Here is a 144179-nt window from a genome sequence, read left to right on the forward strand (position 1 = left end):
GTAGAATAACTGGCTGTGGCATTGTTTTTCAGAGAAACAGGTATGTGAACTTTGCATGTTTCCTAAATCTCTGCAAACATGTTATGGTATTTTTGTGCTTTAGTACAGTCAAAAAATTAACCTTTAAGTTACGTGTGCGACCAAAACTCACTACATAATCTGGTGCACACTACATATCTGAATTACCTCCTCAAATTATTTTCCTGTGTTAATCATACTGTCAGGTCAATAAAAAAAGACTTTAATTAGTTATGAATCAACATTTATTAGTTATAATAACTGTATGTACACCAATGGTACAACACATTGATATGCATGAACACACTTTTATTTCACAGCTATGACACAGGAAATCATTTATTTTACCACTTTTCTTTTTGACTATAGTTTCCCCTCCCTTTACATAAAAAAAAAAAAAAAAAAAAAATCACATCACAAAAAGGATGAGAGAAAAATGGAGCAGAACTTGTGGGTTTTACATATAAGACCAATGTAAGAAACGTAAACCATCTACTAAAGATGGTTTCAGATCAATTAAGTAAGAATAATACACCTGGGTTATTCTAGAAATAATGTTTCACATGAAAATTGTGCCTGTAAATTTCTTTGTGTGTCTGTGTGCGTGTACAAAATATATCAGAAAAGAAATATTGGAAAGTCAAGTGCAAAACAGAACAGACAGCATGAAACTGAGAAATGAAGTTTTACAGATACTGTGGATGTGACTTAATACAGTGTGCTTTATATCATCAAGATCATATATCAGCATATCTTATCATATATTTTTAAGATGTTACATATTTTTGTTGTACATATAACACAGAATCATATATAAGACTATCACATAAAGACAATATGATTATTGTATACCATCTTCAAAAATATAGTTTGAATATTTTGAGATGCTATATATAATATACAAATATCCTTTTTTGAGTCTGATGTTAGATTTAAATTTTAATCTCTTACATAGAAATGCAGGGACACATAAATTTATGTAGGGAAAAACATTCCAAACATAGATCAGATATAATAATGGATATGAATTTGCTGAGAGAGCTAGATTAAAATCAATCAATGTACTACGTTTCTATACATTTCACTATAGTATTTTATCTTATGCAGCACAAAGAGGGTATACATTTCTACAGGATTACAAAACACTTCAATTAAAACTGTCACATCAATTAAACACTATCTCAATATTTCTATAACTGAAAAATAAAATACCAATGTCACCAACAATCAGTGGCGTCGCTAGGTTTTCTATAGGCCCCCTGTACAGTACATTTCATTGGGTCAATATCCCTCAGTAGGATTGGGGTTTCTCAGTTTCCCCCATGGTAGAATTTGTGGGGCCCTTCGAGGGGGAATGCTGAGGGCCCCCCAATAGATCAGGGCCCCCTGTACGCAGTCCCACTTTCCCCCACTAGCGACGCCCCTGCCTTCTATATATACACCAAGTGCAGGGAGGCACTTTAAAAGTCATGCTTTTTAAGAAACTGGTGCAAAAACACTAAATGTCCATGCATCTAACAGTGAGATAAAACACAACAGTGGCTCAACGCTCAATGACCAAACAATCTCAAGTGTCAAGATGTCACTCACAACATCGAAAATTCACATTATGTTTCCACACGATATATATTGTGTGGCACCATGAACTTGTGTTCATATGGCATTTATTCTCTTGGCAAAGGTTATAACACTGAGCTGTTTAGTTTGCAAAACATCTTAGCAAGGTGTCTTATACTAATTAGACATATATTAGGGGTAGAGTTCTATCAATATCTGTGTTTAGATTTGTAGAAGACATTAAAAAACATCAGTTTGTAGCATCCTGTGATAAATATCTCACACAGGGAAGAAAGAAAGGGTGTCTGGATTTATCACTCATTTGAAAGAAATTTAATTTTTTTGTCGGAATCTCTGATTGGCGTAGTGAGGTATGTCTGACAGGAAGTGATGGAAAGTTGGGTCTATGAGGACTTTGCAGCATGGCGGGGCTTAGAAACAGTCATTTGCAATATGAGGGAAGGTCGCTGTCAGAGATAGATAAGAGGATGGTACATCCAGAGGTAGTGTTTATAACAGCTTAGTTATAAAAGCCTCCTTTTTTATTACGATTAAACCATTCCATTGTAATACTACTTGTTTTTTTGTTTTTTGTTTTTTCAAAGCTCAAAACAAAAATTGCGTAAAAATACTTACAATAGCCTTGGCAATGTCTTTTTGAGGTAAGAACTTTAGCTCATTTAAAAGGGGCGCAAAAAAAAGAAAAGATAACTATGAATTAAAAAAACCTGTGAAACGTCAGAAGTGAAAGACGAAGGCATTAGGTATTTAAACGCGTAAACCTACTTGGATTATAAAAACAGGTAAAAAGTTCTCTTCAGCATGCTAACAGGGCCTTCATACAAATCATCTCTGTCTGCATTAGGAATGTTTTTTCCCAGACAAAATGCCTATTTTTATGTTTTATATGCCTGAGTATATCTCTCCATCTCATCAGTGGAAGGAAAAACAGCCAAAATTTAGAGCAAATAGAATACAAATGGGATATATAGTATATCTGGGCAAATGGTTTGTGCTTGACATATGAATCTAAATGGAATTGTTAATAATGCCAAACCGGGTTTAGCAATCACCACACCAAAGCATAGAAAAATAGCCTTGTCATTTTAAAAGATGCACTTTTGGAATTCGTGATTTTTCACACAGGTGCCATCAGCTGTACGTTCATTGTATGACTGACACATGTTCAGGCCTTGTTTTGGTTGTACAACATAAATAGACAATTTGTGCTTTAAAATGAACTAAACATAAGGCATGCATTGCATATTTCAGAGTATTTCGTAATGCAAAGGGCTCTCGTAAGACCTGAATGGTAAATATAATGGCAATGTGCCTGAAAGGTTTTTGTGCTATTGTGCCACAGACTCACCAACATACATACGAGCAACACCGTCTCATCCGTTTCCTTGACAGAACAGAGAAAAAATCCCTCCCCTGTGAGCGATACAGAGGAGGAGGGGCTCAAAATAAACGCGGCATGTGCTGTGTTCCATCTGTGTGCAGTCGCCTCTGTCCCTACTTTTGTATCCTAGCAACACCAAATTACCCTTTTGAGAAGTGGTTTAAGATCTGTTCGGACAAAGAGGTGCTACAGTGTTGTGCAAGGTAGTTCAGTTGAGGCATAGGAACTAGAGGCAGAAGAGCAGGTTTCTGTTATATTCTCATAGAAACTGCAGTGGGTGATAATGGCTCTGCAAGAATCTTTGTTATCCCTCTGAAAAACCCTCATTATTCACCCCTTCTCCTCAAAATTCATAGGTTTGGAAGTTTATGTATATTTATTAGCATCACAAATAATTTACGTAACTGCCTCAGCTGCATGTGTGAGCTTTTGGCCTCACATTCTTGTGTTACATGAGAACATATGTATTGTTAAACATGTTAGAAAAGAATAGAAACCATAGGAATAAACTACAAAAACCCATTTGTTCTATGTGCATGAATATAGGTTGGTTTTTCTCTCATTTTGGGTGCCGGGGTCTGTGTGCTTGCATTAATTGTTTTTCCAAGGTTCTTCCTCAACAAGCGTGCACTCCGCAGTTGAGCCATTTGTGGTTGCCAAGGTTACCTGAAACAGTTATCAACAAATTTGAGTGCACATCCATGTGTACGTTCAACAGTAAATGTAAGTTTTCTTTGAAGCTTTGGAGCAAAGAATTCTGGGTCTTTTAGCAAAATTGTTAATACTCTGTTTTCGCAAGTTTTCATTGTAAGGGGTTTCTTCTAAAAGTAGACTCCCCCCAGTTCAAAAATATAAATCTTAAAGTCGGATGGATTTTGACTGGCTTTGCTTTTGAATGATTTTTATAACATCTAAGGTTACCTATGTAACCTAAATCCCCAGAGAAAGTAACAAGATGTTGCATCATGGCGTTGGCACTATGGGAACGCTTTTGCATCAGCCATCTAAAGCGTGTCTAAACACGCCAATCTGACTGGCTAAACGTTTGGATGTTGTGACATAGCATGTCATTGAGTCCATAAATAGATGCCAAAAATGCATGTCGACAGATTAAATTTGTCTGAAGAAGATGCAAAGGCGTAACGAGGGTGTATCAATGCGACGTAGCTTCTAGTTCCCATAACCTGAGACGTTCCCTTTTGAGTGGCATTGACGCTATGAGAACTTTAATTCCAATGTCACCATGCCCAAGGTAACAGAGCCTGCCCAAAAGGCTGTGTATAGGCATGGACTGGACTTGAGTGAACCCTGAAGGACTCGGGATCCTGAGATTGAATCCATATCCAAACTGGAGAACCTGATGAATGTGTACGGAGAGGACCAACCTGCCACAGCACAACATCCTATAAAGGTGCACCCTTCGCAAGAGCTTTGGAAGACAGGCCTGTGGTGCAAAATAACTCTGACATCATCTGCTGCCAATTCTAAGCAGCAGGAGGCTACTGAAAGGGCCTGGAGGTCTCCTACTCTCTTGAGTGATGTTAATGCTAATAACAGAGACACTTTGAGAGCCACTTCTGAGACTGACTCCAAGGGCTCAAATGGGGCTTCTGTTAAGGCTCCTTAGGACCAATGCTAGGTCCCAGGAGGAAACTCGCAACCGGCAGATAGGCTTCAATCATCAGGCACTGTGCAAACCCGAGACACCAAGGGGTGCTTCTCAACCAATGCTCTGTCCAAAGGGATGTGGCTAATGGAAATAACAGCCACATCTACCTTTAAGGTAGCCATGGTCAGCCCTGCTGGCAGATGCTCTTGAAGGAACTCCAGTACTGGACCAACCAGGTAGTTATCTGGGTTCACCTCATGCTGTCCACACGTTACAAATAGTTTCTATTTCAGGGCAAACAACTTCCTAGTAGAAGGAGCGCTAGAATTGAGGATTGTCTCAGTGGCCTCAGCCGAAAGACCAGAATCCATGAGCTGCTACCAGACTCAAAGCTTCCAGATCTCAGGCCAGGGATGAAATATCATCCTCTGAACTTGAGGGAGCAAACTAAACTTAGGCTGGCCAGAACGAAGCCACTAGAAGGAGGCAAACCCTTGCAAGAACTGCTGGGAGCAGAGCTATTGGTGGAAAGGCATACAGGTGCAACCTCGGCTATGCCTGCACCATGGCATCCAGACCCAGTAGAGCTGGAGGTGTGAGGGTGAACCAGATGGGACAGTGGGTTGTCTTCTTGGAGGCAAACAGTTCCACTTCCGCTCTGTCGTGCGATATGGACTTCACCACTTGAGTGTGGAGTCTTCATTCCCCGGGCCTTGGCCCCTGCCTCAACAGGATATCTGCTCTAAAGTTCGAGTGCCCTGGAATATAAACTTCCCCCAGTGTGAGCAGTTTGTTCTCTGCCCAGAGCAGGATTTGCTGCACCAACCTGAACAGGGGGTGCGAGCACAGTCACCAGAGGTGATAAGTGAAGTAGCCCCCTGAAAGCCCCAAAGGAAGTTGGGCACACAATGTCATGGTGTGCACAGATTCCTCCGGGAGGGACGCTCTGAGGAGTTTATACATATACATATATATATATATATATATACAGTGGCAAGAAAAAGTATGTGAACCACTTGCAGAATCTGTGAAAATATGCAAAATGCATGTTATTTTTTATTTAGTACTGTCCTGAGTAAGATATTTTACATAAAAGATGTTTACATATAATCCATAAGACAAAAAAATAGCTGAATTTATTAAAATGACCCAGTTCAAAAGTTTGTGAACCATTGATTCTTAATACTGTGTGTGGTTACCTGGATGATCTACGACTGTTTTTTTGTTTTGTGATGGTTATTCATGAGTCCCTTGTTTGTTCTGAGCAGTTAAACTGAGCTCTGTTCTTCAGAAAAAATCTCCAGGTCCCAAAAATTCTTCAGTTTTCCACCATCTTTTGCATATTTGAACCCTTTCCAGCAGTGACTGAATGATTTTGAGATCCATCTTTTCACACTGAGGACAACTGAGGGACTCAAACACAACTTTAAAAAAAGGTTTAAACATTCACTGATGCTTCAGAAGGAAACACGATGCATTAAGAGTCGGGGGGGTGAAAACTTTTGAACAGGATGAAGAGGTCCAAATTTTTCTTATTTCGCTTGAATATCATTTTTTTCATTTAGTACTGCCCTTCGGAAGCAACAGAAAATACTTGCATGTTTCCCTGAAGACAAATTAAATACAATTTACCTTGATCTTCAAATTCCAAATGTTTTCACCCCCCATCTATTAATGCATCATGTTTTTTTCTGGAGCATCAGTGAATGTTTGAACCTTTTTAATAGTTGTGTTTGAGTCCCTCAATTGTCCTCAGTGTGAAAAGACGGATCTCAAAATCATTCAGTCACTGCTGGAAAGGGTTCAAATATGCAAAAAATGCTGGAAAACTGAAGAATCTGCAGGACCTGGAGATTTTTTCTGAAGAACAGAGCTCAGTTTAACTGCTCAGGACAAACAAGAGACTCATGAACAACCATCACAAAACAAACAAACAGTCGTAGATCATCCAGGTAACCACACACAGTATTAAGAATCAGTGGTTCACATACTTATGAATGGGGTTATTTTAATAAATTAAGCTTTTTTTTTTTTGTCTTGTAGATTATATGTAAACATCTTTTATGTAAAATATCTTACTCAGGACAGTAGTAAATAAAAAATACCTCCTTTATTTTGTTAAAATTATTAACATTTTCACAGATTCTGCAAGTGGTTCATATACTTTTTCTTGCCACTGTATTTATATATATATATATATATATATATATATTATATGTAAACTCCTCAGAGGCAGATGCCTATTTCAACATTGAACTCCCAGAGCTACATGCAGCCATAAAATCAACCAGACAAGTATAACACTGTCTGGATGATAGACTGAGAGTTAGATACCATCCTCAGAGTTAGATACCACATACCATCGGAAAACCAAAAGACACCAAAGGAATCAAGCAAGCTTTTCAGGTAACATGAGATCATCGTGTGCAAACACATTCATAATCTGTATACACGCAGTCAGAGAAAAAAGAGAGAGAAAGGGGAAACCCGTCTGCTCATTGTTCTCTCCAACTGTATTTATTGCTGCCCCGGCAAGCGCAAGACCCAAGCCAGATTTCACAGAGAGAGCATCCACATGCTCAAATGGGACATGGAGTCGGAAGAAAGAACAAGAGAAAGGGGGTCACCCGTCTCAAGCTCCACTTAACCAACTCAAACTGCAATCTCATGATCAAAGCCGCTGTGCATCACTTATATTCGAGAAGAGAGCCAGACAAGTTTGGATATTGAACCTTAACCTCACATACAAACAAGCACACATCGTGTGAGTCGTCTGCCATAAAATGAGGGGGCATGGCATCACACACTTTCTATACTTTAGACTTTACATTTTACAGATTAACTCCTGGTCTAAAGATTTTCCACACACTATACAATTTTTCAAAAAAACATGTGGCCTCTGAAGAAGAAGCTGTTGACGAAAATTTCTGGTGTCTGTTTACGGACTTTGTGATGCGCTATGCTACATCATGACCTCCATACATTCAGCCAATAAGACTGGCGTGTTTAGACATGTACTTCAGACACTGGCTCACACAGAAGCATTCCCAACGCAATGAAGCAGAGTCGGGTTTCACTCGAAAGGGAACTGAAGCCTAGTCCCAGACTAAAATGCATGTTTGAGCTGTTTTAACTGAAAGCAACTTGAACTGACATGTCTTAAAATATGTCACTGCCATTGTTTTGTCTCAAGATCACCTAATCCTGGCTTAATCTAAGCCCTGTCTGTGAAACCAAGCCTTAGTTTCCTCTTTGTTCTCCATTCCTCAGATTTTCTTCTCCTTTTTGTCTCATTTTGGATAAAACATTTTAATTTCATTCAGGAAATGTAAATCCAGTGTTTAAATTTTACAATAAAACATTGAATACTGTTGTTTCTGTCATTCAGAATTCTGTGCTCCAAGATTAAAGTCTCCACATTTAACAATGACATGCAGACTGACACTTAAACCATTTGACTGCTTTACCTGTGTGAGAATATTCAAATACAAATACACAGAATACTCTATAAAATACACAAACAAACAAACAAACAAGGTACAATGTTCTTACAAGCATTTATGAGTGGTTACTTTGCAAGGCTTCTACAATGGATTGCATTTTTGATAAACTTGGTTAGTTTTTGTTAATTTATAGATTTGCATCCAGAGCATGAAAGCACAACAGAAAGCAGCATAACAGGAGCAGATTTTCTGTCTATTAGAAAATAGTTAATAACAGAATCCATGAGCCAAATGTGTTTAACTTTCTCTAACAGAAAATAAAGCTGTGTTCACGTCATGTCAGAAGTAGCATAATTAAGAGATTCTGACTAGTAAAAAGCAACAATTGTTGACACAATATTATATGAGTAATATATTGATATTTGAGTTTTAATGAACTGGCTAGCTGATGAAAAAGGCTTGTAGAATAATACTGTACTACACCAGTAACCCATTAACACATCACTACATGTACATGTAACACAGCATGGTTTGCCAACAGTTTGCAATCGTACCAATTGGAAATGCGACTGGAACCATTCCTCGCCATGCTCACAACATTCAGCTTGTTGCTGGAAAAGTGCTTTGATTATTTTATTTTAGTTTGTAGTTTATTATTATACAAATGTATCTCAACTAAATTAGTTTGCTAAACTTCTGCACATATTTAAATAACTTTTAAATATTTAAAATTTATTTAAGTATGGCATATCTGTCAGAAGTATTACTTCAAGACTGCAAAGATTTATATGGTATTACTGTAATAGTCATGATATATCTGTTTTTGATGTAGGAAAACTGCATTATTGATACTAACTGCAGAGTTTATGGTAAAAATAATAATTTATTTTTTATTTTTTTTATATGGATTCTGATGTACTTCACAATGTAAACACATTCACAACATACAATATTATGTTGTAAAATGCTGAAAATATGCTCCAAGAAAAGAAGCAAATAAATATTAGCACAAACACAATTATACTGTACATACCATATATGCACATGCACACATATATATGTGTGTATATACATATATGCTACCATGCAAAAGATATCAGTGAAGAGATGTGCAGAGCATGCAGGCATGTGTTAAATAGATGTCTCTACGTCCATAAGCGTGACTTGTACCTTGCATTCATCTAATAAGACTGAATTTTGAGCAGCATAGACGCACTGGTTGGAGTTGTTTTCATGATGGTTTTTGAGGTCATCATAGTAGGACTGGGTCTTGGTCATCAACTCTATGTCATCAGTCTTCCCATGTTGGGCGTCCAGAGCGTCCAGCTCTGCCTTGGACAGGTGGTAGACGATGCCAGCCCCATATGAGTCTCCAACCACATTAACTGAGGTACGGAAACGATCCCTGATGAAAAAAAAGAAAACACTAAACGAAAAGCTTCACTCAGCAATCACAAAGAATTTTCTGAACAAGAGTAGGATAAGCTTAAAAATGACACTGACAGCTTCAGGAAATACCTTCGGTCAACATTAAGTCCCAGTCAGAATAAAATAAACCTAGATACTCACAGAAGCCAGTCAACAGCCACCAGCAGACTGATGTCTTGAGTAGGAAGCCCGACGGCTGTCAGAATGAGTAACATGGTGACCAGTCCAGCACTGGGGATACTCGCCGCTCCAACACTGGCCAGTGTTGCTGTAAGACTAAATTTTGAGAATACAAGCACTTGTTTCATTCATATTTACATACAAAACATTTAGTAGACGTTCTTGTCCAGAGCAAGTGAAAAATGGCAAAAGGCATGACTGCTTATGTACAAAATATGGCCCACTGGACAAAGGTGTTCTGAATTTTGCTTAACAACCTAACCATAAAGGCTGACTGGTTTTATCTGGATTATCTCGGCAAAGGAGAAGTGCTCACTAACACAGATTTAGACAGATTTGTGAACAATATTTGAGAGAAATAGGCCTTTTGTGTACATAGAAAAAGTCTTATATCTCTGAGTTAAACTCATGAAAAATGGGGGCAAAAACAAAAGTGTTGCGTTTATAATTTTGTTCAGTGTATATTGCTGAATATTAAGTGAACCCAACCCAACAGACATATCCGATGAGCGTGTCAACACAATGGTCAATCAGAGGTGTTTACAAATCCACTCAACAGCGCTTAAAGCGTCACATTTTTAAAATTTCAGTACCCACTAAGTACCGAAGTCGGTACTTTTGACAACTGTAGTTTGGTCACCAAAAGTGTCAAATGACTTGCAGCAATAATAAACAGAGACAGCGTGATTAAGTGTGATTCTGTACGGTCTTCAGAAAATCATCACACCTGGAGGGTGTTCCCATAGTGTCAGCTACTGACGCAGCATTGAGTGGACCTCATGAGTGAGGGTAAAAATTTGAAACTTTAGTAGTATCCTTGGTGTGAATTGCTCCATTGCTCATGAGTAAGGGTAATAGTATACTTTTTACAGTTCCTGCAACATAATGACCACTGGCTCTTTTATTTATTTGGCAAACCCCTTTAACTGTAGAATAAATGTTGACAGCATATTGAAGCTGTTCCAAGTTATACACCTTTTTGTGTACTGCTTTAATCACACCATGTTTGTTCTTTTGGCCAGAGGAGAACTGGTCCCACGAATGAGTCTGGTTTCCCCCAAGATTTTTTCTCCATTCTGTCACCTGATTGAGTTTGAGTTCCTTGCCACTGTTGCTTTTGGCTTGCTTAGTTGGGTTTACTTAATATTCAGCAATGTAATAGAATTTTGTTTTCATTAGTTATGCTTCCAACTGGGATATTTTTAAAAAACACATAGTATCATTTCACTTTTTTTCTGACGATACTCAAGTATATGTGCCAGTAAAGAAGGATAGTAACTCTCTAGGGCCTCTATAAAGCTCTAGTCAGCAGTCTCAGGCCCTGTTTACAACTGATATTAAGATGCGTATTGGTCTATCAGATCACAAGTAGACACAAGCAGTATTGGGCACGTTACTTTTAAAAAGTAATTAGTTATAGTTACTAGTTACTTCTCACAAATAGTAACTGAGTTAGCAACTAAGTTACATCATTATAAAAGTAACTAATTACCAGGGAAAGTAACTATTGCATTACTTTAAAAAAAAAAAAAAAAAAATTCAAATATGTCAAATAACATATTAAATATAAGTCTAAAAATAAATTATGCTTGATCCGAATCGTGACTCATGATTCGCTCTTGCTCACGACATGAAATTTCTCTGTATTGTACTACGTGTTGGTAGCCATTAAAGAAAACATAGTTTCATATTTATGTTTAAATATATGTTATGCTTTAATTTCATCTATTTGATCATGAAAATTGAACAGCATGAGTAAAATAGAATACATCATAAGATGTGCAATATATCGGGAAACATTGAGTGGGTCAGACATGATTTTTGACCACTTCATGAAGTTTTGTTTTGTAGAAAACCTTTCTTTAAAGTGAATCTCATTTTGTAAAAATTGTATCTTAATTTTAATCAGTGTTTCATCAACCAATTGCCTGGATTTAATAAATAAGAAGCAAATATAGCAGACAATATAATCATGACATGGAGGCGCCGGCGCGATCACTTGCACGTGAACTGGAGTGCGTCTTATAGGCTAAATGAACCGAAACTAGACATGAGAATATATAACTATAGAAAGCTTGAAATGTCTACTTTTAAATGTAATAATTCAAAACGAAAAGAAGTAGGCTACTCTGATTATATAATCTGAATGAAATGTGCATTCTCTCTCTAGGCGCGTCCACATGCAGAAATGATGAGAGTCAGCAATGTCAACTTAATCTTTGCAGCCGACACGGATTCAGAAAACATTACTTTATTAATAAACAATTAAAATGTCTCCTTACTGTTTTTGTCACATTCATAATCATTATGCGTGCGCTTGAGTGCTATATAGCCTATATTATGTAAACGCTCATTATTATGGTATATTCTCTCCAGTATATAAGAAATTAAATTAATATAAATGTGATTAGTCAATTAATGGCTTAAATGAACAATTATTTTCGATCCAGCATGTCACAAAGGGTATTCTGGTTTGAGCTCGCGCTCCGCTCCCAGACACACACACACACACACACACACACACACAGCATCGTACATTATTATCAGTTTAAAATTATATTTGTGTATGACTAACCTGTACTATTTCTTTACAACAAAACGTTTTGCAGGTCTGTCATCTCTAGTCACACACCAATCATCATCAGTTAGCCTATGTGTCCCACCCCAACACACACACACCAGAGAAAAACTTTGCAGGTCCTATGGCTGAGAGAGAGACTACTCGTGACCTCAATAGTAACGGGGCATTTTTTTGTCAGTAACGGTAACGGCGTTGTAACGAGGAAAAAGTAATTAGTTTGATTACTCGTTACTGAAAAAAGTAACGCCGTTAGTAACGGCATTTATTTATAACGCCGTTATTCCCATCACTGGACACAAGTAGAGGGAGACACGTTCCCATTTACACCTGGTGTTTTAATCTGTCTCTTTTGTCCACTTTCAACCACTTCTGTCCTGATTTCTTTAAGCGGAGGGTCTATGGGTGGGTAAATGTATGGGTATTTCAGCTCTTTCGATCTAACGGACAAAAATAAGCTTGAGCAATTTACATATGAACATGACCGGAGATGACGGAAAAACATATGGAGAGCATCAGCTTTCATTTCTGCTCTGACAGCCACAATACCTCGCCAAACGCTGTGAGTGTGTGTTAGAAATCGGGAATGGTGAGAGAACATTGTGCTTGGTATGTTTTTCATCTTCAAACCAAACTTGGGTCTTCAGCCGACAAAGTTTAAATCCCATCTAGCTAGTGTGCTTCTCATAATGTTTACACATTTGGTCAGTAGGAGGAAAGTTGGCGTCTTTTGTGGCTGTTTGAACGCATTCGACCATGTGAGCATTTACACTACGCAAGCAATCTGGTTGAATGCGTTTTCGAATACCTCTGGAAGTGGAACAAATGCATATTGTTGAACATATTAACCTACAAAAAACTACACTTTAAATATGATTTATGCTCATCTCCACCTATTTGTATACGGAATAGTTGTAACATTTATGGTGCACAGTAGATGAATTAATTAGGTGGATGTTGGTTCATAATATAATTATGGTGAGTTGTCTATTCTTACCTGACAGTGACGATCTGACCAGGGTCTAAATCAATTCCATTCATCTGGGCAATAAAAATGGCAGCTACAGCCTCATAGAGGGCCGTTCCATCCATGTTAATTGTTGCTCCAACTGGAAGCACAAAACGTGTAACTCTCTTGTCAATACCAAGGTTTTCTTCAAGACAACGGAAAGTTACAGGCAGAGTGCCAGCACTAGAAGAAAAAGAAAAGACAAAAATTATCATTTTTATTCAGATAATAAATAATGCTTGTGGTTATGTTGCAATAATTAGCATTTTTTTTTATAGAGTTTAGTTACAAGATGGAATGTCATTTTTAAAGATAACAGTGGATTTGGATTTGTTGGTTTATTTGTTCTCATATAGATATAGAACTACATCGAATTTATATATAATCTACGCAAAGATCACGCAGTGCAATTTCACACCTAGAAGCTGTGCCCAGAGCCGTGATCCAGGCCTGGAAGATTCCCATGAAGAACGAGAAAGGGTTTTTCCTCACAATTGCAAAGTAGATACATGGCAGGAATATGGCACCATGGATGATCAGACCAATAATAACCGTCACCATGTACATCCCCAGCTGCCTGGCCACTACCTCCAGATCTTTAATAGAGATGATCTTTCCACAGATCAAGCAGGCAATGCCAAAGGGTGAGTACCTAGAAAGTCAGTCCATAACGTGAGTCCATCGGTATAAAACATCATCACTAGACTTCTTAATCAGCTAGAGGACATTAAAAGTCCAACTGACCACATAATCATGATGACAAGCTTCATCACAATCTCATTGAGAATGTTGAAGAACTCAATCATAAGCTTAGCTTTCTCTCCCATCTTGCCCATACAAATTCCAAAGGCAATGAAGAATCCAATTAGACCTGGAACACATTGAAAGACAAAGATAAAAAAGATATAAATAAATGAAAAGGGAAGGATTTATCTAAAGATATTTGACAGTGTGATGGCCCTACCCAGCACATTCATTCCACTCTTGAACTGTAGAGATTTCTTGTCTATGAAAATGGGCGGTGGCTTGGTGGCATTAGAGAGATAGTCAGATGTGCTGTTGGTGTCATCGAAGTCAGGTTGAACTTCTACCTTCTTCACAACGGTCTGGATCTGTGCATTTGAACAATCAATTGACCTCAATCAATTCTGGCTCCCACTTAAACCATTAAGCATTTAATACAGCCTACTTAATGTGTTCACACATATATTATGGCATCTTTTTACTAACTACAAGGATAACACCGTGTCCTAACCAGACGCGATGCGATAAGATTCCAGTGACAAGCAATTTGACTGTCCACAACAGACGCGACGTGAAAATGAGAAGCGATGAAATCAATCAAAAACCACGGCCAATCAGAAGAGAGTGTGGGCGGGCTCTCCCGGCAAGAGCACAGCAGACACAATGAAATGGGCAAGTACATAGTAAAATTCATAAATATTACACAATTTAAACATTATTTAAAGTACATACGGAGTGACCGAACCAATCTTTGTCATAGAATACACTTGTTTTTTCACATTGAGTTGACAGTTTGAACGTTCTTGTGCCTATTTATTTATTTATTTTCAAGATCTGAGGTGAATTAGCCGGTTGTTTTCATTACAGCTAAAAAGCTGGGAACACAGAACGATATTCAAACTCACATTAGATGCTTTTAACATTAAATAAAGCAGATAAACAGTACCTGATATTATCATTCTCATACTTTGTGTTGCTGTTCCAGCCGCGACGTCGCAGAGAAATAGAAACTGTTTCTAAAATAGAATATTCACGTGTCGCCGTCGCGGCTGGTTAGGACAAAAACTCAGATTAAAGGATTAGTTCACTTTCATATAAAATTTTCCTGATAATTTACTCACCCCCATGTCATCCAAGATGTTCATGTCTTTCTTTCTTCAGTCGAAAAGAAATAAGGTTTTTGATGAAAACATTCCAGGATTATTCTCCTTATAATTGCCTCCAAACGGTTGAAGGTCCAAATTACAGTTCCAGTACAGCTTCAAAGGGCTTTAAACGATACCAGACGAGGAATAAGGGTCTTATCTAGCGAAACGATTGGTCATTTTCGAAAAAAATGTAAATGTATATGCTTTATATAAACAAATGATTGCCTTCCAAGTGCTTCCGCCAAAACTGTACTTTCGTATTCTTCAAAAAGCTTACGCTGTATGTCCTACACCTTCCCTATTCAACTTACGGAAAAAATGTAACTGGCGCTGTGTTCGTTCCGTAAGTTGAATAGGGAAGGCGTAGGACATACAGCGTAAGCTTTTTGAAGAATACGAAAGTAGGGTTTTGGTGGAAGCAATTGGAAGGCGATCATTTGTTTATATAAAGCATATACATTTACATTTTTTTTTCCGAAAATGACCGATCGTTTCGCTAGATAAGACCCTTATTCCTCGTCTGGTATCGTTTAAAGCCCTTTGAAGCTGCACTGAAACTATAATTTTGACCTTCAACCATTTGGAGGCCATTGAAGTCCACTATAAGGAGAATAATCCTGGAATGTTTTCATCAAAAACCTTAATTTCTTTTCGAAGAAAGACATGGACATCTTGGATGACATGGGGGTGAGTAAATTATCAGGAGTATTTTGTATGAAAGTGAACTAATCCTTTAACATGGAAAAGATTCCTTTTATCGCTTGTCGCGTCGTCGCGTCGTGGCGCGTCACGTCTGGTTAGGACACGGTGTAAGAGTGAAATGATTAAAAGAGTAACTATGGCCATTCAAAAACTGATAAACTGTTTTTATTTATCATTTATTAACAATTATAGATTTATAAAATAACTTTATAAAATATTTATAAAAACTTATAATAATATATATATATATATATATATATATAATAATGCAAAATTATATCTTAATATCTTTTTAATAACTATATTATAACATTTAATTTAAGTGTACTTAAAATAATATTCACATGAATCCATTATAGTAGGCCTAAATGACTTAATTAGCTGTGCAGATGCTGCATTAATTATTTTTAACACCTTAAACAGCAAATATTAACATTCACAGAAATTAAATGAATGCCTTATTTTCCCCAGCCATATTTACACAGTACGTATGCTGTATCAGTTTTCTGTCTAAGCACAGAGTAGCTTCTTGTGGAAGCTCATGGGATGCATTGTCATACCTGCTGGAAGCAAGCCTGAACCAAGTTCTCAGGGAAGAGGTTTCTGATGAGGTCAAAAAAGGCATCAAGACTGGAAACCTCATCGTTCTTAGCTCCTTCTCCGAGATTCTCCTTGAGTTTTGGGTTTCCAGGGTGGATGAGGAGCACCAGGATGACTCCCAGCACAGCAGCAATGACAGTAGTGGTCATGTAATAGACCATGGCTCTGGAGCCCAGACGACCACTTGACTTCGCATCCAGACCAGCCAGACCTCGGTTAGGGAAATGTGGAATATTATTTTAACATTGTCATTGTTTCATATTCACAGGCTCAAACTTTTTTTTCTCAGTGCCATTATCTATTTTGATATATAGCTTTTATCACTCTAGCTCAATCAGTCAACACTGCATCGGGTATGAAACCAGTCATCGATTAAACATCTTTAAACATTCCTATTATGACAATCAGCACACATCTTATTTCTGTTGGCTGTGCACAAGAATCCTGCGATTGTGATTCCAGTGTAAATCCATTTATACCACCTCTTAAAGGTCTGTGTAAAAGCACCTTCCTAAGTTTGGGCTCTGAAACGTAATGCTCAAGTGAAAAAATATGGTTAAAAATGTTAGAATTACTGGATGGTAACTTTGTTTATTTATATAATAAATAATACTTTTAATATATTAAATATACAACTATATATTATCATAATGCATAGTTTAAATAGCCAGAACAATAGTCTGACCCTATGCTATTTTGTGTTAAACTGAATTGGCATGAGGGAAATTTAAAGTTTAGAGAGGTTTAATTATATAAAAATGATTATATAAAACTTATATTGTTACATTAAATAAAAATATATTAAAGTACTTTTGTGAATGTCTGTTGGCCATTAAAGGTAAAACAGAGGGCATGAAAAATGAGTTATAAAACCAAATGTTCATTATATTTAAACAGCCATAAGTCCAATATATGGTGCTTTCTTGACACAAAACATAATGAAGACCCTTCTCTATCTTTTCTTCTGCCTTTTTCTACAGGAGAGACTCATTTTCTCATGCACAACTGCCCGCTGCTTTCAACGATTTATCTCTTACATAAATTGAATGAGTACCCAGACATGGAAGGACAGTTTTTGTTAACATTTCCTACCATGCTTTACTGTTTGAACTACAGGAATATATATATAATCATGAAGAGAGCGGGTGTAAATGTATTTGAGACAGACTGCAATATTCACTTTACGAAAGGGAGTTTGTGAAGTGAGCAGTTGAGTCTCATATAGTGAAAACATAGGAATGAAGATTGGATTTATACCCATTTTGTGAAGACATATTTATGTGGCCAAGTGTAAAATGGAATGTGCAAATTGGATAATAATCCAATCACTCGGGTGCATGAAGTGACCAAGTGTAAATAACCCCACAGAGAATACTTGGACTTTGAAGAGCAATAACCAAATAACCTCTTAAATACAGTAAACAAAGTAGCAGAAGCAACAGCAAACATCATTTGTGAGAACAGTGCAATTTAAAAAGACAGAGCACAGTTCTTCTTACGCCACTCTACAACTTTTGACTTTATTAAATCAAAGACATGAGCATATTTTCAAAAGGCATAAGGGTTAAGGATTTCTCTCTGTTTGTTAGTGTAATATAACACACCCAGGCATTATTTCTCAGTGGGATTTGAAGTTTGTGGATGCATTTCCAGTCTAATTGACAGCATGTTAAAAGACGAGGTCTGTGTTACCTGTGATTAAGCTGGAGATGATCAAGGGAAGGATGAGCATTTTTAGCATCCTCATTAGAATGTCTCCAGGGAAGGCAATTACCATGACAATGTTGTCATCGATCGGAGAAGCAACACGCAGCAGCATCCCAAAAACCGCTCCCAAAATCACACCTGTGATGGGGGAAAGAGAATTTCTTCTTTTGGATAATTTGGACAAAATATTCCTGAACATACTTTAAATGTCTTTTAAAATAAGTGATTTCAAACAAATATACAACACCACGCAGTTAAGGTCCTCTTGGTCATAGGCAGGGAACCAAAGGCAGATGTTAAATAAATGTGAAAAAATGACAGTATGAGAAGTGGGCTGAAGTAAACCAGAACAACAACAGCAAAAAAGTCTTAGTCTTAGTCAAAAAAGTAAATTCAGGTCTGGGTAGTCATATGTACAGGTGCTGGTCATATAATTAGAATATCATCAAAAAGTTGATTTATTTCACTAATTCCATTCAAAAAGTGAAACTTGTATATTATATTCATTCATTACACACAGACTGATATATTTCAAATGTTTATTTCTTTTAAATTTGATGATTATAACTGACAACTAAGGAAAATCCCAAATTCAGTATCTCAGAAAATTAGAATATTACTTAAGACCAATACAAAGAAAGGATTTTTAGAAATCTTGGCCAACTGAAAAGTATGAACATGAAAAGTATGAGCATGTACAGCACTCAATACTTAGTTGGGGCTCCTTTTGCCTGAATTACTGCAGCAATGCGGCGTGGCATGGAGTCGATCAGTCTGTGGCACTGCTCAGGTGTTATAAGAGCCCAGGTTGCTCTGATAGTGGCCTTCAGCTCTTCTGCATTGTTGGGTCTGGCATATCACATCTTCCTCTTCACAATACCCCATAGATTTTCTATGGGGTTAAGGTCAGGTGAGTTTGCTGGCCAATTAAGAACAGGGATACCATGGTCCTTAAACCAGGTACTGGTAGCTTTGGCACTGTGTGCAGGTGCCAAGTCCTGTTGGAAAATGAAATCTGCATCTCCATAAAGTTGGCCAGCAGCAGGAAGCATGAAGTGCTCTAAAACTTCCTGGTATACGGCTGCGTTGACCTTGGACCTCAGAAAACACAGTGGACCAACACCAGCAGATGACATGGCACCCCAAACCATCACTGACTGTGGAAACTTTACACTGAACCTCAAGCAACGTGGATTGTGTGCCTCTCCTCTCTTCCTCCAGACTCTGGGACCCTGATTTCCAAAGGAAATGCAAAATTTACTTTCATCAGAGAACATAACTTTGGACCACTCAGCAGCAGTCCAGTCCTTTTTGTCTTTAGCCCAGGCGAGACACTTCTGATGCTGTCTGTTGTTCAAGAGTGGCTTGACACAAGGAATGCGACAGCTGAAACCCATGGTCTTGCATATGTCTGTGCGTAGTGGTTCTTGAAGCACTGACTCCAGCTGCAGTCCACTCTTTGTGAATCTCCCCACATTTTTGAATGGGTTTTGTTTCACAATCCTCTCCAGGGTGCGGTTATCCCTATTGCTTGTACACTTTTTTCTACCACATCTTTTCCTTCCCTTCGCCTCTCTATTAATGTGCTTGGACACAGAGCTCTGTGAACAGCCAGCCTCTTTTGCAATGACCTTTTGTGTCTTGCCCTCCTTGTGCAAGGTGTCAATGGTCGTCTTTTGGACAACTGTCAAGTCAGCAGTCTTCCCCATGATTGTGTAGCCTGCAGAACTAGACTGAGAGACCATTTAAAGGCCTTTGCAGGTGTTTTGAGTTAATTAGCTGATTAGAGTGTGGCAGCAGGTGTCTTCAATACTGAACCTTTTCACAATATTCTAATTTTCTGAGATACTGAATTTGGGATTTTCCTTAGATGTCAGTTATAATCATCAAAATTAAAAGAAATAAACATTTGAAATATATCAGTCTGTGTGTAATGAATGAATATAATATACAAGTTTCACTTTTTGGATGGAATTAGTGAAATAAATCAACTTTTTGATGATATTCTAATTATAGGACCAGCACCTGTACCATGACATATGGGTTTTTTTCAGATATTGTGTTGATGAACTTATACTATGTGAGGCGTCATAATCCATATCTGTGTGTAGTGAAGACTCTGGAACAGAGGAATAGTGCACTCTTTCATCTCAGTGATCATCTCTACTGTCCCTCCAGCCGGCATGTATCTACCACTCTTTACAGCACTACTGCAGTCCTGCTGAGGCAGATTACTTTCTGGCTTCATAATCTTACAAAGAAGTTAGTTTGTTAAACACACACATATCACACATATATCACACCCGCCCACAACGGATTTCTTCACAGAGATACTAACTGCTATAGACACCCTGTAGATGCTAACCGTATATTCACCTATTTCAAAAATACAGTGTCAAAATGACTTTCTCTGTATTCACTCTGTTCAACAATGTGCCAGTCGCAGTAAGTGAAAGCATCTTTTCTCTGCAGAAAAGAGTTCTATTATGCTCAAAATAGATACTAGGATTTACAGTCACCTGTTTCCTGCTGTGTTATGACCCCCTAGTGTCCAGACAGCAGTTATTCAGCGGTAGCTCAATGTGTAATCATGCTGTGTTTGCTGTGAAACTGTTCCCTTTCATCACTGTGAAATGTTGAAGAACACTCACCCAGCACAGTCAGCGTGAGCAGCAGATTCTTCCGCAACTTCTGGCATATTGTGGCCCATTTGGAGCTCGGCCTCGCCTCAATGGGCTCCAGGTGGCTTTCATGCATTCTTACCTCCACGTGCTTCGGCATGTTTCCAGAACTGCAGAGAAAAACAGACAAAAGAGTAAATTAGTGGAATCATGGCATGAGCATGTGAAGGGGCAGCTGGCATTTACATAAAAAAAAAAACATACAAATAACAACAAAACATCTAGGTTAATGAGGTAACCCTGGTTCAAGATGCTGTGTAATGATGCAATGGGAGTACGTCAGTGGTCATGTTGTCTGAAGCCCTACAGAATCATGCTGATTCATTGGCTGATGGGGATAAAGTGACACCCATAAGGAGCCATGTCATAGCACGTTTGGCACCAACAGAGTCAATGCATTGACTCTATTAAAAAAGACACTACTGACTCCTAAAAATCCTGAAATCCTAAAGCAGGGCAGTTTTATGAGATTAACTCCTATCTGAAACAGATGATGGAGCCAAAATGGACACGAAAGCACCTCTGAAACCAAAGCTGATGCCATCGTGCTCCACTCATTAAGCTGAAGATGAGCGAATGTCATGCCACCCACAGGCACACATTCTGCTGCAACAGAACTACATACACCTCAAGTGTCGAAGTGCATCTGCTCCAAGATGCTCCTGTACAAAATTCAGTACTGAACCAACAAGGCAGTCTTCGATCACTCTTCAAGCTATACGCTTGGTAGCCCTCAGTGCCAAGTCTACAGTCTCGGCATCCACTGTTGGCCTTCATTCAAGTCCCTCTTGAAATGAGCTTGATAGGCTTGCAAAATCGTCATAGTGTGCAAGGCAGAAGCCGCATTACAGAAAGCCATGTAAAAAAAAAAAATGTCTACATGGCTTAGACGGAAGCATAGCCCTACTCATACTAGGCAAACACTTCTAAAAGCCATCATCGCCACTTAAATGTGGAATTATTCCACTTCGGAGTGTAGGACAACAGGCTGAGACAAACTGTGCACTGAAGAAAGAAAAATCAATGGCACCATGTGTGAGCTTATAAGGAGGCTATGGCAGCTCCTCATGAGATTTGTTTTAGTGCCATTAGCCAATGAATTGGCACAATTCTATAGCGCTTCAGACCATGTGACCACTGACATGTTCCTATTACATCATGACCCTTTGTTTGAGTTTCTTCAAATAGGAATTAGATTTATACAGTTTTGTCCAGCAAATCAAGCGATGTATGATAAACATCAAAGGATACATTTTTACTAGTATAAAATCATTACCAAGCCTAAATACTGTAGTTCTGCTTGTCTTATTTCATATCGGAGAGCTTGTTTTGTTAGTTTGTTAGCAGTTAAAACATTAAAAGTAAATTAAAAGTAAATCAGTTTTCTCATAATACGCTTTAAAGATATGTTATTAATACTGTAGTTAAACACTGTTGGTATTAGCTTATTAGGGTTCTTGAATCAAAAATCAGTGGACATCCACAGTTTATGTCAGATATCAGCACAGTTTTAAACAAGCTCTCTCAAAATCCTGTTTAATCTACATAAATAAATTAGGTCAGAAAAAAATGGTATGAAAATAAGCAATGCACATGAACACCTTGCAAACGCATTAGCACTGCTCCCTCTCACAGACGCAACACTCTGATGTTCATGTTGGCTGATCATGTGCGATCTTATGTAATTACACATTTTTAATTGGATGCGTGTTTGGAGGAACTGGCAGCATGGCACATGTGTCTGTCTTAATGAGTCAATGCTGGTTTCCCTACGGGTAGATCTCATCGTCAGCTTCAAGGAACACAGATGGAGATCATGAAGTTTTGTTATTTTTGATGTCCAAGTAAAAATGTATCATCCAAACATCTCATCAATGCTACCTTCTCCAAGTTCAGTGTGTTGTTAACTGATATATGATTCCTATTCTGTTTCATGGGTTTGGTTATTTTAGTCATTTCTGTGAAATCCTAATGTTACACCATACAATGACATTCTAGGGAATTATGTTTATTTATTTATTTTTTTTTTAAACCTTCTTTCAACAGGTTTGGGAAGGCCCTTTTCTATTCCACAACAGAAAGTCAAGCAAAAAACCCACTGAAACACATATAAAAATAATTAATTGAATTTGAACACATTATTTTAATTCATGAATTTTCAACACATTTGGCCCTATTTTAATGATCTAAATGCATGGTCTGAAGCGCATGGCGCAGGTGCACTTAGGGCGTGTCTGAATCCACTTTTGCTCGTTTAACAACGGAAAAAATGGTCGGCGCATGGTCCAAAAGGGTTGTACCTCTCTTAATGAGTCATGTGTGTGTTTTGGCCGAAACATGTAATAAACCAATCAGAGTGTCTTCTCCCATTCCCTTTAAAAGCCAGTTGTGCTCGCACCATGGCGAATTCGCTATTTACATGGCGGAATTTGCAAGCGGAAATACTGAACGCTTCTCCAGAGAGGAGTCCTTTTATTTTTAATATTTGGCATGTTTGTCTGCTGCTGCAGACCTTAAGTGTGTAACAAGCAGAGTGTACACGTGTTGTGCACCCGCCTATAGGCGCATATTACTAACGTGCTCTTTAAATAACAAAATAAATAAATAAATAAATAAATAAATACTGCGGCATTGACTTTAGACCAGGTTTTTGTTGGTCAATGGCACAGTCATTTTCAGTTTCAATAGCAACATGCCAACAATGCGCCTGAACACACCTCGTTTTCTGACCAGCACGGCCATAGGCGAACAGATGGGCGCAAGTGGATTTGCTATTTAAACAACGTGGGTGCTGGACATGAAAATGATAACTGTGTCGGGCTGAAACTAGCAAAAAACACTTGCATCACACCTGAGCGTGCTCGTTGACACTATAAGGACTAGGGCAGGGGTCTCCAAACCTACTCCTGGAGAGCTAGATTTCTGCAGACTTCATTGAGCACATGTGGACTACACTCATTATGGTTCGCTTCAACCCACAGACTAAAAAAACAACCCACGGCAACAATGTAAATTAGCCCAATTCCATGGGAAAACCCCGGGACTTGGCAAAACTGTCTACAACACTAAGGCCAACCAGGACAGCAAGAAACGTGGAGGTAGAGTTTTTCAAGTTTTTCAACCCACATATCAACATCAGCCTGGATTGTGTAGGATCGTGCTTTACAACATCAGGACAATTTCAGAAGCAGAAAGATTTCAAGACTTGACTTCTGCCATCAGATGATAGAGATGTGGCATCATGTCTGGTCTTCAATCAGCAAAGAGGACCCACATCACACCCCTCCGGATCTCACTTCAAATTGAAGGTTAACACTGCTTTCAGGACTGCCACTGGAACACCACCTCCCTACCGCAGTTCACTCCTACAAGTATTTGCTCCCTGACTGACAGCTGTGGTCATTGAACGAGCAACGCATTTTTGTTTCTTCACAATGAGGCACAAACTCACTATCCAAAAATGTTGGATTTCCATGTTGTTGTTTCCATCACTTAATATGATTTATAAGCTGTTTTCCCAAAAAATGTCCCCAAAAGGACAAGCATTTCAGATATTGTAATTTTTTTGTGGGGACATTTTGTCCCCATTATGTAGGGTTTACCTGAACCACACACACACCTCTTCTTCTTTTTTTCTTCTTTGCATTTTTTCTCTGCTCTAGCTTGTTTCCTAATCTAACTTTGGTAATAATTATAGCCAATATGAGATGGAAGGTTTGCATGAGTTTGACTCATATATTAAATGTGTGGTTTGTTGCACACAAACATGTCAAAGGTGTTAGTCATTATTGAAAGACTTATGACTCACACTCATGGATTCATATTTAACACACTGAGCATCCATTATATTCAAGGATAGCATTGAGCAAATAAAATTCAATAGTATTAACATTGCATATTCAGACAAGTTCTACCAATGCTCTATTACTTCTAATGCAGTGTCCTGACTGACTGCATCAATGCCAGGTATGTGAGCTGCTTCATTCATGATGGCAAAACACAGCAGAAGGTGATACAGTCAGCCCAGGATATGAGCTTCAAACATGTCCAAGTTTCCATTGTCAAGGATCCCAGTCATCCTAGACCTAAACGGGTTTATCTCCTGCTCCCTGCCAAACAGTATTTAAGCCAGGGGTCCACAAACTACAGCCCTCTGAAACACTGTGACTGGCTCACGAAACCATGCCTGTCACAGGCTTGGACCAGACTCCAATATAATCACACTTACAAGACTGTAACTAACTAGCAAATCACGCAGGCAAAACGGGAACAAAACACAGAGAAAACAAAAACAAAATAGATTACACGAGACATAACAATGTCTAATAATTGAGAAAATAACCTTTCAAATATAATTTGACAATGGTTTTACTTTATTTAAGGAAACTTATTTTCTTCTCCCAGAAGTGGAAGTGGAATTTATATTTTGTAAATGTTACAAGCTCTCACTCCCTGACTGAGTTGCAGTGTAAACAAACATGGTTGCACCCACAGCCCATTATAATTTACCCATGATATAATATGATACATTATAAAAGATACCATTATAAAAGTATTTAAATCAGAAAAAATAAAAAAATAAAACTGATGCATCAGTGCAGCACCATTGTGACTGTGAAATATCATGTGACAAGCTTGACTGGTCACCATGAATATAGGAATATGAAACAATCACAGAACTCACAGCGGCTGGTCAGACATCTTGACATGCACACATCAGGGCACAGAGATAGCATACATACAAACCATGTTGCTAAGAAATGCAGATTCAATAAAGTTGCCAATAAAAAAAACTGTGCTCTGTGAATGAATTTAAATTGTAAAATCAATCCATGTAACAATAGCAGAAGAATAACTGAAACATAACAGTGATCTGCCCTTGACAGAAAAACACTCGGGGACTCAGACCTAAGAAATCAAAGTATGATGGATAACAAAATAGCTTCTACATCCAGATGATATAACCACCGAGCAGCAGTGAGATTCAGCAACTGTTCTTATGATAATTTTAAATGATCGGGTTACTTAAACATTCAGTGTTCCCTCTTGACACTCTGCAATCAGAAGTGATCACCCTATTCCCTTCAAAGTCTTTACCATAAACAAAAAAAAAAAAAAAAAAAAAAAAAAATCATGAGGTAAAAATAACAAATACATCAAAATTAAAGAGTGTGAGATACCAGGAAAATTTCCATATCATTTTAAGAATGCACAGTGATGATCATCCAGCCGCGGGGCAAAAGGTAAAAACAACAGCAGGGTCGGATCTGTCATGTCTAGTCACTGTGAACTTGAACTAAACTCTTGCGAATGTACCTTTAGGGTCTCCCTCATATACATAATACTGCAAACAAACAAGTCACCGAATATATATATATATACAGCCTCTCAAAATACAGGAATGTCAGATCAACTGTCCTAGCATTATGAAGTCCAAGAAGAAATACTATTTCAACAGGCCTTACTTTTAGCACTTTTTTCTGAATGCTTCTACTCAAAGTGCTTTAAAGATAATAAGGGGAATCTCTGAAAGGTTCACTGAAAGGTTTTTTAGGGAACCAGATATGATTCTTAAATGGCATTCAATGCAAAGACCCCCTTTTGGAACTTTTATTTTTAAGAGTGTTGATTTTTGGTTCTTCAAAGAACCTCAGTGAACAGTCCTTAAAGGGATAGTTCACCCAAAAATGAAAATTCTGTCATCATTTACTCCCCCTCAAGTAGTTCCAAACCTGTATAATTGTCTTTGTTCAGCTGAGTGTCATTTAAGAGTGTCATCTTCCTGCCTGTAATTTTCAAGACTTCTATAGGTCTGCATTGAGTAATCATGCCAGACATCAGATGACTGCGATATCTTGACAATTTGCTTCTGTCAGGGTTCTGTAACTTTGGTCTTGTTTATTCTTGGTTTTGTGACAGAGCCCTGACACTCCTGTATTGACTTGTCTTTTTGTTGTGAGTGCATGGCTTCGAGCTCTCTTGTCTTTGTGCCTTGTTTCATGTCCGGAGTGTGGTGTTCGGATTCCGGCACTCATGTCTAGTTTGGTTTCGATTCTGTGTCGGGATTCGCCATTCATGCTCAGTGTGTTTGTCTTCTGTTGTGAGTGCACAGGATGAGCATTATTGTATGAGCTTGCAGTTTCGAGTTTGCTCGGGCCGTACGCTCTTCTGTCCTTGTTTGTTATTGTGTTCTGCGTAGCACACGGTTCTTGTTTGCTTCGTCCACGTGCTTTCATGTTATATTTTGTCTTGTGCTGTGTAGCATGCAGCTTGTTTCATTGGCTGTGTGCTTTCATGTTGTCATGTTTTTGTGAACACGTGGCTTATGAATATTCTTGCATGTCTTGTTTTGTTTGAGCACATGGCTTGTGATTGTGTTCACTGGATATGTGCTCTTGGTTTTGTCATGTTTGGTGTGAGCACATGGCTCGTTATGTTTGTTTCTTGTGCCATGTGCTCTCCTGTCTCTCATGTTACCTGATTATTGGTTCATTTGCCCCACCAGTTCTCCCTCGTTACCTGCCTTGTTTGCTTTCCTATTTATTCTCCTTGTGTTTGCGGTCCAGTGCCAGATCGTCATTGTATTTTTACCCATTTTTACTTGACTTTACCCAAGTCAAGTCAAGCCAAGCCAGTTCTGTTTTCCCCTTCGGGTAGTTTTTGTTTGATTTTTATATTTAAATAATATTTAAAGCCCATTACTCTGCACTTGAGTCCTTGCCTCATCCCTTACCTCAACCCTGACAGTACGATCTGGCCAACAAAGCACTCAGCAGAGATGGGCATATTTCTCTTCCCATCTCCCAGTTCCAGGGGCTCTCTAAAAGATCAGATGGTCTGGATCATCTAGCATTTATCCCTGTGTCAGAGGGGGGCTGACATCAGGGACTTCACCTGTGATTTCCTCACTGTGTTGAATGATCTGGACTATGAAGACAACTGCGATTTTCAACAGCTGCCTCGACGAGCCCCTGAACACCTGGGAGATGGGGGGGGGGCTGGGGACTTTGAAGTTCTTGGAGTTTGTGTACCAGATTTACCATCATGGGGGGCCCAATGTTTTGGAGCAAGAAGAGCTCCCTCCCCAACCACAACCCCAGTCCTCCGATGACCCGTTCTTGGAGACCGAGGAAGAAAAACAGCCCTGCCTTACTCCTTTCTGCAGCCGTCTCTGAGAGAGTGGAAGATGCTGCAGCTCCCCCAGAGGCAGCTGAAGTTGCAGCAGTTCCTCCAGAGGTGGGCATGAGCACCTGCAGCTTCCACTGAGGCGTTCGTCCCCACATCACCTTACCCTCGTAAGCGCAGGAGAAGAAGACTCCTGTCACTTCCCCAATTCCAGTGGTTCTTGAGGACCCAACCCCAGAGCTCCCGAGAGTATTGGTCCCAGAGCCCCCGAGTGCAGTGGTCCCAGAGTTCCCGTGTATGGTCCCAGAACTGCCCACTCCCCCTGTCACAGCCAAAAAGGCTTTCCCTGTTAGTCCTGCCATGGCCAAGAGGGCTGTCTTTGCCTTCTATGTTCTGGCCGTTCTGTGTGCCTGGAATACGCACATGGCTTCTTCTGACTTGGGAACAGTCTGTCACCCAGAGCCTGCTGACAACCCGGAGGCCATCCCAGAGCCCGCTGCCGGCCCGAAGGCCATTCCAGAGCAGCCCGCTCTGCATGATATGGTCACGGAGACCATCACTGAGCAACCTGCTCTCCCTGATATGGCTACGAAGGCCATTGAAGCCACTCTCCCCTGCTATGGCTTCGCCCTTCTGTGTGTCTGGGCCACACACACATCCCTCCTGGCTTACTCAGCTCCAGCCCTGAAGTTCCCAGAGTCAGCCACAGCCACAGAGACCATCCCAGAGTCTGCTCCTGTCCCAGAGAATTGTCTTCACTGTGCCCACTACATCGGCCGTGCTTCCCTTGGAGCAGTCATCTTTGTGGTGTTCCCTTTCCTCACCCTGGTCCCTGTCTTGCCCTGGTCTGACCAGCCTGCCCTGCTGGCTCTGCCCTTGCAGCCTGCCTTGTTGGCTCTGTCCTTGCTGCCTGCCCTGTCGGCTCCGCCCAAGCTCCCTGCATTGACCTGGCCCCCAGCCAGCCTGGTCCGTCCCTCCAGCACCACCCTGGCCCTTAGCCAGGACTCCAGACCTGCCTGAGCCTCCCTGGCTCAACCCTCCAGTCCCTCCCTGGTTCTTCTAAAGACTTCCTGGGTTGTTCTGCAGGCACTGGCTTGGCTCCCCTCCCTCCCTATTTGTCTCTGTGTTTTGATCTTCCCGTCTTGTGTTGCCTTGTGTTTCATGTTCTTGTCTTATTTTTGCTGTTACCCTAAGGTTATGGGGACAAAACATCCGCACAAAGATGGCAATCTCTGAAATCCCTGACCTTGTGGGGACATTTTTTGGTCCCCATGAGGAAAACATCTTATAAATCATACTTAGTGATGTTTTTGTGAAAATGTAAAAATGCCAAAAGTTTTCTGTGATAGGTAGGTTTAGGAGTATAGGGCTAGTGTAGGGGGATAAAATATACAGTTTGTACAGTATAAAAATCATTATGTCTATGGAGAGTCCCCATAAAACATGGAAACCTAATGTGTGTGTGTGTGCGCGCGTGTGCGTGTGTGTGTGTGTTTGATGTGTCTCAATGCCATGCCAAAAGAGGCCAGTGAAAGGTAACAGAGAATTCACTCTCTTTTTTTCTCTCTAACTTGGCCAGGACCATGTGAAGTTTCCCGGCTACCCATCTGAGGGCTTTTGTCCTTCCTCAAAAAGTGTCAGTGCCCCCTCTTCCTCCCATTGGGTTTAATCTGGCATGGAGAGTGATGCGGGAGGATGCCAGCCCCATTCAGCCCGCTGATGTCATGCATATGCCCACCGTGGGAGAGCAGCGGATGGACTCAGAGGGGGGCAGGACCCATTCTCCTCTCGCTCAATCCACTCTCTATCGGGATGAATCACTCTTTCAGGAATGGCAGCCCACTGTGAGGCACAATTGATGGCGATTATCCCAATTTTATGCTACTGTCCAGAGTGAAGAGATTCTCTCTCTGACTCTCTTTCTTTCTGTGTTTCTCTCTGACAGCTATTACAACCCTTTGGCCCTTCTTGAATCAAACACTCACACACAAACACGCATGCACACAGCTCTCCTCAACAGCTTGTGACATAATAAATCGTTAAAACTGGAGTAAAAGATAGATGAAAAGCACCTAAACACCTGAAATAAAGGCATCACTGCAATCAATTCAGTAATCGAATGACATGGTTTGTACAATTCGTGAGTTGATTAGACTAGAATCTCCTCAGTCAATGCAGAACCGATTGATAATATTACTGCTGATATAGTGACATGCCCAGTTTGCTTTCAGTTAAAAGACTCTTGATAGTTCTTGTTGCTCACACTCTTAAAAATAAAGGTTCTTTATTGGCATTGATGGTTCTATGAAGAACCTTTAACATCCATGGAATCTTTCCATTCCACAAAAGCTTTATGGAAAAAGGTTCATATTTTAAGGTTCATAAATGTCCTTCACACTAATAATAAATGGTTCTTTTAAGGACTTATCACTGAAACATTTTTGGTGAACCAAACATTGTTCTTCTATGACAATGCTGAAGAAAAAAAAAAAAGAAAAAAAAAAACTATGGTTTTTACCCATTAATGTTTGGCAGCATGCATGTTTTTTTTTTTTTTTTCCAAGTGAGACAGAATGACACAAGCTACATTTAAAGGAACGTTCACACCTGATATTTCAGCATTGTAGATACTGTTCCAGAATCCGTGTGATACTGTGAATTTAGCTGTGAAGGATAAATCTCTCTTGCATATGTTATTTCATGAAGAAAGTTACTGGCACATTCAAGATATTTTAAGAAGTAATTGCTTATGCGCAATTATCAAAATGTCTTACAGCTTAAAACTTGAATAAACCGACCTATAACACCTTTTTATTAAATAATTAAGCTGCAAATATTACAAAGAGACATTTAACTTCTCTTGTTTTCTCTTAAGTAAAAATCTGACAATTAAACATTTAATTAATTCAAAACATCACAAATGTTGCAACTAAATTCATTAATTAATCACAATTCAGATTTTCTTTTTATAGTAAACTGTGGTTGAGATTTACCACAGAAAATACCACATGCATCATAATCCTAGTGTCCTAATTGGGCTGTATGGGTTAAAGTCACGACTGCGGTGACACACACGCATACGCACAATCCGGGGTCAAGACTCGGGGCAACAGTGAGTGTCTAGACAGAGGTCAGATCTGTGCTGGAGGACACATACAAGGACACACACGTGCATCACATCAGCAAGGACATAAAAAAAGCACTTGAGTTTTAATAACTGAATCACACTAACTTATACAATGCAGTTTAATACCAAATTACCTGAATTCAGTCCACTGTCCTGCAGAGTTCAGCTCCAACTCTGATCAAACTCACCTGCCTGTATTTTTTTAGTAATCCTGAAGATCTTGATCAGCTGCTTCAGGTGTGTTTGATCAGGATTGGAGCTGAACTCTGCATGACAGTGGATCTCGAGGGTCAGAGTAGAGGAATATTCTGGATTGCTGCCTCACGTGTTGCATGTACTAAATAATGCAGCTGAGCTGCAGAAAAATGTAATGGAGAAGTTAGTAGCTTTGCTTCTTTTAGTTACTCTCCATCACTACTATACATAAATAGTATAATTAGATTATAATATAGAATTTTAAAGCTAAAACAATGACAAAAAACCCTGATAATACTTCAAAATACACCTATAATTTTAGACTAAATTAATATTTATTTAAATTAATATTATTACTGCATGCATATTAATTGTAAAAAAAAATAAATAAATAAAAAATAGTCAAATATAGTATAGCACATATAGTGTCAGCTTCTGAAAAGTGCTCCACATCAGCTAACAAAGAGAAATAAATAACCATGTTATTGTCTGTTATTCAGCCCAGCAGGTTTTGTGGGCGCTGTGAAGTCAAATATAAGCACATGATTGACCCATATGTGCACTCCATCAGTGTGGATGGACGCACTCTTATTGTGCGCGGAAACTCATTCCGGCTGTAATGAGCGAGTGATTAGGGATTCTGGGCTGTGCACAGGTTTCAGATGTGAGCTGTAATGATGTGATCACAGATCATTCTGGTTGAAGGGTTAGCAGGCCTTCATTCATCTATAGTGAGCACACAGAGGGGCCCCTCAGGGGCCGAGGGCCACTACAATCTCTCTCTTTTTCTCTTTCTCATTTATTTTCTTTCATTCTAAGCTTTATTTCGTCTTGATTTCTCCTCACGGAACTACTGTGCACTGGTTTGTGTGCCAAGTGTTTTGCCAGATTCCACAAAGCTTTTCCAAAGGAATATTTCAGAATATTTTTTTTAACATAATGTTTATAGAGATCATTTGTTTCATACTTTGGAGTGCAACTGAAAATGATTTCCTAATTTCTGTGTATTTATAAATTTAAATATTATTTTAAAGGGGACCTATCATGCCCCATTTTACAAGATGTAAAATAAGTCTCTGATGTGTGTGTATGTGAAGTTTTAGCTCAAAATACCCCACAGAAATTTTTTTATAGCATGTTAAATTTGCCACTTTTTGGAGTTAAGCAAAAACACTGCGTTTTAGTGTGTGCCCTTTAAATGCAAATGAGCTGCTGCACTCGGCCTAAGAGGGCGGAGCTTCAAGAGCTCGTTCTCTGGTGTCAGGATTCAGTCAGGACACACTATAATGTCAGAAACTGCGAATATATGCTGCATGAAGATAGAACAGGTATAGTTTAGTTCAATTACGGTTATAACTAATATTGTCTTGTTTTTATCCACTATATTAGTACAAGCCTGTTGTACCGGACCCCGTTCAACTTTACCGATGAGTTTTATGACGTTTATTGTACTTCACACAAAAGACGAAGCGTCTGTTTTCACTCTAGAAAATCACTGTAAGAGCTTAATAAAACACAGTGCAAGTGTGCATTAAAATATTATCCATAAACTCTCTCTCTCTCTCTTGCATTATCATCAACATACACAGCGAATTACACAGAAACACTCGTTACAACTAACAGTAAATAAATATATAAAGACCTTATGCCTTTTTGGGTGGTGCTTAATAAACTGCTAAACTTTATATCCTTAAATCAACCCCGATGAACTGTAAAGCCGGGTGCACACTGTGTGATTTATAATAGTCCTTTACGATTGTTGCTTGTCAGACTGTACGTTCATGATCCTCATGTCACACTGTGGGATCTCAGTTGTCATTTATGTCAGACTGTACGACAGCAAGACACGGTAAAAACGGATGCGCGCATGAAAACTGGTCCAGAGTATTACATCAACCCATACACGTTCGGTGACTGTCAGCCGCATGGCTAACAAAGAAATCTCTAGCGTTAATTTTGATCACGGCTTGTCTTGAAAAACGAAGACAATTTGACATTCGTTGTAGGAGAACTCACACTGCAGGACTGTGCGCCAAATCTCCTGACACTGCCAGTATTTCGTCGGAGGTTAAATTTGATCGCAACGGTCATTAATTGGCTGTCGGTGAACATGTCAAACTAGCGATCAAAGACTACAGATTTTGGCCTAGGATTATAGGAATCTTTTAGGATTCTCAAAATTTGTCTCAAATCGTGGCCAAAATCGCACAGTGTGCACCCGCCTTAATAAAGTGCTCTCACCTTCATTACTGCCGTATCCAGTATCACTCTGGAGACTGTAAGCTGGATCACAACAGGAACTGATTTATCCTTGGGTAACAAATTTTTAGCACAACCTCTGTTTTGTATTGTCCGGTGTGAAATGATTCGCGCAGACATAAACGAATTTCAGTAGAGTTGTGGGAGCATTTTCTTCAAAAACAAAATGAATCCACCTCATCTTCAGCGGCTCAGATTTAGGGAGTAAATGGAGAGAGCTATGTGGATTAATCCATCCAGCTACAGAACACCTAAAACACTTGGGAGACATTCTCGTCAGTGCAGCAATGGCAGACTGTACAACTCGCTGTGAACTCGCTCAGGGCGGTTCTATGTTAAAACGGCAGTGTCTGTCAACATTCGTGGGCGGGGCCTGTGGCTAATGTGACGTCACACTGCCAGGGATCTGGAAACAGCTTGTTCTGAGACACTGCTTATGATTTATGGAGATTAAAAAAAAAGGAGTGGTTGGATTTTTATCATTATAGGGTGGTTGTGTACACACACTGCCAACACACATCCAAACACCATGCAAAAGTGAATTTTGCATAATAGGTCCCCTTTAATGGAAGTCTAGCATGCTCTTTGAATAATTGTTTCAACTACAGTATAACAGTAACACACCGGTTAGCATGAGACTGCTTTGATAGCATTAATTACCCTGTCTGTGTAAGATCTCATGTCATAATCGCCTGGTTAATTTTGCTTGGTACAGTATCTGCGTGAAGAAACCAGATGTGATGGCTATCAATGAAGCACTGTTTGCATGAAGCAAATCCACCCACAGGAATTACACCAAACCACAAGTGCATCCCACAAATTCACAGATCAATCAACATTTTTTAACTGAAGAATGCAACGTATTTTAAAGAGGATATATTCTGCTTTTCTCCATGTTTGTCTTTCTTTAGTGTGTAATGTTGCTGTTTGAAGATGAAAAAGCTCTGCAACGTTCCAGTTATTCTCTATATCAGTGTCAGTGTTTCTGAACTCTCTGAAACGCCTCCATTGTAGTCTTGAGTTTTCTTCACAATATTCCTCATTTAAATAATTCATACGTAGAATAAAGGGGCGGGGCCTGGTTGAGATAGTTAGTGTGTTGAAACTGGCGGCTATGGTAAGGGATGGGACATTTCCCAAATAACCAATCACAACACACTGCTTCAGCCGACCAATCAGAGCATATTGTGCTTTTTCAGAAGGAGGGGCTTCATAGAGACAGGAACTAAACAGAGCGTTACTGACAGACTGGGAAGAGAGGAGCTGAACAATGGAGGATATGAGGAAAATAATGAACATTCAAACATGAAAACCTGTTCTATTAGAGCCCAAAAACAACATCAAGACTTTGTAAAAGAGCATAATAGGTTAATCGAAGTACTAGTTAAAAAACTGTGTGTAATGAGACTTGATATGGTATAAGTAGGCTGTTGAAATAAGCACAAATGTCAGGGCAACATCCTGATGCTTAAAACCTCTTTTCTCGCCTAGACTCTAGTTGTAAGAATATTCACTGTAAAGATGTTTCCCGTAATCATCCTCTCATCTCATAAAACTGCATAAAGCAATGGTCACATTGACCTGTGTCCTTATATTGTGATTATAATGTAATTAAGGCAATACTGTAGCTCACGTAATCCTTCTGAATATGTTAATAAAATAATGCTCATAATCACAGAAACCATAATCGGGGTATTATATGTGGAGGACTGCAGTTTTACTCACATCAAACAGGTACGTGTAAACTTTAATCACATCTCCACTCTGATCAAAGTGTGTGCGTACTAGAGCTACACATGGATGACGCTTCATGCTCAGGTCCATAAACATCAGTAAAGATAACATACAATCAGCCATTCAGTGACGTAAATACACCCCGATCAGGTCTTGTATCACCCTGAACGAGTTTATTTTGAGATCATATCTGGCTAACTTCACTTTATACCACTTATAACACAGCTACTCACCAAATACTTAAATATGTAGCCATGACATACTGATCTGAGCTTAAACTCATTTACAATATTAGCTATATATTATAAAAACGTCCCACAAAAAAAAAAAAAAACTCCATTGAAAGGTACAAAAAAAAATCAAGCCACAAGATGAACACAGCAATAATATCACAATGATATTAAAACTGAAGTCTTTTGAGGTCATTTTCACAACAATCAACAACTGAGATTGCAAGATGGTGGCAGTTACGTTTGTGTGAAACAAAAGAGAGTGACTGTATGGAGTGATATGATAATGATACATATATAGAAATTCAGTCTGTACAACTGGTTTGAAACAGCATTGGTAAAAGAGCAATACAAATAAAGCTGACTTAACGTGATTCGATGAGAGACACGATTTCAGTGACCTGGATTATCGGTCTGATTTACAGTGTTGCCATAGACAATGGTCAATACTGGCAAATATCTAACTGTTGAATGTCTTGATTGACCAATCAGAATCAGTTATTTCAGAGAGACATCTATTAATGCACTATTTTGATTGTTGGAAACACTGACAACTCACAAATAAAAAAAAATAAAAAAAAAAACACAACTCCAGTGGTTTTATCACTTAAATGATTTAATAACCGCATTAAATGAAAACAGCATGTAAACAGAAGTCAAGAAGATTGCTCATGTCATGTAAACATCATAATTCAATTACAATGACAATTCTTGTTTTTTTATGCAGTGATTTATCATTATTGTGTTAAATTCATGTTCCTAGTGATCTTGAATCAGAATAACTTCCCCTTAAATCTTCTCTTCTCTGATGACGAGTGTGAAGCAACCTGTCACTCACATGAGATCCACCAATAGCAAACCACAACCATCCAATCAATTCCCCATGGACAAAATCAAGCCAGTGAGTTAGAGCAGCTCAGCCATCGTTAAACACCGAGCATCTGTTATCTGCCTGTAGCGAAGAGCAGCATTTGATCATCTCAGCCGAACCTCAGAGGAGCTCATTAAATCACCCGCCCAACCCCCAGCGTCTCACACCACACCTCCACACAGACTGAAAGAGAGACGCAAGAAGAGTTCAGAGGTGGACTGAAGACATATCGACGAAGCTTCACTTCTGCTCCCACACACAGCACATCACAACCAGCAGCATAAAAAATCAAACGTTTAGCGCTGTGAAAGAAACAACAGGACGGGAGAAATAATAGGACAGGAGATAGATGGTCCTAATTTCTCACAGCCAAAGGGAAACGGTTAATTTGCACGCCATCTTGGGAACACACTCAGGCAGATGTTTTCAGTACACTTCCTATCTAACTGAACTGGGGATGCCGAAATCTCAAAAGCGATATATTTCAGGTTTGTCAAGTCAATGCAGCGATTTCTTAAATTTCTCAGTATTCTTCCCCAAACTTTTTAAACACTTTTTTTTTTCAACAGCAGTTTATCTATCAAAATAAATTTAAACCACCAAAACCCTTCATATTCATTTTCTTCTATTCAATTCTCGATTCACAGTGTTTCAATTAAATTCCAAAACACAACAAATTCACAACAAATCAAGTCGATTCTGTACATAGTTTGATAATAATGACAATAATGTTTCAATACTGTCTCAGTTCATGTTTTCATGTCTTTTATTTTGTAATTTGTCATAGCCATGTTTCCTGCTTTTTGTGTCTGGTTCTCATTGGTTTATGGTCTTGTCATGTGGTTTTTAGTTGTGTCTTTCCATTGGTTCATTGTGTTCATTACGTCCAGGTGTGTCTTATATCATTAGTCCTTGTATATTTAGCCCTCATGTTTTCATATTCTCTTATCTAGCTTTGTTAAATGTAACACGCTGTTGATGAGGCTTTATGTCATGGTTTATGTTCAAGTCACTTGTCTTGTTCAATTCTATTCACATTTACTTTAATAAACTCCACTTAACTGGATTTTAAGCATGGGATTCTTTCCTCTAATGTCTCTCAGGCAAGAAAAAGACTGTTTCCTGCACCAAGAGTAAATCTATTTCACTATATTATTGTTCCTGAAAACATCATTAGTAATCTAATCCAAATTTCACAACATGAAAGTTACTATTATTTGACCTCAAGGCCACATCACCAACAAAATAAATGATATGGGTAAAAAATAATACTTCATAATATTTTTGGAGACTTTCAATTCAGTTGTAGTTGATGATTTCAGTAGATTTGAGCAGTGTTATGAAAGTGTGTCACTGTACGACAGCGATCCTGACATCAGGCGCTCACAAGCCTCGGCAAGCGGTGTGGAAAACACATACAGACAGAGGGACAGAGGACAGCTTTACCACAAGAATACATGGACATCAGTGTAAACCCCATGCCATTGATTCTCCACCCACTTCCACCTCATTTTATTTTAAGCATTTTAATTCAACAAGGTAATAAAAACAGAAAAAAAAGTTGCTGAACAAATACCTAAAACACAGACTAACAATAAACAAACACAAAGTGGGCCTCATTCATGAATCTTCCAATAATTCTCACATAAAACAAACCTTCTCGATATATGAGCAGCATGTTTGTGTATATCCTGTTATGTTCAGTTTAGTCTAGTTTCTGTTACCTGCCTGAGTTCTCATTAGTCTCCATGGTTACTCATTGATTAGTCATTCTGTTCAGCTGTTTCCTTATTAGTTTCTTTTGTTTGTTTGTATTTAAGCCCTGTGTTTCCTAAGTTTAGTTGTCTGGTATTATCATTGTGAAGGTGATTGCTCTGTTTTTTTTTTTTCTGCATTCCTAGTTGGTGGATTATAATATAGACTGTTTTGTTTCTAATCATTCATCATGTGTTTGGCTTGCAACCACCAAGTGTGACAGCATGTACATGTTTGTACACATACCCTTAAACTTTTTAACACCAACAAACCTGTCCTAACCTCAGCCGTATTCACCTCAATAGCAGCACAAGTGTTTCACAACACAACATCAACAGTACACTGTTCTTATTTTTTAATGTAAGCACAAAGTAGTTAAAGACACCTAATTTAAAGTGTGATGGTAAATAGTGTTATCAAAATGTACAACACAAACCACCCTAACCACCTACTAGCATTTTAAAACTACAAACACTTTCATGAATCTGACAAATTCTGTCAGGTTATGTGCAAAATTGTTCACAGACATCAACTAACAAATGGATGTAACTGAGTTCAAACAGCAAAAATGTTTTTTCTTGTAGAAAAGCATTAAATGTAATATTTCACTTGCTTATTTGGTGGGCATGAATATTTAACAGACAGATTTGGGGATCCTGAGATTTCACCAAAAATAAATGACAGATGACCACAGATAAAACTTTCAGAGAAACCAAGACGACAGCTCTTCATTGTGTTAAATGGTTTAAATAAATGCATTTAAATATGCTAAACTTTGTCAAAGTGTATCATTTCAAATGGCTTGTGTTATTGCTTAATAATTATTTCATATTATCCTTTAACATCCTCTAATTATTGTGTTTTCACAATGCAAATTTGTTATCTTTATCTGTATTAATGGTAATGATGGGAGAAACCAAAGCACCACGGGCCGCTCACACTACACACACTAAACATCTGACGCATTAACCGGACACTCTTTTGTGAAGTCAGAAGTCTCAATCTGATTGGCTGAATTCAGCAGGGAGTCTCTGCCAGGAAACAGAGCTGTGTTCATCAAGACTGTGACAACCAGCGCTTCACATGAGCAACTCAACGCTGGCTTCACAAACCTTTGACATCCAGCGTTTGGTTGAAGAGTTGGTAAGGCTAAAATACATTCAAGAGTTTGTTTAAAGTCAACATGAAATCAAAATGGACAATTATTATTTTTTTATAGAATGCTGCAGTGTTTATCATACTTTTCTTTAATTAATGTGCACTCGTAATTTTTCATCAAAAGCGTTCACCTCTCCTCCCCCTCCAAACATTGTTTGTTCTCTTCATGATGTACTAAATATCCTCCACAACTGACTGCAAACTGCCATTCAGATCCTCCATTTAGTTATCAACGCCCAACTTCTTACCATCCAATCAATTCCCTTAAGACAAAATCAAGTCCCGCCCTACATTTCTTCTTTTTATTCCAGAAGCCGTTTCACTCTTTCACTTATCTAATTTCTCAGATGTTCTTAATGTAGATAGTTGCATGGCGGTCTGTTATTGTAGCATCATTTATCCGCCCATAAACATGATGTGGAACAAAACCAGCTGTGATTGGTCCCTTTACATGTCAGTCAGACGGCTTCTTCCTGAATAAGTGGCCAGTCTTTGTCTGTAGAGCCCAGACCTTTCCTTCATGGGTTCAGCAAATCAAGTCCCTGCAGCAGCGAACCAAGGTTTGAAACAGTATTAAATAACGAAGCCTAGTTAGCTGAAATGACATGATTTGGCCAGTTTTACACACACTCTTAAGCACTGATTTGAAGCAAAAGATAATTAGGTAGCTGATACTGATTATTTATGTTTACTGGTATGATGGTAAAATTTTATCCTAGCTTTTGCTAGTTTGCAAAACACCATGTTTACGCTGCAGGCAGTGCGATGGCATTCGTGTCTGTTGGCTGCAGTTGAAAACACGCTAATCGCAAGGAAGGCAGGAAGTGAGAAAGAACTGATTGAACTTTACAATCTAATTGGATGGTTTGTGTCATTCACTTGAAGTGCAGAGATGGTGTCAGGTTGATGTAGTCCATATGGACTAAAATAATGCTAAGACAGTTTGTTCAATTTAAATTTTGCTGAATGCTAACTGTATTGTGTATCACACTGAGCTTTTTAGATACTGCAGGCAACATTTTTCTGGGGAAAGTCAATACTGTAGTACAAAGGAAAAGAATATGCACATCTGCACCTGTTCGCAGTTTGCTGAATATGAATACCCCCCCCCCCCCAAAAAAATCTCATTGAATCTACACGATTCACGTAGGTCACCTATTTTGGTTTCAAAACGGCGAATTTCGCCAAAAGGTGAGGGTTTTTCATGTATGGCGGTTAAAACTCTGATTAAGTGATTACACTAGATATGGATTCATTTCAGTAAGTTGTACTGTATCTTTCAACAAACTTTTTGAAGTTCTTTCATGTTCATTTCTTGCTGTAATAGCAGAAAAGAGGAAGAAATAATTGGTTCACGTGCCGCTTGACCGGAGGCGCTACAGCAATCTGTCACTCCACATTAAAGAGCGCCAAAACCACATGTATTGTTTGAATCCCATAGTAAAATTGACAGAATTTAGAAGCAGAGACTGTTTTATATCAACAGTAACCTGATCTGTCTCATCTGTCAGCAAGTTGTCTGTGTCCTCTTTGCTCTGCTATGTATCTTTCACTGCGAGAGAAAATGGACGTGTGGCGAACAGTGAGTTTGAATGAGAGTCGGTGGCCCTGCATGACAGCATTTTTTGTAGTTATGCTAAACGTTACGTTTATGTTTTATGCTATATTAAACTCCCACAATTTACGGGTTCGACTTTGTCTGCACTATGCACTCCGAAGCACTGTGTCTTCTTCTACTGAATTGGATCTGGGAGGACTGCATTACAGTATTGCGCTACAGCGCCCCACTGGTCAAACCGCGTTATTGCAGGCCCTTCAAATAGGTCATATGAGATCAAAAGACTATTCGACAACAAAAATATTTGAAATAAACAAAAATATTTATGGAATATACATATATGTCTGACAGATTTTGACAACTGAATGGATAATTTTGAATGCAATGCTCACTCGATGAAAGATTGTTTAGAAACTGTGAAGAGTTTGACAAATTCACTAAGAACAAAATATCAAACCATTAGAATGTCAGCGATTGATGGATGGATGGATGGATAGATAGATCATAGATGGATAGATAGATAGATAGATAGATAGATAGATAGAAGAAAAATCTTAATTAACCAGTGCTTGTGTGCTGAGCCAAGTTTCTCCACAAAAGGCCTCTGTGTGGAGTCGTCCATTCAAACACAAGCAGCTCTCGCATCATGCCAAGTGCTGAGAAATAATGGAGCAGTTTAGAGGCTCTGTCCCTGTTCACAGGCTCCCTGAGCTGGGAAAATGTTAGCGCAGTGTTCAGGAGGGGCTTTTAATTGTTTTCCCATCTCTTTTTTTTTCGCTGGCTTTCAAAAGCCTCAGGGCTGACAAACAGGCAATGAACGGGATTGTTTTGTGTTCCGTTGGCCGCAGCCGGAGGTAAACACAACGCGCCCCTGTTTTCCCCAGCGGCTACGGGAAGGGGCAGAGAAACGGACAGAGACGGAGGCCTCCGGAAGCCGATGGAGATGGGCATAGGGTGCCATTGTGAGAGCTGGCATTGTGTGCGGCGCTGAGATTCTCATGCGTGTCCGTGAAGAGAAGGCGAGGGTGATAAAGCTCTCTCGGATCAAGTGAGTAACAGCTCTGCGCTCCCACACATTTACTTATTTACATACTCAAGAGTGAAATTAATGGCCTGCGATCTCCGACAGTGCACACAAAGATACTCACAAAGCCACCTTAAAGAGGCTTCAGTGGAAGCGGAGGGTTTGAGGAGAGAGGGTTCACGCATCTGGGGCTGGGATGGGGGAAAACACCATTCGAAAGAGGAAATATGTGTGATATATGGATCCTAATGTTAATCTACATAATGAACAAACTGCAGCGTCGAATCTAACACACACTGATTCACACTCTTCTGTTCTGTGAGTGTGTGTTGAAGAAGGTGTGGCCGACTTTACACAACACTGTGTTCTTCTCCAAACCTGAGTGTGAGTTCAATCACTCTTTTTTAATTCAGAGCATTCACAATTCCTCTGAGAGACTGATAAACACACAAGTCAACAATCCCATCAATCACACTGACCTGGAATTCATGGCTGGATCACTCACAATTCACAGTCACAATTATCAAATGATGCAGGTGTGAGAAAAAAGAGCCGATCATGCCACAATCTATGAATTCTTTGACATTCAAAGCTGTATCTACACTCTAAAAATTCTTGGGCTATTCTGGGTTATTAGTCCTGGATTGAGCCTTTTGGGTTATTTTTGTTTTATCCAGCTCCTGGGTTTGACATAACAACCCAGGGGTTGAGTTATTTATCGCGGGCTTTTTGCAACCTCTTCAGCTCCTCTTCTGGATGACTTCGGCAGAAAACAGGTTTGTGTACGATTCATTTATTTATTTAAAATGTTCTGTATACTGTTTAATTTTATGCAAAGCAACATACAGGGGGGCGATGTGGGTCACCTAAACGAATGTAGGTCTTTTCGCGTGATGGAAACGCCTGATGCCTTGCATAAAATCTTATGATTATATTCAAAAAGATACAGAATATAAATACTTAGGATGTCAAAATATGTTCTCAGAACTGTACACTGATTATTTATGGACAGGTTATGGAGTCAGTCACAGCATTTTTCGGTTACGCAGGCGGCGGTCTGAAGTTATCAGTTCTCCCGCCGAACGTGAGCCATCTCCAGCACGAGATCCAGCGCCGTTACGGTGGAAACAGGACAACAGAGACTAATCAATTACACTTGAATTACTTCTAAATGTTTAATTTTTTACTTCTAAAACTGTAAAACGAGCTTAAATGTAGGCAATATGTATTAAAAACGATATAAAATATGCTATACTTTAAAATATGATACGAAAATAAAGGAATTATCATGCAAACCAGTGGTTGTGTGGAGTATTTTTTTTTTTTTAAAGTTTACAGGATTTAAGTTAATCAATAAATAATAATTCATGTGTGAAGTAAAAATAAGCTAGTATTATAGTAAAAATGAATCAACCCATTGCTGGGTTAAATAAACAACCCAATTTACTGGGTAAAACTAACCTAACATGTGTTCTATCCTATATTTACCCAGTCCTTGGGTTGCTTTTGAGCCCAGTGTTTTTCAGAGTGTATCCCACTTAATGAAAGACATTTTAAAATACTGTTTATGCCACATGCAAATGATCCTGGATGGGACATGCCTAATTTTTGCTCATAATTAGTCCATATTTGATTATCCTGCAACCCTACATGAACAAGCGGTTTGGACAAAATAAAATAAAAACCACTAAATCACTAAAGAAGACACCTATATGTTGTACACTCTTAAAGATAAATATAGGCATCAATAGTCCCATGAAGAACCTTCAACATCCATGAAATCTTTTCATTCCACAAAAGCTTCTTTATAGTGGAAAGAGGTTCTTTAGATTATTAAAATGTTCTTCAAACTAAGAAAAAAATGGTTCTTTTAAGAACTGACCACTGAAAGGGAACCAGAATTTGCTGTGAAAACCCCCTTTTGGAGCCTTTATTTTTAAGAGTGCACTGAATATCAAAGACCTCAGATTTAGGGTAACATTCAATTCAGAATTATACTAAAAAAAGCATATAAATGAATGAAAGCATGCTGTGATTTAGTCAAAGATCTTGGGCTATCTATAAGATCCAGCTCTGAGGCGCTCATTGTGAGCGATGGGAAATCCGGTGTGACACATGGGAATGATTTTAGCACTTCAGAGTACGAGAGATCTGACAGCTAAAAGAGCAGGAGCAGCATCTCCACCAGTTCTCATGACCGCAGTTATTTGAAGTCCACACAGGCAGTGGAGAGACCCGAGATGGGGGAGGAGAGAGGAAAGAAAGAGGTGATGAAGAGCGCGGAGAGAAAGGAGTTGGATGGCACTTTGGCAGCACAGGCTTGTTCCCAGGAGGATTACTCAAGCCTAAAAACACACACATTTATTTGTCGCTCAGCCTTTCTTCACCTCATCTTTTCACTTCTAACACCCCTTAAGCTGTTTTAAATTTCTCTCTCACACCATTTATCCACTATTTTTCGGCATCCTGCTTTTCACCTTAATTAGTCTCATTTCTCCCTCCTCAGTAGCCCTCTGTGAGCCGACAAACATTCAGTGACAGAAACGTCTTCAGAATGCGTGTGAGCAGGTTACGATCCAGAAACACAAACCCCAATTACTCAATCTCCACCTCCTTTCATTTCTCCGCAATATACGCAATACGATAAACTGAATATATCTCCCACATTCAAAACAGATGTACTTGGACAAATCTTTACAGCTGGAGTTTACGGCACGCTCTATTTCCCTGGGATGTACTTTACATTGATTTTGACTTGACACACCAACCCCCTCCGTTCATTTCAGCCCCATCACACCTGCCTTCACGCTAACCTTTGACTCCCGGCGCTGATATGACACGAGTGGGGGAGGAAATCATAGAAAGGGCTCCTTCTGACACAGAAGGCTTCATAATCCATTGTGCTGCCAAATCAAAGTACGAAACAACCTCGTTTGAGCTAAAATAAAGGTACATTCAAAAATAGTCTGTTTGTGTATCTGACAGGTTCGAATAAAAATAACATTGATCTCTGGAGGAACATTTGTGCACATTATGCATCTATACACACACACACACACACACACACACAATGAATGGAGGACTTGTACTGAACGTTTTGCCACTCAGGAGCCTTTTGAACTCCAACAGAATGAACATAATGGATTACTTGCATGAAAGCTCTCTAATACTTCCCTTAAAATGACACATTATTCAAGCCGTCCTAGTCAGAAATAAATAAAGCAGGACTGCTAATTTAAAAACCAACCCTGAAGGACCCCAGATCCCAATGGATACGCTGAAATTTTGATATTTTCTTCTTATTAACTTAATTATTACAAGTTAGAAGACAGATATCTGAAGCATTCTCTTGAGTAAATTGCACATTTGGTAACAGGTTAATGATGACTTAAACGCTCATACAGCTCAATGAAACATTTTCAGTCGTGCTTTATATTAGGTGTCTTTAACTACTGTGTGCTTACCTCAAACAAACAAGAAAAAAGATAATTGTTAAGTTCAGTGTACTTATTGTGTTGATGTTGTATTGCAAACACTCTGTTGTGGGGTGGATAAGTGCATATATGGATGCAGGTCATTTTTAAATATGAGTACAATGTAAAAACATGTATGTACAATAAGTGCATTGTTACAAATGATTAGTTTAAATGTTAGTACATAGTAATTGAAGACACTTAATATAAAGTGGGACCAGTTTTTCTTAACATTGTGTATGTAATCCAGTAAGAAAGAGACATATTTCAAACAGATAGATCACATTAGTAAAGCTTGTATGAATGACATATTTACAGCTACTCTATGGATCCGCTGTTGCGAAAACACACATGTGCACACACACACAGCTCTCACCTGTCGACCTGGAAGATTCAGGAACGGGCAAATGTCGGTGTTTTCTTCACTCTTTGCTCTGTTTCTTTCATGCGCTTTGGTGAGGATGTGACGCGTTGGGAGCGCGCAGCGGGAAGGGACGCGCGTTCAGCGTTGTGTTGGGATAATCCGGTGCTCCGAGCACATCTACAGTCACACTGAAGGAAGACTACCTCAGTGAGAACACAGGCTGTGTTTACACTCCTCCTGCCCCGCCTCGCCTCGCATCAGCCATCCCTCCTATCTTCACACTCTACCTTTGAGATACTCACATACATTAAATAAACCGACGTGCACTAATTGTTTTATAATTCAAATGTATAACTGACTTTTTTATATATATAACACAGAAACGAGCTGTGCAGTCAAGTCCGAGATGAAAGAATGGAGAGAGAGAAAGGAAAGCGAGGCAAGAAGGTGAATCTGTGGAGGCAGCGCAGTCTCACGGAGAATTCCTACGAAATTCTACAATCTCATTTACGGTTTACGATCTGCTCTCGATCCACTGAGGGTTCGGTTCAACAAATTCAACAAATCTGCATTTTTATACGAATCATATTGTACTAATTAATATCGCTAAAAATATTGGCTCGTTAGTTAATGAATTTAGTAAAAAGCAAAAAAAAAAAAAAAAACTGACTTTTTTATTTATTTAAATTATTAATAATAATATAAATGTATGTATGTATATATATACTTAATGTAGATGCAGCGACAGGCTATTAGTGGAGTTTGAAATGAAGCTTGCAGCACTGTTACAATTATGCAAATTTATGCAAATGTAAACATAACAAGCTACTCTTTCTAAAAAAAAAAAAAAAAAAAAAACATTATAGAAACTAAATTTAAATCATTAAACAACAATCAATTAAAACATTTCAGCTGCACCTTAAAGGTAGAAAAGACAATAAAGAAAAAAAACACAATGATTAACCTCTGGTATCTACATGCTTATAACACACAAAGTGGAAATTAAGACCAGACTTGATAGTTTTCGACACACATTGGTAACTTGAGTTACATGCTTTAAGGTTTGACATACAACTAAATCAACAGCATGATTATGTTTCGATCAGTTTTTTCTGTATATTGCATTTGTTTTGCATTAAATAATTGTGGTATGTTCATGTATGACATGAACAAAAGCATAAATCATCCATCCTCCATTCATTTTTGGACAGCATTGATCTTTGGCGTTGTTTGAGGTCCTCTTTATTGCTGCAGGATAAAACTTTAACATAAGAAAAGAGGATAGCGATGATAACTTTAAGCTCAGAGATTATATTAAGCACTCCCACTTCATAAAGCTCCCATATATGGAAAAAAAAAATAGTTTTCATTGTTCTAGATATCATTCAGTATTTTGTGTCTTATTGCTCTTTTGTTGTGGTCTATGTGTGTGTGTGTTTGAGAGAGAGGGGGGTGGAGGGGTCTTTCATAATATATTGCTCATTGACTGCAGTGTAGTGAGAAGAGGTCATTACTCGAACCTTTGAGTGCCGATGGCGATGTGACAAGTAACTGATGTGTTAAAGATGCATTAAAGCCCAATAAAGCTGAAATGGAGGAAGGGCAGGAACTGAAAATAAATTACATCTTTAAAAAATAAATAAATAAAATAAAATAAAAACATTTATGTAACTGATTGTGATTAATCACACCTAATGTTAAAAGTTAATCAAAAATATACAGTATTTTCACATCGAATCTCCAAATAAATGTGGAAACAACATAAAAACCATATTTAAAATATTTGGCAGTGCTTCTGTCAATACTCTGTGTCTGAATGAGCTGTTTATTTCTGCTTCACTTTAAAGTTTATTTTAAAACATGAATAAATTAGCTTTCCAGTGATGTATGGTTTGTTAGGATAGGACAATATTAGGTCAAGATACAACTATTTCAAAATCTGGAATCTGAGGGTGTAAAAAAAACGGGATGGGCGATACCACTTATTTTGTTTTCGATACAATACTGATACTTTCAAGGCTAATATCGCCAATATCAATACCGATACGATACCTCTAATGTGAACTTATAGATTTTAACATTTATTCAATTATTGAATTACTAAGAGTAAAATGGGTTATGATACCCACTTATATTTGAAAGGCATTTTAACATTCATTATGCCTTAATTGCAGTTTATTAGATTATATTTTTGTTTACACATGATTAAAATTTTTACTTGGTAAACCATGGAAAATCTACAAATAAGCCTACTATATGCCTAGCTGAACTATGGTCACTGTAGTAATGGTTCATTTTCATAAGGGACTGCCAGTGACAGGCTGTTGCACCCATAAAATGAATCATTTGTATTCTGACAGAACATCAATATGAACTTTTAACGTTCAATTTAAATAAATGTAATTGCACAAACTATGTAGGCTATTATTTCATTTTGTTTATTGTGAAATAACTAATAATAATAATAATAATATATTTTTCTGTCTTCTGTTAAGCATTGTTCTGGGCTGCATTTCCCAAAAGAATCAATGGTTTCTTATGATACTAAACGCAACCTTTGAATGTAGTGTCGGCAGTGAGCGAACGCTCTCTGTGATTGATTGGTTCTGACTTGCAGCATTCAGATGAGCAGGAAAACACTTCTACTATAAATTATTCGCTAACATAGGTTATTTGTACAATTTAATGCATATTGTATGCATTAAATGTTTTTGTTAAATAAACAAAATAACGTAAAAAAAAACATACCTTAGTATCGATATTTTAATTTGAGTATCGATACTTTCAATACTCAACGTCAGTATCGATATATCGATACTTCATATCGATCTGCCCATCCCTAGTGGAAAACAATCGGGATAGGACTCGGGCAGAAATCATGTTCATGGATGTGATTATTAACGTTACTGTAGTATGAAGCAGAGCAGGACCGAGTGTTGTGGGAGCTGAACGAGGCCGCTGGAGCGATTGCGCAACACACAGCGTGAGCAGCGGGACTTTTATTATGCCTCAGTCGCCGGCGCCGCTTCCGCTTCTCCGGTCATGAGTATGAGGTAACACAGCTCTGTTTATCATATTAGATACATTTGAGTGTGTTGAAAATGATGTTATAACGTTACTCTGTGTGTTCACTCGGCGGCTGCTGTGAGACATTGTTACACACTGCAGTAAGATAGATCGATTTAAGAATATCATATTAAATGCTGGATGGCTTGTGTTGATAAATGGCATGCAATTAATTTTAAAACGTATTGTATGATGGAGAAAATTCTGTATTACTGTTACTAAAAATAAAGCTGCATCTGATTATGCTATGTTAGCTACTTCACAAAATAGTGTTTTTCTCTGAGGCATGGTAAAGCATGGTACTCGAAAAAATCAAGAAAATTGATTTAAACAATAAGACTAAATGTGTTGAGCTAGATAACAACAATTTGTTTTCAAAACAGTTGTTCCCTTGTCTATTAAAACATGTAAATATTAAAGCATCTTCAGTGTTTCCATGGTTTCTACAAAATAAAACCGGAAACTGAGGGTAACGCGGGTATGACACAATTGACAGGAGACTCACTCATACGTCCCGGAGCCTTGGTTAAAACTGCAATTTTCCCACGATTTACAAATAGTTGGAAACATTTGGGATATTTTAAGTACTCAAGTGAACAAAATATATAACACTGGCCTAGTGGTTTTTGAATATTTTACTGCAAAATTCTTACATATTGCACCTTTAATATCCAAATGATTTTTGGCATAAAAGAAAAATTGATCATTTTGACCCATACTATGTATTGTTGGCTATTGCTACAAACATACCTGTGCGACTTATGACTGGTTTTGTGCTCCAGGGTCACATATTGTTACTTTTCTAACATTTGCCAAGCTGAATCATTAAACACTATTTTGATATTACATGGGAAAAGATGTTACAGAAGAACTGTTTGCCACAATACACTCTGATTAGGCACTTTAAGTAAAGACGCTTTTATCTGTTCTGCCATACTACTGTAAAGTGGACATTTTGAGTTGCTCTTGTAAAGCTATAAAGGCTAAGCACTTTAAATCTCATATTGTTGCAGATATTACTAAGCACGCACTGGAGAAGCATTGTGACTGGGGGGAATACCCATAATCCCTTGCACTTGAATAATTTAACCCTTTCACGCATAGAGGTCACTACAGTGGACAGCTATTCAAAAAGCATTTTCTTGCAAATGTATGGGTTTTGATGGCATAGTTGCACATCAACCACTACAGTGCATCATCCTGTGTACTGCCACCAAGTGGCAAGCCTTTATACTTGGATTTTTTTTTTTTTCTCCAAACCAAGATGGCCGACAGCCAGTCAGAAATGCCATTACTTCAGATGATCCATCCATTCCTTCTATCCTAGGAGGCTCTTGCAGATTAAAAATAAATAAATAAATAAAAAATATCCTGATTAATCATCTGTCTACTAAATTGGCCATCATGCATCATTAGCTATATTTATGCTACAATTCATACTATTACTGTGACTGTTATTCTTGAAAATACTTCATCTGCAGTAACTTTTTTGCCTGTAAATAAATGTATTTGTGTTATTTGCAGTTACGCCAAAATGTAATCTGATTATGTATGTTACTTGTAATGCGTTACTTTACTTTTTACATCAGAAAAGTAATCAGATTACAAAATGCACATTACTTGTAATGCTTTACTCCTTACATCAAAAAAGGAATCTGATTACATAATTCATGTTACTTGTGATGCGTTACTTTACTCGTTACATCAAAAGTAATCTGATTACATAATTCATGTTACTTGTAATGTGTTACTCCCAACACTGCTCATTTCACATGAGATTGGAAACACCTGATCACTAGTTTTTTTAAAAAAACATCAAGAGATCAATGTAGATTTCAGTCTGAGGTTTTCTCAGAGAGGAAGAGATATTGAAGAAATGTGTCCATTTTTTTCCACAGAGTTGTGCCTCCACCAGATCTTTGATGGAATCACTTCCTCATGTTCTGATATAAAATAGTTCTTCTCTGTCTGCTGGTCAAACTAGAACAAACTCAATTGCATTTGCAATTAATAAGCTATACTAAATTTTTTTTTCACATGATTTTATATAATTTTATTCAATGGTTTGTTAAATACACACAGTATTGCTGTGATATTAATGTATTATGTTTAATACTGTATCTCAAAAACATATTATCCACTCAAGTGGACATCTGAAAATCTCAAATCTTGTTTTTCATGTCCCAAGAGCAATAAAAACACATATGGAGGAAAAAAAAAAAAAAAAAAAAAAAAATCCTGACTGAGGTTGTCATAATTCATGCATGAAAGGGTTAATTTTGTGTGTTTGGTCAGAATGTTTTTTAAAGGGTGATGAGTGATGTTCCAGGTGATGCAGACTGTGTACTCCTCTCATAGGGAGCGGCGGTACTGGTAACCCATACTGTATATCCTGAACACCTGGTTAGGGTTTCAGCAGTCTCAAGTGTTTGTTCAGTCAATGTAATATTGTTGAGTAATGCACAAATTAATAAAAATCCATCTATCCATCTGCCTTATCCTCTACAGGGTCATCAGGATGCTGGAGCCTGTCCCAGTGTCTCGGGCCACAGGTGAGGGACACCCTGGACAGATGGCTAGTCCAGCACAGGGCAAAAACGGAAACATGAATATCAGAGAAAATAAACTCAATTTAAACAAACAAACAAACACACACACACACACATATATGTGTATATATATATATATATATATATATATATGATAATTTGTTGCACTCTCAGTGCTTCTGCAGTCAGCAATTTCAATGTCTGAAATAATTGTGGTCCACCACATGATGGCGTTAAGGTGACAAATTGCAATGTATTGAAGCTTTGATTTGTTAGCCTGGCATATCCCGAAATAAAGTCTCAAAGCTTCATATGGCTTCATCTTCACATCCCTACCTTTAACCATATTCAATATGTGATGCTGTCATCCATCATCATTTAACTATTCAGTGATGGGTGCTCTCAAAACACTGCTGTTTCGAATAAGCGGTACAGAGTGGTTTCATAACCTTTTGAAACAGTATGGTTCACCGCATTGTTCTGGTATACCCATGAACCAGTGTTTAATATGATTTAACTGGTCTTGGCCAGTTTTATAATTTATGTTCTGTTTTACTGACAAACATGTGCATAATTGAAAAATGGAGTGATTTTAAATGTGTTTCTATTTGGCCTAACTAGCCAAGCCCTCTCAAAAAAAAAAAAAAAAATGAACACAAATTATTACATATAGTTCATATTTAATGATTTGTAGATATTTAATAGTTTTAACTGATATTGCATATATGAGTGCATCTACTATATGACTCAATTTGCACATTCCAGGATGTACTGTACAAATCTTGCTAAGAGAGATAAGACAGCTGCCTTCTTTGCGTACCTCATTTAAATCCGAATGCTCAATGTTATCTGATCGATGTATTGGAAGTAGGTGATTTCACTATATAAATGCTACTCTGTAAATTCAAAAAAAGTCAATTCCACCAACTCCCAATGTAAAATAGAAACAGTATTGTGATGTCACTCTATAAACAACATTTTCCAGTTATAAATTGTAGAAAATTGTCTATTGCAGGTGCAAGTGGCTGGTAATTTACAGGAATCGACAGAGGAAAGCCCAGAACTGGCAGTGGGGCTCTGTTGAAGCTTCTATGTTGAGGTGACCATCTCCAGGAACCTTCCAGGTTGCCATCCCACATGCCATCCAACCATGTTCTGTCACAAGCGTTGCTTGTGATTACTTCCATATTGTCACTGTCTGGATGTACAGGAGCAGTTTGTATTGTTAAGCCCAATGTATACTACACTTATACTCGTGACACATATTTTGCCATCAAGAGTATGGGCGTACTGTATGTGCACCGCCGGATTTTTGTAACCACGCATACTTTGTACGTGCAGGTCGCACATGCACATTTAATTTTTTTTGCAGTAATTAGTTTATCCACAAGGTGGCAGCCATGCCCTGGGGCGTCGATTCACAAGGTAGTCGAAGAAAACCTGTATAAACAGAACAGACCGGAACGCATGCAAGCTACAGTGACGATGGAGGCCTACAGTACATAGACAAGAGAATGTGTGAAGAGGTTATAAAGTACCCTCATTTGTATAACTCTAGTGTGAAAGAATACAAATATATTTACATGGGTTTTAACTCATGGCGAAAGATTGCTCAAAACTGCGCATGCGTCGAAAGCCTGTGTACACGTACCAGTCAAGTGAAGTATACTTTCCAAGGCTGTGCGTGTATGTTAGCGTACGCGTAAAAAAAAAAGAAAAAAAAAAGCAGAGTATACCCAGGTCTTTAGTTGACACTTCTTTTGTCCAACCAACTTAGAAACTGGTAACGCCCTTGCGTGCATTGTCTCCTACAAGAACAAACTGTTCTTTAAAGCAGTTACAAAAATTGAGTTTATTCACAAAAAAGTACATTTACAAAAAACACACAGCAATTGGATATAGAAGGTATCAAGCAGAAATGGATTTGAAAAATAAAAATAATTTTGGTATCATCAATATTACAAACCTATGCTAGGTAGATTTATTACAGCATAATTCTGCAGAACTCATTCATGTTGAGTGTTGAGCGTGCCCTCCTTGACTCACCACTGAGAACTGTAAGAACTGTACTTAACCTGTCATCAGCCAATGTTGTCCTACGGTGGGTTTTAATTAGAAGTTTCTCTCACAAGAAGCACTGCTAACTGGTGTAACGAGACATCAAAAAATCGAAATAGCTCTCTGAAGACCTATTTATAAGGTTCTAGAAACACAACAAAGTCAAGGAGAGTAGACGGTCTGTCCCTTTCACTTTTCTCTCTCCTATCAAGAAACTGCTTGGTTTGATTAACTTCATATTTGAGTCTAAATCTGGCTAAAATGGCTGAGCAAAAGCAAACAAGAGACTTATTCAAGAATGTTGTACTCTTTGGCTTGAGTGTCTTGCATTATCTCACAATTCTTCTTTGAAAAACACCTCTGCAGTTCAAATGTGAGGCTGTCAAGCACCTGATAAAAGATCACCATCACTTTGTTGACTATTTTTCTGCCCTACATTGCTCATCATCAATGAGTCATGAAATCTTCAGCTTGTTTTCGACTGTCTTTTACACATTATTTGTACACTTGTAATGTATACTGATGAAATGTAAATCTGAGAAAGAATGCCCCTTGCCTCTACTGCTCTATCACCACTATTTTCAAGTGCTTCATCCCACAGCGATTTCAGAACTGTTAAAAGCATGACCCACAGATTATGGCATGCCATGCGTTGTATGGCCACCTTACATCCATAAGTCTCTGGAATTCCCTGAGCTGCTGCTGTGGATATAGCCCTTTCTGAACTGCAAGCCACTTGAAATGAACGTATGAGTCGTATACAAAGTTATAAAGCTTCAGCAGGAGAGCAAAAAAGTTAACTGAGGCATTGATTTTACAGCATTGAGCAAATTCAAACAATATGCATTATCGTGCACATAAAATGCATTTTTAATCCACGCAGACACCAAAATGATCATGTTTTTCAATCTAATTCTTTTTGTGAGGCCTGCTGCATCTAGCTTTCAGCTGACTGAAAGTGTAAAATACTTTTGTGGATGGCCCTGTTGTAATACTACCTCACAACTACAGAGTTTTGTTTTGTTTTAAATCTTTAGTGTCCTCTACACTGTAAGCCTATACAAGTTGATTGAAGTTTATGGAAACTCGTTGCCCTAAAAAAGTTAATTTTGTCTTGTTGAAAAAACAAAACATTTCAAGTTGACTGTACTTAACATTTCAATAACATTGCATTAAAACTGTTATTTCAATGAACTAATGGTTTTTAATTCAATGCTATTGAACTTTGCCTTTCAACTCCTTGCCCAAACTTAACATCACTCTCTGAATGAAATTCAAAGTGTTGATTATGTACTTTGGTTTGTCCAGGTGCAGGGCATACATCAAACCAAAAACAAGACACGTGGTCAGGGGTATGTTGTTCATTACAACATTCCCCTCCAAGACAATTCACACAGAGGATGGATAGATGGAGGTGTATCACAACATCTGTTCTTCTTAAGGACAGAGTCATGTCCATCTTTTGATTGATAAAGACTGCATTAGAGGTCCACCAACTGCTGTCTGAATATAACAAGACTGGAAGCATCCTGCCCATCTGGAAGGTCAGGTAGGTAGGTGACCTCCACTTTCCTTGGTTTCTTAATGTTCTTGTTAGGTGGATCACTGCTGGTAGAGTATCTTCCTCTTTTCCTCTGTGTGCCCAAGGCTCTTCATTTTTGATCTGTAATTTTGTCTTTCAAACTGTTCGTCCACCCACAGAATCCAGAAGGTGATCCTGGTTCTTGAAGACAGGGGTGAGCATCCACCAATGCCTTTTTCAACAGCTCGTAGATCATCAGCAGTGGTGTATGCTTTGAAGGAGTATCTCTGCCAGTTTCTGAAGAATGTCATGCTTCAAATCCTTTGTCACTTTTAGGTGCGTTCCATCCTTCAAGTAGATTAACATTTATTTGATGCAGCCTATATTCAACATCGACCATGGCCATGGCCACATATTAGGTCATGGCATTCTCTTTTCCTGGGGTGATTTGGAGATCAGTACTTGGAGTATCACTCAGTATTTCACTTGATGTCTGCATTTCACTTGATGACAGTGCCACCAATTCAATCAGTTCATGATCAAACTCAGGATCTCGAAACTGTAAAAAGTAAAATTATACTACAGTCCCAGAGTGTTTTTGAGACAACTAATCAAATCTTCAACTGAGCATGGCTTTGAAGTCAGTGTGATTTTTCTGATATCAGCTTCTGTAAGAATAACTCTCAAAATCATGGTTTCTTGAGAAGCCATCTGGAGGGAAAATACAAAAGAGAGTTAATTTAGCAAAGGATAAAACACCTCAATGTCACCTTCAGTTTAGCTCATAAGAACGAAGGAGCTCAAAATACCATGATTTCATGACTTTGCACACAAAATGTACCTCTGTGTCCACCGCAACAATGTGAGTAATTTGCTTAAAATCAGGTAGCCCTGAACATGATCCAGCTGAAAGTATCATGTCTGCCTCAATCCCATACAGACAGATTTTGCAACAAGCAGTGCTTCTGTCTGAGGAAGTTTTTGACCAAGTTCTCTCTGAATGTTTTCTGGGAAGGTGGTAACTAACACTGATGTAACTTTAGCCACTTCCACATCCAGCTTGAAAAAAGAATTGCAGCCTAGCTGATGGCAAAGAGCCCTCTGGTGTTTCAGTCATGGCAACATTCTTGAAGTTCTATCGCAATTCTGTCTTCTAACGATTCTAATCGATTCAGAAATTTTAAAAATTGATGTTCTAAAGCAGGGGTAGTGAACTCCGGTCCTGGAGAGTCACAGTCCTGCAGAGTTTAGCTCCAACCCTGATAAAAACTCAGCTGCTTATAGCTTTCTAGCAACCCTTCAGACCTTGATTAGCTTGTTCAGGTGTGTTTGATTACGGTTGGAGCTGAACTCTGCAGGAATGCGGCTCTCCAGGACCAACGTTAGCCACCCCTGTTTTTAAGGTATGTTAATAAGACGGCAACTGAGAGAGCTGGGCAGTTTAAAGAGTGCAAAGACTTGCAACGGGAAGCAAAAACAGCTCCTGTATCTTAAGCAGGGTTGGGGAGTAATGGAATACATGTAACGGAGTTACGTAATCAGGATACAAAAATCCAGTAACTGTAATTCGTTACAGTTCCATCAAAAAACGTAGTAATCAGATTACAGTTACATTTTGAAAAAAGGGGGGATACTATCAGGATTACATTCATTTCATTTAAAACTAAATAAATCATTGTTTTGCCATAATAACACGTATTAAGCACGTATTGGTTCTGTTGCCAGTGATGACTCGCGTGAGCCACCCGCTGGTGCATGCGCAAATAACACCCGTCTACGATCTCCTCAGACGCAGATTGAATCACTGCTGCTAGTTGAAACGATGCTGCCTGCAGGGAAAAACGCTTTCAATTCATGGAAATTTCACTGCTATTTTATTTTCAAAGAAGAAAATGCAAACGACATGGTTGTACAGTGCTCTGCCTTCCAGCTACGAAAACACTTTCTTTATCAAAGGACTAAAACAATAATCTGTAATACCATACTGTAGCCACTAGATGTCTGAATAGCCCTTTACACACACACACACACACACACACACAGATAGATATATATATATATATATATATATATATATTCAGGGCTGTGTGTTCCCAAGTTGTGGAAATGAGACATGATTGCTTAGTTTTAATAGTTTTTAAAAGTAACCAAAATGCTAAACATTAAAATTAAAGCAGAACAAACATTAACAGAAATGTTTGATCTGAGCTTGTTCAGTTTGGTTATGATCTGATGTGACTTTTATATTTTTAAGCTCTCAACAACAACAATGATAATAATATTGCAATAGATAATTTATCAGATTTTTAAAATATTTTTATTGTTGAGACCCATTCAAAAGTATGGAACGTGTAAAATTTAAAAACTTTAAAATTGAGAAGAAATAATTAAAATTAAATTTAAAAATGCAATTTATTTACAGTAAAGTTTGAAGTAATCCAAAAGTAATCAGATTACATTATTTTCATATTGTGGTACTTGGATTACGTTACTGAATACTTTTTAATGAAGTAATTTGTAACTGTAACGGAATACATTTTTAAAGTAACCCTCCCAAGCCTGATCTTAAGGAATAGAAAATGGTCTTAAATAATGTATTGTTACCAGCACACGTCAAGCTTTTCTTGCGATCTTGCCACCTCTATGTGTACAGACAGATACTTTTCCACACGCGAGAAGCGCATTCAACATGCATGCGCATGCAGTTGCCGTGGTAATGAACAATATACTTGCTTGTAAAAGCGAACTTATTGTGAGGCTAAATCACTAAATGTTGACATGTTGTACAGCAGCGCGTACTATGCCAGCAGTCGGCTATTGATCGGAACCAGCTTATAATCACTGCCTTTGTCTCTCAACTTGATGCTCATATAAGCTTGGTCACACTTAATAATGATGAATAGACGCGCACGCTCACACAACGAGAGAACATGAAAGGCTGAGTGGAGGTGGCAACTGCGATGTCTAATGTCTCCACCAGGCTAGGTAATAATAATAACATGATTACAAGATTTGTATAATTTAAACTATACTTTACTGAATAATTCCCGAGTCCCGACCAAACGGTAGAAACAGTGCTTCCTCCTCTTCATTAAAGCGCCAGGTGAATAGTTGCCAGATATCACAAAAAAAGCCAAAACAAGCCTGTTAAAAACGCAATATAATATAACCATCATGGCAAAACTGTGCCATGTAAACAATAGGCTGTAACTAGTTTTACCAATTTCCTACAAAACAAGAATATTAGATTTATAAATTGATTGAAGTAGAACAATATCATACTTAAAAACCTAATTCAAGTTTAATTGCCCCTATGAGTATTTAATATCAGTCAATTGGGGGCACAGGTGCTCTTATATGTAAGGAGGGGGCTTCAGGGACAAAGGTTTGTGAACCAGTTTTAGATAAGCTGTTTCTGTGAAGGATCCAGAGGACATGCATGCATGATTCCTTCATTTTTTGGTTGAACTAATCCTTTAAATTAAATTAATCATTTAATTTCCTTTATTTTTTCACTTTAATTTAAATTTGACTTTAAATAAAATAAACCTCAATTTTTTAATTCAAATCTAAAATCAAATCTATGCATGAATCGAAAACGAGAATCGTAAATTGATACGAATCGAATCGTGAGATTCCAAAAGATTCCCACTCCTAAGGATCTACATCCTCCAGATTTATATAATTCCTTATATGTGCATCATTTTTGTCACCTGTGTTGAGCATCACTTGAGCATCAACCCAGCATCATCCGGAGATGTGATGACAGCTGCTGCTGCTGCTCACTAGTCTTCAACAGCAACTGAAACAAAGAAATCACTGTTTATGCACAGTTTTTGCTCTGTAATAATAACCATTTCACAATATCAAAATGTAGATTTACTGTAATGACCATTTTATTCAAGTCTGTATACTTGCTGACTGCTGTACAAGCAGCCTTGCCATATCTTAAACATAGTTTTGACCTTTTTTTTTGTCAAATAAGGTTTATCAGATTGGTTGCTGTGCCTATATACGGTTCAAACTTGGTGTGGATCCCTGCAGCGGTTCCAGAGTTATAAGCTGCTAAAGTCGCAAGGTTTGGATCTGACCTCCAGGGCTCTCTGAGTGGCTTCCCGGGCCGGGGAGGGCACACCGGTCCTGGCTTGATTCAGATTTGCCTGTGACTCCCCTTCTGGAGCGCGGGGCGTGGCTCTTTCAAGTCTGGCCATCACGGTGCTGGGAGGGGAATACTCAGAGGGCCTCTCCCTGACACTCCCCAGAGGGAGAGCCACGTATTGTGTGATGCGCAAGACGGGGAGGAACACTCTGCCCATTGCGGTCGTCTCCAACCGAGCAGTCACAAGCTCTAATCGACCAGCTCTAATTTGCCTCCTGCTAACCCCAGGCCTTGATGACCCGATGTTTTCTGACTGGCCGTAAATCTTCCCTGGCCCTGGGGAGGCGGCTATGGACTAGCAGATTCCGTAAGTTGGTATTGCGCTTATATGCGGCCAGGAGCGAAATATCTCTTACTGCCAGGGTGTCCGCCAGGGTTTGAGCAAAGTTCCCCCTAATTTGTCTTGCAAGGCCGACCGAAGCTGATGAAAATGTAAAAATGGGCATGAACAAAACAGTTTCAGCCTGGGGGGACAGAACGGCCGGATTTGCAATAGAATGGCAGTGTTCCTTATAAATGGCACGCAGCTGTGACCTTGAGTAAACCCTCCTACCAAGCGCTTTAAACAAAATCCCCCTGGCTTCCTGGAAGCTGTCCTCCTGTGAGCAAATCCTCCTGAATCTCAATAGTTGTGCCAACACAATCCCTCTACATGTATGCCCGGGGTGATAACTCTGATGATGCAATAGAACATGGGTATCTGTCTCCTCGAGAAAAAAAAAAATGTGTAGCCGTGGTCCAATGAATCTTGTCCGCCTCCGTTCTGAAAGATTGCCAGTGCATTAAAGGGATGCTGTGGCCTGTCTTCTGCATTATTTCGTTCGGTAGATTGACATTTTTCACCAGCCGCCCTGACATCGTTTTATCATAGTTAATTAGGGGAATGTGGATCACTGCATTCGGGAAGGTCTGGAAAGCTGCCCCTTGTAGATGCTCTAGGCTCTTACTCAGAATAACCGGGTTCCCTTAATCCTTGTTATTCAGACCGAACTAGAGAACCACATTTTGCGTCCCCAAATACACCGGGGTCTTATGTGGTAGGCCTGAGCCAGATTTGCCCCTGGATAGCAATCCACTTCAACTTTGTCATTGTCTATAGGATGTAGACGGCCCAGATTGGAGTGTCCCAGGAACAGAATCGGCCTAACTGGTGCCAGATCCCAGTTTTTATACTTGTCTCCATGGTGTTCATATCTTTTGTGAAGACTTTGAGCTGCCGTCTGTGCCTCTTCCTGGAGGCTAGTGACGGGTTCCCTTGGGATTTTTCTGCTCAACCACAGACACTTGAGCAAGTCGGGAAGGACCAGCCTGGTCCTCCACTCCTACCTCCACTTCCCCTTCCCAAAACATGAACAAGTTAGCCTCTGGCTCAGGGGACCACGTGAAACTAGGCTAACCCTGCTTCACCTCCTGAGTCCTCCTGATCAACCCGGCTAGCTGTTTCAGCTGCTTGGGGTTTTACGACGCACTACAGGAGCTACCGGGGGATCTGGAACAGTCACTGCCCCTCCCTGTGCACCTTCTCCTTGCCTAATTTGGACCTTTCCTGCTTTTGCCAAAGATGAAGGCAGTCCAGAATGGAGATGCATTACCTGGGCCTCCAAAGACTGACCAGCCCCCTCTACTGGCCGTGGGTTGACTACTCTACTAACTCCTCCTCCCTACTTGGGGGATCTCCTGTCATCAGCCTTGTGACTGCGGCGGTAGCTAATTTGATGGATTTTAAGTTCCAATGGGCCCATCTAATAGCCACCTGCCATGCCTCCTCCCAGCGAACTCATGAGGCTTCCAGGAGCACTGCTCTGGCCTCCTGCAAGGCCTCCCCATAATGGTCTTTCAAGATGTCCACCACCGTATGCAACTAATTTTGAGCGTTCCCTTAAATCAGCCTTTCCGTGTTTAAACTGAGAAGTGCTGGCTGAACTCCTGTCACAATTTGATTTGCTAAATGGACCAGGCAGGCCGGCTGCCAATTTTGATTGGCAGAGGCTTGAAGCATACGGGCATGATGAAAGGCTTTCAAGAAGTGATGCATGCTCCTAATCAATTTTTGGAAGTCCTGATCTGCAGATATCATGACAATGGAGCCTAGGAAGACAATGAGAATCGTTATCAGATAACAGGATATAATAATAATAATAATGACAACAACAAAAATAATTATTTCTCAGAGGCAAACCAGGAGATGCTAGACCTATCTGGGCCACACATCCCTCAAAGAGCCTGTCTGGGCTTGATTCACACTCCCACCCCATCCCTCCCTGAGGAAGTGCACGGGCTGACGCATGTTAGACTATACCATCCTCCTGACTAGGAGATTCTCCCAAATGGGCATTAGGCCTAAAATTAATCCATAGGGCTACTGTGGTTAGGTTTAGAAAGAGAATGAGTATAGGATTAGGTCAAAGTTGATCCAAAAATATAGGGTAAAGCACCCAAGGGCTAATAGGACTAGGTCTCCCCTCCACCGGGCTACTATGGGTAGGTTTAGGGTGGGAGTCGGCATGGGCTTAGATCTCAATTGATCCAATAATGCCAAATCCAAAGGTTAAAGAACTCTAGGGTTCTATTCCATAGGGCTACTATGGGTTGGGTTAGGAACCAGGTCTATTTATAACACCTGTGCAGGCATCCAATTGGGACGTAACGCCCCTCAGCGTGGACATCTGACGTGGACGTCCAAGCTGAGAACTGGGACGTCCATGCCGGGATTTGGACGCCATGATAGGACGTTCTTAACCGGCCATATCTCTGGAACAGCTCAGGGAAACATTCTGAAAATAAAAGACTTCCACCCCCTCCGAGGCTCTGGGCCAAGCTGGAGAAGGCTTGTCGTCCCCAGCCATGCTCAGATTCGCCCGCAACCCCTGAGGATGGCCAGTAGCCTAGGTTTGTCCATTGGTGATTTCAGTCATTAGTTTTTGGCTTCTATCTCAGGAACGCCGCAGGGAAAAATTCTGAAAATCGGGTTGATAGAAGGTCTCGGGGGGCTCTACGGAATGCGATCGTCTCTGAGGTCAGGGGCGGTCAGGTTCGGGAGTTACATAAAGAAAAACTGGGAAGGAGTCACTGATAAAGTGAAAGGTAGGCTTAAAAATGGGAGTGGTTAACAACAAAAATGTCATAGAAAGGGAAGAAAAAATGTAAACATTAAATATATAAAATATAAATAACTTTTGAAAACATGAAATTCAGTTTGTTGAAAATTTTATTTTAGTATTGTTGCACACATTAGTACAGTAAAACAGACTTAAATGGACCACTTTAAAAAGGGTTTTGTTCTTTGGTAACTTTATTTTTTCATGCTAAGGTTGACAGCATGGAATTGTTCTAATGCATATGCAGATATATGTCGCTAATTTGATTGTCTAATGAACATGCTGATGATACTTCCAGATACTTTCAGGTAAATGAAACAATGTTTACCTTGCACTACCAACAAGCAACCAATTCTATGTTGTTTAGCATTATAACATTTTTACATTTCTTTCTTTAAAAGTAATAACTATAGAAATACAGCAACAATATTTGTGTATCTTTTTTCTGTTAACTAAAGATTTAAACAGATGTTCATGAGTAGCATCACATCACATCACAAGGGATTTTAAACAGCTTCTTACCTCAGCATACCTCCATCACATCAATACTACCTCAGTTTTTATTAACTTCAACTATGCATTGCATTTTTTTATGTGCTGAACAGATGGCTGCACCTTTCTAAATATTTCTTCAGCTTTGAAAAGGAAAATAGGCAAAAAAAAAAAAAAAAAAAGTCCCCATTCGAGTCGATGTAGGAATTTAGAGATCGACTCGAGTCTGATGCTCAAACCCTCCATCATGGACCTCACGAAAGTATTATATGAAAGTCTTGAACTAATGAAACGTTATTTGGCAATTTTCTTTTTGAACCATTAGACAATAAATCATCTGTAAACATCAGAAGTCATCACAGGTAAGGAGGTACACGATTCATTTAGATGAATGGCTGCTAAAAACATTTTGTTTTTCCAGTTCATTTCGATTTGGATGAGAGGCTAATCATAGCACAATTGCTTCCTCTCTCAAGTGACTTTTCACTTGTATCTTGCCATTCAACTCGCACTTTAAGGTCTTCTGAGAAGACAATGATCTCTAAAATTGAATTCACTGGTGTAGCTGGTAGACTGTCATTTTAGAAAAAAGTGTTGTACACACTATATGTTGTAATATTTTATTAGTTTTCATTGTGTTCTTTTAAATATTTTCCCTTCAATTTTTCACTCACCTCCTCAGAGAAAATGTCACTGCAGTCCATACTACTATGAGTTATGGTTGTCCCAATGACAATACATGTTAAAATATATATATTTTATGTAAATATGTACACCTTTTAATAACGCTTACGATGGTAAATACAATATTACAATTTATGTACATTTTAAAGATTTATAGGCAAACCAACTACAACTAGATGTGACTCATTTTACATCACCTGAGAAGCCGAGGGCCAGCACATACTGTGTGTGAGAAGTGCTGGTAGATGTTCATGTTGTGTTAGGACTTAATGTTTAAAGTATAAGTCCATGTCCTGTACATGTCCTGTGCACTGCATCGTCCAGTGTATACATTACCCCATATTGCAGTATTATAAGGGATAGAAGGGAATGCATGACATAATATAAATGAGACAGAGATAGGATGCAATATTACACATCAGCCTATGTCATATTTCCCTCTATAAAGCTGACAAAATTAGCGACGTGAGTGTACACAGTGTAAAGCTCTGGGTTGCAGTTTGAAGAATCATATCCGAAACTGACCAACCCTAAAAGTTTCCACTCTTGAGAACCCTGTCCATGTGGAGGTGTGAAACTGGAGTCCGAGGAGACCGGTGGGAGGATGAGAATCCCTCCAGTGTCGGCAGGGCAAATGTTCGACTGATCAGCGTCTGCACCCTGTCGCCCACACAGCATGTTTTCAGACACACTAATAGGAAGACCATAATTGGCATATTGCTGCTCACAGTGAACAATATCCCCCAGCATCACGCGGCCCACACGTGCTTTCTCAACATTTCCAGTCTTCTGGTCAGGTAAGAGGGACCAGCCTGTCACCATCCCTTGTCTGGAGTCTTCTACTGTATCCTGAGCATTTGGGAGGCAGATCGGTTGCACATGTTCTCCAATACGAGCCTTGTCCAAGAGCTTCAGTATGGCCACATCTGAGTCCAGCACCAGGGGATCATAGTTTGGATGGAGAGTGATGGAGGAAACCTGGCCAATCAGAGATGAGACATAGAGTGAATAACTGAATATACACAAATATTTGACAGCTGAAAGGCCAGGGTATTTGGATGTTTCGTAGTTTAAATTGTGACTATAATTTTAAATGTTATATTTTTAGTATAAAATGTAGTAATAATGAACCATGAGTAGGTGTGTCCAAACTTCTGACTGTTAGTGTTTGTACAAACTGACCCGTAGTCGCTGCAGTCCTTTGGTCACTCTCAGATCACTGCGATACTGTTTGCCCAGCACTACTCTGATTTTGGCCGTGTCGAGTGGATATAATTTCCCCAGCTCTGTGACACAGTGGGCAGCTACAACCACACTACGCTGGTTCACCAGGGCTCCGCTGCAAACAAGCTGCCAACCATCCATGTCACTCTCTTCTTCCATCGCTTCGATGTTTGTTCCCTTTGTCCTCATCACACTTAACTTCCCTAGTTTGCTTGCAACAGGCAAACGGTAGATGGCAGCCAGCCAGGGCCAGTTAGTCTCTGCTGGGTTCTGAGGGTCAAAGTTCGTCAGCTTCCCACACACTGGCATAGAGAGAGAGAAGAGAAACTAAGAGAAGAAACAAAAGCAACGAATACTTGAAAGATTACAGAATATAACAATAAGAGCTTTGGATTGTGTGGATAACATGGAGAGCTTAATTTTGTTATTACTTCGCTACTTCATGGATGTTCTTGTGTTGACACTCTGATAGATGTGTGTGTGTGTGTGTGTGTGTGTGTGTGTTTGGCCCAGGTATTCCCTGTGTTGTGAACCACATGTCCCCACAAGGATAGTAATACCAGAAATTTTTGATGTTGTAAGGATATAATTCTGGTCCCCATGAGGAAAACAGCTTAAATGTGTGACTTTGTTGGCATTTACAAGAAGACATCTCAATGAAAATGCTTTTTGAACTTACTCAAGTACAAGTTATGTGGACTACCTTTATAGTGCTTTTAGGTTGCTGTATTTCACACAGTTTTGGAAGGACATGAGACTATCCTTTTAACTAAGACCGCTCCACCTCTTGCAGTGCTGTTTGTTTTGGGTCATGTGCGCCCTCACCTGGTGAACAAGAGACATGACGTCCACTCCACTTTCCCATCTTCAAACAGGTTCTGCGTGAACTTCCAGAGTGCTGGTAGTACGGTGACATGCACTCGTACTCGATGTGTGTGTAGAGATGGTGAAAGCCCTGTGGGAGCAGGGGGAGGCTGAAAGGGGTCTGGGTGGGCTGCACTTCCCTTAAGAAATTGGTCACACCAGTGGAAGAATAAAACTTATGCACAGGTGTTTTCCTGAAAAAGAGAGAGAGGGGGACATAACAAGGACATCATATTAGAAAAACATACAGAATAACTGAAATACAGTTTACAGTTTACAGATTACATAATCTTTGTTACTTGAAAATTCTGCTTTGGAAGGAATAAGAGAATTATATCACAATATTACATGGAAAACCAGTAAGACTAAACTTGTGTTGATGTAACAGTCTCTGCCGTCAGGAATGAAATAGTACCTGGATGGGATGTGAGGAGGAAGAACTCTCTGTTTGACCAGCACAGATACTTTGGGCTCTCGACAGGCTAAAGATAAGAATACAAACAAAACACAGCTTGATTTTAAATTGATCATTCTTTAAAAGCTTATGTCAGTACAGTATTTATGAAAATTCTGTAAGTTTCTAATATTCTAAAAAATATCTTGGGTTTCTCAAATGTGTGTTGTTAATGCAGTAACATTTGCCAGCAGTTATCGCTCTGTAACTCTCGCCTTGTTTCCCGTTAAAGCTAAGCATGGTTGAGCTTTGTCAGTATCTTGATTGGAAACTGCCTGAGAAAACTAAAGCCTCGTTTCCACTGAAATTACCCAGAACAATTTGTTCCAGGAACTTTTTTTCCCCCAGACCTGTTGCTGTCTGCATTTCCATCATGGTCTAAAGTACCTTGACAGGGTTTCTGCAGGTTTCATCAAATCTAATTTAATGCTTTTTAATGCCAATTTTTTTATTTTTAATGCCCAATTTATATATTTGTTACAAGTCGATAGATGACGTCATATGGCAATTAGAATATTCATTGTCATTAAGTTGCATTCGCATTCTGCCAAGTGTCAGCCCTTTAGATTTGTTTGCTTCTCTGCTGCTACTCTTTGTGCTCACATAATGTATTTTAATGCAGCCAAAATACCAATAAAACTATTTAATCTATTTATTTTTCTTTTTGTTGTCAGACAATATGAAACAGTGACTGAAACGTGGTCCGTTAAGACTACATGCAGGGCTCGACATTAAACCTTGTCATGTGCTTGTCCTATGGAGAAGTAAATCGGTCATTCACTTGACCAAAAAGTTGCTTGTCCAGAAAAAAACAGGATTTTTGTGTGTTGTAAATATAAATTTAATCTAAAGCAATATTTTTTTTCAGAATATTGCAGTTTTGACATTTAAATCTGCATATTTGTGATATTTATCCCATTTTTTTTTTTTTCAACCTTTATAAATTCTTAAATTTGATCAATAAATTTAATTAGAGTAATAACACACTATAGGGCTGTTACCAATCAAATTAAATCATTTACAAAAAAAAAAAAAATAATACAACTGCATTAAATAATGTTATGAGATTGTTTTAAATATTTTTTTGAAAATACAAATAACAAATGTTGGGGTGAAAATGATAGGAAACTGCCAGTAGGTGGCAGCAAGTGACCGTCTTAATAAGTGAGTCATTCATTCAAATGATTCGTTCAAACGGCTGATTCATTTAACAATGAGGCAGCTGTTTAAGAATGGGTCACTGAATCATTGACTCAACCGATTCGTTCAAAACGCTGAATCACTCAAAAACACGGTAAAGAAAACACGGTGAAGTGTTGCTGCGAGGTGCGCTATGGTTCTGCTGTGATGTTTATTTTAATTATTTTCACTGCTGAAACAACAAAAACAGTCAATATTCCTTCTAAAAATGTAAGTGACTTAATATTAACTACTTGTTAACTGTTGTATGAAATCAGTGTCACGTTTACAATCATGATGGTATTCAGGAAGACAGCACTCTTAGTCGTGTGATGTTGCTTAACTATATCATGTGTTATAAATATAAAAACTCCACATTTTTACCGCAGTATTTAACCGAGTTCTTGTGTGTGCTGCGCCCATTTGTTTCGATTTCTCCTGTTACGTCAGTCCATTATACATTATATAACCTTTTATCCACTATCGATCACCACTTGCACTAAATGTAATAAATGAACAGAGCAGATGCAGATAGCTGTGCGCCTGCGGCAGTACTGGGGAGTCTACTTGGACCGCTGTCCAAAACAGCGTTACAGCAATTTTGCACCGGCCGGAGGCAATTACCAAACTGGTTCCGCGTATCACACCAATGTTCATATTTTGCCTGTAGGAATAAAATTTAATGACTTTTAATGCCTTTTAAGGCCTTAATTTTTCGCAAAATCAATTTAATGACTTTTAATGCCGCTGGATTTCGCCCTCTAAATATAAGCTTAATAAAGCCTGAATCTGTTTGACCATCGGTTGTATTTTTTTAAACTCCATTGTTGATTTGAATAGCAAACAACTCTACTGCACACACCGCAACAGACTTTTAAAAATGGTGGTTGAAATAAAATACTGCGTGAACTCAATCAGCATGTTCAGTGCCCAAGTCCTACCCCCGAAATTTCCTGAACTTTGAAAAACTACTACCTTGTGAACAGCGACTTTATGAGGGGGGGACATTTTTACCTGGAACTTCATTTAGACCCTGGTCTCTGCAGTTGAAACACACCGAGTACCACCACAAAGTCCCTAGTTCCTGGGGAAAGTTCCTGCGGTGGAAACGGGGCTTAAGGTGCTAGTGAGGCCAACAGGAGCTGCTCACCCTGTGTGTCCTAATTCCTCAGTATAGTAACACTGTACACTATACTGTAAAAAGCACCATCATTCAGAGGAGAAGTTTTACTGAGGTCCTGACTGGTCTGTGGTCATAAACAATCTCAGGATTTCTTTTGAAAAGTGTAGTAACCTTGGAGTCCAGGCCACATTTGCCCACAGGCCTCTGTCTATCATGACCTCCTATATGATCCCCATTTCTACACCACTTTAGCACAGAGTATTTTAATGTGAAACTCTGTATTTTAGGATGTTATCACACATTGCAAGTTTCAATGTGAAAGTCCAACTTAACCAGACACTAAAGTGATCGGTACAGAGCAGAACCATGTCTGTTTAAATTATGTTAATGTCATTCTTCTCTTCTATGAGGATTAATTAGAAAGGATGTAGCTTTCTAGAGATTTTAGACCAATTTCCCTCATTTTTATCTTTAAAAGAGAGAAATTCTGAGATGCTCTCACCTCTAATGCAGACAGGCTGGGTGCCAGACCAGGTGCCGTTATTCTGACACGTTCTCCGTGAGCTGCCACTCAGAGCATACGACTGGTTACAGAAGAACTCCACTGTTTCAGGAATGAGGCCAGGTACAGACACATAGTAGCCTTGATACAACGGTGTCAGTCGAGGACACTGCCTTCCTTCACCCTCTGAGACAGAGAAGAGACATTGTAAGAAACAGTCTAATGAATGTGTACCATTGTGTTCATAGTGTTACAAAGAGCTACTTGTGGATATTCACCTCCGTTCTTTAGGTTTGTTTCTTGTTGCAAAAATTGTTCTGTTGTCTTTTCATTCACTGTATCCACTTCGACCTTTTCTGTAGGTGTAACCCTCGTTGTCACTCTTTCGGTTGTTGTGATCACTGTTGGTATGATTGTTGTGCTGTTATTGCCAGCAGCTGTTGGGAGTTCTTCAGTTTCTTTTTGAGGCAGTGTCCCCAAATTGTCTTCTATGTCATTACTATTTAAAAATTCAGTGTTATTCCCTCTGGGTATGATATCTATTTCATAAAGAATGTTTTCTTTCTCATCTTCAGTCAGGTTTAATATGGTGTATTGGGGTCCATGGGTTATTTTTTGTCCTTTGTCCATTTCGCCATCTTTGGTTTTGTCCTTTGCTGTCTGATTGTTGTCTATCAACACGATATCTAAGAATTCCATGCCCAAATCTTTTGTTGGACTTCCAACTTTTTCTTTAATATCTAGATGTCCATCTTTGTCAAGGAATTTAAGATCTTTATCCCCTCCAGTTTCTACCTTTTCAATTGTGTTAATGCTGCTATCAGCATCTTTATTTTCAACTTTAGTCTTTTCTTTTACAAAATTGCTCTCGATATCTTTGCCTATGTCTTTTCCCAAATCTAAATCAAGTCCTACATTCTCCTTTCCAGCGGAAGGCTTTTTTCCTCTATCTTTGTCTGGTTTTGACTCATTTTCTTTTTCTTCTGAAGTTTTGTTTTTGGTATGGCCCACTTCGTCTTGTCCGGTAGGTTTGTGTTTGCCTTTGTTTTGTTCATTATCTGCTCCAGGAATTATGTCCAGCTCTGTAAGTACAGGAAATTTAAAGGTTTAATCAAAGCACTGCACTACCAACAAACAGTGCACATGGAAATAAATAAATAAACAACCAGACCAAACATATAGTACATGCCAATGATAAATAGCAATATTGATTTCATGTAAAATACATTAGCTAAGTTTCCATCCAAAGTTGCACATTTAACTTATGCACAAAATTGAAATATCACATAAAACATTTGCGAATAAAGCACCATTTCCATCTAGCGAGATGAAGAGAACAAAATTGTCACTTCCTGATAAACTGGTGACAAATATCACTAAGAAAAATGTAATTTGCAGCAGTAGAAGAGGGGAACGCAGTCGTGTAAGACATTTCTGGGAGGTAATTGTAATGAAACGACAACAGACTTTGTCTAAAGCGTTTCAGAATGACCAAAACAGCATTTCAGATGCTGTGCAATGAGATCGGTCCACTGGTTTGTTCAGTTATACCATCCGATGTTGCGAAGTCACATGAATTTTTTGATGCGCATCAAGGAATTTATACTCTAAATGTGTTATCATAGTAGTTTATGGGCATGTTTTCTTATCGGAAAAAAATGTATCCACCTCAGTTGAGCACATAAGTTTTAATGTGCATTTTTATAAATTTATGCATTTCCATCCAGTGTTTTTTTTTTTTTATGCAATATTCAAAAATGTGCATACAAAAGGTAAATGGAAACATAGCTATTGAAGATCTTGTATGCATGAGAGCATATAGCAGGTAATAAGCAAAGACTAATGGCCATCTTGCCATCCGCGGATTTTTCAGTTCAGAACATCTCAAGACCAAGAGCTACCAAAGAAACAACAACTTAACTGACAATATTAATTAACACGCAGTAAATATTTTTTTCTAGCTAAATCATTGCATTTTATGAGTCCAGGTACCTTTGACACAGGTTGGTGCCGTCCCACTCCAAGTGTTGTTGCCCAGGCACGTTCTCTGAGGGACTCCATTCAGTTTGTATAGCTTATAGCAAAAATACTGTATAGCAATAAGTACATCATTTGGTCCATAAACAAGGAAGTGATCACCATGATCTGGCTTTGGAGGAATGCCGCAGTCGTGGTCAGGCACTGGTGAAAAGATACAGTCATGCTTCAACTGTTAGCAAAATCATTTTTAACATATAGATTAGAGGCTGCATATGATGGCTTTTTAAGAGAAACTTTGATTAAAACATTTTTTAATTGAATTTTCATTATTAAAATTATTGCCTTGCTGCCAGATCTATACCTTAAAATGAGTTTTCAGTTGCTCACCACACTGTGGAGTTGGTGTACTCCATGACCCATCCAACAGACAGGTGGCCATCTGGAAGCCCTTTAATGTGTATCCAGGGTCACACTGGAACACAGCACGTCCTCCAACCCTTACATCCAGATGCACTGTAGTCCCGTGGGCTGGAATCAAAGGCCTTCCGCATTCAAGCACTGAGAGATCATGCACATAAAAATCTTACATGTTTTGGTATAAAAGGTGCAACCTTATAAAATACATGGCATGGATTTTTCCTGTAAGAATAGAACAAATTACCATAGAAAGTTAATACATTTTAAACAAAACAACAACAAATCAGCTGAGATCTGACTCTATACCTAAACCCTTGTACTGTATATGGATAGGCATCCTGTTAAATGTTAAACTTTTTTCCTAGAAAAGACAGTTCTCACCATGTTCACATCTCTTTCCAGTATATCCAGCCAGGCAGGCGCAGTGGAAGGAGTGAGAGGAGTGTAAGATGCAGGTGCCATCATGCATACATGGAGAGGAAGTGCATTCTACACAAACAGATACAGTTACATGTCAGTCATTCAGTTCCATTAATAATACATGATGCATTATATAGACACACCTAAACATACTGTACACAACAGTATATAAATACATTTGTACAAAATAACAAAATAAGTTTTCTTGAGAGGACTTTGCATATAGAAATCTTGAATTATGTTATCCCCCCTCCCTCCACCCCCTTCATTTTAAGCATAAACTTACATAATATAGTGAGGTCTATGCCAGTGGGAAATATTTTGCTTGTGTCAATAGTTAATCAGACACTATTGAGAGAAAAGAGTTTCATAACCTCCAATACATTCATGCAGCTTATCTACAAATGCACACAGAAATCTTGAAATATGCGCAACAAATCCTCACATTCACACATCAGTCCACAAATAAAATGCATGCAACAAATCCACACACGCTCAATTCAGAAATCCAAGCGGCAAAAGAATGCACAAATACACTGTGTTTTTTGCTCACAATTAACAAATGCACAACATATCTAGTCTACATTTATTTAATGCACAAATACTGTAAATACTCAGCTGTTTCTAAAAACAGTATACTTACAGCATAGAACCTATTAGTTTAATATAGCTTACTGAGAGTTTACTTCAAAGTGTACTTTCATACATTAACACCTTCCCCGCCATTGACAAGATTTTCCGCCATTTATTTACAACGCTTCCCTGCCATTGACAAGTTATTCCAGCAATCCGTGTTTGGACTGTTATACAGTAGGGGGCACTGTTACACATCTTCTGAAATAGTACAGCATCTCCAGATTTTAAAATAAGTGAAGAAGAAGATCTGCGTAAAGGAGCGGATAGACGTTGCTTACACACAAATAAGCCAATGTGATCATCAAACATTTAACAGCATATGAATCAAAACTGACTAATGCTACAGTGAAAAATGTCAAACCCATAAAGAGGTATATGTGAAGCTTTGGGGGTGTCAATGGACTTGAACTACTGGATCTATGTTTTGATCATCATTCTAAATCCAATCTGGACGAGGTCTTTGACAAATCACGATTTTCTCAAAATCAAAAATGGCTGAAAACTTAAAAATAAAATGAGTTAATAAGTGAGCTAGAAGTATACAGCTAGTAAACTAACAGTATACCAATAAGTTCAGTTGTAGTATAGTTCACAGTATAGTTAGAAAGAAAATCGTTTTAGTTAAGCTGCGTCAGTAGCTGGAGGGAATGCTCTCCAAGTGTGACAACTGTCTGAAACCTGTTTAGAAACACAATCAATCTATTGGTTGACAGCACTAGCACAAGGACTTGTCCAAGCCATCACAAATCAGACTTTCCTACTAAGTAGACCATAGCAAAAACTGGAGTATGGTGAGCTATGCAGCATCTCATTCCTTGTCAAGGAACCGAGCTTACATACATAACTGTTACGTTCCCTGTCATAGGTTTACTCAATGCTGCGTCAGTAGCTGACGGTGTGGGAACACTACAGTTGATTAGGGGACAAAAATGTATGCATTGGGAAACTTAACTATGAAGGTTTTCCGAAGCTGTTGCAGCTGCTTCCAGTTGTTTAACCTCACTGATAAAACTACCATCTCTGTGGAAGGATTGGTTTGTTGTTGTTTTTTTTTCCTAGCACCCTTCTAATATGATAAAAGTGGCTCTCTGAAAACTATTGATTTGCACATCTGCATGTGAAAAGTAAGGAATTTGTGTCAGATTACAGTCTCCCATTATAGCTAACTTCTGATTGACTAATTTCCCAATCAAAGATTCTCCTATTTGTTCTCTGTGAATGGATGGACCTAAAACCCATTGTAGACTCATCTCTGAAGTGATCTTTCTTTTGGTGTATTGCCCATCATAATTTGTCCCTCACCCTCCAGACTATCGTTTAATCTGTTGTGGTCCATTCCACCATTGCTTGGCTGATCTGTAAATTTAGACATTTCTTCCTGTAGATTGATTTCCTTTTTTACCATATGTCAAAGTTCCACTGCAGTCTGCTGATTAAATCTCATTCTGAGAGTGTGATCACAGTATAGTTCCAAAACCTCATCCTCAGCCTTTCCGCTGAGGCCATCACATCACATCACATCACATCACAAGAAAAGAATCTCAAATGCAGTCATATTTTTCCATTTTATTGTTTGTGAAATATTGACTGAAATGTTAATTGTGTGAAGTCAGTGGTAATGGTGTCGAGCGTTAAATCCACTCCCATTAGGTTTGTGTCCAAAAATTAGGATAGATTTGGAAACTCCTGAATGCATTTATTTTGTCACCTTCCTCCAATATAGGGAAATTAGACTCCTGAATACAGATTTAGTCCATTGAGAATACTAAAAATGCCTGCAAGGTAGGCTGATTTTTGTCAGTTTCCATGTGGTAGGAAATGAACAGTGCCAGTTCAGGTTTATATGCTTTTAAATATTCAGTTTTAACACTTGCTCCAGAAAATGTTCCTGCATGAGAATGGAACAGTTGCCAATCATCTGTGCACTGTTTTGCTATGAAACGTGAATTCAGTGGTCTTGGCTTAATGAAGTTCACATCTGCTACTACCGCTTCCAACACATTGAGCAGGTCAGTTGCCATTCAAGTGCTTGACAATAAAGCATACAGTGAGTGGCTATAATCTTTGGATTTAAGTCTTGCTCGGGTGACAACTCTAATCTTGTGCCTAGTCATCGCTGAAGAACGCTCAATGCAAACAGCCACACAATTTTCCCAGCTCAGATGTTGTTCCACCATGAAAGTGTCCAACATTTAGAACATTTCCTCACCTGTAGCTCTTGTCAGTGTGTGGCTAACAGTATATAAATGTCTTTGTTTCATGATTTTAATAATAATAATTGCCAGCATTTCCATGAGGTCACTGCCTTGCTGGATGGATTCCAGCAGATCTTCCACATGAACCCATGATCTCATGAACCCCTTCTAGTATCGATCTTCTCCATTCTCTTACATGTAGATGTTGATCCTGAAGAGTTTGGGAGATCTCCTCTCCTTCAAGGGGCTGTGGAAGCTGATCACTCCCCTGTTCTTTGAGGGGTAATTCCACACTACCACTCGTCTCACCTCCAGCAGGTACCTTCATGGTCGGCCACCCCAACTTCTGTAGTCATTTCCTGATGGATTCCGAGGAGCGGTGTTCGACCACCGAGCATAAAGCAGTCACCAGCTCTTTCTTAAGCATTCCTTCTCTCCATATCATCTCTGCCTGATATAGCAGCTCCAGACCTTCATAAGTCTAGACGCCGCGGGTATTGAGCTTGATTTTGCTGACTGGGAACCAGGCCCTTGATGTTCTATTTCCTGGGTGGAAGCTGGAGCGGCTGGTGACTGAATTTCCTGTTGATGATCTTCCATCTGGATGGGAGTGGGAGTGGGATTAGGAGCTAAAGCGGCTGGTACTTGCATTCTCCTTAGCTGGTGCAAAGTATCTCCTCTTTCCTGGGGGAGAGTATCTTGTTTTTCTTATATCCTAGTCCGCAGTCGTAGTGCTGTCAGTGGATCGGGTTGGGAGGACAATGCTGGTGTCCATCTCAGCATTTGAAGCCGCTTTTTCAGTGCTTCAGTGGATCGATGGGGAAGATGTATTCTCAGCCTGTCCAAGTGCCTATGATATCTATGCATCTTTAGGATTTGAATCGTGGGAAAGCGCATGCCACAGTCCTTGCATGATGTTTTATCCTCGTGAATATAGGCACATGTGTTTTATTGATCCTAACAACCCTGTTTAGAAGTGAGCAGGACAGGATTGTGGATGTTAAAGGCATGAATATCATTCCTCACTGGGTCTACTAGCACCACTAACCACCGTTGCGAAGACTCCAAATAAAACTTGGAAAATTAAACTTGGGTCCTTACTGATTCTACTCTGTCCTGCTTCCTCGTACAAATTCTTCTAAATCTCAATATTTGAGCCTTCACTATCCCTTTGAACACGTTTATCACGATTGCTTTCCTCGTGTAGAAGCGCATATATAACTGTGAGTTTGAAGAAAACTTTAACCTCCAGTTTCCCCACCTTTTCAAAGTCAGGTCCCTTGTACGTGGTCGTGTCTAAAAAGTATAATTCCCTTTATCTTAGCTTTGCTTTAACTCTGATAGAGGGATGATGCTGATTCAGGACCCCTACAAACTCCTTGAATTCTCCCTCTGTACCTTCCCAAACTCCCCATATATCATCCAGGTATCTCCAATACTGAACTGGTAGTCTGTTGCACTTTGGAAAAAAACGTTTCTTCCCACTCTGCCATATATATATTCACATAAGCTGGTGTGAATTTCTTACCCACCTTTAGTTTCTAGATAGTATCATCCGTTGAGCTCAAAGTCATTTTAAGTGAGACTTAGCTCTAATAGTCTCAAAATAGTTCCTATCTTTGTCCGGATACCTTTCAAAACATTACTCCTCTGCCACAAAACCTCTCTCAGTTTCTATATTAGTGTAGAGGCTTTTGATGTACACTTAAAGTTTTGCCTACCTCCATATTCAGGACCTTCTGTAAAAAGTGGTACATGTCTTTTAAATAGCTTTTGTGTCTTGTGGAAAGTGGGTTCAAATAAAAATCAATTCATTCAGTCACTCCATAGCTCTCACTTCCACAGTCCAAGGCAATGAGGGAACATCTGGAAAAGGCCATGATGCCTTGTCTTTGTGTATTTTTGGTAGAATGTAAAATCTCCTAGCTCTTGGCGTAATCCACCCTCTCACATGCTGTGCTTGCCTCTCAGTTAAAAAGCCCTGTTGGCACAATCTATCCAGTTCCTCTCTAATAATTTCGATAAACTCGTCAATATTGGTTTATCCAGTCGTCTTTAAAATTCCTCACCCTGTAACTGTCGATTAGCTTCCCTATTGTATTGCTCCCTATCCATTAGGGTTAGGGTTCTGTCTGTTAATTTAACACCCGTGTTATATTTGTTGTCTTGGTGACATGGTGACAGGCTGGACTGTGACTGAGGGGTTTTAGCCTTCTTGAAATAAATTCAGTGCACAGCTGCAACCACGACTGCACAAACAAGCAACTTATACAGCTTATATTTGCACATTGGTAGTGGCACATTGTTAGTTGTAATGCAACTACACATGCTTTGTACTGAAAAAAATGACTCCATCCATGCAGCAGCATGACTGGTTTTCAACGAGCCCAAGAGAGCATGTCACACACTGGCTACCAGTTGTGGCTCACATCAAGTTCATGATATTGGTGCTTGCCTACAGTCGCAGGCTCTGTATCGTCCTACCGCCGCTCGCTCTTACGAGTCTACATGCCCTCCAGGAACCTGCGATCGGTACTTGACCAGCATCTCCTGGTATATCACAGAAAGGTACAAAATTATTTCACAAATGTTTTTGATCACTGTTGGAATGATCTTCCCAACCTTATCTGGACAGAATCCCTGGCAATATTCAAGAAACAGCTGAAAATTCAAAACTCATCTCTTCCATGAGCAATTAACTGCATCCTGCTGAAAAACTTCTATAAGTTTCGCTATTCCTTGATCCCTCCCTGTTCCAGCTTGTACTAGCAATACAAAGTTTCAGACATCGCTCACAATAGTACTTCTCGTGTTTGTTGCCTCCTTCAGATGAATCGCTTATCGTATTCTTCATTTGTAAGTCACTTTGAATAAAAGCATCTGCTAAATTAATAAATGTAATGAACTATATTCTTAAAGAGCATACTGATGATATTGTCTTTACTCTGTCTTACCTGAGCTCTCCTGGAAGGTGGCAAAAAACCCATCAAAGTTCTTGTAACCATCCGAGATGAAAAGAATGTGCAGGGAACTGCCAGTGCTTTTGATTGGAGGAGGTCGTTCATTTCCACAATAACGACCAATCACACGTGAGTTCAAGCTGTCTCCATCCCTCACTTCAACATAGTCATATTGACAGCTGTGTTCAAACTCCAAGCTGAGCATCATGAACCTGATATACAGAGAATGACAAGTTCAGGTGATTAGGATATGATTCAGGTGCCTGGATATGCAGTGATTTTGTGACGATTTACAGGTATAGTAAAGTACTGCAGACTGGAGAAGTCTGCTGCATTCTCCACAACCAAGCTCTCAGAATGACCTGCAAGTTCAGTAACAGATTTTGTGGGAAGGTTTGTGTTGTTGTCTGTTTTGCAAAAAGATCATTGTCGGCAAGGAGTTGTAATAAAAATGGAAAATAAAGGCAGGATCATGCAGTTCTTTTTAATCAAAATAAACTCAAAATTACACTTCTACAGGTTATCTGGAAACAAAAACAAGAGAAACAGAACAACCACTTTTTTAAGACGAGATCTGACAAAGAATAACTGAAAATGAGCACTATAAATACAGAGAGAAACACAAGGGACTAAACAAGGTAATTAACAAGACACAGATGAGACACATGAAGGCAAATCAAAAACCATTGCAACAGAAGAGCATGAACAAAGAAAACACAGGAATGCTCATAGGCTATTTGTTGTTATTCAAGCATTGAGTCCACTTTATTGGATCTGGGAAGTTCTTTCATCGGGTTTAGATTATCTTGGATCATTATCACTGGTTTTTAATAGGGAAGAAAAAGATTAATTAAATGTGACCCTGGACCAGTCATAAGTCACACGGGTATGTTTGTAGCAATAGCCAACAATACTTTGTTTGGGTCAAAATTAACGATTTTTCTTTTATGCCAAAAATCATTATGATATTAATTAAAGATCATGTTCCATAAAGATATTTTGTAAATTTCCTCCCGTAAATATATATTTAAAAAAATATTTTTGTGAGTGGATATGCATTGCTAAGGACTTCATTTGGACAACTTTAAAGGCGATTTTCTCACTATTTTGATTTTTTTGCACCCTCAGATTCCAGATTTTCAAATAGTTGTATCTCGGCCAAATATTGTCCTATCCTAATAAACCATACATCACTGGACAGCTTATTCAGCTTTCAGATGATGTATAAATCTCAATTTCAAAAAATTGACCCTTATGACTGGTTTTGTGGTCCAGGGTCACAAATATTTCTTATTGTGTCATTGTTTTTGTAGTAAGTTGTGCATGAGCACGGCGTCAAGTGCCCTGGTATTGCATTGCATTGCATTTATTTTCTCCCAAATCTTACTTTTTCATCTGTTGAAGCTCAAATACAGTCTCAGTATTATTCATCTCAATTTTATGTCTTTTAAACTACTATTTGATGATCTGGATTTGTCGTTTTCCGACCTGGATGTCAACCAACATATCGAGCTGCTAAATGCTGCATGGTTGGACGTTTTAATGTGACTGCTCCTTTTCAAGTTTTAAACCAAAACCCAGAACAGATCGGTGATCTGATACTCGCTCGCTAAGACAAGCGTGTAGAAAAGCAGTGCGAAAATGGAAAAAGGACAGACTTCAAACTTCATATGAGCTGTTCAAGGATTGTCTACTGGCTAACCAGAATAATACAAAGTCTGCGAAAGCTGTATATTTTTCTAATTTAATTTTAACAAAAGTCTTGTTTTCAGTAATAAATGATGTTTTAAATCTACCTGTAATAATATCCCTAATCCTTTAAATGCACTTTGTGAAAGCTTCTTGAGTTTCTTTGTTGATAAAATCGCTAATCTAAGACCCCAGGTGATATCCTCATATAATGATCCTTCTGTTTCTACTCAGTCGCTAGCCTCATGGGAGGTTTATGGTCCCATATCTCTACAATGCCTTACTGAAATTATTGCCACCTTTAAACCCTCTTTCTGCCCTCATGATGTGGTGCACCCCCGATATTTTCAATTGGTAATAGTCTATTGGCCCAGGTCTGTTATGCTTCCTGAACAAAAGTCTGTTCCTGCCTGCCTGAAAGTGGCCACTGTTACTCCTTTACTTAAGAAGCCTTCTCTAGACACAGTTTTAAATAATTACTAAACCATTTCTGTTGTACTGGGAAAATTTGTGCCAACTACAGTCATTTCATTTTTACACATTTTTTAAACATTCTTTTCACAGCACTGAATCTGCTCTGCTGAGAGTTCTAAATGATATTTTAGTTGCTACTGACGCTGGTGATTCTGTGATTTTAGTTCTTTTCAACTTGACTGCAGCCTTTAATACCGTTTCTCTTATATAGAGAATTGTATGTGGTGCTAAAAGGTTCAGTTCTTAATTGGTTTAAATCTTATTTATCTGACAGATTTTTTTCTGTCAGGATTGGCAATTTGAGTCTGAACTTCCCCAAAGATCTATTCTGCTATACAAACTTTATCAGCATGTCTGGATGTAGTAAAGCTTTAGTTAGTTTTTAACTTTAAACGATTCCAAGACTGACGTTATAGTTTTTGGCTCATCTGACAAGTTTGAGATCAATAACTCCATTCTGGGAAATTTGCCTTCGTTTAGTTCCAACTGTGTAAAGAACCTTGGTGTTTTCCTAGACAGTAGGCTAAGATTAGATAAACTTGTGTCCTCTGTTGTTGCTTGTAGCTTTTTCAGCTTTGCCTACTATCTAAAATTAAACATTTTTGTTTGAAAAATCTCTTGAGATAGCTATTCACACTTTCATAACCTCTCATTTGGATTATTGCAATTCTTTGTATTGCGGTATCTCCAGATCCTAGGTCGTTTGTCTTCAACTGGTTCAAAGCTGCAGCCAAATTTCTTAAAGGTTGCATATATGATCATGAAATTTTAAAAATGTGGTGTGGTGCTTCAATTCTTGTAAGCAGAGGTGGGCAAACTTGCAACTGGAGGTCCACTGTCCTGCAGAGTTTAGCTCCAACCCTGATAGACTCACCTGCCTGTAGCTTTCTAGTAATCCTGAAGACATTGATTGGCTGGTTCAGGTGTGTTTGTTTAGAGTTGGAGTTAAACTCTGGAGGACAGGACCAAGTTTGCCCATCCCTGCCCTGTTTTCAGTGTTTTCAACTATGCTCCTGAAGGACCCCAATCACTGCACATTTTATGTGCCTCCCTAATCAAACACACCTGATTCAACTCGCTAGAAGAAACTCCAGGACATGAAATGGGTGTGTCAGACAGAGGAGACTTTCAAAATGTGTCGTGTTGAGGGTCCTCCAGAACCAGGGTTGAGAAACACCGTTCTATGGCATCAAAGATGCATCATGCCTTTTGTGAATGTGCGCAGTGCTAAAGTAAGCCCAAACAGAAAGAGACAAAACTGCTTCTAAAAGTGAACCAGAGAAAGCACCTATAATTTGGTAAATTCTGAATGTGAAAATAAAAAAATCTTCACATCTATTGTCACAAATCAGTCCCCCAGTTTTACTTGTGACATTGTGTTTTTGCGTCAACATTCTGAAAGGATTTTTTATTAGAGCAAAACTGCTTCTAAGGAGTCTGTGACATAGCTCTTTATGGGCATTGCTTTAGCGCCATCAGCCAATAGACTGGTGTGAATTGATAGGGCCTCAGACCATGTGACTATTGACATGTTCTCCATTGTGTCATCCTACAGTGTTCCTACGAAAGGGAATAACAGAGAGCACATGCAAATAAACTGTGATATTAGTGGCTTAATTTATTCTAGGTGTATTCCCCCCTCAAATAGAATTGTCCCACTAGTTTCCTGACCAGTTTATTAACTCCCATAAATATGTTATTTCCCCAAAATAATATATTTTCTTAAACAGATTTTTAATTGAATGATTTCTTGGTAAAATATATACAGGGAATATATTATATATAAAATAGTTCTTGTTTTTCAATAATCCAAATTCAGGTTTTCGAGACAAATGCTGTCTTGTTTTTTTCTTGTTTTGTTTTTTTTCTTTCCTAGAAAGGAGAGGTAATGTTTTCCTGGCTCTCAAACACTGGAACACTGACATGACATTTTTTCCTTGCAGCAGGCGAGTACTTAACTCCTGCCAGACTTCTTGAATGTGTCTGATTTATCGGACTGTTGCACTCACTACGACTGCATTGCAATTGTGGATATCTAAGGATATCTAAACAACACCAGCTGAGGACTGTTGGGACAATCCAGGCACAGAATGGTCTGGGGAGGCAGAGTTGCTTGCAGCTTCAGTACACATCTGTACCATTTGCTTCACAGGACACATGTGCTTCCTACTACATACTACTTATTGATGTGTGTTCTAACATATACATTTATATAGAACATTAGATATTAAACATAACTATGTCATGTTTAATATGTCATGTATATAAACTTGTCAAAAAATAAACGTCACTTTCAACTGTTTTTTTTTTTAAGCAAATTTCTTAGCATGTGTAAATATTTGTATGAACATAAAAAGACATGGAAATGGAATGTTCACCATGGACTGCCATCCCTCTGGCTCCACCTTGGTCCATCGTCGCTCTGGCTCCACCTCGGACTTCAGAGTCAAGCAGCTTTGCTTCGATCCTCCACCCCTCAGGCTCTGTCGGGTTCCTCCTTCCCTCGAGTTCTAACATGGTCCTCACTCCCACCATCCTCTCCATGATCTGCCAAGCCCACGCCTCCACCTCGGCTCCAACGTGGCCCTCCAGGCCTTTGGCATCACCCTGGATCTTCAGCTCTTTGGCTCTGCCTTAGTGTCCACCTCCACCATGTCCACCTCAGTCTGTCATCTCCCTGGTTCAGCCTGGCTTCTTTACCAAGGCTAAACCATGCCTCCTCCCTCCATCGGCTCCACCGTGGACCTTCATGTCATGGCTCTGGGTCATCCTCCTGCTCATCCCACCTCTGCTCTGGTCCCTCTTGTCTCCACCCTGACTCCTCCCGCCTTCATCTCCTCCCTGGGTGTTGTCTCCTCTGTGTCCTCCTCAGTCTACTCCTCTGGGGAACTTATGTCACAGTCATGTTCTGTTTAGTTTCCAGTTTTAGTCTTTGTCTGATTTGCCTGTGTTCTAGTTTGTTCATTAGTTGCCATAGTCCATAATTAGTGTCACAGATTAGTGTTCCTCACCTCGTTAATCACCTAGCCTTGTGTATTTAAACCCTCTGCACCTTCTGTTCACTGTCTCATGTTAATGTTACGTTAATTTGTGTATTGCCTGTGCCTTCTCTTTGTGTGTATTAAAAGTCTATGTTATTCATTCAATCTGCATCACAAATCTTCCATTGAATTCTCTACAAAAGCAACCCGTTACAGCTGTCTCAACTCCTTTTCTTCAGGAAGATGATTTATCTTCTCCGGAAGGTGATCTGTCTGCATCTGTTTATTTTCTATTTTCTTATTCTCCAGATTCATCATGCTCAGCGACCCACATTAAGTGAATCAAATGCCCTTCTGTAAGTTTGTGTCTCCTTGTCCTCGCTTTATTATGAGTGAAGACACATGATAAGTGTGTTAAGTGCTTGGCTGTTCAACATGTTCCTGCCATTCATACTAGTGTATCATACTGTCTGCACTATGAGAATTTCAGGCTGAAAGTACTTTGTTCTTGGCTCACCTTCAGTTCTCCCCAGTCACTGCAACACTGCAGCTGTCGAGGCACCACATGGGTTAGGATTTTGATGATCGATGTTGGAACATGAAGCTATGGTAAGTGACCTTACCGATTTCTCTTGCTCTCTTCCAATCTTTCCTGGCTGCCTCTGACTTCACCACTGTAACTAATATGGTGAGAGCAGTGGTATGCAGAGATGCTGGTGTTTGAGGACACATTAACAGCTCACCTCTTGGCATCTTCGGCTCCTTCCTGAAAGGTGTGGCCTACTCTTCCATCTAAACCTTGTAGGTCAACATCAGCCCTGATTGAAAAGTCCTATATGTGATTTGGACGATGACTGATCAAACGTGCAAATTTTACTTTGCTTATGTTCTGCGTAACTTTGCCTTCAGAGTATGAGAGTCAGGCTACAATTTGGGGGTTTGCGGCACTGTAATTATGACAGGTGGTGTTCCCGTTGCTCACATGTGGCCCCTTGTGTTAGACCAGACTATGGGTTGGATATCCCCTGCTGTTGTGTCATTTCAGGGCTCTATTCCAGATGGTCAGCATCCAGTAGAGCCACAGAAATGGATCTCGAGGGCCAGAGTTGCCTAGCCCGGTTTAGAGAATTGGAGATTTACAGGCTTTATCTGAGAGCTTCTCCTGTTTGGATTTTGTTAGTTTTGCCAATTGTTCATTTGTTCATTGTTGTTCATAGCAAAGGTTTTGCCTTTCCAAGCAAATGCTCGCTGGCACTCACATGTCTTTGATATCATATTTCGGGTGATACATGCTTAAAGAGATGAGCACACCTTCACAGAGTGGATCAGGATAAGACTTTCATATTGAAAAGAAATGGTAGGGTTGGGTTTAGAGATAGGAGTGGGATTAGCGGCTCAAAATATCTATAAAAGGGTGTGTTGTGTTTAAAACTATTCTCAGTATTCGTACATTGTTTAGACTTTTACAGCTGTAAATACATAAAAAAAAATTATGTTTTAGATGCTGTCAATAAGTCCATATTGTATATTTCTGCATCTATCTAAACTTACAAATATATATGTTTTTGTATTTTCTTTGTTCATTTGCATTCTACACAGATGCTGGTTTGGTTCAGTAAGAACTATAGGCACCCAGTACAGCCACAATCCAAGATGGGATAATCATTTGGATTGTAAACGGTTATTCACACTGAAAACATAAGGTTTCCTGGCAGTGAAGTTTTGTCTGAGCATGCCAGAAGCTGCTATGTCCCATAAGTCTGTCAAAGGGAATTAATTTATGACATCATGTTTCAAACTTAAAGAAACCTTTTAAGAGAAACATCATAAAAACTGAATTTAGTGCAAAACAAGCTGTTGTAACCTTCTCTGGTGTGTTTTATAACAAAACCAGCTCTTGTCACTACTGTGTGTTTATGAGTGTTTCTCCATGATTAACTCACTAGAAAGATATGTGTAAGACCAAGTAAACAGTTTTCTCATGGTTTTGGAGTGTGTGTGTGTGTGTGTGTGTGTGTGTGTGTGTAATATCAGTTCTTACCTTAGATCAATGGTATAAGGCCGGTCCACTTTTAGCGTCCACTCACAGCGGGCATTATTTGGGTAACTCTCCAGCACCAGGTGACCCTGCCTCTTATGAATCACCCCTCCACATGCTGAAAAAGTATACACAGTCAGTAAAATTTAGGGATGCCAAGCTCGTGTACTTGTATTCGTACTCGTAAAAATACCCCCAATACCAAAGACCGATATCTCACGTGACGTAACTGACAGAATTGTCTGTGCACAGAGACACCGGCGGCAGCAGCAGAAACAATGTTAGCCTCAGGTGTGTGGAAATACTTAAAAATTAATGATTACAACCCACACATTGCGAACTGCATGCTTTCAATCACAATTCGTTATCGATTAGTGAAGGCGGGATGGGATAAAATCGCGCTGAATGATACAGACCAGAAGCGCTCTCTCTCGCGTGTGCGCTCTCTCTCTTTCTTGCGCGTGATCCCAGTTCTCTCAGACAGAACTTTAAGTTTGTGACAAGCACATAAAAATTATTTTTTCATTAGAGTAATAATAAAGAAGCTGTCCTACATTCATTAGTCTCACTGTGTTGTGCTTGGAAAACTGCAACATCAACAAAAAAAAAAAAAAGAGAGAGAGATAGAGAGAGAAATTAATAAATGTATAGGCATCGGTATCGGTGAGTACCAGAAAAAAGTATTGGTACTCGTACTCGGTCCTTAAAAAATGGTATTGGTGCATCCCTAAAATTGATGTCAAATGTACACATTAAAAGCAAAATACCAAACTGTATTGTGTAATGTTTTTGTAACTGTCCAGGTACAAAAACAATACACATGTTTAAAATAATATGAGATTTTGAAGAATTGACATTGCAGCACCTGTTTTGAATCTTTGTCTGAATGCTCTGTTTTAGTTTTGATTTCTTTAAAACCTGTCTTCCGAAAAGCCTAGTCTACTCTGATTGGTAAGCTGGCTGATTATTGATAGAGAAAAACTGCATCATAATACAAGCATTTCACAAGTCATCTTTAATTAAGCAAGCAAAGACTGAGCATTTTACAGTCATGTTACAGTCAGAGAAAGAAATTCCCAGATGAATTTTAAATAAATCACTACTCTGAATGCATGAACACTGCCGATTGTAAGGAACTTACTTAAACAATCCCCACCGGACCATCCTGGGCGACACTCTGCACAATACTGCCCTTTTACAAAGAAATCGTCCCTTGGGCCCCATGTGCCGTTGTTACAGCGCTTGCAGTTCTCAAATATGCTGCAGCCTGAAGTGGAAAAAGCAAAAGCCCTAGAATTAGAAAGAGGCATTGAAGACTGGGATTTGGTTTTGATGAACTAGCGAAGAAGATGCAAATAGTTTTGGTTTTGACACAAATATACATAACATACAGAACAATGTGCTCTACATGTGTCGGGGCGTTGTGTGACCCCCTTTAATACACTCCATGGTGGAATAGTAGAGTTGAGGTACTGACATTGTATCCAGTCATATTAGATTACAATGAACTGGAATTATTCTTCGAATCAGCATTTTCTGTGACTACATCTGAAATACTGCAAAATTTTTCATTGAACTCGTCATAATAAATTATGAGATTATTTTTTATGAATGATACATGCACTGCTGCCTCACATTTTGGCCAAGACATTTCAGAATACAGCAAAATCTGACACTTTAAGACACACTTCAGGAGCACCTCTATGATATAGAAAGTTCTGAGACAGAGTCTAAATCCACATTTTTGACTGTAAACTTCAGTTCAGGCATTTTTTTTAAAATTACAAACATCTGGCTGTTCGCATGTACAGACATTTTTTTAAGACCATACCATTTAATTTTCCTGTTGCTGTAAAACCCATCACACAGTCAAGAATGTGACAAACATTATTGCTTAGGGAGAAAAAAAATAAAAAAATTAACCATTAAATCCAACTGGAAGGAATACACTGTCTCTTTTCTTTGTTTACAAGGTTTCAGAGGAAATATGTTAGCAAAATCAACAAATCATAAAACAGAGCGGTCCGAATAGAATACGACATTTATATTTCTGCCAGGTGTTTGATTGCTTTTTGGAGCTGCAGAATTATTGAAAATATAGGATCAACTGAAGCTATTGTGAGTGAAAAACCATGAACAAACCAAGACATGCATCACAAGAAGAGAAAATTGAGAAATATCTACAAGCGTGTTTGTGTGTTATCTGCTCACCGGGATGTATGATGCAGGGATCGCATTCATTTACAGCATTACGACAGCATGGCACTGCGTAACCTACCGGATACCCCTGAAGAGGACATTTACAGTGGATGACATCATATTCACAGCATCCCCTGCACATCACACTCCACTCGGGGCCTGGGCAGTAGTTGTACAGGAACCTGTAATCTAACAAACAACGCACAAGCATATCAAATGACAGTGACACGCATTATAATAAAAATGTATATACCGTTTTAGGTAACCTTACAATAAAGTTGTATTTGTTAACGTTAATTAATGCATTCGTTTACATGAACTCTAACAAGGAACAAGTATACAGCATTAGTTAAACTTTGGTAACGTTAACCTGCACATTAAATGCACTTTTGGCAGAAGAGTCTATAGGGGAGTGGAGGGAGGGAGGAGCCAGGGTGGAGACAAAGAGCAGAGCCATTAGGACGAAGGCCCATGGCGGAACAGATGGAGAGAGGAGCCAGACTGACTGAGGTAGAGGAGGGAAAGGTGGAGACCCAGGCCAAGCCGAGGAGACAAAGACCCAGGGTGACACAGAGTCTTGGGGCTGGGTGGAACCAGTGTCGATGAAGGAGACCCGGGACTGGGCAACACCAGTAGCAACAACGGAGTCTGAAAGGAGACTGAATGAGACCAACAGAGGTGGTAAGGCTTGGGAACAGGAGGTGTCCAGGAAATCCAATAGTGGGGAAATCAACCTCTGAAGGCAGAGGATTGATGGGAAACCTCTCTGTGCCATCTGGCTCCACTGAAAGTCCTACTGGGATGGACATGGGTGCTGGCTCTCACACCTGGTCAGACATGACAACAGGTTCTGGCTTCATGTCTGCGGTGGGCTCATGCTCAGTGTCCATGGGTATTTGGATAGCAGGTTCATGCTCTGGGACAGACAATGGCTCTAGACACAAGCTTCTGGGCGGATACTGGGTCCAGGTCAGGGCTCTGGCTTTGGGTCCTTGGCGGGCATAGGCACTGGCTCTGTGTTCGCAGCGGGCGTGATGAGGTGTGGGGAAGGACTAGGGAGGAGTTCCGAGGCAGGTGGGGTCACTGGAACGAGGATCGACAATGACAGGATGGTGAATGTGGGCTGGGGAGGTCGCAGCTGAGCACATAGCTCAGCCTCAGCACATAGTCCATGTACTGTGCCAATGTGCAGGTGGTATAGCTCCCGCTGGCAGCATTTGGAATAGGTGGTCATCCAGCCCACTCCAGAAACAAGTCTTTAAGATGCCCTCGCTCCAGGATACCAGGTGGATGAGCTCAAGGAACTCCTCCATGTAGTCTTTCAGGGGACGGCCATCTTGTGCAAGGGAGAGGATAATGTAATTTAAAATTTTAAGAGTTTGTATCATAATATAGCCAGACCGCTAGAGGGAGCTCTCGCGAAGATCAGAGAAACGCTCCATTTGTAATTGACTCTGTATCCTTTATTTTTCTTTGCTGATTCCCATTCTTCTATTAAATGCCTTTCACTGGAAAGACGCCTGTTTCTTTGCAGACTTGTAACAATATCTTGAGTCTGTCAGGTGGCAAGTGATGAACACACACACTCACACTGGGGAACAGATGAGATGAGAATCACAGAGGAGATTACCAGGAGAATACACAGAGAAAAGGAGATGACTTGGAGTTGATATTGAAGATAAATCATTGGAGAGCGTTCTCACAAGGTAAATATCCAGTTAAGTGAGTCCCGACAAGGCCAGACAAGGACTGTGTCTGTGCAGGGTTTTTATAGCCTGGTGATTGGAGTGCTGACGAGGGAAATGTGCATGAGATCAGTTGCCAGGGAGGATCATGGGAAATATATTCTGTGACAGTAATCAGCCGTTGATGTTGATTTTTTTCATGAATATAAAATCACACTTACTAATGACTTCTACAGACACATATGTTATTGTTTAATAGCTTTGAAGATCAGGAACACTGTTAAAAATCAGTTTATCTATGGAGGAATCAAATGGGATTTTTCCTTCCTCATTGAACTTTTTTTCAAGAGACATCCAATGTGGAACAAATTAAGGACTTTGTAGGTACAATTTCGGCATTTATCTGTGCAAAACTGGTGGCTTGGCAGTTTTCCCAATGTGTATTAAAGATTTGGCTCAGAAAATGTTGACATGAGAGTTTGTATGGTTTTAATTGTCGTTAATTTATAACTGTACTAGTAATGCAAATAAATGATTTGCAATTTTTGCTTTACAATAAAGTCCAGCATTTCCCCTCAATGTACTCTTTTATTTTAAATAATGTTAGTTAAGAGCCTACAAACATTATTAACACATCAGGTAATGTAGAAATATGTCACACTTTACAATAAGGTTACAAATGTACATAAGTATTTTTAATAAATCATATTAGTAAGGAGCACTTTTGTTCCCACTTTACAACAAGGTCATAAAAATGTATAATAATGCTTTATTACTGGTATAAATGTTTAAAAAGTGCACATAAATTAAAGTGTAGCATTTGCAGTTTCCAACTGACGTCACCTAAAGGGGACATCCTATAGACTTCCATTGTTTTTATATTAGGTTAATGATATTTTCTATCACCTAGCTTGGTCCCTAAACACAACCGTACAGAAACCTGTGCAAAACTCTAGATTGTAGGGATGTAATGGTACATGTATTCGTCCCAAACTGTCACGGTATGGATGTCATGGTTTGGTGCATGCAGTCAGATGATGAATACAGTCAGTCACAGGCCATCCATACTCCAATCCAGAAGTTGGCGCGCGCAGTAATGCAACACTGTTTGCTAATCGCCACAACAGGGAAAAAGAGCAGAAAAAGAAGAGATGATTTATGCTCCAACCTAAAACATGGGGTGCTTCTCAATACTCAAATTGATGCTTCCTTATTACTTCGCTCCTCTGTCCTCCAGCCCGTGACCCGGAAACCAATCGAACTCAGCCATTTTGAAGAGCATCTCAATTCTCAAATTGCACCGCAAGAAGGCGAGGAATGAGGAGCGAGGAAGCTTCCTGAGGAGCCATGAGCAAAGATACACAGGTGTATCCCTCATTTGCATCCTAAGGGGGTGGAGCTATGATGAGAGGAAAGGAAACGAGGATGCACAAATAAGAAATGAGAAGCACTCATAGGCGTTTCTCAATACGCAAAGTTCGGACTTGTGTCCTTGGTAGTTTGGACTAGCCAAGTTCGACTCAGGAGTACAAACACCAGAAAAAAGTGGCTACTTTGCCATGTGTCTGGTGTGGGAGTGACATAGGTTAGCTGTCACAACGAGTGAGAAAGTTTGACATGGAGCAGCTAAATATCCCCTCTGGGGAATCACGTTTAAAACAAATGCAGAACAGAGGAGATTCTGCTGACAATAAATAATTAAATAAAAATTTAACAGAGCTCATAATAAAACCAGAATCAACATTGGCTTGGCTTTTCAGAGATGGCGAGAACTGAGGGATTTGAAGCGTTGTAAAAGCGACGTGAAGATGAAGGAGCAGACCAGAAATTAAAAATAAATAAATCAATAAATAAATAAGTGTATAGATAGATAAATAAATAAATAAATGTAATAGGAAAATAAAGGAAAGGAATACAAATATAATTCATTTTAAATAAAATATAATCCTGAATTTATTTTTGTATTACATTTTTCCTTCATTTATTTATTTTCTTTCATTTCTTATTTTTACATTTATTTTTATTCTTTTTAATATGCATCATTGGTTGAGATGTCCGATATAGAAACATCAGATATAACTAAGCGATATAGATCGGAGTTTGCTACGGGATGTGTCTGATCAACTGGAGAGTTCCAAGTTATTTTCACCAATTCGCCTTGTGTCAAATTATTTTGTAGTGGCTGAATCCAGCTACTTATGTGATCTTTCCTCACAGTATCATCATCAATCTTTCGACGTTGTCAGATTGTAGACTGACGACACTTAATACACCCCGTGGACGGTAACAAGGGTTCTATTCTAATGTCTGTTTATTTTTGTAATCGCAGAGGAAAATCTTGACTCCCTAAAGCATTGTGAGCCTCAGGTTACCGTAATCCAAATCATTTCAGTTATTGCAGAGACAAGAGTTTCTCTGTTATTACAAAATAAACAGGCATTAGAGTAGAATGTCCAATTGGGGTCATCAACCTAGAATCTGATGACAGTGTTGATGGCTCCAGGCTGTGAGGAAGGATCATATAAGTATCTGGATTCAGCTTAGTGTTTCTGGAAAACTCTGGTCACTACAAAATAATTTGACATAATAATGAGAATCAATAAAAATAGCTCTCCAGTTGATCTGCCTCATCCCATATCAAACTCTGATCTCCATCACTCGCTTATAGAATCGCTTAGTTTGATCTGACGCTTCTACATTCAACCAGTGATGCACTGGAGCTACGCAAGGACTGCATCCCTCTTTTCCATATTGCACACGGAAAAGTAAAAGTATAAAATAAATAAATAAATAAATCTGGAAATAAATACATGTAGGAATAAATAAATATAAAAAGTAATAAATGCATAAATATAAAAACAAATGAAAGATCAAATAACAGTTAAAAATAAATATAAATATAGAAAATAATAAATAAAAGAAAAAGGTAATACAAAAATAATTTTAGGATTACATTTTATTAAATTTAATTCAATTTAATTACTCAACAGGTGAGTCAGGCATTTTATTGAACAGATATACCCTCCACCTTCCCCAGCTCCACCTGCCAAGATCTGCTACTGGATTTACAGTATGTATGTCGATTTATGCAGCAGCAGCATATCTTAAGTGCTCACAGCAGCATGTCTGTGTATCTATTAGTAGTAGCAAGTCTATTCTTGCTCTGCAAGCATCTAATCCGCTAAGACCAAATACATTAAAATTACCATATTAATTTAACATGCTAAAAAAAATCATAGTTGTCATGATTGAACTATTTTTTTTGTCCCAGTTGGTATTCATTTAAAGCAGAATGTCTAACGTACAAAGCTGCCACTTCTGTGTCAGTGGGAAATATAGGTACCAACAATTCAGAGGCACACATGAGTTCAGCAAAGCACAAATCATCATCAAAAGGTGTTTGTAAGGTAAATGAAATGGTAACACTTTACATCAGGATTAAATCTCCTTGTTGTTGACCATATTTTAGATACATTTATAGTCATAGTATTTATTTTATATCAGGGATAGGCTACCCTGCTCCTGGAGGCCTGCCATCCTGCAGAGTTCAGCTCCAACCCTAATAAAACACAATAATAACCAGCCGATCGAGGCATTCAGGATTAAGTAAAGTTGGAGCAGGGTTGGAGCCAAAGTTTTGCAGAAAGGTTTGGGACTGAGAGAAACCTCCAGGCTCGCCACTCCTGCTTTATATGATGTTAGATTGTGTGTGCAGTCGTGAGGTTTGTCTGTGGTATTTTTCCATGGTAACAGCTGTTTGTTGTGCTATGGTCGATTTATTCTCCACTTGAGAACCAGTAAATTAGTGAAAAGGAGTGTTGCTTTGAGACAACTTTGCCAGATTTGCTTGTGTATTTCCAGAGGAATTCCTAAGGAATTACTTGGAATTCTTTTGGAGATCTGAACATAATGAAATTAACAGTTAATAATTAGACTTTAGTAGTTTCTTGAGGTGATTTGGTGTTGACATTGCTTCCAATCATTTTTTTTTTTTTTTTACCAAAAAACAAGTTACTGTATGTGTTCCTCCAGCTGGATGAAATCATCGCTCAGCTGACTATAGTCTGTCACAACCCTCAACCCCCCCAAATACTTTCTGAACAACAACATTTTTGTGGTTTTACATGAAAAACTACAACACACACACACACACACACAAGAAAAAAACAAAGAACAAAAAAAAACAAAAACTAAATAGTCTGCATGGTTGAGGAAATTCAAAATACACTTCTATACACAGCTGACATGGAAGAGAGAAAATATTCCTGTGCTCTGATCTAATCGCCCAATGACCTCATGTTTGTGTGTGTTTGCTCACTTCAGAAAAACAGTAGTGTGGGAGGCGTCTGTAACTGTTTCAGTGTTAGCAGAACGCTCACTGTTTCAGTGCTTAGGATGTTCAATATGTATCAATGTCAGAGCACTGATATATTGAATGGTTGTGCCAACAGTCTAGCTAAAGTAGGTTATCGTTTAATATCTAGTTAAGATTCAAAGCTACTGTATAATGTTACAAAACTACATTTCAAAATAATAGTTTCAGTCTCCTCACTGCAAAACCATTTTCTTCATTACTCAATATTTTGTCTCCATTTTCAAAGCTTTTTCAAACCCAGATGATCTGAATCAGGTGTGTTTGATTACATACAAAATTTGCAGAGCTGGGGCTCAGGGCTGAGAAACCCCTTTCCTAAAGAACTATGACCTGATCTGCAGAATTCAGCAAATTGGAGATAGTGTGTGCAAATAAACTCTGCTTTTAGCAAGCCGAATTAATTCATGGTGAATTCTCCCTGATTGAGTTTAACAGCGCCTTTTGCTATCAATATTTCTTGACGTGTAAGTGTTTACATTTTAGTATAGCAGTTGGATATTCCACAGGCCTGAACGATTTAGCAGCCGTGGAACAAAAAAAACTCTCCTCTGGGTCTCGGCAGGGCTCTCACTCCGAATAACCACCACTAAGCTCTATGTACTTTCACCCACGCATAGAGGAAACCACAGTGCAATATGAATGTCTTTGTTGCCTAATTAGCCTCTGCTGGAGAACGTTTTGTGCAAATGTAGCACTCTATAAATTGTCCAATGTATTCTTGAGGTTAGGCGTAACCTTTAATTGAACTACTTGTTTTCAATTTGAGGATGTGAATGTGAAGAGTTCCATGGAAATGACATTTTTCTTTGCCTGGTCTTTGCCAAAGGGTGATGAGCATAGAAATACAGTCAATGATCTGTCTCTGAGCCAGAAACAGTGTCAGCATAAATATCATCAGGGGGTCTGTTAGAATAATGCAGGAAAATCCCTTGAATGGGAATCATGAAGTTCATGGCCTCAGTTCACTCTATTATTTACACAGCGTTTTTTGGATTCCTGCAGCCACATACAGGGCAACACCATTTCACTTCTAAAAAAAAAAGTTTCATTAATATGAGAAGACAAATGACTTTTAAACATGTGCCTTTTGCCCACTCTGACAATGAGTTTTTCACATTTCACATCCCATTAACTCAGATGGGAGTGTTTTAGAGCATCACAAAAGAGAATATAATTCATAGTGCAAAACAAATAACTGTAACATTTAACAGAATTTTGTTTAGTAATGCTTTTCAATCAAAGATAGACTGGAACAGTTTCTATACCTCATAAACGTTTGTTAAAAAACCAAGAGACAGAGACAAAGACACAAATAGAAAGGAGCAGTTCAGATTGACTCTCAGACAACAAAAGAGTGTGACTCTCTATGACTCTTTAAAAGCAATTAAATCAGACTCACCATATGGCCAGGCCGTCCCCTGGCCCAACAGGAGGAAGATGATAAGTAGGGTGAAGCCGGGCAGAGAGAGGAGATTGTGACGGTTCCGCTGGCTGCGGCTCTGCAGCGGTTCAGATAAACACATGCTGCAGTCTGAAGCTCTGTTTACTCTCTGAGCTCAGCTGCTTTGACATCACCTCTCCTCTTTACTGCCCTCCCTCCTGACTCACATTTTCCCTCTCTCTCTCTTTCTCTCTCTCTCTCTCGCCCTGCATACTCCCCTCAGTTTCTCTCTGTCCCAAACCTCTTGCATTCTTTACACTTTCGGCACCTTTTTCCTCTCTCTTTAAATCTGCTACACTTAAAAGTGAAAGTTCTTTCTCTTTTTCTCTCCCCTCCCTCGGTTTCAGGTTTCAGAGTCCAGCTTCGCAAGACTCTCCACTAATCATCAGCTCTTCTGTTAGAACACATTCACCGTCTCAGAATAAAAGTGCGTGTGCGCGTGCACGCACACACGTCACTATTAAGTATGATTTATAAGTTGTTTTCTTCATGGCGACCAAAAAATATAGATATTTTAGATATTGCCATCCTTGTGGGAACATTTTGTCTCCATAACGCAGGGTTTACCTGAACCACACACACACATTTCTATTGTATATGGTACAAAAAAAAAAAATGTAATAATGAATGTTTAAATGCGTTTAAAAACAAAATACATTTACTTGCTTAGGGAAAATAAACAATTCTTGTTTTAAACATGAATCTAACAAGGTGTAGTGAGTTGTAATTTTGTACAATATTGATTCTCAAGTAAATATATCTTGTTTTTAAGATATTTTAGCTAAGAAATAAAACAAAAACAATGGATTAAGGAAAAATATTTTGCATTCTATTCTATTCTATTCTGTTCTATTCTAGGCATAAACAGTAACAGACTCACAAAGCCTGATTTTTGACCATTAGCATAAACACTTCAAAATGGTGGTTAATCGACTCTGGACATTATTAATGCATTCCCAAAATGTAACAGCTCTATTTACATCAAAGCTGCATTACCAACTCTAGACGTATATTAATTTTTAGTAATTCCACTCTCCTTGTAAATTATTCCTTAGATTAATTTAAATAATGTGGCCTTCATTGCACTTTCGAATATGAAACAACAAACTAAACTGTTACCGATACCGAATGCAACTTGGAAAATGTGCAGAAATATTATCCAGTGTGCTACGCAAGATGTAGTGCATGTTTAAGGGTGTTGCATCTAAATTAAAGTGCTTTAAGTAAAATCAAAGTAGATTTACAAATCATTTCATATTCTTGTACTTTTGGACCATTCTCTATACAGATATATCTGATATGACTGTACAATGTATCACAAACAATGTGGTAGTGAGCAGATTACTCAAAGACACTTTAATAAACACGGAGAATAGAATCAGGAATATACATGGAGGATAAATACACTAACCACATTTACCAACCATGAGAACTGACAAAGGACTAAACAGAATAGCGAGTATGTATACACGAATAAAAGAAGGATCCAAACGAGAAACAGATGAATGTAATCAGCAAATAAACTAAGGCACAATGAAGACTAAACATAAAGGATATACATTAAACCAAGACACATGAGCAAAAACACAATGAAACAAGACAGAACCCTAACAGTACTCCCCCCTCCCACAAGGCATGTCCTTGCTCCGAAACAGTTCAATGGTGGAGGGAGGGAAAGGATTTCAGAGGAGGATGAGGGGCAGGTGTGGGACAGGAAACAGGAGGAGTCAGTCAATGGGAACACCATGGCAGCGCTGATGGAGTCCAAAGCCAAGGCGGAGCCCTGATGGGTCTCGTGACTGGAGCCTGGGGCCGACCGATGGAAACGGAGCTAGCAACAGTGGAGATCCCGCAAAGGCGTGAGTGCGACAGCCCATGTCAAAGTTACGGGCTGGAAATCAGAGGGGACAACGCCAGGTTGGGTGACTGAGGCGAAGATAGGGCCTGGCAGAGCAAGGTGAGACCAGAAAAAAGGAGGAACCTGGTGGAGCTGAAGGGGTGAAGGGCTGAGGTGCAGCTGAAGGCCTGGATGTCCAATGCAGAACCAGTGACCAAGGTGGAGCTGGAAGGACGAGGGAGCCTGGTGGAGCCCAAGCGATGTCTAACCACGGTGGAGCTGAAGGAGCACAGAGCGAAGGTCGAGCGGACGAGCTGACAGGCCGAGGTGAAACCATGGCCTGGAGGTCAAAGGTGAAGTCAGGGGATCTGTATTGTAGAGACCCGAGGCAGTGTCGGAGAGTTAGTGGGAGACTGTGGCAGGGGCGGAGCGGAAGAGCTGTACAACACCAGCGGAGCAGGTGAGCCCTGGAAACTTGATGGAACCAGTGGTGATGGTGAAAATGAGGTGGGAAGGTGACATGATGGGAGAGGATCATCCAACAGGTCACCAGAAATGCTTATAGTGGTTGGAACAAGGTTGGGAGCTGGCTGCATCAAGAAGATGACGAGCCAGTGCTCCTCGGCTGGTTCTGGAGAGGACTCCGGAATCGACCTGGTGATGGGCTCTGTCCTTGGGACAGAGGTGGCTTCCAGCTCTACCTCCTGGACAGGCGCATTGGCAGTTTCTGGCACCATGGAGGGAGGCAGCTCTTGCACATGCTCCATGGCGGAAGTTGGCTCGGGCTCAATATCTGTGGTGGGCTCGGGCATCAAGGTCAGGTCTGTGGTGGAAGATCTCTCATGCTGTTTAGGGCACTGAAAGGGTATACATGAAACCAAGACACATGAACAAAAAAACAATGAAACAAGACAGAACCCTGACATAGAGTTTGTTGATGACAGACTCATGACAGATGAATTACTAACAAGCATTGATCATTTGTCCTGATAATCAGTTTTAATTAAAGTGAAATAAAGTTGTAGCATTACTTTTCTAATTATGATGTATTGTTTTAATTTAATAATAATAATAAATTTGAAGCAACATCCTGATTAAAATTATGAGAAAAGACTTCTGTCACAGTCTCAGAGATAAAGTCCATATAAGAAGATCCCAGAAAGATAAATTCAGATAGTCCACAGGAAACGTAACAGCGTTTAATTTACAAACAATAACCGACCGTGACCTGAGGAAACACAGGAACTCAAGTATACAATGATAACGCACTCAAATACGAACAGCTGTGATGATTAAATGAATGTCCATGGCAACAAACAAGTAGCAGGAAACGTGAAAAGACAACAGGAAATAATGACAAGCAAACTAAAGTCTATGAAAATGAAAACTAAATAACAGCTTGTGATAATACCTGTATATCTTTCATGGATCCAAGACATACACTTCACAGGGCATAATATTCACAGTAACTGTTTAGTGGTATGCCTTTTTGGTTATACTTTATTTTAAGGTGTCCTTGTTACTGTGTAATTATATATTTAAGTACTGAGTAATATTAATTAACAACATGTGCTTACTATAGAGTTAGGCATAGAATTAGGTTTTGGTTTTGGGCTAGTTACATGTAATTATGCATAGTTTACTTTTATTACTACAGTAAGTACATGTAACAAAGACACTGTAAAATAAAGTTTCTGCCTTTTCAGTGTACCTATTAAATGTACTAAAGTATGCGATGTCAATAAACAAATGAGAAATTAACTGCAGAAATATAAAAGCTGAAGGAACTTATAACTTATATCTTATATTGATAATAATAGAAGAGACGCATTTATTTATTTATTTGTCCTCAAGTGCTTTGCCTTTAAGAAATGTTGGACTGCTACCCTTCTGAAGTGTTATGGCATGCTGCAGAGGAAAGTGTTTTAGAAATGTCTGTTAGATAATGGAAACCACAGACACGCTACAATGAGGAAAAGCCCAGAGAACAGGAGATTTTCTGCCTGCGGTACACAAAATACACACATTCATAACAGACACTCAAACACAGTGCACAGCCAGAGGGAAATGGAATAAACAGATGTTTCACCCACTGAAGTTTGTTTTGCTTCTCCATAGAGACTGAGAGGTCATGCTTGATGTCTATTTTGAATTTCCCCTTTGGTCTGAGAATTGGAAATCCTTACACAGATTATCTGAAGGCTGCATGACCTCATCTATGATATAGCCAATAAGGCCTATAACGATTTTGAAGGTATGTGTCTAGGCTATATGTGTGTAAAAACTATTAATTTTATGCAAAGCAACATACAGGGACACGATGTGAGTCACCTAACGAGCGTCGCATCTGTCTTTTCGCGTGATGGAAATGCCTGATGCCTTGCATAAAATGAATGATTTTATTCGTAAAGATACTAAATTTAAATACTTTGGATGTTAAATATGTCCTCAGAGCTGTTTATGGGCAGGTTATGGAGTCAGTCACAGCATATTTCAACTATGAGTGAAAAGCAAAGTGGCAGAGTTAAGTTAGCAGATCCCCCGCTGAAGACGATTCCTGACACGAGAACCAGAGCTGTTACGGTGGAAATGGGACATTGAGTTAATATTGAGCTCTTTCTTATCTGCATTAAGTTGTCTAAAAAAGGAAAAATAAAATAAATAAATAAAATGTCTTAAATAATAAATCATTTAATATAGATCATACAGTACTAAATCTGCACAGAAGGATGCAGTGACATGTAGGTCTTGTTTAATTTCATTATTTTGTTGTTTAGTCATGGTTTTCTTTGTCATATTGTAGTAATTGCCTGTGTTCATTCATTTGTTGGCATGAGCCCTTTCTCAATATTCCCTGTGATTTCTTTCCTCTCGCCTGTCATCTCTCATATCTCTTATCATGCGAGATTAACAACTTGTTCAGTTCGTTTCCGTACACACTGCATAGAATTTTTGTAAATGCGGACCACTACCTGCTTTTTTTGGGTTGTAGAGCGTTTCAAGACACTTCAGTGTGCCTTTAAAGATTGCCTATTTTTTTTAAAGTGCTCTTTTTTCACGTGTCGTTTTTTAATGAATGTTTAAAATAGGCATATTTGATTTTTTTACTTAAACCTAAAAATATTTAAAAGTATTTAATGCATTATTTACTAATTAGCACGAATAATTTGTTATTATAGCTATTATATAATAAATCCAAAAGCAAAAAGTGAAAGAACTAACAATCTAACGAGTGCTCCTCTGCTGCCATCTACTGGTTATCGTGTTAATTTCATTATGTCATTTTATTTTAAAAGTCTTTTTTTTTTTTTTTCCCACCAGGGGACAGAAATCGTCCACTAAACTAAAGCATGGCATATTTTCCATATCTCCATGAATGAAAATGGGAAATGTATATCTTCTTTAAAGTGAAATTTACTGTGCAGCTATAAAGGTAAAAATTATAAAGGTGTTTAAAATTGTAGGCTACATGTGTTTAAAAATGATATAAACAATGATTTTATTGTCTGTGGTCCAAACATCCCAAGTTTGCACCATAGATGAATGGCCCATATTGTGCAGTCCTCCACGATTGAAGATAAAAGACTTTAGCATGTTAGCATGAAACGGCAGCTTAATTCTCTGGCATTTTTCAGATATCTGAAAAGAAGTTGGCATAGTGATGATGTGAGTAATAATACATCTCTGATCTGTTTTATTCATTTGAAATACAGTGAGTCAATTAATTTATTTACCTTAAAGGGTTAGTTAGCCCAAAAATGAAAATAATGTCATTTATTACTCACCTTCATGTTGTTCTACACCTGTAAGACCTTCGTTCATCTTCGGAACACAAATTAAGATATTTTTGATGAAATCCGATGGCTCAGTGAGGCCTCTTTTGACAGCAGTGTCACTGAACCTCTCAAGATCCAGAAAGGTACATATTTAAATCAGTTCATGTGACTACAGTGGTTCAACCTTAATATTACAAAGCGACGAGAATACATTTTGTGTGCCAAAAAACAAACAAAATAACGACTTTTCAACAATATCTAGTGACAGCCGATTTAAAAACACTGCTTTGAAGCTTTACAAATCTTTTGTTTCAAATCAGTGGTTCAGAATGCGTAAACGAAGCCTTGAAATCACGTGACTTTGGCGCTCCAAACCAATGATTCGAAACAAAAGATTCGTAAAGCTTTGAAGCAGTGTTTTGAAATCGCCCATCAAAGATATCTTGTGTTCTGAAGAAGAACGAAGGTCTTACGGGGTTTAGAACAACATGGGGATGACTAATAAATTACATAATTTTCATTTTTGGGTGAACTAACCCTTTAATTATTATTTGTGGAACAGATAAGGGGCTAAACAGACAGCGTAGCTAATGCTAACCTTTGTAATCTGGTTTAAAATGATATCAAATTTACCTACTCGACAAAGAGAAGATCTGCCAACAGTTACATAATGTTTGTGCATTGTTCTTTTTACACATGTATTTATAATACACATATAGCTAATGAACAGATTTAAAACATTTACACATTTGTCTATGAAACTTTTGGACTTAGGCTATATGTTTTTCTCACTCAAATATGCAAATGAAACAAATTATTTAGGCAACATAATTACCTGAAAAAATGTTCTTTTTGTGTTGTTTTAATTTTGTTCATTCATTGCATATTAAAATGGGTAACTGAAATTAAAATTTTCTTCCCCGCACCCACCTTTCAGTCCAGAGTTGCGCCCCTGCTATCACTATTGCTCTAAAACACAAGTATTGTGTGTTTGTGCTCCAGACATGAGGGATGCTGACCCCTGGAACTGGTCTCTTATTTACCTTTTTTAACCACAATTTCCTGATGACTTGTTCCCGTGTTTAATTCTCATTATTCATACAGTGTGTTGTTCAGTTTTAATATTACCAGAGTCTCACATGAGAGTGATGATCTTCGCCACTAGAGGGCGCGTGATTGTTGTTCATATGAGTGCGTGGGGTTAAAAAAGTAAAAGTGGAGGAAAGAGACGCCTTTATATTATAGGCTATGGAAGTTTGCTGAATGTTTATTCCGAGTAGACTCAATCTCAGAGTATAATCAGAATACAACGTAACAACAAATCGGCATATAAATATTGATAAAGAAATAATAATAATAATAATAATAAAGCAACTCATGTCAAGAGAATGTAATTTGTTTTTCCTGCTTTGTGGTCTATTAGAATTTCAAATTTAGCTCATTTGATGCGTACATTTTTTTTTTAATGATTTCGTCATAACTTCGTGCGTATACAATCTTCTAAATCTGGTTATTAATAAAATACGTAATAATTAATGATATATTTATTATATAAAAAGTACTATAATATAATATGAATTCATCATTAAAAACCTATCACAAGCAGGCTGTTATTATTATTAATTCAGTACGATCACTCTCTTGTCATTATTCGCTTTAGGTTCCTCCCACTTCTGCTTGTAAACGGAAGCCGACGGCCGGTGGGATATTCAGTTTTAGTGGCAGGTAACAAGCTGTCGGTTACCAGTAGCAGTTAACTGATTTTTCGCTGAACCCCATCTCTATTTCGAGGCTTTAAACGTCTTTACACTGAAGATTTAAACAGCCGCATATTGTGGTAAGTTCAGAAATTATTCTTCATGTAACCATGCAGTCAAACGAACTGATTTATGTTTTTGCTTCTCTTTAAATTGGATAGATCTTTTTATTTAAAAATGGCAGAAACACTTTTTATTTAATATTCTTTTTTATTCTTTTATTTAATTTTTTATAGGTATATAATTAAATATTATAGACTGCTATTCATGCATTTTTATCCTCTATGCTTTTTTTTTATTATTATTATTTTTACACAACATAGTAAGCTAATTGTCTTCCAACTGCGGTTAAAATAATGACCGAGGAAGCCTGGCAAGTTACAAATAGCCACGCCCGATCTTATGATAAAATAAGGCAGGTATCCTGATGTTTCTAGATGAACTAGAATTATTTTACATTACAAAAAGCAGTGTATTACATTTACTAAACTATTAGGCCTATTAACTGCTTTTCTGCATTTCCATACATGTACTACAGTGTTTAAAACAGAAAAAAAAAAAAAACAAACAAACTTGTGGGCGGTTGCATAAGCTGCTTAAACTAGTTTATAAAGTTATCTTTCTTCTTCTTCTTCTTCTTCTTCTTCTTCGAGACTGGTCTTAGCTTCTTAAAGTCAGTTAGCCTACATAAAAAGATAGATTGGTCTAATTGGAATCGGAGAAGTAAGACTGATTACCTTAAATCTAACTACTATTTGGTCAGACTTCTTAAGATACTATAGTGGCTAAGTTTATGCAATTGGGCCCTGATCAACTCAAGAAGTTTGAAATAAACACTTAACTGAGAACTATTAGAGAGGTCATAGATAAAGAATAGATGTTTGTCGAATGTTTGTGAGGACATCAGAGGATTCCTGTGGGAGGACGGGTGTTGTTGTGTTGCTGCAAATCCCAAGTTAAACCTGTTAAAAAAAACTGGTTTAACCTGTCAGCCATCACTGGGCCACTCTCCATTACTCCTGCTGGTTGTTTAAGGCCAGTAATCTCCCTCATGCCGCTCCAGACTTCCTTCACTTTGTTTCTCTGCAGCTTATCCTCCAGTTTTTGCCTTGAGGAGTCTTTGCCCTCCTTCAGATTCCGTTTGAGTTCTTTTGGTATGCGTTTCACCTTCTCTTTATCCCCTCTTCTGAAGATTCTCTTGATCCAAGGTTTATTATTAGGGAAGCAACGTTCCTCGCTGGTGGGGATGGTTTTGTGAACACAGAAATTGATATAACCAGTTACACAGTCCACCATACCGTCAATGTCATTCCTAAATGTATTGATTAAACGAGAACTGCCCTAAAACATATACACCGATCAGGCATAACATTATAAACACCTTCCTAATATTGTATTGGTCCCCTTTTGATGCCAAAACACCCCTGACCCGTCGAGGCATGGACTCCGCTAGACCCCTGAAGGTGTGCTGTGGTATCTGCACCAAGATGTTAGCAGATGCTTGATTGGATTGAGATCTGGGGAATTTGGAGGCCAAGTCAACACTTCAAACTCGTTGTTGTGCTCCTCAAACCATTCCTGAGCCATTTTTGCTTTGTGGCAGGGTGCATTATCCTGCTGAAAGAGGCCACAGCCACCAGGGAATACCGTTTCCATGAAAGGGTGTACATGGTCTGCAACAATGCTTAGGTAGGTGGTACATGTCAAAGTAACATCCGCATGGATGGCAGGACCCAAGGTTTCCCAGCAGAACATTGCCCAAAGCATCACACTGCCTCCGCCGGCTTGCCTTCCCAAAGTGCATCCTGGTGCCATGTGTTCCCCAGGTAAGCGACGCACACGCACCTGGCCATCCACGTGATGTAAAAGAAAACGTGATTCATCAGACCAGGCCACTTTCTTCCATTGCTCCGTGGTCCAGTTCTGATGCTCACGTGCCCACTGTTGGCGCTTTCGGCGGTGGACAGGGGTCAGCATGGGCACCCTCACTGGTCTGCAGCTATGCAGCTCCATACGCAACAAACTGATGCACTGTGTATTCTGACACCTTTCTATCAGAACCAGCATTAACTTCTTGAGCAATTTGAGCTACAGAAGCTCGTCTGTTGGATCGGACCACACGGGCCAGCCTTCGCTCCCCACGTGCATCAATGAGCCTTGGTTGCCCATGACCCTGTCGCCGGTTCACCACTGTTCCTTCCTTGGACCACTTTTGATAGATACTGTCCACTGCAGACCGGGAACACCCCACAAGAGCTTCAGTTTTGGAGATGCTCTGACCGTCGTCTAGCCATCACAATTTGGCCCTTGTCAAACTCGCTCAAATCCTTACGCTTGCCCATTTTTCCTGCTTCTAACACATCAACTTTGAGGACAAAATGTTCACTTGCTGCCTAATATATCCCACCCATATATATTATAGGACTGGCTGAGAGTTGATTCTCATTTTCAGAGAGGTAATAGGCCTACCTTACATAAAAAAGAGCGCATACCCAGGGCAGGTGTAAGCTAGCCTACACAAAATGTGAGGCTAATGAAAAAATGAATATGCAACATGCTTAGCTTAGTCAAAGTATAAGGGTAATGTTAAATAGCCATTAATACATTATAATAGGCTACAGAAAGAACTCTCTCAGGTAAGATAACAAAACCAACCTTGAAATAACACCTTGAAAAATAAAGCTAGAAATGAGGAGTGTTTTTAATTTTATAGAAATTAACTTTCCTATTAAGGGGCAATATTTGCCCCCTTAAATTGATTTCCTTTTTTTTTTTCCCTTTATTAGGGCATCTGAAATTATAAAACACTATAGACTGTTACCATTCAAATGAAATCAGCGTTAACCAAAGGCATCTTTGCACTGCAGAGATGGCACTGAAGCTGCATCTGAAGTGGCATTTCAATGGATCTATACACTGTTTAAAGGGATTGTTCACCCAAAAATGAAAATTCTGTCATCATTTACTCACCCTCAAGTTGTTCCAAACCTGTATGAATTTCTTTGTTCTGCTGAACACAAAGGAAGATATATTGAAGAAAGCTTTGGGGCACCATTGACACACTATAACGGCTAATATTGCCCACAACCCATTGCACTTAGGAGGAGGATTCAGTTCAGAACTAAAAACATGAATAAAAAGCGTTAAAAAACTACAAACATGGTGACGTGCACGAGCGACTGTTAAGTAGAGAGGTTTAGATAAAGGGGTTTGAGTGACTAATAATCAACATTTAACCTGATAAAAATATATGTTGTTAGCAAGGTTCAGACAGACATGAAAAAGATCAGGATAAGTTCCAATGCCACCTTTAATGACAATCCAATGGGCAAGAATACAAACAAGTGCTAATGCAAATATAACCAGACAAACACTGATTGATGGTGAGGAACTAATATACGCATAACTAAAAGACTAACAGATGTAAAGATGATTAGTGTCCATGAAACTGAGTGGCGGGAAACTCAAACAAAGGAACACATTTGACTGATGAAAACAAACTGTAAGTCCATGAAAATGAAAAAAAAAGAATAAACAGAAATTAATAAGTGTGACATTATGTATACTGTATATATGACTGGCAGATCATTGTGCTACTTTTTTCTCTCCAATATGACAGGAAATGAAATGTGGAGAATGTGAACTGTGACAAGATGATTGACAGGCCAGTTTACAGTGAAAAGACGCACGTAACAATGAGTGTCTGTTAAAAATTAAATATATTGACGTGATAGTATGTCCCAAAGCTTGTCTACTCTTCTGCTACGCACTCAAAAGTATGTACTTTTCTTCACAAGAGAACATGACAAACTGACCATCTCTTCCTCTTTACTAATAAATAAACATGAATGAACATTAGATTATCTTGAGAAAAATTAAGCTGTAGCTACTGTACCTGATATTTATCCAAATTAATCGATAATGAATCTAGAATCAAATCGCAAACTTATGAACTAAAATTGTAAAATTTGTGTCAACCACTAAAAACAGTAGCAGTCATTGTACCATGTAAACATTAACATGTTGTCACTAAACTTAATGAAATTCTGTTGTTACCAAATGTTTTGACAAACACAATACACTTATTGTGATGCAAGTTTTTTATTTATTTTTAACAAGTGAGAGTAAACTGTACTGATACCCAGCAAATGTTCCCCTGATCTTAATTCATGTTTCCTGTTTGGTTATTTTTGGGGAACCGATTCCTCCGCTCAACAAATGTTCTTTGTAGGTTTTAAATTGTTATTTTTTATTTAGCTGTGTATAAGTCACAGTAGGTTGAGTTTGATGGAAAAGAAAATAACACAAAACAAAGACGTTTTTAAGATCAATTGTTAGTGGATTTAGCATTTTCTATGTTTGATAAGGAGGATCAGGGAAAATAATGACAAACGAATTCTCTGCCATTCAGTAATGTTTATGACAAAGCTGCAGATGTCAATAGTTTTTTTCTTATGGAGCCTGATTGATTTACTTTACCCCTAAATGTTAATGCATTAATTATCAAACATGTACTAACATAGTTAAGGCTGCTGTTATTCATGTGTGAATCCATATGACTCCTGTCGTAGTTAAGAATAGCTCTTCATTGGTTCATGATTAGTTAATATCTTCATACATGATTATTCATGTATGTTTATTGTAAAGTGTTACCCATTACACAGTATTAAAGGTTCACACTAAATGAAAATTAAGCAATCATTTGCTCACCTTTTTTTTTTTTTTAAGATGCGAAAGGATCACAGAATGATCCCATGCGACACGTGTTGTATATTCCAAGTGTTCTGGGGTATACTACAGGGTTTGGTGAAAAACAAACCAAAATTTAATGTATTATTTAAATGAAAACCCTGACCTTGGCCTTGGTCTTTCTTTGCTCGACTGCACGTTCATGAGACTCTGTTAGTGCTGCAGTTCACTCCGACTCGCCCATAAAAACAGACAAGTTGTGAGGAATCAAAACTAACAAAAATGCAACATAAAATACAATCAATGTGCCTTCTTCTCTGAGGTGAATATATCCATTGTTCATCGCAACAAGAAGTTATCTTGTTCATATCTGTCAACTGTCAACACAATTTACATCTTATGGTTGTACATTTACCCGTAAATGTTACAAATTCACACAAGTATTTCGATTTTGTATAAAGCATTATCCTGACAGCAAGCTACAGTAGTCTACGCTTAACTTCTAGGACTTCAAATAGATGGAGTGGGATTAGAATGGGAGTGCACTTATAGAATTAGAGAATTAACTTATTCTAAAATATTTTATTAACATATTTTGCATCCAAAAGTGTAAGCACTTCAAATCTCTTCCCTCAATTACAGCACCATAAACTGTGGTGTATGTTGCTGCTGGCTGTAGCAATATTGACTTTTTTTTTTTAAGACAGACATAGTTTGTTCAGTAAACCTCTGTTTAATTAAAAAAAGAAAAGAAAAAAAGAAAAAGAAAAAAACCCCGATGTGCCGAAAACCTGAAAACTTATTTTGTGTACCATTACACCCCTATTAAGGCTCTAGTGTACATTGAACCGGTTTACTTGTGTAAATGCAGTTATTATTTAGTCTTGTGTACTATATGTAAACATCTGTTATGTGAAAACTAGTTTAGGGCAGAACTATATATATAATGATTTTAAGCATTAACATTTTACAGATTCTGCAAGATGTTTGTAAACTAATGACCTCATCAAATGTGTGTGTGTGTTTCAATTTCTTCTTTTTCATCTCAAAATTATTCTCTATTTCTATAACATGTCTTATATTCCTTATCTGTAAATTAATCAAATTAAATCTACAGTTCATTCCAGCTATACTGCATGTATAAAATGTCATTTTGTTTGTCTTTTGTCATTATCACCAGGAGGAAGAGATGAGTCTCCAGAACCCAGCAGGTGTGTCTGTGAAGAGTTATAGATCCAAGAATCGACCCCTTTTGTTCAGTAATTCCATGTCCTCTGCTCTGACCCTTTGTTAGTATGAACATGTAGTGGCTAATTTACTGTTGTGCATTTCAAATGAATAATGATTTCAGAAACTCAATGAGATAATATCACTGTTGTTTTGACAGAATCTTTCCAACATGCACTGCATCCCACAGACTGGAAACTTGCAGAAATCAGTAGATGATGTCCTTCAGAGAGCCAAAGGTCAACACAAAACCAGCATGAAGATCAAGTATGAGAACTTAGTTGAGGGAATCAATGTCCAAGAGAATGAAACCCTCCTGAACAGGATTTACACTCAGCTCTATATCATAGAGGGAGAGAGTGAAGGAGTGAATGAAGAACATGAGGTTTTACAGATGGAGAAAACAGCCAGAACACAACACTCACAAGATTCTCCAATCTACTGCAATGATATCTTTAAATCCTCACCTGAACCAGGATGTGACCAAATCAAGACTGTTCTTACTAAAGGCATCGCTGGAATTGGAAAAACCGTCTCTGTGCAGAAGTTCATTCTGAACTGGGCCGAGGGAAAAGCCAATCAGGATGTAGATTTCATGTTTGTGTTTTCATTTCGAGAGCTGAACTTGATCCAAGATCATCAGTACAGTCTTCACAGACTTCTGCTGGACTTTCATCCTGAACTTCAAGATCTGGACTCAAAGATTTATGAGGAGTGTAAAGTTGTGTTCATCTTTGATGGGCTGGATGAAAGCAGAATCACACTGATGTTTTCAGATGCTCAGAAAGTTTCTAATGTTACTGAGACTTCATCAGTGGGTGTGTTGATGTCAAAGCTCATGAAAGGAGAGCTGCTTCCCTCTGCTCTCATCTGGATCACCTCCAGACCAGCAGCAGCCAATCAGATCCCTTCCGAATACATCAACCGTCTGACAGAAATTCAGGGATTCAATGAGCCTCAGAAAGAGGAATATTTCAGGAAGAGAATCAGTGACGAGCATCAAGCCAGCAGAATCATCTCACACATCAGAAGAGCAAGAAGCCTCCACATCATGTGCCACATACCTGTCTTCTGCTGGATCTCATCCACTGTGCTTCAGAAGCTCCTGAAAGAAGATCTGAGTGGAGAAATCCCTCAAACTATGACTGAAATGTACATCCACTTCCTGCTGATTCAGATCAACAGGAGGAATCAGAAGTATGAAGAGAGAGATCCAGAGAAACTCCTGCAGTCCAACAGAGAAGTGATTGTGAAACTTGCAGAAGTGGCTTTCAAACAGTTGATGAAGGGCAATGTGATGTTCTATGAGGAGGACCTGAGAGAGAGCGGCATAGACGTCACTGACGCCTCAGTGTATTCTGGGATTTGCACTGAGATCTTTAAGGAGGAATCTGTGATTCATCAAAGGAAAGTCTACAGCTTCATTCATCTGAGCTTTCAGGAGTTTCTTGCAGCTTTTTATGTTTTTTACTACAATTTGTACACTATTATGGAGACAGTGACCTTTTTAGCACTGCATAATTTGCTCAAAGGAGCAGTAGATGCAGCCATTAAAAGTGAAAATGGACAGCTGGATCTGTTCTTGCGGTTCCTGCTGGGCATCTCACTGGAGTCCAGTCAGAGACTTTTACCGGATCTACTGACACACACAGTGAAAAGCTCAGAGAGTATCCAAGAAACCACGCAGTACATTAAAGAGAAGATCAAAGATGGACATGGAATCTCCACTGAGAGGTCCATCAATCTGTTCCTCTGTCTGCTGGAAGTGAAAGATCAGACTCTATCCAGAGAGATTCAGGACTTTGTTAAATCAAACAAACACTCAGAGAAGAAACTCTCTCCTGCCCACTGCTCAACAATTGCCTACATACTTCAGATGTCAGAGGAGGTACTGGAAGAGCTGGACTTCAAAAAATACAACACATCAGATGAGGGTAGAAGAAGACTGATACCAGCTGTGATCAACTGCAGAAAAGTGCTGTGAGTTTGTGCACAGATAAGAAGCAAAAGTTTATATATTAGGGCTGTCAATAGATTCAAATTTTTAATCACGATTAATCACACACTCTTTGTGAGGAAAAAAAAAAAAAAATCATAAAAAACTTTCCAGAATTCATAGTTTATAGTATGTGTACAATGCAACAGCAAAGAGCTTGTTTACATTTTAGACAAGTCAAGTTGCGATACCAAACGTTTGTGCATCAATATAATGGACTCATGCATGCTTACTGTAAGACTCCTGTATGTCACCACAATTGTCTTTACCTTGATTAGAATCCTCATCCATCAAAACCTCACTAGCAAGATGCTGATTTTGCTTTATCCAGCTGAGAAATGTGGGATGTTTTGACAGTCTGTTCAGTCTGTATTTTACACAACATGATGTGTGAGGGCTCAAGCTCTTTAGAAGCAATTTAGTTTTAACCATAAGTTTTAAAGCAAAATTCACACTGGAATAAATAACTTACTGAGAACACAATGTGAGTCTCTGTTCGCTCTGCCATCTATTATGTAATCAGTCTGGTTTTCTTTACAATGTTTGAATGAATTTGCTTACTGGATCATTGGACTGAAAACTTTACAGGAGTGTAGCAGCTTAAAATGATCTGATCGCAAACAGAGAAGCGAAATCGTGTTTGAATAGAAATTTCCACCTACCAGGTTTACAAGGTGCTTGCGCAATGAATCAGTGAATGAATCAGTGGTTAGGACCTGGTGTAACAAATGTGACAAACCAGATAGGAATGTATTTATTTTAATCATTGCCAAATAAATAATAAATTTTCAATATGAAAGACTATTCATGAATCCATCTTGTATAAATTCTAAGCTCTTTCTTTCATATTTTACAGCAGCATAACTGACTTGTTAGCCTGTTGAAGATGCCATGAATCTCTGTTGTGTTCTGCTCTTTTTCAGTCTTGCTGAATGTAATCTGACTCATCAGTCCTGTGAAATGTTGTCATCAGCTCTACAATTCTCAAACTGTGCCCTGAGAGAGCTGGACCTGAGTAACAATGACCTGCAGGATTCAGGAGTAAAGCTGCTATCAGACGGCCTGAAGAGTCCAAACTGTCAGCTTGAGATCCTGAGGTGTGCAACATTTTATTTTTGATATCCTGAATCTTTGTAATTCAAGATTTGAATGTTTAGTGCTAATAGTGATTTTAAGGATCCAAGCACAGGAATGGTAAAACTAGATAAGAAACTAGTTTGTCAAGACAGACTTTGATGTTGGATTGAGAAAGCCGGACCAGAAAGTTTGAAGTAGTTTTATCACATACTATCCATCCTAAATAGTATTCATAATTAGAATTAGTGTGTTCCCAATCGTAGTATGTTGGAAAGAGTATTCCAATGGTACCCTGATGGTGTACTAAAGCGAAGTGCAGATCCGTGCACACTTTAATGGCTAATACTGCTCACAACCCATTGTGCGTTGGACGAGAATTCGATTAGAACTACAAACTCTAATACAAAGTTCTGTCATGAAACTCTAGATGGCGCAGGCTAATAGGTCCTTAACTCAACCTGCTTGCAATCACGTCATTCTTTATAGGGCACAGCTGATTGGTTCTTGCTGCATCAGTAGCCAATGAGTTAGCGTTCTCAACCTTCAAATATTTGGTCTGCATTTGCCTTAGCAGTGCAGTGCGCTTTTAGAAACCCTCCACCTTCCCCAGCTCCACCTGTATAGATCTGCTACGGGTAATTGTGTATGCTTGTATGCTTGTGGCAATCAGGGCGGGGCCGAGAGCCGTTGGAATGGAGCGAGGCTGGGGTCGCGAGTGCTAATGAACACTGACCTCAAGTCTCACAGAAGAGTTCAGAAGGATAAAAGGAGGAGTGATGAAAGTGCAAGACGAGAGAGGCCTTGTCCCCTCCGTTCCCACGGCTCTCGGCCCCGCCCTGCTTGTCACAATGCTATATTGTACAGCAGCAGCATGTCTTACATCTCACAGCAGTGTAAATAGATTGATAGATATATCAATGTCCGATTGATAGACAGATAGAAAGATTACATAGATTAGAAAGAATATTTAATACAATGGAAGCTTACATGAGTCTAAAGGGTTTTTTGGGTGTTTACGAGTGCTTTCACATTTGGTTCAATTGCCTGGTCCAACCCACATTTGATTGCTCACCCTGCCCCCATTGGATTGTGTTCACATTGTATTGTTTGATTCTGAACCATGATGTATTTGCATCATTAAAGCAGCAGATTTTTACCCCTTTTGTTTGGTAACTATTATGCAGGAGAAGGCAGCAAAGTGCATACCATTTCTTTTGGAGTCTAGGTATGTAAGGCCTATGTGGAGAGCTATAATGACAGCATCCTCTGTCGATGTGTTTGCTCGATTTTGTTAGTTAAGGTCAGCAGGGATGGCAGATATAATGTGAGAAAGGATGTGTCTCTCAAAATATTTGGTGATAATAGGAGTTAAAGCAACTGGGTGATAGTCATTAAAGCAGTTCACTGTACTTTTTATTTGGTACCGAAATAATCGTAGCCTACTTAAGGCAGATGGGGATTGCGTATTTAAAGTTAGGGTAGGTAATTTTCAGAGAGGCTAGCAATAGCGAGCTAGCGTTGAAAGTATAAGTTTCCACCCTCCCTTCAGGAGCGCTCTACAAAGCCACACCTACTCCAAAACACATGAACGCTGTAACGGTCTAAACGTTACCTGGTTTTTATTATTGTATTTTTCACTGGCTATTGCCTAAAAAGAGGTATCTGGTTTAAGTGTAATACCCTAGGAGCTGCTTGAGGGCGGTAGTGCATAGTGACTACCAGTTATAAGCCTGATCACCAACGAGCAAGTCAGTTCATTTGGTAGAGGGATCCGCATGGTTGAACTAACGCTACCTGGCTACTCATTTTAGGTCCTGTTTTGAGAACTCGTAGAGTTTATGCTCAAACGTGAGTATTGGCTGACTATGCTAATGACTTGGTGTATTTGTAATGAATAATGACTGATGTTAGCTATTTTGCTTTCTTTTGTAGAAAGGACTTTTTCATCTTATATATATATTCATTTATATCACGATTATATTCACTGCACGTCTCCGGGAAGCGAGTAGTGTGGATCTGTGTATTGCCACGCTGTAGCAAGACTATGGCGTGTGGCCTTAATCAACGCGGCGTTAAGGTCAGCGAGTCACTGAACACCATTGACTATCTTCACTTCTCACTCACTAGATTATTGGATTATATCATTGCATCGCTCTCAAATAACCTTGTGGATTCGTACTCATCTCATCACCATCATCATTTCAGCTCATCTAAAGTCTGGACATTGATGATAAGTTTCATTTATTATATTGATTCATTTGCGCAGAGACAAAGACTGCTTGTTTGCTTATATTGTTTATTTTTGTGGCATATATATATATATATATATATATATATATATATGCACTTGTGGGAATAAAATAGGGAAAAAAGAATATTTGTTTGATGAAGTGGTTTTATCTTTCAGTAGCAGTCGTATTTCTGTTGAACCCCCTCAGAATAATATCTTAAAAAAAGGGAGGTGTTACAACGTGTACAACAAGGATCAAACAAAAGCATCACAAGAGACAGCATTAAAACTCATAACATTACAATAATAATGAACATAAACAACTTACCTGTACTAACTGACTGCTGTAGATTCATTTTGGCGTTGATACTGTTGCCACTGAAATGCATAAACTTGATTCACGAGTTTCCATTTCTTCCAAATTACGGTATTTATGGCATGAAAGCAGCATAAGCTTGTTGTTTTGGTTTTGGAGGAACTTTAAAAGTTGGCTTCTGTTTCGGTCGCGGTGCTCGTGATGTACATGGACATGGATGTCTTAATTCTGCATAGCACGAAATGCGCTGATGACGTGATGTCTGTGTGAACAGGGTGTGTGGAGGTAGGGAAATACTTTAGTGGCTTTGTTCGCCTCCATGAAAATTCACTCTTGAAGTCTTTATTACAAATAAAAAAAGCTGAGTTGGCCTGCAGAACAACTGCTAGACCAGCTCTTGAACAATCTTTTTATACAGTTTTCCTATTTCTCTCCACCAAGGTGGGGTCAATACATCTTATACAATTTCAAACTCTGGCCCACTATTGTTTATCAATTCTTTCATTTTAATTTATTTATTTATTTTTTGTGAATCCAGTCTGTTTTAAAAAGTGGAACAAAAGGCCCCAACCAGTATTTATATTAGAGGGCCCGCTCACCCTACAAACATTCTTTAATGACAGAATGAGACCCACATCTTACCATTTATCTAATGGCAAAGTGAGAGGCCCCAACATATGCAAGCACATTCCACTCTCTTCAATTTTTCATACTGTCTCCCAGAGATAATGAGATACAATAACAAATTTTAGATGTCTTCAAAAAGGGTATAATTGTTTAAGCATGTGCAGTCTTATTATTTATTTTTTATTTATTTCTGCTACTATTATCTGTGCTTCTGCTTCAATCTCCTCTTCTCTTTCTAACGGTTCCTCTTCACATGCTGGTGTTTTCAATTTCCATCTAAAGATAGAAAGATGTAACCATCTAAAGATAAGTTTCTCTTATTTTTTCTATCCCATGTCTCTTTGGGTTCACCTGTAGCCCTGTTTGTTTTTTTGTTTTTTTCTAACTCCCTCCCTCTGCATTTCTCCTGAAACTTCTACAGTTCCCTTAAGTATTGGGAACTGACCTTCTGGGGGTATAGTTTGGTTGGCACCTCTTCTTTTTTCTTTGTGTTTTTGTCTGCGTCCCTTAATTTATTTATTTATTTTTTTTGCCTGTCTTGTATTTCTCAACAAATATTCTCTATGCTTTTTGGAACAGTGTCAGGGCTTCTTTTTCTTTTTCTCCTTTTTGCACAGTGCTACATCAAACATCCCTTCCTTTAGCCATTTTGTTATATCTTTGGTTTTCTTTTGCCATTTATTATTTTTTTAGGATCTTGTCTATTAGTTTTTTGCACAATGGGTATTTTAACCCTAACATTTCCACAGGAGTTGGCTGCCATAATGTTTCTTCTTCTTATAGGTTCAAAAAATATAATTTTGCAAAATAAACGTAATTATTGTTATTTATTTATAAATAACTTTACCTTATCTCCTCTTGTAATTTGCACTTTATTCCACTTGCATATACAGATTTCCTTTGTATTGTCCATTTTCTTTTTAAGATTATTTTGCATCCAAATAGTGCCAAAAAAACAAAAAACAAAAAAACAAAAAACAAAACAAGAGCCACTCTTTATTTTTAAATAAATTAAGTCTTTATTTCTGTTACTGTTAATTTTAATTGGCATAAGTAGATAATTATTTTATCACCATCCATTTAGATCAATCATATATCTGTTTTATAATTTTAGTCTGATCTGCAAAGCTAACTTCTTGAAACAATTTTTCTAATTTCCTCCACCTTCACAACATTCATACAAATCTCTTTATTATTAATTGGAGACAGAATTTTTATACATATTGTCCCTTTTAGGGCTCATTCATGCATTCTTTGTCCCTTTGCAGGGCTAATTCATTCATCCACTCTTTCTAAGTGGACAACGATTGCACCTCACCCCATCGAATCACACTCAAATGACAGCCAGGGAGGGCTAGGCACTCACTGTCCACAACAAACAGAGTTTATTTTCTTATACAGTGACGGATATACTCACACAGACGCTCACACAAACTACATACACACATAAATGCAATTTTCCTATTCTACACTCCCTTGAGTGACCTGTTAGTTCTGATCACTTTTTTCCCTCACTGATAACAATTCCTCAACACAGTGAAAAGCAATATACTACAGGATTTATCCATGCTATCCGTGCAGACCTCTGCGATTCACTTCCTCAACACAACAGAGCGATAGCATTAGGACTTCTTCATACTTTATGCACACTTCCCTATACTTTAACTTTTACTTTTATATATTTATTGCCATCCATCAAGGCCCGCTTGACAGTAAACACAGTGCATGCAATGCAATTATTTCTTCTGGAATCAAAACCCATTTATTGTTTTTTGTTCTTTAAATATGGAGGAGCTTTTTTATTGTCCTTACCACCACGGGCAAACTCTGAACAACGCAAACTAAGCAAAAACTGCTTACCTTTATGTGGCCACCTATTTTGTGTTGCACGTCCAGCTGATGTTGATGCAACTGAATAGGGTCGTGCTTCTTTGGTAGTGCAGGATCAATGCTGTGGCCTCTCTGTTACAGTCAAAACGAGAAAATAAAAGGTTCAGAGTGTCTGGCAGTGTGCTGTCTGTAGAATTTATGGCTGTGTTGCTGTCCTTGTAACCGGTGAAAGTCTTTATCCCCTGTTATGACATGGTATGAAGTGACATAAGATGGCGGCACGTCTAGATGCAGCGGCCCTGCACTCCTCAAGTTTTGGCAGCTATTCTAAATAAAATATCGGTATGTTGGCTTTCTCAAGCCAGTCAGGTCTATGTTTTTGAGTCTTCACTTCAATTCTTAATCTTCTGTTTAAAATTTTCTGACTGTTTTGTGTGTCCGTAGGTTGTCTGGCTGTATGGTGACAGAGGAAGGCTGTGGTTATGTGTCTTCAGCTCTGAGTTCAAACCCCTCACACCTGAGAGAGCTGGATCTGAGCTACAATCACCCAGGACAATCAGGAGTCCAGCTGCTCTCGGACAAACTGAACGATCCAAACTGCTCACTGCAGATACTTAAGTATGTGAGGCAGTATTAGGGTTTTCGACTCCGCATACACATAAAAAAAGTATACTTGCTGCTTAAGTGTCTGTGTCCACATTGGTGTACTGCATAAAGTGTGTTTCTTGAGATACATATTCAGTTGAGCCAATCTCTGTAGAACCTTTTTATCAAAGCGTTCTTTGTTTTTTGCCCTGCAACCAGCCGCTTAACCATCTGAATCCAGGAAAGTAGCTTTGGTTATCACTCTGCTTTCGGGTTGAGCGGGCCAGTGGGGTACTGCTGTGTGGAAACAAGGACATCCGTGCTGTAAATCATTTCAGAAAGGTTTTGAGGAGATGAAAAGGGTGTTCGACTGCACCGCTTATGGCAGAGAGGCATTCTGGCTGATCTTCATCCGGGTCCGCCAGCATGAGAGTCGGTCATTCTAACAAGGAGGCTAAAGACCGCAGTCTCTAGTGTCAGTTGCTAGAGCGCCTCTTGAGTTCAGGGGAGTGAGGTTTACATGCACGGCTCTTACTAGCCTACGTCTGTTACACTCCTGCTGTTGAGCTTCAATTCAACATCTCTCCAGATTCTGAACCCATGCAGCTTGGTCAGACATGAATATTGAAGGAGAAGGAGCGACAGAGAGCCCAGGGTCTGTCTCTGCTGCAGTGCTGAGGGACACTTGATATCTTCATGTCCAGTAAAAACCAATGCCTGTCAGTAGACTCGAGGTTACTGATCACGCCTTTCGCATTCATGGCCTCCCGATGAACAGGGTCTTTGGCGGTACCCCAATTTATTTTTAATTTTGGAAGGATTTTTGTTGGTTACTGGTGGCCACTGTTAGTCTTTCCTCTGGTTTCCATCCACAATGGTCAAACAGAGCAGGCCAACCAAGATTTGGAGGGCACATTGTAGTGTCTTGCTTCACAGAACCTGTCCTCCTGGACTCAGCAGCTCTCATGGGTTGAGTATGCACATAACTCGTTGCCAGTGCCGTCTACAGGCCTGTCGCCATTGAGTGCAGTTTAGAGATCCAACCATCATTATTTTCATCACTTGAAACCGATGTTGCGGCCCCCTCTGCTCACGCCTTTGTCTAAAGGTGTCAGCGTACCTGGTGAAGGGCCAGACAGACACCAAGGTTAAGGCTGATCGCCACCTTTCGAAACCTCCCCTTTACGTTGTCAGTCAAAAAGTGTGGCTTTCTTCCAGTGACATTCCTCTCCACTGCATTTAGCTCCCAAATTCATTGGCTCATTTCCCATCACCAAGATTATTAGTTCGGTAGTTGTTCGTCTAAAACTTCCTCTAGCGTACAGGAGAATTCATTCCATTTTTCATGTCTTCAAATGAAAGCCTGTTTTTCATTCTCTCCTTAATCCGCCTGCTCCGGTTCTTCCACCATTGCGTCTTAAAGACTGGGAACCAGTATATTCAGTTCATCATATTCTGGACTTGAGGCGGAAGGGACACGGTTTCCAGTATTTGGTGGATTGGGAAGGTTATGGATCACTTTCTGATTGTTGATAACAATCAAGAGTTGATTTTAGGGGGATGGGAACAGGTCTGTATTTTCAATGCTGTTGTTTTCCTATTGTGTCTATCGTGTTGGGTCGTTCAGCATCCATAGCAACTTATCAGCTGACGAGTCTAATCAAGCCTGTTGCTCATTTGTTCTCCTCTATATATACCTCAGTGTGTGCATTAATTCCTTGCCAGTTCATTGATGTAGTCTCACTGTGTTGTTCTCTAATCTAGAGTTTATTGTTGTTGCCCCTTTCTCTTTGTGCTCCAATTTTACCACATTGGATTCCCTGTTGTTCACAAACCAGCCTGGATTATACAGATAGGACTGTCCAACTGATACTTCCTTTTCAAGTTCATTGTCTACTCTAATAGGGCTGAAACGATTAGTCGACATTATAAACAACGTCGACAATAAAAAATTGTCGACAAATATTTTTGTTGTTGAATAGTCTTTTGATCTCATATGATCTATTTGAAGGGCCTGCAATAACACGGTTTGACCAGTGGGGCGCTGTAGCGCAATACTGTAATGCAGCCCTCCTGGATCGAATCCAATAGAAGAAGACACAGTGCTTCGGAGTGCATAGTGCAAACGAAGTCGAACACGTAAAATGTGGGAGTTTAACATAGCATAAAACATAACGTTTAGCATAACTACAAAAAAATGCTGTCATGCAGGGCCACCAACTCTCATTCAAACTCACTGATCGCCACACGTCCATGTTCTCACGCAGTGAAAGATGCATTGCAGAGCATAGAGGACAGACAGCGCACCGACAGATCAGGTTACTTTTGATATAAAACAAAGCCTTAACTTTTAAATTCTGTCAGTTTTACTACAGGATTCAAACAATACATGTGGTTTTGGTGCTCTTTAATATCGCTGTAGCGCCTCCGTTCAAGCGGCATGTGAACCTATTATCTCTTCCTCTTTTCTTCTATTACAGCACGAAATAAACATGAATGAATATTAAAAAGTATGTTGAAAGATACAGTACAATTTACTGAAATGAATCCAGCTCTAATGTAATCACTTAATCAGAGTTTCAACCGCAGAAAGACCGCAATAAAACAGCTTGCAACAAATATGTCACAAAATGTTACATTTACCTCATGAAAGCCATTCACTGACCATAAACTCTATAGTTAGTAAGAAGAAGAAATCTAGAGAGGAGCATTTTTCAGAAATGTTTGCACAATATTACATATTCATATTTTTACTCTTAAAAAGTTATTACAATTCCCAGACTTAATAAAAACACAGTATGTCATTTTAACAGTATTTTTTAACAAATTCATTAAAAATACACTATCAAAAGCTAAAGTGATTTCCTTGTTTTAATTATTAAAGTATAACTCAGTATTTGAACTAATTGCTAGTGGAATAATCCAACAAAGCATACTTATTAGCCAGTATAATAATCGATGATTATTCGATTAATCGTTCCAATAATCGGTAGATTAATCGATTATCAAAATAATCATTTGTTGCAGCCCTAAACTCTAATAAGCCTCATCATCTGTGATATGGATTTATTTATCATAATCCAGGACTGTTCTGATTGTTTTCACTGTGGACTAAATAAACTCCATGTTTGGGTTCTGTGTATTTATGGTGTGACAGGTTTTCTGTATTCAAAATCTATTTAGCTGTGTGTTTAGTCACTTGGTCTTGAATTTATTGCCACTGCGTTACGGATGCTGTTGGTTTTTTAAGCTGATCTGTCTTTAGATCTCTAACTGTTAGACTGCTATTAAGTTAATTAGACTGTGTCTTAAGAATTCTGTATTTGGCTCCTGTTTTCCATTTCTGAATGCCTTATTTTGAGAAATATTATTTATATAAGTGCTGACTAATGTTTCATTGGTCTCTTTCTAGTTTGGATCATGGGGAACATTTCAGAATTCAACAGGGACTGAGAAAATGTAGGACTTTTCTTTCTTTTACTTACACACACATTAATAGATAGAAGATAATTTTGTAAAATCCAAATAAGCTTTACAGATCTTTATTGGAAAGGGTTTGAACAATGTTTTTCATGCTTTTATCACTAATGGTTTACAAGCGGGGAAAAAATCAAATGTCAATTAAACTTCTTCAAATATTTACACATAATAAATCTGCTGGAAAAAAAGCAGTTACAATTGGCAGGATGTTTCTTTTGAGTACACGCACACACACAGCTCTAAAACTTCACATATACTTCTAATCTTCTTCTTGTGTTTCTTGTGTTCAGATGCCTTTGATCTCACACTGGATCCAAACACAGCACATGTTAAACTCTCTCTGTCTGAGGAGAAGAGAAAGGTGACACACGTCAAAGACCCGGAGTCGTGTCCCGATCATCCAGAGAGATTTGAAAACTATGAGCAGGTTCTGTGTGGAGAGAGTCTGACTGAACGCTGTTACTGGGAGGCTGAATGGAGCGGGAAGGGGGCTGGTATAGCCGTGACATATAAAGGAATTAGCAGGAAAGGAGGGAATGACTGCTGGTTTGGATACAGTGACAAATCCTGGAGTCTGTACTGCACTGCAAATGGATTTACTATCTGGCACAATAATATGAGCAATAACATTATTGCCCCTTCACCGTCATCTAACAAAGTAGGAGTTTATCTGGACTGGTCATCCGGCACTCTGTCCTTCTACAGCATCTCTGACACACACACACTCACACACATACACACATTCAACACCTCATTCACTGAACCCCTCTATGCTGGATTTAGGGTTTATGATGCCTCAGTGTCTCTGTGTCAGATTTAACAACCTGTGCGCTTTCATTTGACCAGGGGCGGATCCTTCTGGCACAGAGTGGCCCATCACACCATAACACACTGGCTTATTATGCACAGAGCAATTTTTAACACCATTGTAGGGGATTTTACAGTTAAAGACCCAAGGACCAGATATGATGAATGAAGACCTCAGAGTCAGAGTTTAAATCAATTGAAGAAAATGTTTACTGAAGAGAATAGTTTAGAGTTTCATCAGCAGAAGTCAGCTTCACACTCCATAACGAGTTCATAAGCTGCCCTCTGTACGTTCACATTTCCACAGCAACTATACCTTACACAAGTCACTAAGCTGTGTCATTACTGAATGAGTCTGATTGGTTAAGAAATAGATACAATTAGAAAATATCCACACATGGGCTGATAAGCAGAAGCATATCTCCATTGATTATATGGCTGACAACAAGACTCTGGTTTAAGCACAAAGTGACCTTCCTAGATCACAGAACTGTATTTCTAGGCACCAACATGTTGAGAAAAACAAGTCATTCCTTCTCCCAGGATGCCAGTTGTTCACCTCACCAACACTGAAGTATACCAGCACATACACAGATACACAGGATACAGAGCTTCTTCATGGTTGAAGTTGGTCGAGCTCTGGCTCTAAACAGGATATTTTCCCAAAACATACAGATAAGTTGTACTTTTCTCTCAGTGAGAGGTACAGACAATATTCATCAATATTATCTATAGTGAAAAGTAAAGTAAATGCTCTAACATACTCTTGAAGAAGTCATTCAAATCATTTAATATTTAGAAGGATAAACTTGATTATAAATCACTCAAAGGATATACATTGAAGCGGAATTGAATTTCGGAATCCAACCCTTCACCACTTACTAACATAAAAGTATAGCAACATACAGAAATATATATGCTATTTATTTTTTATTTTTTAAATTGAAATAAAAAGTCTTTTTAACATGAATGAATGACTAGCTTACTTCTTTACAACATAATCTGTCTTTCTGTGGGCCTCATTTCTAAAACATACATACCTACAGATGTCTTAGAGTGTGCTTAGTGCCACATTAGGGGATGTTAATTTCAAGATCATTTGAGATTTATAGATTTCAGATCTCTGAATCACACGCTCATACGCACATTTGAGAAAGGATATTGGATCGAAAGTAGGACAGTTTCTTTTTTTGGTGTTTTTGCCTTTATTGTGAAAGGACATTATGTTAAACAGGAAGCAAAGTGGGAGAGAGAGGCGGAGACAGGACCGCGACCCGGGCCTCGAACTCGGGTCGCCGGAAGCGCTACATATCGGTGTGCTGCCCATGAGGCTATCGGCTCCAACAGATGTAGGACAGTTTCTACACAACATTTTATAAACGAGGCCCTATAGGTGTACATGGTAAATAGAATTTGGAAGAATTTTTACACAGCTCTTTTCCATACAGGGACAGTTTAATAACACTAAAGTTTACCTACAGCCTACCATAAAAGTCCATACGACACAATGCGCTATGGTATCAGAACACTTGGAATGTAGTGCAGAAGCTATGTGGACTGTCTTTATGGTGCCTTTCTAGTGATTATACTGTTTGTCCTTTGTGGAGCTTGACATGCTGTTGTCAAGCAAAACAGAGCTGGTGAAGCTGGGATTGTGGGGGTGAGTGGGAGCAGGCCAGTTGTTTGTGTGCAAGCAGTGTTTTGGGGATAAGCATTGTTTATGCTTGCATATTTCTATATTTAACACAATGATGTAAAGGAAAAACAGTATACGATTAAAACATGATTTATTGCAATATATAATTATAACTTGGCAATTTATTTTGCTAGAACTGAAACTAGCAACTAGAAAAATCTAAATTGTTTTAGTTATGAGGGTTGTATTTTCTTTATTATGTGCATCAAAATTACAGATAAATTACAGATAAACACACACACACACACAGAGAATCATGTAATCCAATCAAAAATTGAATTTTCAGTATAATGAGAGTCGCTTCACCAGCATTTCACCATTTCATTTGAGAAAACTATCATCAGATACACACAGAAATGTCATTTGATTACCACTGTTCAATCATAAATCCAGAAAAAAATAAAATAGTCAATACAGAATTTCTAAAAAGTTAAAACATTTCATAGGGCCCTTGTATTGTAAATTTTTAAAATAAATCATTAAACCATTAAAATGGAATGTGGAGAAATAAAATGGAGTATCATAGTGCACTAAAACGTTTATTTTTTTTATTCTTTTCATTGTTGTAAAATTGTATGTTTCTTTTCTTTTTTTTTCAATTAATTAGGCATGCTTTTTATTTGCTAACATTTAATTTAACCACTTAAATGGAATGCAGAAAAATTCAAAGGAAAAAACAATGACAATGTCAAGATTCAGCAGGGTTAAAATTGTGAAAGAATGGTTCAGAGAGCACGAAGAATCATTTTCACACATGAATTGGCACCTCTGAGTCCAGATCTTAATTTCATTGAAAGCCTTTGGGAAGTGCTGGAGGAGACTTTACAGAGTGCAGGACTCTTGCATTGTCAATACAAGATCTTGACCAAAAATTTATGCACCTCTTGATGGAAATAACATCACAACATTTATTTCCTTCAAGAGGTGCATCAATTTTTGGTCAAGACCTTGTATTGACAATGCAAGAGGTAAGCACTCTGTAAAGTCTATTCCAGCACATCCCAAAAACTTACACTGAGGTTAAAGTCAGTGCCAATTCATGTGTGAAAATGATTCTTCATGCTCCCTCCCAACAGTTCTTTCACAATTTTAACCCTGCTGAATCTTGACATTGTCATCCTGGAATATGGTCATGATGTGTCTTCCTACATGGTTGTTTAACCCTTTAAGACCGGATAGAGCTCCTGCGCTCCCATTTGCGTGTCTCTCTTTAAGAGCCAATAAAAACTGAACCCATATAGGTAGCACAAAAATTCTTTTTGCATACAAAACCTGAGACTTTACTCGTTAAGATGAAGCCTCTCACAAGCTGTTGCGTTGTTTTCACCCTCTAATGAGTCTGAGTAATATGGGTTTACAACAAAAACAGCACAGCCGCTAACTGAATACAAATATGTAGATTTCACGTGCTCATAACTTCACGAAAAATGCACATCATTATTTAAAGCAGATTCTCACGATCAAAATGAACCCAAAATCAACATAATATATTGCATTGATCACAAGATATTACTCACGGAACGATGTAACATACTTGGCTAAAAACACGGGTCTCATCTTTCCGGTATGCAGTGTGTATCCAATGTTCCCTGAACCATCCATGTTCGTTTTCCAATGTAGAATAACACACAATAGATATCATTTTAAAGCTTAGAAACTCAGCTTTTTAATGCATCTAATCATTGTGAAAAACTCCTAACGAGTGCTGAGAAGTGCCTCTAAACCGGAGTTTACCGCCCATGGGCGCCATCTGGCTGCGAAAAAATGAATAACACTTTATTCAACTATACTTTATGCTATGACCACAAAATTTGAACCAGATGCAGCTCACATATACGAGCCACCAAAAAAGATTTTTTCTCCGATCTTATTGCCTTCCTGAGTTATTCCATGTCAAATAAAAAAAAAAAATGAAAAATTATAAAAAAAAAATTATAGATATTTTTTGTCTTTTATCAGCGGTTTCTCAGCATGGAAATGTCCAAATGTAATGTAATTTATATTTTCTAAAAATGTAAAAAGTGTTCTATCAAATGATACCTACCTTTTGACTCTCCTTGCTACAGTTTTAGAGTTATGAGTCTTTACTTTCGTGTATGTCGCTCAGAAAAAAAAAAAAAAAAAACCTCTAAAAAAGCCTTCAGGTCTTAAAGGGTTAAGAAATGAAAAGCTACACACTCCATCTTTTAGGGTTAAAAGAACCATTGTCAAACATAAAACATGCAAAAAATAATAATCACTGCAATAATGATCCATCCATAGACTCATAAGTATTTGCCCATTAAAATCCAAACAGCGACTTTTTTTTTTTTTTTTTTGGCCGGGCGGTGTATATTCTCAGAAATAATCTAAAAAAAAAAAAAATCATCAAATCAAGTATACAAATGAACTTACAATAAAGGTTTAAAGTCAGCATGAAATGGAAGTTGCGCTAGTCTTTTCTTCCCTATTGTGCCGTATATCCGAGTTAAACGGCTTCTGGAAGGGCTGGGCTTAATTTTGTCTATGAGGAATTGATTGGATGGTTGTGGTTTGCTATTGGTGGATCTCATGTGAGTGACAGGTAGCCCCACACTCATCATCAGAGAAGAGATGAGGGAGGAGAAGTTGTTCTGATTCAAGATTATGAGGCATATGAATTTAAAACAATAATGATGCCCACCGATAAATAATTTATAAAAATACTGCAATATTCCATCAAAAACAAGAATTGTCCATTTTGATTTCATGGTGACTTTAGGCACAAGTTGAAGCCATTGGCGGCTCACACTCACAATGCTCCGCCTACCTTCAGCAGTCACACACAGAGAGAGAGAGAGAGAGAGAGAGAGAGAGAGAGAGCGAGCCAACCAACCATTTTGGAATTAAAACAACATTAATCCAACATTAAATCTACTAAATAATAAGAAATATTTAGAGAGCCGAGTATCCTTCCATGGTTTCTGTCTATCCTACTGTCTTCTGTAGCTAGTTTCTGTCTTTCAGCTTGTTTTGAAGGAACAGGAAGTAGTGAAAAAAACTCTCCCAGAGCAAAACAAGGAAGTGCAGGCAGTGTGAGCAGCAGCAGAAGTCTGAGATCATCATGTTTTGTGCTACAGCTCTGTGAAAACAGGCCAGTCCAAAAGAACAGAAGTAAAATTAACAAAAGCAAAGGGGGGGAAGAGACAAAAGCAGCAGCAACAACAACAACAACAACAGCACACAGTGGGACATACGTCTGCAGCAGAGACAAAGGAAACAGAGTGTCCACTTCAGAAAGAGGAGGTAAGACTGAGGAGAGAGAGAGAAGATAAATGAAGAAAACAAATGCTTTGAGTGTAAGACATCAGCTTTCTTTCTCATGCTGTGAGCTGGAGAGGAAAACCGCTGAAGCTAAACTTTAGGAGGTGGAACCCTTTGTGTAATTATCTGAGTATCCGGAAGGTGGTTGAATGGTTGTGACTCCTGAACTTCCTCATTGTGTGTTTCGGCTAAACATATACTTTCCTCGGGTTGATACAGGGGTATGATAAGTTGTTTTGCATATTAGCATCTGCTAAATGACTACTTACTAGGACTGGGAGGCAATCCAGGGACTACATTACCTTGTTTACCAAAATACAAAGTTCTAAGAGTGAGTTTGCAGAATAAAAGTATTAGTTTCTTTATTAAAAAGTCTTACTGACCACAAGCGTTTGAGCAGTAGCATATGCTACATGGCTAACCTGCAGTAGTTTTTTTCTGAAGCCTGTCTGACAAAGAGTTGCAGAGTTGGTTTCGAGTTGACAAAACCAAACGGATCCAAGCAACTAGCCATACAACATTCTCACAACACTTGCAGTGAACAATCTGTATCAGTTTAGGGTTTGATCCTGAGTGTATGGTTACCCTCAGAAACTGCGCATGAAAGTGTGACATTTACAGCCAAACGTGTGAATATGAGATGGACAGCATGAAACACTTCTCTGCAGGAGTTTATGCAAGTGAATTTAAATAGTTTGTCAGTTTTATAGGTCCACAACAAGCTTAAAACAAAACATACATTTTGTAATTTAAAAGGCTTTTATTATAACATTATTTTATTATAACATTTTATTTGTAAGCTTATTATATATTTTTATACAATATAATAATTACAATTAATATAATTAATAATATAAAAATATATTTAGTTAACTAATTAAAAATATAAATATTAATTCATATTTTGATATTAATCAAAAAATAATAAAGATTTAGTAAGGGTTTGCAGACTTAGATCTTCATTTGCATAAAAAAGTCAGTGGTTTTTGTCACACCACACTGACACGTTTTCAGCATTACCAACTACTTACAAAGAAACACAAAGCAATAACACAATTTTAATGTGCCTTAAAATACAGACAAATTATATAATGTAAAAAATATGTAATTAGCTAAAAAATAAGAGCATTCTGAGGTGTAAATACATTGTCAGACTCAGCCGAACGCACGAGGGCTCTTTTTTGTGAGCATTTGAGCATGCGGTTAAAAAATAGCCTAGAGCGCCATCTGCTATTAAAAATTAAGCTCAGAATCGATTTGCAGTGCATTTGGAAAATATCAGAAACTATCCACGAATCACAATGCATTGATATATTGTCCCAGCCTAAATGTATATAATAAATATAAATATTTTTTTTAATAAATAATATAAAATTAAAGTCAGGCAATTTGATCTCAAATGCATTTTCCTGTGAAGTATGCATCTTTGAAGCCTTCTATCTGCTGATGTGTATCTATTAGATCTGTTACAGGCGTAAATATGTATTTCCTTCAGTCTGAGGCTTATTCATCTCACTTTTGGTGTGAAAGGGCCGTTACATTTGCCAAAAATAGAACTTTTCTGTTGTTATTAAAAACAAACAAGCAAGCCCAGCCCAGGTGAGAAAAAGTAACGCAAAAGTAATGTTTAAGTAAGTTAAATTGTTTTTCATTAAAAAGTAACTATGTTTTGCAGTTAGTTACCTTTTTAGGGAGTAATGCAATATTGTAATGCATTATTTTTAAAAGTAACTTTCCCCAACACTGCTTTTTACTGTACATAACTTTGGGAGCTCATGGAAAAGTAAAAGTATGGATATCTTACCAGAAAATGACTTTGGTAGAAGTTAAAGTCACTGTTTAGAATGTTACTTGAGTAAAAGTTTTAAAGTATGTGATATTTTTTGTACTCAAGTACGAAAAGTATTTTTTTTTATATTAAATGTACTTAAAGTATTGAAAGTAAAAGTACAAGTAAATGTAAAATACAGAAGGAGCAAAAAATATTATTAAAAATTGTTCTATACACAGTTTGAGCAGCAAGATTGTGTTCAGTTTTAACTTTCTTACATTTTGTTTCTTTGAATTAAAAAAATGGCTAAATGTTTATTGTAAGTTTAAAATATAAAAAATACTAATATATTAATTATACATTGATCGTTCATGTTAATTCATAGTGTGTTATAACTAATGTAAGAGACAACTTTAAAATGTTCAAATGTAAATGTTGAAATTAAAAATGAACAATACTTTTATTAACCTTATTTATTGTTACAAATGGACTCATATTGTAAAGTGTTACCATATAAATCCAAACAGTCATGCTTAAAAATTACCATCTTTACAAACAAAGTCATAGCATGGGTCTATTATATGTATACTTTCACACATTATTTGCATCTATTTTAGAAAACTTGATGATTATCTAATCAAAATATGTGTTACAGTGTGATTTAAAAAAAAAGAACTGAAATCAAATACATTTCTGATTTGTTTCTGTCGCTGCATTATGAGAATACAGTTTAAATATGCAACTTCACTGGATAACGAATGCACAACAGCGAACAAATGGATATAAACTAATGCAAATGAATGGTAACAATCGTGACATTAAACAGTTTGTGTTTTTGTCACATTGTTTTAAAGGTATAACTAATGTTAGCATCCTCTCAGCCTCGACGGCAAACATACAGCTGTTCTCCACTAATGCAGCATCTACTCAACAAACTAATTACTTTATAATGATATGAAAACATGTACTAGCATACACTGTATAACATACCGTTTTATTGTCCGTTTTAAATCTGTTTTTGAAGTGTCCTGCTCTGTGCAGCGCGCAGCCTCACATTATGTGTCAAAACAAACTCTACGAGCATCAGTGAGTTTTTATTTCGCCTCTAGAGGCCGCTCTCGTACTGTATAATGACAGCGCACTCTTCTCAGCCGCTCCAGCAACGGACGCAACCCGGAAAATGAAATCAACCGCGGTTGTTTGAGCACTTGTTTGCACATGCTTGCTTGCAGTCTGTGTTCTTCCGCCTTTATTTTGTAGTAAGTAACGAAAATGCTTTGGGAAAATGTATCGGAGTAAAAGTATATATTTTATTTAGGGAATGTAGTGGAGTAAAAGTTGACAGAAATACTTAAGTACTGTAATGAAGTATTATTACTTAGTTACATTACACCACTGCCCACTACAAATAGGAAAACTCAAACAGCTGCCAGAAGAAAACCGATGGGGAAATATCCCAAAATTTATGTTAGCCATTTTGGTTGCTTGGCTGGCCATTTGTGCTTTGCTACAGAAAGGACTTAGCATTATTGCTACACAGTCGACTGAACAATACACACATTACTGTTACTGCCAATTATTTAAGTTGGCTTGTCTTTTAGGTTCCACCTAGACACTTACTATCATCCCGTGACGTTCTTCCCCACCATGGATGCATCAGGAGGATGCTGGGACAGCTGCCTGAATGAGGAGGACTTGCCGCAGATGGACGGCACATGCGATGCGTGTGAACCGGACGAGCCTCAGCCGGCTGCTTGGGTCTGCGCACTGCTGTCGCTTCGCCTTCTGCAGCAGCCATGCAGACAAACATTCACAAAGCACTGGTCACCAACTCCAGCCATACCACGCGCCCGAGCCTCAGCCGGAGAACGAGCGCCTGCCGTCCGAAAACGCAGCAGAGGGAGCCACCGGACAGGATGAGCATCAAGTCCAGACTGGAGCAGGGAAAAGAGAGACTGTGACAGTGGAGAGGCTGAAATGTAAGGAGCACGATCAGGAGGGATCGCTCTACTGTAAACACGACCAGCGGATCATCTGTGTGGTGTGCGCTGTGCAGGGAGAGCACCGAGAACACGAGATCATCACTCTCAGAGAGGCCTACCTGTGGCAGAAGGTCAGTAAACACACACACACACACACACACACACACACACACACAAAGACCAGCACTGGTTGATATGCTTTCATTTAGGCCACATTTAGAGATTATGCAGGTATTGGTCATTGAAGTGTCCTTTGCCATATTCCTCAAGTAGGCTTTAGTTTAAAAATGAATCATTTACATCTTCACAATTGAATTTATTTATTTATTTACATTTCTCTGTACATTTGTTTATAATATTGCAGCTTTGGTCCTCTGAAATTATGAACGCCAAACAACCAGAGCAAAAGGGTGCAGGGAATGAGGCAGTGCTGAGAGCAGACCAGCAGAGGGAGACAGATACCAACAGGGGGGAAAGTGGGAAGGGAATTCCAAGAAAGAAGTGCAGGGCAAACACAGGGAGAGCGTGATCAAACAGGGGGTGAGCAGCTTAGCAAACACAGCAGCAGCCAGACCAGGGACAAATGGGACCAGATCCAAGACTGGTTAGTTGGAAGTAGGTTTCAAAATGGACTGGACCAGGAACTACTCTATACAGAATGATTGGGACCAGAGCATAAAAACATGCGACTGACCCTGAAAGCTTGCACCTCAGAGCACAAATAATTATTATTATTATTTTTTTTAAGACATTGGAAATTTAGATGTAGAATTTGCACTTTGCTGCTTCTTCATAGAGAGCTTTTCTGCCCAACCAGGGTCGCGCACAAACATTTGAGAGCCAGTGACTCGAACAGACAGAAATATATACTGTATGTAGTATTTACATTTCTGCTGTTAGCACCTAGCAATTTGTAGATGCCTTTACCAATCATTTTTTACTATTACAGCTCTCAAGGTTAACTAAAAGTGTTGCATTACATTTAGATCTATGGCATTATATTGAGATCGTGGCATGAAAGGTTGCAGTGATCATGTTGTTGAGCGCATGAAAGCAGTGATCTCGTCATTGCAACTCGATTTCCGCACACTAACGAATGCTTTCATTATAACTAACAGTGCAAACACACTGTAATAAGAGATTCGTTGATTATTACAGGAGTTTTGGTGTGAGTTCAGAACTCAGTCACTGATAAACTTGTGCTGTTTGATTGACAGCTCCAGCGATTGTAAAGGGAGCGTTCTTTGAACGACTCTATTTATAATTTAATCACAGTATAAATAGTTGCAATGGTGAAGTGTTTGTTGATTTTCTTCTGCAGAGGCGGTCTTTTAATAGACACATTCCAGGACGAGTCGTTCGCTGGGCTTGCTAACATTAAAAGCTGTTTTTGAACTTACAAGGAAGTTTTCAGTTCTGAAACTTACAGGATATTCTTATAGTACGATGACCTCTTATATATCAAAAGCCCAAGGAAAATTTGATTTCTCAGTTTGTGACCCCTTTAAGAGGAGTCAGACTACTGTTTGTAACATCTGAGACGTCATCCTAAAAAAATCAATCCAAAAGAGTGGCAATGTTCCTGCTCTGCACCAGAGGTCTCCTGAGTTTTATAAAAATATTTCCATTTTCTAACTCTAACATTCTAGACCATTTTTGCATATAGAATACTATTAAATCAACATATTAAATAAGTGTGAAAAGGTTACATTTTCTAACACTTTAACAATATTTCAGACTCACTCTTTCTGAATGTGTTTGTGTTTCAGAGCAAAGAAGGCATCGATCTGCTGGAGCGCACACATGAAATATCAGAAAAGATCAAGGCCAAATGGATCAGCCCAGATGTGAGTCACACTTATCACATTATTGCCTAAACACTTTTTTTTTTTTTTTTTTAAATAACCATTCTGCACTTAAACTTCCACATGTGTTGTTATCGGAATAAGGGAATATTAGTGAAATATAGATATGTTATGAAATGCAACTTTTTGTGTTTCACATCAAATTGTTATAAATGAAGCAAAACCTTAAAGATTTCATAATTCTCCATATCACTACATAAAGAATTAATGACTCTGTCTCGCAACTACTATAAATATAGCTTTATCTGCATACATAAAGTATACTCAATCACATAAATCAAGATAATATATACTATAAAGCACACCTCCACTGCTTGGTTGTTGATAGATGAGTGTGGATGAGCTGGAGGAGTATGTGAACCAGCAGTTCGACGAGCTGCACCGGCTGGTTCGGCTGGAGGAGTGGCGCGTCCTGCACCTGGTGGATCTGAAGGAGGCCTTCCTCACTGCCCAGGCCGCCGAGAAGATTTCTGAGATTAGTGTCCACACGGAAAAACTTCAGGAGGAAATGGATTCCATCACACAGCAGCTGAGCGACCTGGATCAGATGGAGCAGGATGGAGTCGCCCCCATGTCCCTCGCCCCGCTGTTGGCCCTCAGACCAGCACCTCCACCTGAACAAGTGCAGCCCATACCAATGGTTAGTCAAGTCAGTTTTACTGTCATTTTTATATAAATTGGAGCAACGCTGTAAAGATGAGTGGGTCAAAATTCCTCCAGAATGATGTGAGAGACTGATAAGGTTGAGGTTTTTGCTGCTAAAAGTGGATAAGCAGCTGAATCATAGGTTGTCCTTAGTTTTTGCCATTTTGGCCTAGTTTTTGTTAAATAAATAATGTGACACTGTGTGATATGTCATGTTTTGTTGTTCATCTGAGGTTTTATATATATATATATATATATATATATAAAAATGCAGTAATAATGTGGGTACATTTACATTACATAGTCTGGAAACTGTCGATGCGTCATCATGATTGCAGAACCGGCATATATATTTTGAATATTGAAGTCAGGGAAAGGCAGCTCTACAAGTCTGTGAATATGAGTTTCAAATGCCTTTGTCAGTCATGTCACGCAGGTCCTCAAATGTAGTGCATTATATAGCAGTAGAACGGTGATTTCAAATGAATAACTTCTTTTCTTTGTTCTTTTTTTCAGATTCCTGATTTGAGACTAAGGTAAGGGATCTGAAATGATCTGTTTCAGTAACTTCCTGGTACTCTTAAAGATTACTATTTTAAATATAGACAGACAGACAGACAGACAGACAGCCTGTATAATTCACTCTTCCACTTCTTCTGAATCAGTTTCTGCTTTAAACACATATGGCTGAATTAAACCAGTATTTCCAGCGTTTACTACAGTACAGTTTAGCGAGTGGATCTCTGAGTGCGACTGAGTGGAGACAGGGCTAATTTGCATATATTCATTAATCCGCACATACTAAATGACGCAAGGGTATAGAGTTACATTCAAGATATTTTAAGGCATAAAAAAAAAAAAAAGAAAAAAAAAAAAACCTTTAAATGTGTCATTTTGGTGATCAAAGATGAGTTTTAAGGGATTATTTTTGACTACAGGGGGACTTTAAATTCCTGTGCCGGTTTCTGTATTTTGTTAATGTTTGAATGTAAATGTATAATACACGAGTCTTCCTTCCATTTACAGAGCAGCCAATCAAAGGAGGGAGGAAGATCCTTCAGTAGATGAAGAGAGAGGAGATGCATATATTGGACATACACCCTGAAACTAATGGCCATTCTGACGCATCTCTGTCTTCTTCCATACCTCACTTATTGGGATTAAAAACTATGACTATAGCTGAATGTTACTGTCCTGATATTGCTTAATTTTAACCGGTTATTTAAACATTGCAGATAATTGTTTTATCACAAACCAAATGCTCGGAAGGCTGGAAGAAAGCTGAAACACTAAACTCTAAAAGACTTTGTCTTTTGTCATTTGTAAAGAAAAAAAATCTCTTTTGATAGAATGTTTTTTTTTTTTTTCCGTTTGTTTGTTTTGTATTTTTTTTTTTTTTTTACTGGTTTAATTGTTTGATTCATGAAATATGATCTCATATCCTGCAAACATCATCATGCTATACTTTGATTCCATTCAAGCTTAAACATTATTATGGATTATATATTTGGCCTAGCTGTTCATTGTTTGATGCATTGTTTCTATTCCATTTGTTTGCTACTTTTTCTTTATCAGAAAGGACTGTACATTTTCCTGTCACTGATGCCAGTATACCAAATATATTTCAACCTTGATCGTAACCTGATGCTAAACCTTTCTTGTGTTTGAGTATCAGCATGTTGGGCCTGGAATCGGCTTATGTACATTTTCCTCACCAATTTTAAATATATATTTTTGTTTCTCTCAGCATTAGTAGATCTCTCTTTGATAACTAAACAATGCTTTGCTTTGGGAAAACATGGCATTATATATTTGATATGGTCAGTGTTTGGGAAGGTTACTTCAAAAAGTAATTGCGTTATAGTTACCTTTTATGGAAAGTAATGCGTTGTTACTTTTGCATTACTGTTTCTCACCTGGGCTGGGCTTACATGTTTATTTAATAACAAAAAAAGTTATACTTTTCAATTTGACAAAGTCTCTGCACTTATGATTTCTCTCAACATAAGGACATGAGAGAGCTGTCAGTCAATACATGGGAAAATGAAGTAACTTATTTGATTAAAAAGTAACTGTAAAGTAATGCATTACATTACTTGTAATGCATTACCCCCAACATTAGATATGACCTTTGATAGTAGGAGTGCACTGACCTCTGCAACAGTAAAATGAAAATACCAAACTTCTGCTTTTGTTCTGATTTTTTTTTCTGTAAATGAATGATTAAAGAAGTTTATTTTGATGTTTGAAGGCTAACAAGTGATTTTACCACTTTTTACCACTTTTACACATGATTTACCACTCATGGAGTCCATACATTTGAGTTGGATTGAAATACTAAGTCTGCTAGTGTGCAAACACTTAAAACACCTGCTTTAAAAAATTTAATTAAAAAAATCAGAAAATGAAAAGGGGAAGCAGGGCCATTCAAAAACATTTTGAGGAACAGTGGCTCAAACTAAGAAAAAGGACATTATCCGCAGGTCACACAACCATAGGTTTGCACAAAAACTAATTTTTGTATTATAGGAAAACTCTTGTCAGGCATTGATTCTAGGAATGCTCCAAACAATCAGATACTAATCAGATGCAAGTGACTGGATCCTGACACATTCCATGTTTTTAAATTGGTGGAGAGAAAAAAAAGTGTTAATAATGCTTTCAAATGCCTCTGAATCAATTCCAAACAAATATTGCTCCTTAAAGGGGACCTATAATGCCCCTTTTACAAGATGTAATATAAGTCTCTGGTGTCCACAGAATGTGTCTGTGAAGTTTCAGCTCAAAATACCCCACAGATAATTTATTATAGCTTGTCAAATTTACCCCTATTTGGGTGTGAGCAAAAATATGCCGTTTTTGTGTGTGTCCCTTTAAATGCAAATGAGCTGCTGCTCCCGGCCCCCTTTCCAGAAGAGGGCGGAGCTTTAACAGCTCACGCTTCGGTCGCTCAACAACAACAAAGCTGGAGAATCTCACGAAGCCAAAATGAGGATTGTCAATAATGGTGTTCAGCCTTACATTGTTCAAACCATCTTATAGAACGCATCTGGACGTTTCTGAATGGTAAGTGGATAAATTTATGTAGTTGCTGTGGAGTTGATTCAACTCATCGACTAGCATGTGCCGTCATGTTAATCTTTTGTGCAAATCCAGTGTTGAATTGACCCTCGTTTCTGAAGCAGTCCAGCGTAAAATGACGACATGGCAACAACACTCTACTACAACAACTCTTCCTCTTCTCTAAAACAGCCCAACATGGCCTCACCCCCTTTATTGTGTGTTCTCGGGGGCAGGGTTTATGTAAATTTTAGGGTTAGTGATGTCACTAACCCAGGAAGAAGCTCATTGTAGTCCCTACCAGCCGTTTGTTGTAGTCCTTAAAAACTGATTTCTGTAAAAGAAAATATCTCCCTTTGCATTGAACTTTGAGCATCGTAACTTTGCAGATGTTGTTTATGCTCAAACAGCAACATTACACACTAACTAAAGTTAAAAAAGTCAAATCATAATCAACCACCCCTTTAATGAAATGTTAATTAAGAGACACTTTACAGTAAGGTCTCATTTGTTAACTTTAGTTTTTCAGCCTAACAATCATTTAACGGATTTGAATGACAGAAATATGATAGTGTGTTATGTGTATGCCAGGTTAAAGAGAAAGGTTTTTATTCTAGATTTAAACTGACAGAGTGTGTCTGACTCCTGAACAATGCTAGGAAGACTGTTCCAGAGTTTGGGAAATTGATCTACCACCCACAAGTCAATTTGGTTTTGTATCAAGTGTTTGATAATCAAGTTTGATAATTTTGTCATGTATGTTGGAAATGAATGGAATATTGATAAATTAATGAGGCTTGTGATATTTTTCACACACACTAAATTGCTGTTGGTTTGTAGAGGTAATGCAATTTCCTGGATTATCCAAATACAATATATGATAATTATGGATATCAGTGTTTCCCAACCCTATCCCTAGAGGCACACCAAAAGTAGCTTACACATTTTGTCTCCCCATCCATTTCAGGTTTTGGAGTCTTTACTAATGAGCTGTTGAGTTGAATCATGTGTTTGATCATGATGAGTTTGAAACTGGGTTGGTGTGCTTCTGAGAACATGGTTGGGAAACACTGATATTTTAAATTATATATATATATATATATATATATATATATATATATATATATATAGAGTAGTATTGTAGTACTCAAAACTGGTCTCGGTCTCAAGACTGGTCTCAAGACCATTTTTTGAAGGTTTCGGTCTTGTCTCGGTCTCGATCGCATTTGGACTCGGTCTTGTCTTAGTCTCAGAGGACACAGGATTTTTTCACAAGACCACAACCGCAGTGATATCACTAAATCGAGTACCTCAGAGATTACGTGTTTTTGTAGGCCAACCCGGAAGTTAGCGGCGCACGGGTTCCCTCGATCGAAAGCCTATGCATTTTTCCCATAGACTTTTGGAAAAATCGCAAAAAATAAGCTCTGTGTTTAACAAAAGGTTATGACACTTACACGTTTTGTCTACCAAGATAATCTTTACAAGTTAACAAAACATTTATACATTTTGAAGCCTAAATAAAGTCGTCAGATATAAAAAGCTAGCAGTAGGCTATAAACGGACTACAGCACACCATGGTCGTGGATCAACGTCACCACCACCAAGCTTCCTCAAACTTTATTTAAAAAACAACTTTATTTAAAAACATGCTCGCTGATTATGATCTGCGCTGTGTATGAATACTTATCCACTTTTTCATGAGAAATGCTGTCCAAATGTCCTGTTTGTCATGATGACGTCTAAAGTCCCCGCCAAAGGAAGTAGTCCCTTTTAGCAATTTGTTAGCAACCGCCGTTTTTAAGACGCAATAAAGGTTTAAAAAATCACAAGCGGGTTATAACTGGTGTGTTTTATGTCATAGATCAAAACGTGAAAATATTTAGAGGCTTTGTTAACAGACCACAGACCTTATTTCAGGCGATTTAACAAAAACTCATTCAAAAAACCCATTGACTTTATTGCGATGGAACCGGAAGTCCTAAAATGCTAACTCGCTTCCGGGTTTTGCCTACAAAAACACACCATCTCTGAGGTAGTCAACTGCTGGTGCATTGTCTGATTTATTTGTTAACATCATTTAATGTGATTAGAAGTAAAATTCCCTGCTTCAAATGTAATTAATAGGCTAACTTCTAATTTCTAACTTGATTTCTTTTGTTATGTGCCAGATCAGATTGTAATGAAGGTCGGGATTGTGTAAAAAATTCACCAAAATGAATAAAAATGCCCACAAAATTCAAGATATGATCGCAAAGAGTATTTATTTGAGTTTCTACATTATAACATAATTAAGCAATATCACAAGATCAAGAGAGCTGTTTGCACGAACATGTCACAAGCACGATTCCAAGTGTGATAGCCTAGTATAGATTTTAGACGTTCAATAAACAAGAAGATTATATAATAAGTGACTTACATTTTTAGACAAAATGTTAAAGTTTGCAAGCAACCCATCACAGTGTTTCTTTACTGAACAAAAACATTGGTTGAATAAATTATACTGTGACTCACGCAAGAAGAGATTTGCCGTCATCTACTGGTGGTTTTAGTTTCATATTTAAAAAGAATAATTTATTTTTTCATCATATTTATCTTATTCAAAATGTTATATTTAATATATTAATCTCATAACATTATTTAATCAGACACACACACACACATATATATATATATATATATATATATTCTGAATCAGATGCAATTTTTGAATGCAATGAGCTCATAATCACACTTCAGAAATGTGGGAATTATCAAATTTTGGCAGCGTAAGTAATAGCAGTCAATTCAACACACAAACAGGGACACAAAAAAAAGGGCGTTGACAACTGGATTTGATTCTTACCTGGTCTCTGAAAGCATTTCCTCATCTATAGTTTGCACAGCCACAGAATCCCTAATCTAACCTTTGTGGACATTAATATTTAATCCACGATGCACCTCTGTATATAGACGTAATATACGGAGATGGAACGTGGATTAAATATAAATGTAAAAGTTAATGACCATTTGTTTTAGTTGTGTCTGTGCCAGTGCCAGACTTGTGCGTGTTATTATTTTTAATATTTAGCTTTATTCTGCCTGCTCCCGCGCACATACACCTCGGTAACTTACCACTATTGGGTGAGAGCACTAGAGATGTAAGTGGAGAATGAGTAATTCGCCTCCATTTTTTATGAAACATTACATTGGCTGCTTTACCTGGCCATACACACAGTTTAATGTTGCTAATTTTGAGTTTGCATATATAATCGCAGTTAAAAAATATATAACATTTTACGTAGTTGTAACCTAGAGCTTGTATTTTGAGTGTCATGAGCTTTTTTGCTTTCTGTGGATCTTGCACCATTATTAAGATTGCTCTTTTTATATGTATGTTCATATGACCAGATATGTTACCAATTACTCCTTCCTGAGTTTTAGGTTCTTGGAGTACAAGGCGGGGCAACGGTCAGACACACAGCCAACTATAACAACATCCTTTACCCAGAGAGATCAGCTCTACAGCCAACATTCACCAAGACAACAAGCCATCAGTGAAGCTATTATCAAAGATTTAATAATTGGGTGTTGTCTGCCTCTGTCAATTGTGGAAAATGGATATTTCACTTTCTTCAGATTATAGATTGTAAGTACATGCCAATCTCTAGAAAAACCATTTCTAATAAACAGATACCAGTGTTGGTCAGCAGGGTTGAAGAAACTGTTGGAGACCCAGGCATTCATCTCAGTTACCACTGATCTCTGGTCTGATCACAGACTACGCTCCTTTCTTGGAGTGACTGCTCATGTGTGCTCTAAATCAAATGATTCCTATGCACTCAAATCCTACTTGCTGGACTGTAGGCGTTTTACAGGCAGACATACTGGGGAACAAATTGCTTCTGCCTTTGAAGAGATCACAGATGAATATGGTATCCGTCAGAAGATAAGTTACATCGTTACAGACAATGCTGCAATATGAAATGCGCTTTTAAAGTTCACATGCCACAACAGCAAGCTGATGACACTGAAAGTGAGGAGGAGAATGTACTAGATGATGAGAACTTGTGGGAGAACATTAATTCAGAGGACACAGAATTTCCCTGGTCATCAGGAGAACGTCTTTCTTGCTTTGCCCACTCTCTGCAGTTAGTTATAAATGATGGCATGAAGGAGGTTAGGGCCATCTCTCGCACCATAGCTAAAACATCACGGTTTACAACTCTGTTGCATAGCAGCTCACAATTCAGAGACGAGTTTGAAGTTATGTTCGACACTAACAAGACTGTTCCAGCAACAAACACAACTCGTTGGAACAGTACTTTCAAACCACACAAAACTCTGATTGAAATGTGCAGCAAAGACTATGATGATGTGGGGTTTAGTGCTCATGAGTGGAACCAGCTGAAGGAACTTAATGCAGTTCTGGCACCATTTTACTTAGGAAAGTATTGTATTTAACTAATACATTGTATGTGTGTATTTGTTTTTGAGACGCTTTGATCGCAGAGGTGGAGAACATGACGAGGGAAGGAGATGAAACTGACTCAGGTGTCATGAATGTGGGCCAGCCAGTGACTCGCCAAAAAATCAAATGCCTACAAGGCTCACAAGAAGCGAAGCTCAGCTCTTGATTCAAGTATCTCAACACAGATTAACAAATACTCTGATGCCATCCAAGACTCTGACCCTGACACTGCACTTGTGTTCTGGGCCAAAAACCAAGACAAATTCCCACATCTCCACAATTTGGCAATGAAGGTACTTTCAGTCCATGCCTCCTCAGCACCAGTTGAGAGGGTTTTTAGTATAGGGGGCATTATAATGAGACCCCATCGTGCGTGTTTAGGTCACAGAATGTTGCAATCTCTAATGTTTCTAAAATGCAACCAAACTCTACTTTAAACTCATTTCCCATTTGATGTAAGCTCATTTGATATAATTTTTGAGGCCATGATTTTATAGTGTTTAGCAACTTCCTTTCTTCATGAATTTTATCCTTGGAGAAGTGTTTTGTCATTGCAGTTTGTTCATATTTTTTTAAAACAGATTTCTAAAGAATCAAAATGACAAAACTATTATCTTATGTTGCTTTGAAAACATACAAGGTGACCTGTTAATATTTTAATATTATATCCTGTTATTGTTTTATCAAAAGTTCACAGACTTCAATATACACTATCTTGGTCATTTACATGATTTCTATTTTTATTATTGCATTTCAAATGGTGAATGTTGGGCATTATTGCTTGCACAAAAATCGTAATGTGTTCAGTGGATGATAAAACATGGAAAATAAGCGTTGAGTAAAGATGTTAATTTCAGCTCCTTAGTGTGCTCATAGAAACCAAAGGAAAATTCCTACACATACAATTCACCTCTGCAATTACTTTTTGATTTTATTTTATTATGACTTTAGGGTTAGGGCAGGGGTCGGCAAGTAAGTTTGCCATCGGGCCAAAAAAAAAATTCGCCACCAGATGGCGTGCCAGAACACAGTCAAAGGATAATTTAAGAAATTAATTGATGAAAAATGCAACTAGAATTGCCTGTGACAGACTGTGCAGTATCTTTTGTAACTGGTAGTGAGCTGTTACTCTGTGCTAAATCCTGTAGTAGGACAGTCATTACCAAAAAGCCACATTTGCGTGGCGGTGTCCGGGTTTTACACTGGATAAATTAATAAAGTGGAGTAGTGACACGTAACCTGGCAAGTATCTTCATTCACCAACTTGCAACACAGACCGCCCTGCTAAAACACACATATGTGGGAGATGCGGAATGGATAAAAATAACTAAAAAATAACTTGAGGACTTGAATAAGCCCATTAATGTCATGTTTGAGTCATGCTCTTAATGAACTGTTTTATTTCCTCTTTCCATATTGTGAATAATAAATGTGTATCATTTTAATTTGCTTGTTACACAATGGAGACTAACTTATTGTAATAATTATTTGACATAGCCTACTTTTACACAGAATTATTCCTTGGCATCCTAAATACTAAACTGCATTTTTTAAAATTGTTTGCGTGCTGGAGGCACGCTATTACGTCGTGTGCAGAGTGATGTTAACATTTAAGCTAGCTGGTGAGAGAAAATGGCACTATCAATGAGTCTAAAAGAGGAAAGTTGACAGCGAAAATAGGGAATACAAAGAAGAATGGAAAAGACAACTATGCGTTCATCCTACCTAGTTTTGTGAATGCAAAGCCGGTGTGTCTTATCTGCAATAAAGTTGTCGCTGTTTGCAAAGAATATAACACCGTGTCTACACCAGACGCGAGCGGTGCGATGCGTCAAAAGATAATATAACCCATTATAATCCATGATATTGTCTACACTGGATGCAGCGCAACGCGACACGACACAACAAATTCCCGATAGTAAACAGATTCGGATTCGGAGTAAACGCCGCAACAGCTAAAAGCTGTCTACACTGAACATGACAGGCCAACTGTTGCAAAGCAATTGGACTACATCAGAAATGGAACGGGAAATCCGTTTACTGTCGGGAATTTGTTGTGTCACGTGGCCCTGCGCCGCATCCAGTATAGACAATATCACTGATTATAATGGGATCTACTGTCTTTTGACGCATCGCGCCACTCGCGTACGGTGTTAGATGGCACCATGAGACGAAGATCTATTTCAGAACCAGCCGCTATCAAAATAATCTGGCTGTGGGTGCGGGCCAGATATTATTGGTGGCGGGCCAGTTTTGGGCGACACTGCGTTTCATGATATTGCATTTAATCAACAGTTCGACAGCACACGTGTTTAAATAAATAAGAAACAACAACGAAGTGTCTTTAAAAACCCTCTTTTGTGAGGAACTACTTCCTTCCGCAACAGATTCAAATCTCAAGTAGACAGTTTAACAGTTGAGCCCAAGCCTCCGTTACTAATTCTAAAACATCACTTTAGAACTAGTAACGAAGGAACGTTGAGTCGCTTCATTGAAACTTATTGTATTATATAGAGTATTATGGTATTATAAGAGAGAAATCATCTAAACAAATGTATTACCTGCATCTGATATAGCATTCATTCTTTAGGTCAATGTCCATAAAATTATATCCATTATAAAAAATCTGTTTGATTGTCTGCTGAGAAAAGCGATATCTTTGTCCTTTTAAAAGTTAAGGGGATTTCCCACAGTGCTAAAACAACTTCCTTGTTCTGACTCACTCATAAAGAGAGTCTTTGCCGCCATCTAATGTCGTAATAATGTAACTTTCACTGATACTGTTGACAGACCCTTTCTCAATACCAAATACGGCATATTATTTATATAACGTGATATTTATTGAACAAAAATATTTAAATTAACAACAATGGTAATTATAAAAGACATAAACACAAGCAAACAATAAACACAATCAAATAAACAAGCAAACAATTCAGCCAAATGTACAAAAGTAGCGCTCTAGTACAGGATTTAAGTTAAATATAGCCTAAGATATAAAACTTACTTTTCCCCCTTAACCCAAATCGTTTTGCTCTGGAACTAAGATTAATAAGATCAAATATACCCCGATGAATTATATGTCATTATATCTAACCACTATCTACATAAGAGCCAGCAGCAAATCCCCAAAGGACTGGCCAATATGAAGCTGTTCTCTGTGGGTACACGAGCACTGAACGGCTGCTGACGGACTAGAGCTCGCATCTGTGAAAACGTCTAAACAAATTGTAAAATAGGCACTATGTTTATATATGAGTCACATATTTGAGGTTCAAATAACTACATTCTTGCCTAAAAACTCTTAAAACTACATTTCGTAACATAACAACAGTAGTATTTATAAAAAAATATGGTGGATTTGCTCAACCGCCATGATAGTATTTTTTTTTTTTTCTGGTGGCTAAATAAAGAAAAAGTTTCATGCCATAAAAAGACAAGAAAGAATGTTGTTTACAGACACTAGAATGTGGCCATCTAAAATGACGGTTCCACTTTATAAAAGTGTCTTTAATTACTATGTACTAATATTTAAATTAATCATTTGTTACAATGCACTTGTTGTGTACATGCATGTTTTTACATTGTACTTATATTTAAAAATACCTGCATGTAATTACAGCTGTAATTAAACACTGTTGACACCTTAACCCACCCTTAAACCTTCCCATACCAGCAAACCTGTCCTAACCTCACCCGTATCCACCTTAACAACAGCACAAAATACAACAACACAATAAGTGCGTTGCACTTTATTATTTCTTGATGTAAGTACAAAGTAGTTAAAGACACCTAATATAAAGTGTGTGACTTTCTATAATAATTTGTCCATGGTCCAGTAAAGTAATGTTATTTTAAAGAGAAAAGTAAGGAAAATCGTATAGATTTTCTCTGCAAATATTTATGAACTAGGATGTGTGTACATTTCAACGAATGTCCTTGGTGAAATCACGGCTACGCGTTCGCTGCTCCTCGGCCATGTCTCCATGTCTCCGCCTTTTCTGCAGCTCCATACCAGCATGTTTTGACCTCCTCCCCTTCTTCCACTGTGATTCAGGGCTGTCCCAACAACAAGAGCCCACCTCTCGCAGCACAGCGCACGGACATTCCGTACGTGGAGGCAGAAACGCTGAAGGCTTTGCACATAGAAACGTTATTCAGTGCGCCTTTGCCCCGCCGCGGGCTGATCGGGGAATGATGTGGGTTTGGTACTTTCTGCTCGGTTCGGGAACGGGCTCAGGATCAGTCGGTGAGTCGCTACGCCTTCATCCATTGTTTCTCTGAATCTCCTTCTGTAGCGCCATTAGTACAGCAGTTGCTGTAGTGTTTCAGCAGTGCTCAGTAATCGCAGCTGTTGCATTTTCCTACAAACGCACTTTATGTAGCAGCATGTAACTTTTGCGGCATTAAGTAACGGGTTAGTAAAGCCGGCATTAATGTGCACGCGCCTGCTCGCTCCCGAGAACTTGTTTTCCTTTTAAATGGTTAGTTATCATGTGAATCAGAAGGAGTTTGTGATTTACTGGGTGGACGCTAGAGTTGACATGCGTTGAGCTCGTGCAGCGAACACACTTCTAAGTAAATAGTTTTAGTGTTTTCTCATTTGCTTGAAGCCACTTTCTAATGACATTCAAGGACAGATTCCTACCGTATTCATCGCGGTCATGACGTTTCGGAAATAATTTTCAAAATAGCACTAAAGAGATCTTCATAATGGAGTGTCTGTCTGCTGAAGGTCACCTAAACACAATTGAATGGTCAGATAGCAATAAAAACCTTTTTTAAAGCTGTTATTTAGGCTATATCAAGCAAATGTTTTAGATTTTGATACACAGTGTTAGGGTTAAATTGTACAAACATTAATCAGGCTTCTTCATGAATGTGTACTTGCCTAAACTTACCAAGCAACATAAATTAGAAATGTTTTATTGCAGTGTAAGTATTTTAGTAGTCTGGCAGATCAGTTTTATGATTGAAATATTCATAACATGTAATGACTTTTCAATCTTTTCTGATCAAAGTTGCCGTGTGTTCAGGTCAGTCGAACAGCC

The 144179-nt window shown here is 38.5% G+C and overlaps 5 protein-coding genes across 11 annotated transcripts in view; 3 read left to right on the forward strand and 2 right to left on the reverse strand.

The window, feature by feature from the left end:
• Positions 1 to 240: 240 nt before the first annotated feature.
• On the reverse strand, positions 241 to 46060 carry slc1a2b (solute carrier family 1 member 2b). 2 transcript variants are annotated; one of them, XM_051885238.1, is made up of 11 exons: positions 45692 to 46060; positions 20777 to 20916; positions 18111 to 18263; positions 16379 to 16629; positions 14189 to 14336; positions 13969 to 14095; positions 13643 to 13876; positions 13213 to 13407; positions 9599 to 9733; positions 9200 to 9434; positions 241 to 3643 (listed from the first exon to the last, which is right to left on the reverse strand). In XM_051885238.1, exons 2-11 carry the CDS (start codon positions 20904 to 20906, stop codon positions 3569 to 3571), a joined length of 1683 nt encoding a protein of 560 aa, XP_051741198.1. In that variant the 5' UTR covers positions 20907 to 20916; positions 45692 to 46060; the 3' UTR covers positions 241 to 3568. The 2 variants fall into 2 exon arrangements, with proteins under 2 accessions (XP_051741198.1, XP_051741199.1); XM_051885239.1 differs by having other exon boundaries at positions 9246 to 9434; positions 45692 to 46035.
• Positions 46061 to 62223: 16163 nt separating this feature from the next.
• On the reverse strand, positions 62224 to 94488 carry pamr1b (peptidase domain containing associated with muscle regeneration 1b). 3 transcript variants are annotated; one of them, XM_051885223.1, is made up of 14 exons: positions 94102 to 94464; positions 86655 to 86831; positions 85585 to 85710; positions 84447 to 84561; positions 77256 to 77473; positions 71432 to 71539; positions 71021 to 71191; positions 70646 to 70834; positions 68932 to 69735; positions 68654 to 68839; positions 65811 to 65877; positions 65357 to 65589; positions 64490 to 64833; positions 62224 to 64285 (listed from the first exon to the last, which is right to left on the reverse strand). In XM_051885223.1, exons 1-14 carry the CDS (start codon positions 94223 to 94225, stop codon positions 63731 to 63733), a joined length of 3417 nt encoding a protein of 1138 aa, XP_051741183.1. In that variant the 5' UTR covers positions 94226 to 94464; the 3' UTR covers positions 62224 to 63730. The 3 variants fall into 3 exon arrangements, with proteins under 3 accessions (XP_051741183.1, XP_051741184.1, XP_051741185.1); XM_051885224.1 differs by lacking the exons at positions 84447 to 84561; positions 85585 to 85710; positions 86655 to 86831; positions 94102 to 94464 and adding an exon at positions 81803 to 84352; XM_051885225.1 differs by lacking the exons at positions 62224 to 64285; positions 64490 to 64833; positions 65357 to 65589; positions 65811 to 65877; positions 68654 to 68839 and having other exon boundaries at positions 69502 to 69735; positions 70995 to 71191; positions 94102 to 94488.
• A 6963-nt stretch (positions 94489 to 101451) lies between these two features.
• Positions 101452 to 121800, forward strand: LOC127507809 (NACHT, LRR and PYD domains-containing protein 3-like). 2 transcript variants are annotated; one of them, XM_051885234.1, is made up of 7 exons: positions 101452 to 101593; positions 107383 to 107491; positions 107590 to 109409; positions 110349 to 110522; positions 115950 to 116123; positions 119503 to 119549; positions 119861 to 121800. In XM_051885234.1, the coding sequence occupies exons 3-7, from the start codon at positions 107602 to 107604 to the stop codon at positions 120388 to 120390; spliced, it is 2733 nt and encodes a 910-aa protein (XP_051741194.1). In that variant the 5' UTR covers positions 101452 to 101593; positions 107383 to 107491; positions 107590 to 107601; the 3' UTR covers positions 120391 to 121800. The 2 variants fall into 2 exon arrangements, with proteins under 2 accessions (XP_051741194.1, XP_051741193.1); XM_051885233.1 differs by having other exon boundaries at positions 107383 to 107413.
• Positions 121801 to 128727: 6927 nt separating this feature from the next.
• On the forward strand, positions 128728 to 133868 carry trim44 (tripartite motif containing 44). The gene is given in 6 exon segments (XM_051885272.1): positions 128728 to 128896; positions 128898 to 129239; positions 130878 to 130955; positions 131302 to 131613; positions 132135 to 132154; positions 132645 to 133868. Coding segments are annotated over 6 exon segments (954 nt in total). The 5' UTR covers positions 128728 to 128773; the 3' UTR covers positions 132724 to 133868.
• Positions 133869 to 143149: 9281 nt separating this feature from the next.
• The window catches only part of ldlrad3 (low density lipoprotein receptor class A domain containing 3), a 26033-nt gene continuing 25003 nt past the window's right edge, over positions 143150 to 144179 (forward strand). The window contains exon 1 of one of the 3 annotated variants that reach the window (XM_051885254.1): positions 143150 to 143377. In XM_051885254.1, the coding sequence (XP_051741214.1) occupies positions 143323 to 143377 (55 nt within the window). In that variant the 5' untranslated portion in view covers positions 143150 to 143322. The remainder of the gene's footprint in view (positions 143378 to 144179) is intronic. The other 2 variants (XM_051885253.1, XM_051885252.1) reach the window with 2 other exon arrangements.

This window comes from Ctenopharyngodon idella, chromosome 24 (assembly GCF_019924925.1).
Source record: "Ctenopharyngodon idella isolate HZGC_01 chromosome 24, HZGC01, whole genome shotgun sequence".
Classification (NCBI taxonomy): domain Eukaryota; kingdom Metazoa; phylum Chordata; class Actinopteri; order Cypriniformes; family Xenocyprididae; genus Ctenopharyngodon; species Ctenopharyngodon idella.

Excerpts from the sequence above, each read along its gene's own strand:
- slc1a2b (XM_051885238.1), bottom strand. The coding sequence starts at position 20,906 with ATGCCGAAGCACGTGGAGGTAAGAATGCATGAAAGCCACCTGGAGCCC. Across the intron at positions 14,096-14,188 it reads GAGTGGAATGAATGTGCTGG|GTCTAATTGGATTCTTCATT; the intron begins GTAGGGCCATCA and ends AATGTGTTCCAG. Across the intron at positions 9,435-9,598 it reads GTGGCTGTTGACTGGCTTCT|GGATCGTTTCCGTACCTCAG; the intron begins GTGAGTATCTAG and ends TTTTTTCATCAG.
- pamr1b (XM_051885223.1), bottom strand. The coding sequence starts at position 94,225 with ATGTGTTTATCTGAACCGCTGCAGAGCCGCAGCCAGCGGAACCGTCAC. Across the intron at positions 85,711-86,654 it reads TCCCTGCATCATACATCCCG|GCTGCAGCATATTTGAGAAC; the intron begins GTGAGCAGATAA and ends TTTCCACTTCAG. Across the intron at positions 84,562-85,584 it reads GTCCGGTGGGGATTGTTTAA|CATGTGGAGGGGTGATTCAT; the intron begins GTAAGTTCCTTA and ends ATACTTTTTCAG.
- LOC127507809 (XM_051885234.1), top strand. The coding sequence starts at position 107,602 with ATGCACTGCATCCCACAGACTGGAAACTTGCAGAAATCAGTAGATGAT. Across the intron at positions 116,124-119,502 it reads TGCTCACTGCAGATACTTAA|TTTGGATCATGGGGAACATT; the intron begins GTATGTGAGGCA and ends GTCTCTTTCTAG. Across the intron at positions 119,550-119,860 it reads TCAACAGGGACTGAGAAAAT|ATGCCTTTGATCTCACACTG; the intron begins GTAGGACTTTTC and ends TCTTGTGTTCAG.